The sequence below is a fragment of the Onychostruthus taczanowskii genome, unplaced genomic scaffold (genome assembly GCF_017590055.1).
Source record: "Onychostruthus taczanowskii isolate IOZ18803 unplaced genomic scaffold, ASM1759005v1 scaffold43, whole genome shotgun sequence".
Lineage (NCBI taxonomy): Eukaryota > Metazoa > Chordata > Aves > Passeriformes > Passeridae > Onychostruthus > Onychostruthus taczanowskii.
Window position 1 is genome coordinate 2,102,372 of NW_024501792.1, and position 141,547 is coordinate 2,243,918.

Here is a 141,547-nt window from a genome sequence, read left to right on the forward strand (position 1 = left end):
GGATCTCCTCCTCGTGTTTCATGTTGTCCAAGTGAACAACCTGGAGCAGAGGGGACAGAAGAGGGATGAGAAGAGAAGGGTTATCCTCTGGCAAGCTCTGCTTCAGGTGGCACCACAACCAAACAGCAACTCCTTCAGGCTTCAATATCCACCAAAGGGGCAGAGCAGAACCCAAATTACAGCTTTTAATTAATGCTAGACTGGGAATGCTGGGGGACAGGTCACAGAGTCACAGAATCATAGAGTTATAGAACAGTTTGGGTTGGAAGGGACCTTAAAGATATTTTAGTCAAACCTTCCACTGGACCAAATTTCTCAGAGCCCCATCCAACCTGATCTTGAAAAATCCTCACTTTCTGCCCCTCAAACTCAAACCAGGAATTTCTTTGCTCTTGCAACACCAATTTCCCAAAATCCAGGCACTGTGGACCCTGCTTGGGATCAGTTTTCCGTGCCAGAGGCAGGAATTTGCAGGTTTTTACCTGGATGTCTTCTGGAGTCAGGTGGCTTTTCATGTCCTGTTTCCTCTTTGGTGGAGGGGCAGGTTTGTGGGATGGAGGGAGGTCAATCCTGCAGGGAAAGAAGAGGCTGCTGAGCAGAAAGCAGGAGGAAAGGTTCTGCTGCTTTGATGTGCCCAAGGATTTGATTGTGTTTGTCACCAAACTGCCAATACAATCACACAGATTATCCTCAGGAACTCCCCCGTGCCCTTTGTCTCACCCCAATTAGAATTGTTAATGGAAATAAACTCCCTCCTAGCATTCTGTCCTTATTCCAGGCAAATCCCAGTGTCAGGTGCAGATCCCGAGGGTGCAGCTGGGATACCTGCAAACCATCCCTTGGGAGGGAGGTGTTTGTGTCGTGGCTGTGAGGTACCAGAAAGTGATAACGAGGTACTGCCAGCCCCAGCCTGGCATTTCTCTGGGATGGCAGCCCTGCCAGGGCTTCCCAGGAGGAGTTTGAATCCTCCTCATGGACATGCTCTGCCAGGCAGGGACATTTATCCCTGACCCTCGCCAAGGATCAGCTCCTACCCCAGAGCACAGGGATTGGCAGCCACGATAATCCCAGCCTAGAGACTGTCTCTGCACATTCTGTTCACAGGCACAGATGTGTCTAATCCTTTTACAAAACTTATTAAAACTCCGATCCACTAATTAGCTGGCTGCCCCCCTCCCTTCTCTCCGTGCAGACTCCACAGATCTGATGGAGATGGGCGCCTTCCCTTGGATTCCAGCGTGGGACTGGAATGTGCTGGTGGCAGGGAGGGCAGAGCAGGTCCCCGAGGCTCTGTAAAACATTGACTTCATGGCTCTGCAGAAAAGAAATGCTATTACCTTCGGGATCAGCCTCCACAATAGAGGCAGCACCTCGGCAGGGCTGGGCAGGGCTGTGTTTCTATTCTCAGCTAAAGTGGCTCTTCCCTGAGCCTGGTGGAGGGCCATTGTGGGAAGTGGATTGTCAGAATGCATCTCGATCACAGGCCCGCTGCTGTTGATGCAATTTCACCTTGTGGAGCTGGGTTTTGTTGTTTGTGTGCCTTTCTGCCTCTCCTGCCGCTTCCCCCGCTCCTCTCCCCTGCCTCTCCCGCTACCCTCCAGTGCCCTCTCTCAAATGGGATTAAATGGAGCACAAAATGTGCCCAAGGTGTAACAACAATGAGGTGGAGGCTGGGGGAACATAAAAGCAACCTCTGGGTGCTGGGCTTTCCGTGCCTCCCCTGCGAGGTGGGAACAGAGGGAGGGGGTGAAGAGCTGGTGACAAGATAGAGCTGTTCAGCAGAGCCCAGGCTAAATGCTCCTGGAGAGGTTCCTGCTGCACAAAGCGACCTCCACAGCACTCAATTCCCTGCCTGGGATCTCTGCTGCCCTGTGCTGGGCACAGCAAAGCCCAGCTCCAAAGAGGAGCCCCTGTGGTGGCCTCTGTCCCTGCTGTTGACAGAGTTAATGTCACCCACAAGTCCAAAATTGCAATACTGGTGGATTTGAACCCTCTCCAGACACTTTGGAATGCATTCAGAGGTGCTCAGGGTCTATCAGAAACCCCTCTCTGATGGCAGGATGGGATTCAGTCTCATTCAGGAGCCTGAAGCCATTGGGAAAGAAGAAACAGGATCCACAGTGGGGGACAGTGGCACCGAGCCTCTGCCCCAAGGACATGCCACAGCAACCCCAGCACCTGGCGGAGCATCCCTGTGCTCCAGCTCCCACTTCAGGCTCGTGCCAAGACCTCAGGAACAGGAGAGAGCAGGACGGGAAGCACCAGGAAGCCCCAAGGAAGGGAAGCCGGTCGGAGGAACGAGACAGAAACAGCAGGAAACCATTTTCCCACCAAGTTTTCCCGTTGTGCAGGCAGAGGAAGGGCCAGAGGGGCTGTCCCCCGTGCCCACAGCAGCTGCACCCCGTGAGGACAGTGCCTGTGCTACTCACAGGTCGTTGTCAGTGTCCGAGCGGCTCTTCTGCTGCCGCCGGTAGACGATGATGACGGTGACGGCCACGCCGATGATGAAGACGGCGGCGACGACGCCTCCCACGATCCCGACGATGCCTCCCGGGGCACTCTGAGGTAGTGGCTTGTCTGCAACACACAGGGGAAGCACAGGGGACGGGGTTAGAACACCAAAAATGCAGCTGGGGTGGCGCTGGCACCAGCAGGGATTCCGGGAGCAAAGGTGAGGGTGAATCCCGAAGTTTTCCCGAGTGTCCCTGTCCAGCAGCTCCATGGAGGGAGCCAGATCCTATTGAAATGCACTGCTCAGAGCTCAAGAGGAACAGAAATTGTGGCTACAATTGTGTCTCCAAGAGTTAAACACTTCCTCACTCCGCTCTGCAGTTTCATCTTCAGGTGTTTATTCCTGGATCCGCTTCCCTGCCTTTGTTCAGGCCTCAAAGGAAGAAGGGTTTAGGGAATAAAGGTGCTTCCAAGCATTCATGTGGACCTGCTGCTGGATACTGTTGAAGTATTTTGAAAGCCTTCTGCTGGGCTTTGTCCCAGCATCCTCACTGAATTCCTGGTGCTGCTGGAATGTTCTCAAAACGAGCTAAGGAGCAATGCTCAATAGATTGGGGTGGAGCAGAGGTTTGTGCACCCCAAATTATTCCAAAAAAAAAAGATGTCCTGAGTGCAGGATTTAGGGGCAGGAGGGAGACAGACCCAATCTTGCATTTCATCTCCTGCTCTGTGACCTGGGCCAGCTCCTTGGTGACAAACACAAGCCTCATCCAAAGGAAACCCATCCCGATGGGAAAGCGCTTTGAAACCTGCGATAAAAGGATTTAATTTGCTCTACCTTCCAACCTAATTAAACTTGAAAACTAGCTAATTGGTACTTTGTACTTACAACTCAGGCAGTGATGAAAGGAGGAGATAATTGGGATGGAGGAAGAAGGAGGAGGAGGAGGAAAAGATATTTAGGGGAGGGGAGCAAGACAGGGATGAGGGAACAAGGGGCTTTGCAGGACTTGTCTGTCACATCTAATTTTTGTACTTTTCTTAATGCCCTGGCTATTGACTGCTCTTAGAGACCAGACTGGGCTAATGGATCTTGTTCTGCAACAATTTTGGCTTTGGGTGCCAAAATCTCCCCTAAACTACCCATCCCCAAGGCCTCAGAATTGGGCACACTTTCCATGTGCAAAGCAGTAAAACAAAATGTATGTGGCTATAAAACATCTGCACACATTCCCAAACCACACAGGACGACAAATCCAGGACTTTTCAGGGTGAAAAACCTGCTTTTTACTCCCACTTCATCTCCATGGATCCAGCACTTGCTCATCCTGAAACCCCTTGTGCCAGGTGCAGTCTCAAAAGGGCTGTGCCGGATCATTCCCAAGAGAGTATTCCCAGATCTCCCCTCCCAGCCAGCCTTCCCCAGCTCTCAGATTTGCTGCTGTCATCCAGGAGTGAACTGAGGTGTGCAAACATCTCCCTGGGAACCCCCCCCACCCCTCCTCTGCTCCATCCCAAACTGCACAAAGCACTCGAGCTCCCAGCCCCACGCTGGGAATTCACCCTGGGATTTGCTCGGACACCGATGCCCCATTCCCCTTCCCACAAAATCCTGCTTTTCTCCTGCAAAACTTTGACACTCCGTGGGTCAGCATCCCACCCTCCCCCTGCCTTCCCCTGCTCCTTAATGAAGAGCTCTGAGCTCTGTCTTTGGTGGCAGGATGCTGAAGTCATCAGAACCTGCGGTGGCAGCCACTTTTCCTCCTCTTCCCTCCTCCATAAGCCACAACACCTTGTAAATAATATTTGTGCCTCCAGACAGCTCTCTCACAGCTGACAGCCCCCCCCGGCCAGCACTCGGGGTTGTGGCTGTAAAGAATGTCCCAGTCACTTTGGCTGGGGCATTCCCGTGATGAATTGGCCCCTGATGGCTCTCGGGATGGCAGGGACCGAGCAGGGAACGAGCAGAGAACATCAGCCTCCTGCTGCTGCCGTAAATCAGGAGTGTGGGGTGGGAGAAAAAGGGTGGAAGGAGAAAGAGGGAAAGGAAATAAATAAATAAAATGGATCTCCAGGAGCTCAGGTGAGGCTGGGTGACAGCAGGAAGGGGCTGAGAAAATTTTGAGGGGGAAGAAAATACAGCAGAAGAGGGAGAGGTGAATACAGGGCAGTAAGGGGAGCAGGGGACTGAAAGAATGAAGGAGCACAAGGAGAATTGCAAATATCTGGTTTTTTTATGAGAGTCCCTCTTCATTCCTAGGCTCTCTGTATGAACATCCCGGGGTCAGAGCCCATCCCAGGGCTGTGTGGCCTTGCAGGGACAAGCACCAAAACACGGCACAGCCCTGTGACAACAAACCCTGCCCCTACACGTGCAGCTCTTTTTGCTGGGGACAACCTGAGCCACTCCAAAGTGCTGGTCACGGCTTTGCAGGGGTCCAGGCAGGGAGATGGCAGAGGTGGCAGCGCTAATTGCTGGCAAGAACAGGAAACCCCAGGAGGTGAGGAAGATAAACGAGAAAAGAAGGTCCCGAGAGAGCAGGAAAGTGCCCAGGATAGAGGAAAATGAGAATCAGAGAGAAACCTTCATTTACACTTCCTCTTCCCTCTTACTTATTTTTTTTTCTTTCCCCATTTAAACCTTTTTCATCTCTATCCACTGTTTATTTCCCCCTGGGGAAGAGTTGTGGTTGGTACAGTTTGGAGGGCCCACCAGGGCTTTTCTGTAGGGGAGTGTGGCTGCAAAAAGGGACATCTCAAGTCAAGAGGAGAACACCAGAAAAGCTTCAGGAGATGCCCAGAAGTGCCAGATGAGGATTCAGTTCCACTGACAGGGCTTTTGGGCAGCCCTGGGAAGATGTTTGCAAGGTTTGTGAATCAGGATCAGAATAAATTGGCAGGACAGCTCAGGGGCCTCCAGACAGGAGAGGGAAAAGGCTTTGCCAATTAAGAATGCAAACCCCCGTGCTCTGTCACGCTTGAACAATTTAAAACTCTCCAAAAAAAGAACCAAATTAAAAAAAAAAAAGGAAAAAAAAAAGAATACAAAGTTTGTGTGAAGCAGTTGGCAGTGAGGCAGGTACCAGAGAACCCAGAGGGGCTCAACAAACAGCTCAGCCTTATCTGGATGTCTGAGGGCTGCTGGGAAACTCCTCATTCCTGCTGCAAGCTGAATTAATTCACAGTATTACAATTAGGGAGAAAAGAAGGGCGTCCCACCCCCAGTCTCTTTCAGAGCTGTTTTGTTCATTACTTTGTTCTCCCACGGCTCTTGTGGAGTCGGAGGCAGACCCAGGGAAGGGAGGGAATGGTTATCTCTCCGTAAAGCATCGTTCCCAGCCCGCGCGGGGCGCGTGCGTGCTTCCCGAGAGCAGCCGCCAGCAGAGGGTCTTTGTGCCAGCCAGGCAATGACACCATCCTGAGCTGCTGATAGCCACCTGCCCAGCCCCAGAGCCAGCCAGAGCACACTCCAAACCCTGACAGCTGCTCCCAGCGAAGGAGGAATGCCGCTAGCCGTGGATGCGTCTCCTGCTATCCATGGATGTGTGTCCTTCCTGTTAGCCAGGATGTGTGTTCCTCCTGCTAGCCATGGATGTGTGTCCTTCCTGTTAGCACAGATGCGTGTCCTGCTAGCCATGGATGTGTGTCCTGCTAGCCATGGATGTGTGTCCTGCTAGCCATGGATGTGTGTCCTGCTAGCCATGGCTGTGTGTCCCTTGTCCTACTAGCCATGGTGTGTCCTTCCTGTTAGCACAGATGTGTGTCCTTCCTGTTAGCCATGGATGTGTGTCCCGTTAGCCATGGATGTGTGTCCTTCCTGTTACCATGGATGTGTGTCCTGCTAGCCATGGATGTGTGTCCCTCTAGCCATGGCTGTGTGTCCCTCTAGCCATGGCTGTGTGTCCCTCCAGCCATGGATGTGTGTCCTGCTAGCCATGGATGTATGTCCCTCTAGCCATGCTCCACACATGGATGTGTGTCCCTCTAGCCATGGCTGTGTGTCCCTCTAGCCCTGCTCCACACATGGATGTGTGTCCCGTTAGCCTTGCACTGGGAGGAGCAGAGCTGTGGGTGGGGTCTGGGCAGGCAGGAAGGTTTCACCTGGGGGAGATGCTGGGTCTCACCCAGTTTTGTTTTTTTTTCCTGTTCTGACTGTCTGCCCTGAGTTCAGCTGCCCCCAGGAGAGCCTGAGCCCCATCTCATTGCTGAGGCACTGGCTGCACCCCCAGGTGAATCTGGAAGCTGGGCCAGTCTCAGGGCTGGTTTACAGCAGCTCTGAGTGGAGCTAATTTGTTCCAAGAGAGCTGCACACCCTTCTCCTCTCTGCCCTCTCCTAAATCCAGCCTGATCCCTCTTTCCTTCCCAGCAAACCACCACAACAACACACAACATCTCTGCTAAACCCTCTGCACCCATAACCAGTTCCAAAGCAGGGTTCCCTTTCCATTTATCACCTCCCCACAGTGAGCAAATCCCCCTCTATTTCATGGCTGGCTGGCCCAGGGGCTCAGCCGTGCTCACAGCCTTGGGAAGGGATTGGGATCCTTCTGCTTTGTGCTGGCAGCTCTGGAGCTCCTGCAGCAGCCAGCCTTGCTGGATTTAATGCAACCTCAGGGCTCCATGCAGCCTTTTCACAGCATTTACCCTGTGCCCAGCCCATGCCAGCCCAAACCAAGCCTGTCCCCAGCCTGGATTGTCACCGTGACCTGGTGCAAGGAGAGATTTGCTGGACTCTTTCTGCCTGCTGGCCCTTTGAGCAAGACAATGAGCTCAGATGTTGCATATTTATAATACACCCCACCTGACACATTCCAGGGAGCCTGAGACAAGTTCACAGAGCTAAATTAAACCGAGTTGAAAAGCTTGGCAGAACAAACACTTCCCTGGCTTGGTTCTGGAGGCAGGAGCAGGATTGGCTAATTTGAGACACGCTCCAGTAGAACACACACCCCCAGGCACAAGCTGGTTCCCAGCCTTGTTGTGATGCCTTTTGTTTGCAAAGGGTTAATGGAAAGCTGTTCCCAGGAGCTGGCAGGGCAAAGGGGAGGATAAACAGCGGGGCTTGCAAGGCACTGGGGGTTTTAAGGGATCTGAAGTCTGAGGGAGGAGAGTGGGGAGGGTTTCTCTGGGCTCTGTGCATTCAGTGAATCCCTTCCAGGGACACCCAGGCACCCAGAGGATGAAAGGGATTCAGGAGAGCAGGAAACTGCTGGGAAAGCTGCACCAGCAGCACTGGACCATGAGTGTGTGGGCTTGAAGTGCCTTCAGCCCTTCATGCCCTGGCTCCAAACCCTTCACAGCCCTTGCTCTGATCCTGGTTTGAAGGGGAGAGGAGAAGGGGAACGCAGCAGCTCACTCTGCTCCCACCTAGGCCCCCTCAGACCCTGCTCCAGCTCAGACCCTTCCCTCACTGCAGGCAGAGGTGACCAGGCTGCACTTCACAGTGAAATTCTGTCCTGTGCAAACACAAACCCACGTTCCACATCAGTTCATGGTTTGCAGCACCACTTAACCCCCGGCAGGATCCAGCTGTGTCACCAAGGGCTGCTCATCCAGGGAGAGGAACAGGAGCAGCTGGACCTCAGCTCAGGGAACAGGGGTGGTTTGGTTAGGAAAGGCTTTTCTGAGCAGGAAGAGTGTCTGGCTTCACTTGGAGACAAGAGCACCATGTTAGTAATTCCCATGCCAGTTATGTAACCCCAGCAAACTTCTACACATGCTCAGGGGAAGAGTTTTCACCTGTGATGTGATTTTCAATATTATAATGAAGATAGCTCAGCTACAGGATGCATGGACCTTGAATGTTTTGCCACACAGACATCCATCAATGTCTTGATTTAACACATCCTTAAGGCTTGTTGGTTCCAGGAGGTCCTGGAGTAAGATCTGCTGTCTGTTCCACTGATAGACAACATCTTCATTTACCCCATCCTTAAAACTTGTTAGTTCCAGGATGTCCTTGGCTGAGGGATGCTGCCTGCTCCCCTGATTAGGTCTCCTTTCTTCCTGATTAGGATTGAAAGCCTACAAAGATCTGACAGCAGGGAACATCCTGACTCGAGATAATCTTGACCTATTCCACATTTTGTAGCACAGCCAGCTAAAGGTTAAACGCCAAAATGAAGGCAGAGCTGCTCTTCTGCCTCCTTCTGCCCTGATATAAGTCAGATGGAATTTTCAGAGCCGTCACAGCCTCTCCCATCGGGGTGTTTGTTGATGTAACTCTCACTTACACAATCAGCCACCACACAGGCGAGTGCCAAGGCATGGCTGCGATCCTGACAGTGCCTCATTTCCCTGGAAATCCCCCTCTGCACAGGCTGGGCCCCCAAAATGTGCTGCTCACCTCCCACACGGCGCTGCTGGTCCCTGCAGAGGGGTGCTGGGAGTGTCCTGCTTTTACTGTGTGTGTGACGGGGGCAAAACCACTCCCCAAGGGTGCTTAGACAAACAAATGCCCCGACCCCTCTGCATGGTCCTTTTTCTCCCTGCCACAAGTGGGAATCCCTCTGTCCTTCTCTAATTTCCCTCCACTGAATCCCAGAAATCTGGGTATTCCCTGGGTGCTCAGCTTGTTCCCAGCACGGTCATCCCTCTGTCTGGGTACTGATCACAGCATCCCTTCAAGATCCCTGACCACTTTCCTTCCCTCTGGCATTTTTGCCAGCCCAACTGGCACTTTGAGGCTTTTCAAGCCTCTCCCCAGCCTCTGATGAGGTTTTGGGAGAGCCTGCAAGTGCAGTGTGTGGATCCAGCCCTCCCTGGGGTGCCTGCTTTGAAGTGGACACTGGGATGTGCTTGGCTTTCCTGGGGATTTCACACACATTCCAGCAGGGAATGGCTTTGCCATGCAAGGCTCTCTCCAGTAATGACCAGTTTGTCCCTTTGCTCCCTTCCCCTGCAGGAAACACCATCCTTGGTTAAATAACATCTGGTTAAAGAGCTGCTGGCCGCAAAAACATGTCTGGAATGTGGCCCTAGCCCTTGGTGACCTCCCTTTTGACGCTGCCAGTGGCCACTGACAAGGACTGGGTTTGGATGCAGCAGTGGGAGCAGGCTGTTAACCCCTGGGATCCAGCAGGGATGAGGATGCTGCAGAACTCTGGTGGGAACTCCACCACAGATTCCTCTTCCTGGGCTGGTTTTTTCTCCAGCAAAGAGGGGGCAAACACGACCTTGCTGCCACTAATCCACCCCAAACTCGCCTGCCCTCTCTCCCTGCCAGCCCCACAGACCTCCTGCATCCCACACCCAGGACGTGCAGGATGGGGAGCACCCCAGGTGTTTTGGGGAAGGAGATGAGCCCTGGAGAAGAAGGGAAATGTTCCCTGGCATTTCCTCTGCCTCGCAGCCCTTAATTTTAGTTCTGCTTCATTTCCTTGCAGCTTGGCAGAGTAATGAACAATCAAATCCCTTTAGTAATTTATTTCTTCTGCCGCACAGTTTCGAGGAGGTGATGACACTTGAAATTGCCTCTCCTGGAGGGATGGAGGGGCTGGATCCTGCAGCCCATTACACCAGAATGTTCCTGTCCTGCTCTCAGCAGCCTGCCCAGAGCACAGCGTGCTCCCAAACCCATGTTCAGGCAGAGATACAGCCCTGCTCCCTTGATGAGTCCATTAAGGTCACGCTATTACAAGCAGCCACCAGATGAATTCTGTCAGATAGAAGGCACAGGAACTGCAGCTCCGGCTCTCATCATTTGTGTTAATAGAGTTAATTTGCTCAACGATCCCCAGCAGCACTCCTGGGAGCGTCTCACTCTGCCTGGCCGTGTGCCCCGGGCTGTGTTTGTCTCCTGTTGCCGTGGGGGTGTTTACAGCAGCGGGCAGCTGTGTCCTGGATGTCTCCAAAGGATGAGCTCACCTCCCGTTTGCATCCGGACCCAGGGGATGCCCTGCAGGGTGAGCAGGAGCTGCTCTGCTCCCCTGTCACCTGGCCAGAAGGGCATGGACAGGGAAAGGGGGACATTCCTCTGCTGTGCCCGGGCAGCTGCAGCAGCAGGGAGGGCTCCAGGCTGCTTCTCACACCCCTTTCCTTCTTCCTCTCCCAAAAACCATGAGAGCTGCAGCAACCCGGACCAGAAAGTGACTCCCCAGCCTCCTGGAGCAGGGAGGGAGCTGCCAGATGTGTGAGGATGGATCTGCTGGATGCTCCTGTGGCTCTGGTGCTGCTGCCTCCCCTCCTGCCCCTCACACGCCTTCCAGGACTGTCACCGTCCCTGTCCTGGTGTCCCCAGCTGTCCCCACCCAATCCTGCTCCAGGAGAGGGCCCTGGTGCAGGAAACAACTCAGGCTTCACCTTCCTGACCCTTTTCCTGATTTCTCCCTCCTGTTAATGGCACTGAAAGGCTCCTCACACACCTTCTCCCCTCACCTAGCTTCCCAAATGACAAAAGCAATAATTAGCCGTGCAGCCTCATTGAGCAGGGAGTTTCTCAGCTTGGACACAGGGAGCTTCCCCCTTCTCCAGCATGGAGCAAATGGAAAAGCAGGAAAGGGAGCAACCAGTGAGCAGCACAGAGAGCTGAAGGCCATGGGTACAAAAGCCATGGGTACAAAAGCCAGGGGGACACAACGGGACTGAAGAACAGCCCTGCACTGTTCCACAGGCACTGCAGCAGGTGGATGTGGCCAAGAGGGCTGAAATGACCCAGAAAAGGCACAAGACTTGAAAAGATGCTCATGGTCTGTCTCCAGAGACTGGCACACTTTTGTTTGTGGCTTCTGAGATGACAAAACAATTTCCCTGTGTTTGAGGGTGGCAAAGCTGAGGAGCTTGCTGGACAGCATCTCCTTGGATACTCCACTTATTATAAGCAAACAGAGGGGTTGGAAGACTCAGCTGAGGAGATTCCTAAGTCACTGCTGTTGGATTTTTACAATTTGTTAGAATAGTTAAATTTGAGAAGGTTAAATTCCAGCAGAATGGAGGAGGGCACAGAGAATGACTCGAATCCTGCACGGTGGTTTCCTGGCACCACAGGAAAAGCAAACACAGGCTCCAGGTAATAAAGAATTAAAAGGCAGGAATATAATCAATGCCAGTCTGTGAGGGTCATGGGAAATGGGCCTTGTCAGTCAAACACAATGCCATTTTTTTTCTTACTAAACCAGTCATGTCATCAAAACAAGTGTAGAGACGGGATGGAAAATAGATTTAGAATGACTGACAGGATTTGGGAGTTGAACACAGAGGCTGCCAGAGCTGGTCAGTCACAAGGTCACTCCCTCACCCAGGACAAGCCCTCCCCACCTCCAAATCTCCCTGTCCCACCCCAATCCCCTGCTGGGTGCCAGCCTCTGGGCTCAGCTGGACGCCAGGAGAGGGGAGGTGACCCCTCAGTGACACAGGGCCTTGAGGAAAGGACATCCTGGGGAAGGGACAGGGCTCCCAGAGCCTCTGTGGAGGGTGCAGAGCTGCCTGTGCACATCCCTCCTTTTGGGGACAGGCTCCAGCAGCCTCCTCCTCTCCTCCCCCCATTCTGTTGCTCAGGTAACACTTTCAAGGCAGGTCTTCCAAGCAAATTTTTAGGTCAGTTATAATTGGAGAAGCTCACACGGAGCTATAAAACATCAGTTAATATGCTGGAACTATCTAGTTAAATGCCAATTATAAAACCCCATAAGCTCCTCAACTCAAATATATTAATAACATAATTAAACATTTATTGCTTATGCAAATTAAAAGTTCAGTTAATCGGACGTCAACGAAACCCCAGGAAGTGACCATTTAAATAACTAATTTCTCTTTAATTACGATTCCTCCCCGTTGCAAAGCCCCCCATGCCATCATTGCTGGGCAGTGTTTACTCCAGCTTGGCATTCCCAGCCCATTCCCCTTCCATTCATAACCCCAGACAGCTGCAGCATTCAGAGCACAGCTGGCAGCAGCTGGACTGGGCACACTGGGGGGATTATGGACCTCGGGACGAGCACCTCGGGCTGGGATCAGCTCCCCGGGTGGACAGATCTGTGTGCCAGCAGAGAGCCACTGTGCATTGTTCTGGTGACACTGGAAGGGCTGGGAGCTGCAGCAGTGGGGTGAGGCTGGAAATGAAGCGTTTATTCCTCGGGGAATGGAGGAATTTGTTTCCCCCGGTGAGCAGAGCCATACGGGTGGACTCCCTCCCTCCTCCCCTCCCTCCCTCCCTCCCTCCACGGGCAATCAGTTAAACCTGACAGGTGTGAAGCTGGCAAATCTCTTTTCCAAGCCCTGAGGAAAACAGGCTGGCAGGAGTTTGGGGTGTTCAGGGAGATGAGGGAACATTCCCACACCCTCCCTCCGTGGGGTGAGTGGTGGCTCAGGGTGGGTGGAGGGAGGGAAGGTGCACCTGGGGCTCAGGGTGAGGCTGGAAAAGGACTTGAAAACCACAAAAATCAGAACCCTCCCCTCCTCTCCTCTCACAGCTCCCTTAGGATTTGATCCCTAATCACCTCCTGGGATTTATTTTGCCAGTGCTGAGCTCCCCAGCAAACCACAGGACAGTGTCTTCTGCACAGAGGCAGAAAAATATCATTTACTGTTCACATTCAAACTGTTTTCCTCCCAGAATTCCCAACAATTCAGACAAATCCCTCTGCCTGCTTCCTACCAGGACCTGGGTTTGGTCCAGCAGTTGTGAAATCTGTGGAGGAGGGAGCATCCTTAGCTCACCTTGAGCCTGGCTTAGTCAGATGAGGCCACATTCACCTCAGCTGCCGAGGTGAAGGGAGCAGCTCGGATGGCAGGTATCCATAAATCACTGCCTTTCAATAATTCAGCCCCTGGAGGGTGGCACAGCATTTTTACCCTACATTTCAGGTGAAAATATCAGCCTGGCTGTCTGATTTCTGCTCGCCAGGATGTGAAATTCCAGCAGTGCAACACGCATCCATTTTTTTTTTTTTAAATTTTTTTTTTTTTTTTTAACAGGCTGAGCCTTGTTCTGCAAATACTCTCTAAATCCAGGCTGCATCTAAACACGTCTGGGAAGGCTGTGAAATGCCTTGTTTGGAGGAGGAGAGAACCAGCCCCCCTCTGCTTCTGCCAGGCACCACTGAGGGCATCTTGAGGCTCAACAGCACTTCTGGTGTCACAGGTCCCTCAGCTGGAATCCATTTGCATAAAGCAATTTCCTCCAACAAATATGTTCATACAAATCAAACTGGAGATTGCAAATAATTTGAAAGTGAAAAAAAAAAAAATCAAAAAACAAACCCAACCCTAATCAAACATATTTGCTGCTACAAGTAATTCAGCCTGCGCCGTGAGTTTCTCCTGGTTCCATTTACCCAGCAGTGGCTGGAGGAGATTTAATGGGCTCTGTGTGACCTTGAGTGCTCTGAGCTGAACAGCAGCAGGGCTTGCCTCTCAGCTCACAAGGAATTTGGGATTGAAGGTCACAGATTTCAGCGACCTGGCCTGTTTCCAGTGCCCCCTCACAGGTTTAACATCTCCCAGTCCCCACCTCCCCTTTCTGCTGGAGCCCTTTGGCTCCTGCACTTCCAGCTCTGACTCTGTGGATCCTGGGAGGTCCCCCTGGTTTTGGGTTTTGTGCAAGGTGTTCATCCCAGGTGCTGTTCCAGGGATATCAGGCAGGTTCTCTGGAAATTCCCTGATCACCCTGAGCTGCATCTCACCACAAATCCTACTCCAGCTCCTTTATTTCGGCAGAAATAAACTGCCAGGGTGGCCAGGAATGGTGAGGGAATGCACAGGAGGGGAACCTGGCTCTGCACCTCCACCAGGGACATTCCAGCCCCGAATTCCAGGTGCTGTCAGCAGCGAGGGGAACCCACCACTCTCAGCACTGTGCACTCCACAGCCACAAATCCCCTCCTGCCCTGATGCAGCTCCTGCCCTGTGCTGCTCCTCAGGGCTCTGCAGCCCTTTTGGGGCCAGCAGGGCTCTCCTGCAGATCCGTGCCTTGGGAAAGGGATCCAAGACACTTTTTACTCCAGCAGGCACTCCCACCCCCAGCGTGTTTCTGCTTGGTTCCAAAGAAACCCAATCCTTGGGGGCACTGCGTGGGGGGCTGCTCCTGCTGCCTTCAGCCCTCTGCAACCCGAGCTGCCGAGGAGAGGCCCCAGGCCGTGGGTTTTATCCATCACCACTGAGCTCTCAGCATTTCCCAGCCCAGACGGCCCCTCCTGTCCTTCTTCCCATCTCAGCCCCAGCTCTGCAGGGCTCCTTTTGTTCCTCCCCACCCCCAGAGTTGGCCGGGGTGGATGAGGCAGCTGCTGGGAGCTGTGGTCACTCCTGAAGGAAAGCTGCACCTCCAGCAGGTGCCACGGCTAACAGGGCAAAATGAGGAGGGGGAAAATGGGGAGAGAGAGACACAGCCCAGAGAGTGGTCACAAGTGCTTTTGTCACCTTGAAGCCTGGCTCTTCCTCCTCCTCCACAAGGAAAGCATTCCAGGGCTGTCTCTAATCCCCCCCAAGCAGAGTGGCTGAGCCCTGTGAGCAGCACAGGAGTTTGCAGGGTTCTCCTGCCAGGCTGCACACTGGGCACCAGCCCCAGGGACCAAACCACTCCTTCCCAGCCTCGTCCTGAGCATTGCCCTCTCCCTCCAGCTCCAACCCGAATCTGGGTCAGCATCCCTCTCCCTCTGTGCTGGGCAGCTCTGGGCTTTGGCTCAGATTTGGGTTCAGGCCTCCAGCACATCACCCACGTGCTGAGGTTGGGTGCAAAAAGCCCTTCCCAGGGAGTATCCCACTTTCCCAGAGGATGGCAGAGGAGCTGCTGGTACCAGTGCAAGGACAGCAGAAATGTTTCCTCTGATCTCCTGCCTGCCTTGTCTTTCCCTCCCTGGCCAAAGCCTGGCCTTGATCTTTGGGAACAAGGCTTCCTTTGCAGGCTCCTGTCACACAAATGTCCTTCCCAAGGCAGGACATGGGGACATTGATGTCTCAGGTTTCAGCTTTTCTATTTTTCAGATTCTGTGCTACTTCAGTGTGTGGGTCTGTGTTCATATCAGGGGATGGGGAGCTCTGTGCACAGAGCAGGGACACAATTCCTGCTCCAGCTGGGCACCAAGGACAAATGATCCAAATCTCAGCCCAGGAGCACAAACCCCGTGGGCTGGAGAGAGAAAAACAAGCAGGATGGGAGTGCAGGGGCTGAGCTGGAATTGGACACTGAACTGCAATGTGCACATGGAGCAGAGCTGATCCCAGGGAGAGACCCCGTGACCTCATGATCATTTTGTGACCATTTTGGGTTGTGCTGCCCAAGGTGGATCCATTGAGGCTTCTTAATAAATCCCTGCTTTATTCTTTAGCTCCATCGAGTCTCTGTTCTAGGTCACCCTTCTCAAGGTATCAATATGCCCTGAGCTCACCCTGAGCCTGCAGAGGGTTTTGAAGCCCCATTGCCAAGGCAGGCACGTGTGGCTCTGTAAAACATCCTCCTGTGTCTCTGCATCCTGGCCCTGCCACATTTCTAGGGAAATATTGACATTTTCCCAATAGCCTGTCCCATCTGCTGCAGCCAGCAGTGAGAACTTCCTCAGCCACAGACACTTGTCCTAAATTTTCACAGATTTTTCCATGGATTTTTCTGCCTTGTGTTTTTCCGGCTGTTTATTTTTAAGCTCAGGTTAACTTTGGGCCTCAGCCAAGGAATTTCACTGTTTACATCAACAAAGGGAAGCTCTCCCAGCCTTGTTTAGCCTGCACTGGATCTGCTGTCCAGGAATTCCACACAAAATCAGCATGCCAGTGGCAAACCCAGTCATTCCCAGTCACATTCTCCAGCCCATTGCTGGAGATCTCTGAACCCTTAACCTTCAGCCTTCACCTGCAAGCAACTCCCCTTCCAAAACACAAATACAAATAATTGGAAATTCCAAAAAACCACTGCATATCCTGGGATAATTCCAACCCAAACCATTGCCAAACAAGTGCCATGTGATTCTCCTCACTGAGTGCAAAACGACGCAGCCACAGATGCCCCAAAAAGAAGGAGAAGGTCTCTTTTTTTAAAATTCTTTATTTATAAAAAAGTACATTTTTTTTTTCCACAGCTCAGCCACTATTGGTTTTTTATACAAGTAAAAGGAAGGGTGATGCAACACCCCACCCACACAAATTATAACCATGAAAATACCTCCCGCCCCCCAACCCAGGACTCAAAATGAACAAATTACAAAGGATGGAAAACAAAACAAAACAAAGCAAAACAAAACAAACAACAACAAAAAAAAAAAAAACCAAAAAAAAAACCTAAACCAAAACAAAAAAAAAAAAATCCTCAAAAAAGAAAACAAAAAAAAAAAAAAACAGAAAAAACCCCAAACCAAAATCATGAAAGTCCATTACATTATTATTATTATTTTTATTTTTTATTTTTTACAAAAGCACTTACAACACAGATTACAAAATAAAAAAAAAAAAGAAAAATAAAAAGAAATAAAAGAAAAAAAAAGTGGGGTTGGGGTTGTTTGTTTGTCTGTCTGCAGTTTTAATTCCACAATGATCATTACAACCAGAGGTCGAAGAAAAAGAGCGATAAAATCACTGGAGCTGAGGAATCATGTTTTAAAAAAAAAAGAGAAAGGCCAAAGAAAAGCAAATCCAGATCCTCAAGGAGAGTCCCTCCACCAAGAGCAGAGGCTCTGACTCCGTGTGCTCCTTACATTCACCCCGGGGGAGTCACACAGGGAAACCCCCTGGTCCCAAATCCAAGCCCAGCTTTAGGCTTGGCTTTCCTTCCCTTGCTGATGGGCTGAGCCCCCCCTGCTCTCCCCCAGCCCCTCTGCCCTTGGGCCCCGCTCCGGGTGAGTTTGGGATTGATGGGAAGGACCCAGGACCTTCAGAGCCTCCCTGTGCCAAGGATTCCCCTGGGAAAAGCCCAAACTGGCAGCAGATTCCCTTGGGGGGAAGGCATGGAAGGAGTGCGGGGTGGGGAGGGTGAGGGGCTGTTTGACACCTCATCAGGACAGAACAGGCAGTGTCCCCTGTCCCCACAGCCTGCACACACCCCGAATTTCAGTGCTGCAACAGCAGGGCTGGAGGGAAACTAAAAAGTGGATTTTAACCTGCTGGGAACCTGGGATCCCCCATTTCCACACCGGGAAGCTCAGAGCCTGCAGGAATGGCACAGCTGAGCCCCACAAGAGCAATGGGGTTTTTCCCTCCACCTAATCTGCTCCCCAAACCCCAAAAGTCAGCGTGTGCATGTGAGTGCTTGTGCATGGTAAAGGGAAAGAGCCAGCAGAGCAGCAGCCCCGTTCCAATCACACTCCCTTCTCTAACTGCCTCGAGATCAATCTTTGGAGTCTCTCTCTCCCTAACCCTCCCTGATTTTTGCTGAACTGTTGTTGTGTTTCTTTTTGACTCAACATCAGGAAAATGGCTCCCTTTGTCCCTCATGTCTTTGTAGTCAATTCGGTACAACCATCTCAGTTTGTTGATTTATTTCATGAGGAAATCTTCAGGTTGTTTTTTTTAAATTTTTTTTTTCCCTGCTTGAATGAATATGATTTAACATGGGAAAAAAAAAAAAACCCAACAAACCTGGTAATTAAATAAGGGAAAATAACATCACTAGGGTGAATTGCAATGAATAATCCTAGAGAAAAGCCCCAGCAGGGAAACAGCTGGGGTGTCTTTGTACATAAAGCACAGGCTCGTTGTGGGCTGTGGGACAGATCTGTTTGCTTGCACAGCTCCCTGAATTCCCAGGGAAGGAAGCAGGGGATTGGCCCAAATTCACCTGAATTTTGGGTCACTGACCTCTCTGCTGCCTGCTCAGCTTCCCCACCCACCCTGAGGTACCACAAGCTTTGTGATCCAGGATGAGGCTGGGAAAAGGGAGAAGCACCAGGCTGATGTCTGTGTTCCCAGCAGGGTGAAGGCATTCCCCAGGCAGAAACCCAGCCCGGGGGGGCCACACCAGTTTGGGACTGGTGTGAAATGGGACATTTCCTGCAGAGCAGCAGCTCCCTGGCACCGAGCTGGAGAGGAGGAGGCCTGTGGACAGCTTTCCTTTCCCAGCTGGAAGCTCCCACTCGATCCTTGCCAGGTCCCACAGGGGCATTTCCACCTCCTCAGCACCTCTGGTGAAAGGGGGGTGAGAGAAGCAGGGATTTTTCATTGAGGCAGCCTGTGTGGCACTCCAGGCTGACAGAATCTGCCCTCTGAGGGAAATTGGGGCACAAAGGGACAGGTGACACCACTGCCAGAGCAAAGAGCAGCCCTGCTGCTGAGCCCTGCACGGTCCCAGCTCATTCCCTCCCTGCAGGATGCACGTGGTTCTCCACTTTGGCCTCTCTCCTGAGCTCACCCCTGCGCTCAGGTGGGAACAGGGATCACTTTCTGCTTGATGATGCTGGAAAAACTCATCTAATTCCCTTCAAGGGTCCCCTCAGAGCAATTTAACCCAGAAAAGGCAGTGATGCTATTACTGGACCAAAACAGCTCTCAGATGAAGCATCAATCTGATTTTCTTCCCCCACACTTCTTTTTTCTTCCACCTTGCTACGGATTAATGGTTAATCACTCGGCTAATTACCACCCCAAGAGTCTCTTGGCCATCTAGCTGACCTTGCAAGGGACAGCAAGAAGCAAATGACAGCACAGAGGTGGCATTTCTCCATGGCTGTGGTGATAATTGCACCAGGGGAGCAATGCTGAGGAGCTCAAGGATGAGAGAAACGCAGCACTGAGCCTTGGGCTCGCAGGGCGCCTCGCTGCTGTGCCAGGCAACGCTGCCTAAGGATCTTCCACTCCAGGTTCTGGATGAAAAATGCTCATTTGACCCCTTTTCTGAACCACTCCGAGGAGGTAAGTGGCTGAGCTAAGTCCTGAATTTGGGCTGGTGCAAAAAGGGCAGGAAAAGGTGCTGCAGCAGGAAGGGAATCGTGTAGAGGCTCCAGCTTGGAAATTCCACACTGCTCCACTCTCTCCTTTCCTTTCCCTGGCTCCCACTGGGTTTTTGAGCCCTCACTTCAGTGGGCAGTGTGTGAATGGGCAATAAATAAATAGTCCAAGGAAGGCTACAGCTCCAAAAATGACACCTTCAAAGGCAAGCTAGTAACTCCCAAAGCAGATTTCTTAGGGTTCCTTTGCTCTGACCTCTCCCAGGCCCTCGTGCCCCACTTGCCAGCCCTTGCACCTTTGTTTTTTAGGACACAGAGCTCTGGGGTCAGCATGGTGGCAATTGGCCAGACCTGAGCAGTGGCCTCAACGTGAAGAATCACTGCTGGATGCTGCAGATTTTATAAAAGATTGTTTTCTTGCAAAGCCAGCCCCTCACAGGGTGTGCCTGGGCTGGGGGAAATCTGCAGGGCAGGATCTCACAGGTGCCTGCTGGTGCCTGCCCAGAGCTTGCTGTTGGAGACACTGAACCATCCTGTTCCCAGCCTGGCTGTGGGGCTCAGATCTAAAGGATTATTCACTTCAGAGCTGGGCTTTGCTGGGAATTCTCCCTGCACCACACACTGAGCCAGATTACAGGCTCTCCCTCTGGGGCAATCAAAGCCCTGTGTGTGCTGCTCTCCCAAGGCACTGGAAGGAAGTCATTCCCACCCCTAATCATCACTAATCAGAGCTTTGGAGAGACGTTAAGAGGTTTTATTCCCTTTATTGGGGTCTTTCCTGCTAGCAGGGTGCTCCTGGTGGCAGAGGACGGAGCTGGGACGGTTCAGCCTGAGGGATCCCGAGGGAATCTCTGCCTGCCCTGGCTCTGAGAGGACACAGCAGCCTTCCTGTGGCATGTGGCTGTCATGCCAGAAGCCAGGAAGCCTGAGGGGCTGGCAGGAACAGCAGAGAGATTACAGCCCTACAATTGGATTGCCCACTGCCCTACCCCACTAATGCAATCAGAGCACGCTGGGGATGGCTCAGGCTGTGCTCTGCACCGGGCACCTCACAGGAAAGGAAAGCTTTGGAGGCTGCTGGATCAGAGATCTGACCTTGACTCATCTGTGTGGGTCTGCCTCTCCACTCTCCTCCCTTTTTGCAGCAGGATAACCGCTGTGGAACAAAACCCAGCGGGTAAGGCAGGAGGAGAATTAGTCCTGCTATTTTTAGATGTGCATGATAATACAGCTCAGAAAACTGGGGATTTCTTTTCAAACAAAAGATTTATTTATACATCAAATTAAAAAAAAAAATAATAAAATATAACCCACAAGAAGAAAAATAAGCCCCAACCCAGTGAATCTAATTTGGAGATGGTCGGTGTGAGACAGAGGGCCCTGAAGTCTGGAATCCCATTTATTCACAGAGCAGAGATAGCAGCAATCCAAACCTCCCCAGCACAACGCCGTGGCTCAAGGCAAGGAGGGAAAGATCAATACCCCAGGCTCAATCCCTCCTACCCTGTCTGCCAAGCCTGTGCTCAGGAGAGGGATGTGATATTGGAAAAGTGGCAATCAATGCCACCTACGTGGTGCAGCCACGGGCTGGGGTTGTTGCTAGGAGAGAGAGAAAGAGAGAGAGAGAGGAGCACCCCCATGCTCTGACCAAAATAAAAAATAAAGTGTAAACACATGACAATTAAGTCTTAGTGGTATAATAAAATAAACCTCAGGGGCTGGTCCTGCCCTGCCTGGGTGTGCAGGGCAGAGCTGAAGGCAGTGAATGTGTGGAAGCAAAGTGTCCCCAGTTGGTCCCTTCCCCAGTGGATGTGCCCGGCACAGTGGTGCCCCAGTGAACTGCTCTGTGGCTGGTACCAGAGACAACAACAGCAAGAAGAACAAAAAAGAGCCAGCCTTTCTCTGAGCCATCACAGGGGGAAAAGTGTCAGCAATAAATACTCCTTTTCTTTCGTTTAAAAGAACACTCAAACAAAGACAGAAAAATGAAAAGTCAGGCGATAATAAATTGTAGGAGGAAAATGGCAGTTTTGTTTCCCTGCTCTGCTATCAGCCCCTACACCTGGGGTTTGGTCTAGGGCGTTTTTCCCCCCTTTCTCTCATTTTCCTTTTATTGAGTCATTAAAAACTGAGTGTGGTTCTCTCCAGGTGTGCAGCAGGCAACGGGAATGTCACCCAGACCCCACCGAAAAAAAAAAAAGTGATTGGGGGAAAAAAAAAACCCAAAATCCATTCACCTGATAATGGCACCTATGTTTCCATCGCCATAAAACTCTCCTGGCCTCCGTCCTACGGACAGCCCACCTGCCCCCCTCCCAAGGTTAAAAAACAAACAAAGAAGACAACATACAAACAAATTTCCAGTGTTTCAGGGGGGTGGGAGTGGGAGGAGGAAGCCTCGGGGAGGGAAGGGCACTCTGAGACATGAAGACACAAACAGAGTGTAATATACAGGCTGGGCAACAGTCGTTAAAGCAAAGAGTAACACCTAAGCCACCGACCAATACAAACACCACAGAAGGGGACGAAAGTCGTCGAAGAGAGAAATTAAAAAGCCAAACCAAAACCGAGAGAAAATAATTACCCGACCTCCCGCCCTCCCGCACGAGCCCCGCCCCCCTCCCCAAAAAAAATGATCCGTAAGCAAAGCCGCCCTCCCTCCCCGCTGGCCCCCAGCATCCAAAAAGTCTGTGCGGGGCCGGGGCGTGCGTGGGTGTGCTCGGAGGGATGCAGGGGAGGGAGGGCATCGCTCGTGAGCGTGTTTGTGAGCGTGTGTTTGAGTGTGCGAGTGTGTGAGTGTAGCAGAGGGGCGTGGAGCTACACGTACCACTCCTTTTTGGAAATAAAAGACCCGTCGTTCTGCGACACCATGTTCTCGGCCAGGTCGAGCTGCTCGGGGTCGTACTGGAAGCCGAGTGTCCTCTCGTCGTAAGGTTCGGGGTGGGCCTCGCCCTCGTCGACGGTGAAGTAAGGCCTCTTGGCATCCTCCTCGTAGGCTTTGGGGCCGCCCAGCTTGCGCTCGCCTCCTGCATCCTCGTCCTCGTCCTCGTAGGTGCTGCCGCCCAAGGGGCCCGGCTTCTTCTCGTCGTCCGAGTCGTCGGGGTACTGGAGGTTCTGGGCCATGGGGGGGTGGTGCTGTGGGATGCCAGCCTTGCTGTAGCCGTTGCCGTACACGTGCTTCTTTGTGCTGTAGTCACCCTTGAAGGTGTGACGCCGGCGCCGGAGTACCACAAAGAGCACCACGGCCACCAGCAGGACCAGCGAGACGCCTCCCACTACGCCCCCAATCACCGGTGTGGGGATGTTCGGCTGCACCATGGATTTGTGATCATCGATTGGAGACGGGGTGTAGGGAAATTCTGGGTAGGAAAAGACAGATGGAAGGGGGAACAGTGTCAAACCATGCGGAAACGCGCCCTCCCTCCACGCTCTCATTGCCAGTTTGGGGTGGGGGGGTGAGGGGGTGGGAAGATGAGGGTAAGGAACAGGGAAGGGAAAAACTGGGGAAAGGGGAAGAGGGGTGTCCTCACAGGGTCAGCTCTGCCTCAGCAAGGGGAAGGTGCCGTGCCAAGCTGGCCAAGCCTCATGCAGGAGCCCAGCAGGCTGGAAGCAGTGGTTTGCCCTCCCCGGCCCTCCTGGTGTCTCCAGGCGTGCTCAGATCCCACCAGCCCCGAGTCTTGAGTCCGGACGCGCTCCGTTTTACCAGCTGACAGAATTCCAGTTCCAGTTTCCCAGAGAGGAGAGTGCTCCTGACAGGGAGCGAGACCTCCAAACCCCACCCGAGGGTGGCACCGAGCTGCTCAGAGGTGCCACCAGCTCTGTATCCCTCTCCTCACATCCCAGCCCGGATCAGAACCAAGGCAGCAGCACCCTGTGATCCCCCACCCACAGGTGCCCTGTGGCTGCACAGAGATGCTCAGAGCCCTGCTGGCTCCTGACCCCTTGTGCTGACCCTGCAGCATGAGGACACAGCCCTCCCACTGCTTCTTCCCCTTCCTTGGCCAGCACAGTGCCACTCCTCCTGTTAATCTTGCTCCTACCCTGACCTATTTAAAAAAAAAAAAAAAAAAAAAAAAAAAAAAAAAACTTGAAAAGAGGCAGAGGAACAGAGGAAAGAGATGAGAAGGCAGCTCTCTTTTCTTTCATGCAGTTCAACACCTACACTTTGGCACAGATAAAGTTTGAGCCAGGACTTCAATCAACCTTCCTGGGCAGAGTTACAGCCCCTGACTGAGCTCAGAGCCTGTTGAACACCCGTGTCCAGCAGGCATTAACACCACATGCTTGTCTCAGCCCTTCACCTGCCTCCCAATTCAGGCAGCAGGCGCCCTCTTAATGCCCCGTGGCAGCCTTGTTTTTGCACTTGAGACCTCTCCCAGTGCTTTTCCCACCTCCAAGGCCTCTCTGCCAACCCCGGAGCCTCCCAGCCTTCACTTTTCCCCCAGCAGCCAAGGAGAGGTGCAGACCCAGCAGCAAAGTCAGCATCCCTGAGCACAGCCAGGGTGGGGTGATGGGCAAAGAGGGGCTCAGAGGCAGCAGATTCCAGAGGGATGAGAGGCAGTGACTGCTGCCTACCCCCCTCCATGTCCCTGCTGGCACAGCTTAGCCCAGCCACTGAGGGAGAGGGGACCAAGGAGCTTCCCCCAAGTGAAGGCACTGCAACAGCTGCAGGTTTTGGACAAGGGCACTGAATTCAAGCAATTTCTGGCCTGAGCCATAAATGTTTTAGGGTTTTTTTGTGCCTGGAAGATGATTAATTCCTGCCTTTCCTGAAACATCAACCCGACAACAGCGTGTTGGATTCTGCAGTGCTGACTTGCCTGGAGCAGAGCCTCCTGAGGCTGAACCCACACAGAGAGCAGCCCACTGGGCAGAGTGGGCTGGGGGACAGATGGAGGGTCCCTGCTGCAGCCAGAATGAGGAGCAAGATGCTGTGCAGGCAGGAGCCAGCATTTTTTCCCCAAGACAGCCTTAGAGAAGCAGCAAGGGCGTGTCTTGCAGCACGGGGAGCCGGGGCTGGGCTGTGCAAAGCCAAAGCCACATGTTGCATCAACAGAAGGCCTGTCCCAGCCAGCTGGTTAATGCAGAACCTCTCTGCAGGGACACCAGGGACAGTCACGTCCATCTCCTCGTGGTCCTGCCTGCTGAGGGCTCAGATTCAACCACACAACATCCACACTGTTCTCTCTACCCCTGCCCAAGCCACCCCCCCAGGCTGCTCCTCACTGTCCCAGCCTCTGTGGTGCCCAGTTCCCAAAGCTGTGCACAAAGCAGGGGAGACCTGGAGGCTGAGTGGGAGCAGGGGAAGCCCAGCAAATCCCCAGGGGCTCAATATTTCATTTTCCCACAGCTCTGAAGCTTCCTCTCACCCTGCTGTTCCCTACAGCAAGGCTGACACTGTGCGTGGCCCCACAGGTCCCAAAACCCACCCTGAAAACCCCAGATGTGCTGTGCAGATCCCCCAAACCACACAGACCCCTCTGCCTTGCAGCTCTGGAGAACAGATCTGAGAGGGGAAGGCAGTGCCTGATTTCTAAAGGAGCTTGGCCCACTTTCCTGCTAAAAGCCTCATTAACAGTCCAGGTTGGATGCATGCAGAGAAAACGGGGGATGTTTTCCTGCCTTTCTCAGGAGATATTTATTTTTTCCCTGCCCTTTGTGCTGCTCACCCCTGATGTAGCCCTTGCCACCCCCGTGCCACCCCCGTGCCATGTGCCATGGACACGAGCAGGAACACATCCATCCATCCATCCATCCATCCACCCATCAGCCATCCATCCATCCATCCATCCATCCATCCATCCATCCATCCATCCATCCATCCATCCATACCTGATGCAGCCCTTGCCACCCCTGTGCCACCCCCCCTGGCACTGCCAATGCCATGGACATGAGCAGGAACACATCCATCCATCCATCCATCCATCCATCTACCATCCATCCATCCACCATCCATCCATCCACCATCCATCCATCCCTGGTGGATTTCACACATCATTCAGTCAAGGAACTATTTTCTCCCCTCATCCCATCCCCACCCTCCATTCCCATGCCAGAGAAAACAAACCCAGACTGTGGGAAGGGAGAAAGAAGGAAAGAAAGAAGGAAGACAGGGGGAAGATCAACCACCAGCAGCCCCAAATCACCCACAGAGCTTCCTCCCTCCTCATCCTCCCTCCGGTGCCGGGACAAGGGGGTCTCTGGGGGTTACTGGGTGACCCTGGGGTGGGGTCAGTGTCAGGGGAGGAAGGGGTCCGGCCACTCCAGAGCCCGGCACTGCCACTGGATGGCGGCACAGACCCACGCTGGCTCCGGAGCAGGGTGGGCACTGACCCTCAAGGGATGGGAGTGTGTTCCCGGGAAGGAAGGAAGGGCTGTGCCCTGTGACAAGGTGCCTCGGCATGGCAGGTGGCGAGCGGGGACCAGCGTGTCACCTGTCCCTTGATCCAGATCCATTAACGACCGCCAATCCCGCAAATTGGGATCCGCCCCTCTGCCCACCCCGTTTCAAACAGAGCAGCACCAAGGGGAGAGGGGGAAGTGTGGGAAAAGGATCCCCTTTTTTGTGTCCAAGGGGGGGGCGTGAAATTTCTGGAACCCGGTGCGATTCCTGAGCGTGCTCGGGGGCCCCACGTGAAAAATCCATTAGGAAGAGTCTGGAGAGAATTAAAGCCCCTGTGAAAAGCAGCCTGGAGAAACAGGAGACAGCGGAGCCGAGGGAGGGGAAACAAGCCAGGCTTTAATGCCAGCATGAAAAGCCTCCCCCCGCCTGCCACCCCCCAGCCCTTATAAAAAGAGGGAGTGCTGTATGAATAGGAATTAAAGCAGCAATACTATCTGCCCGTGCCCGGCTCTGCCAGCTGTTGCATTCAGCCCAGCTTCCTGTCCCTGTGCCAGCAGCCAGACCTCTGGGACAGCAGCTGGGAGAGCAGGGAGAGAGGCAGGAGGTCACCCCGGGCTCAGCCTGGCACCTGGCCCAGCCCACAGGTTCTCTTTGATCCCTTTGCAAGGCTCCAGGCATCTCCTGCCCTCTTCCTGCAGCAGCCCAGGGCTCAACAGTGAGGCCACAAACTTCCCCAAACCTTCCCCATCGCAAGAGTGGCTTCAAAAGTACAGGCTTTAAAGAATCCCATCTTTCTCTTAATGGCTGTTTTTCAATAAAAATGAGGCGCATGCAAATCATCCCACCTGTCCATCAATCCTTTATCTGCTGCTTTTTTTGAACCTGCTGGCCAATTTTAGTGCTGTGAGAGAAGGAGCTGAAATTATCCCTATCAGAAAGCTCCTGGAGACGGCTGGAGTGGGATCCTTGGCAGAGGTGGGAGCCAAACCTCATTAGACATCAGAGAACCCAGAGGGACAGGAGGCTGCTCCCAGGAGCAGAAAGGGCCCAGATCAGAAAAAGGGTATTTTTAGATACCCAGTAATTCTTCTGTGATATGCGGATCCACTGGAAATCAGCTTTCAAAAGCTCTTCTGCTCATCTGCTGAGATATTTTAAAAGACTGCTTCCTGTGGACATGTTTTTCCTTTAAGGCCCATTACTGTCCTTTTCCCCTCAATCCTAAGGACCGAGGGAAAAGCCAGCACCAGCCCAAATTCTTCCTGTAGCCACAGGCACGGAAGACAATATCAAACTCCAGGAGGAATTAGCTGTTGGACATGTGTCAGCCCAAGCTCTTCCAGAGGAAGACTCTGGATTTCCTTCTACCTTGGGAAACCAAACATCCACACAATGTGAACAGCAGCTCCAGGGAGGAACAGGAACCTGAATTCCAACGTATTCACGGGGCTTCCCAGTTCCCAGATGGCCTTAGCAAACACAGAAATGACCCTGTAGGGTTTGTTCAGGAGCCAGATTGCTGATGGCAAACTTTCCCTGCCGGAACAGCCCACGCCAAATTATCCCAGGACTTTGCTCGTGTGTTAAGTTATGTACACGAGGGAAGATAAGGAGAAACCTCAGGACAAAGCTGCAATTTGAGAAGCCCAGAGCACTGCTGACCTTCTCCCTCCCCCCTGCACCTCTGCATGTCCATCTCCAGCTTTCCAAGCTTTCCCCTCCCTCCCAGCGGTTCCTGCAGGGCGGGTGGGGATGGAAAAACCTCTGGCAGCTAATCCAGCAGTTCAGCAGCTGCCACTGGCCTTTCAGAGTGTGACGGCTTTCGGGCCAGATGCCAAACGTGTCTTAGGTTTTAATCTCTCTCTCAGGTCACCTATCCCCTGTCAGTCAAGCCCTGCTCCCGCGGGGGTGCTGGCACAGATGCCACCAGACAGGATGCACAGCCACTCTGGGAGATTAGCATCACCCAGAGCCCCCTCGGGGCTTGCTCCTCTTTGACCCCCCCGGCCCTCCATCCTCCCACCTAAATCTGCCTGGCTTTGGGAGCACCTGCTGCAGGAATTGGGACTTAGGATTTCCCAGAAAGGGCTTTTCCCAGCCCAGCGCGGCGTGGCAGCAGCTCCAGTGAGCCCCACGGGCTGTCTGCAGTGACCTTGTTGGGACGAGAGCGCTGCTGGTGTGTAAATAACTCCCTGCTGGAAGCCAAGCTGGCAGGGGGGGGTCAGCAACCCCTGCCAGATTTTCCTTCCCCCCAGCCTGTAGCACATCCAAGGCCAGGGCTGCAAGGCTGCTGGCACAGGCTCTCCCTGCTGCCCCAGCTCTGTGAGTCTCCTTCAAAGGTCCATTTGCCATTTTTTTCCCTTTCTCCTCGTGCTTCCTCTGGCTGGAGCCAGTGCACAAGTGGGTGAATGTTTGCTGCACAGGGCCAGGGTGTGTTCATGCTCCACTGCACCCAGAAGAGCCCATGTTCATGAATCCATGGACATTCCCAGCTGAAAACGCTTTATTCCTGCCCTGTCCCTGTGCATGCAGCATTGGGAAAAACATTTCCATGGCCAGAATGAAAACTGGGAATCTCAGGTAGGAATATCCATGGCCAGAATGAAAATGGGATCACACAGGTGTGTAAGTCCATGGGCAGGACAAAAATGGGATCACACAGGTGTCAATATCCACAGCCAGGATGCAGACTGGGATCACAGAGGTGAATATCCATGACCAGGATGCAGACTGGGATCACACAGGTGTGATTATCCACAGCCAGGGTGCAGACTGGGATCACACAGGTGAATATCCACAGCCAGCATGCAGACTGGGATCACACAGGTGAATATCCACAGCCAGGATGCAGACTGGGATCACAGAGGTGAATATCCATGACCAGGATGCAGACTGGGATCACACAGGTGAATATCCATGGCCAGTTCTCTGTGCAGGACCACCACACACATGCAGTCCATAAGCACAGCCTTTTATTCTGTCACCCACTGCCTGTAATAAATAGTTACATGTCACACTACATGGCTTGCCTGTGACTGACAAAGGTCCTGCAAGGCAGGAGAAGCTATTAGGGGAACAGATTGCTGGAATAAAATATTAAATTTCCACTTATCAATCTCTTTAATGCGCCATAACTCTCATGGAAGCATTCAGCCTTCTCCCTCTGAACAAATTGCCCTCCCCATCAGGGGGCTGGACCAGCCCTGCACTTTTCCTCTCTGGGACCTGGAGGGAAGATTTTGGGTGGCAAAAGGGGGGAGAACAGGGAGACAGAAAGGGGGAAAGCTGCTGCAGGGTTTTCTCTGCATCAGCCTTCTGTGTTGTTTTTTTTTTCCTCCCAAGGCTGGCTGCTCACTAGATTGAACTCCATTTATTGCATGCAGCTCTTGAAAGAGGTTTCGTGGTCCACTGACAATCCCTAAATTGCCTGCAAGACCCAAACAAATGTACCTGTAATAGCTGAGCGAGGAGGGCTGAGCCCTCCCCAGCACCGGCTAATCGCTCCTTAGGGAGAGCTGGATAAACATATTCAGATCCCATGAATTATTAAAGGATTTTTTTTTTTTTTTTATGTGGTGCAGGCCTGGCCTGTGGGGTTGGCTGTTAATCCCTCCTTGAAGGGCAGCTGTGGGTGTGCCCTTCATTCCCTCTCATTTAACCTCAACCCCACAGGCCTGACCTTTGGGAACCAGCTGAGATTACAGGCAGGCAGACACCAACCCAACCCAACCCCAAAAATCCTGCCAGCCCTGTGCTGGTGGAGCCTGAGAACGATGCTCTTTTCCAGTCCTCTGAGAAAGCACCAGGAAAAGAGACAATTCCAAACCCCAGAGGGGGAACCCACAGCCCCTCATCTCTGGAGGAGCCTGTGCAGGTGAGCTGGTGCAGCCACCTTCGGTGCCACTGTGGTGCTGAGACACATCCAAACGGGCAGGAACCACGGAGAGAGGGCTGTGCCTGGTGCCCTGACACCCCAAAGGACATGGGCAGGCTGGACAGGCAGAATGACAGCAAGAAATGCACACAGAGGCTATGGAGGGATGGGAAGTGAGAGCCTGTTACTCTCAAAGTCTTCTTCAGTCCCTACTCCACCTCATTCTGTGTCTGAGGGCTGAGCCTGGGGGTTTTTAAGCTCTGCTCACTGTTTCAAACGTGCCCCAGCATTCTGGATGCTGCGTGGGATGGATTTCTGTTGCCAAAGGGAGTCAGCTCAGTTTGTACCCCAGGAACACCGAGGTGACAACTCCCCTGGAATGGCCAGCAGCTGATTTTGGCCGTGACCTTGCCCTGGTTTTGGGTGGTTGGGCAGGGCTGGGCACAAAGGGCTTTGTTCTTCCAGTGCCTTTTGCTGGCACAAGAAACAGCCCCCAGAGAAATGGCTGTACCAGGAACAACTCAGCAGGCAGGGATCCAGGGCAGGAGGTGTGAATGAAAGGCCCGCTACAGTGATAACGATCATAAATAAATACCGGGTAATTAGCATCTAATTAGCACATCCCACCCATTGACCTCCAAGCACTTGGCTAGAGGAAGATTAGCCTGGTTTGCCCAAGTTACAGAGAGGGGAGCTGAGGTGCTAAACACGGAGTTATTGCTAATTTTAGCTGCCCCAGACTGGCTCTGTGCTTGCTCAGCATTTACCAGCAGAGAAAGCTGGTGGAGGGGGCTGGGGTTTCATCACCCTCAGGTCAGACAACTCCCCAAGGACTGGGGTGGCAGGAGAGGCTCCGACTGCTTTGGGCTGGACAGAGGAAGAGGTAACAGCCCTGGGAGCCTGTCCTGTGTTCCCCGTGCCTTGGAAGCCCCCAGTGCACCTCGTTCACCTCACTGCCCATCCTGTCCGGGCTGTTTGCAGCCCAAAGCTCGCTGCAGTGTGGCTGTGCCCCACCTCACTGCTCCAAGAGGCACTTCCAGCCCTCCTGAGAGCCACCAGTCACTGCCTGATAACCCAAATGGCTCCTTTTGCCCCAAATGAACGGGATAATTGTGCCTTTCCTCCTCTCAAAGCACCCACAGCCACTTTTCCCCCTTGGCGATGTCTCACAATGTCAGTCTGACTTTCAGAAATCAGGTTATTGCCATATGTTATTTCTACTCTTGAAGCTATTTCTTGACATGACTTTCTCTCCCTGACACTACCTAAGCTTGCCCACGTGTCTTTCCCTCCCTCCTGTGGCCACAGTGCTTTGCAGCCCGTCAGATTCCTTCTGTCTCCTGTGACATCACAGCATCACTTCCCACTGCCTGCATCCTGGGATGGTGTTCCTCCCTGGAGCCCAGACAAAGCTCCTCCAGCACCCACAGGGATCCGTGGCAGGCAGGTGAGTGAGTTCACAGAGCAGCACGGCAAGGAGCTCAAATGAAGAATCATGAGGATTGCCCAACACCAGGAACACCAAACACCATCCTGACCAAGTGACTCATCCATCTCCTGCCTTTCTGGCAGTCTACATCCTCATCCTGCCCCTTGTTCTGATCAATATCTCCCTGACGTGCCTCTGCTGTTAACATGTACAACAATCTCTCTGAATCCAAAGCAGAAGACAAGGAGGGAACAACTCGAGTTGGTGTAAGAAAGAAAAAAGACCACGAGAGGAAAGGAGAAAATCCAAAGCAAACCAGCGCAACACCAGTACCGAGCCAAGAACTCCACTGCCCCATTTCCCTCAGGACATTCCCACCCCCAAAAGGAGACAGTGGTGATTGAGGAGATGCAACTGCTCACACCTTTGCCTCCCTCCCCACCCTTTTTTCCACGTTGCAGAGCAGCCCAGGTGCTGTCCTACCTGTGACATTGACTTCCACCAAGCCCGAGCGTGTCCCGATGGCGTTGGTGGCCTCGCAGACGTAGGTGCCAGCCACGCTGTAGGACACGGGCCCCTTGAAGTAGATGGTGTTGTTCTGGATTTCCACGCTCCCTGGCAGGGTCCCGTTTGGCCTGCAGGGGACAGAAACCATGTTTGACCCCACAGGTGACACCCAGAGGTGACACCAGCGTTCTGGGTCTGTGCTTGCCCTTGGGCAGGTGTGGAAGCTGGAGGTGCTGGCTGGAAAATCCCCACTGATGTAGGCAGGAAAGGGATACAAGCTGACCCTGTTTTAGCCCAATTTCCTGCCCATTTAACTCTCCTGATCAGCCAGTGTTAATTTAAACTCGAACTCAGTGTTGATTTAGAGCCCTGCCCATGTCACAGCAGTCAGGTAAGTGTGAAACTGGAATAATGCAAAACTAAACCCAGAGATACAGAAAATAAATTGACAAAGGCAGATGAAAAAATTAAAAAAAAAACCCAACCCTCTGTGTTAGGAAAAGACACACATGGCCTGGTTATTCTTAATTACTGAAGCAAAGTAAAGTAATTACTCCTCTTAGGCAATTAAAAATTACTCAAGTAATTCCTTCCCCTCCTCCCAACCCAAATGTGCACATATTGTCAGCAATTTATAAGAAACAAAAGGGAATAACGGTGGTATAACTGAGATTGTAAAGATGTGCTTAAGTGCATGTATTCTGCATGTCTACATGTACACATATGTACAGAAAACACAGTTTTTCCAGCTTCATCAAGCCAATGATCCCCAAGCTGATGGAAAAACACCTTAACCATGGTCCTATAGAGCCCTGAACCTACAAAAACAAGAGCACAGGGTGCTCAGAAGGGTGGTGTGGGATGCTCCAGGAGGCTGCTGCCTCCTCTGACAGCTCCCCTGACTGCTGCTCATCACCATCCAAATGGGAGGAGAGGAAAAGCACTGCTGGGTTTTACACCCCAGGCTCAGAAATAGCCTCAAGTGGCATCTCTTCTGCCTTGGGTGCGTTTTTGCCTCTGAGGCTTTCCTGGAAATGTTGTGAGGAACCCAGAGAGCCTCTTGGAGTTTAAGTCAGACTGGCAGCACCAACAGATGGAGAGAGCTGGGGATGGAGAACTAGGAAAAAAGGCAAGAAAAACAATCCTCTTCAGACTTTCACTTTGAACACTGTGATCTGGGAAGTGGAATGAGAGAGAATGTACTCCTTGCAAAGCCATGTTGAGAGCCTCTCTCCTGATGACAAATGCCAGCTGAAAAGAAGAAAGGATCCATTTGATCTTCTTCTTTTAAAGCTACATGAGTGCTTACAGAGAAGAAAGAACAGCAGAGAGAACCACATCAGGTTGTAGCAATTCCCACCTGACTGCCCAGGCACCCCTCACTCACTTTTCAAGTCCCTTTCGTGTGTTCAGCCAAAAGCTGGAAACCTGAGGACACGGAATTGTTGCTGTTTAATGTCAGTCACGTGAGGGGCTGATTCCAGGGAAAGGTTGTTCACACACAGACAAATTTTGTGTTATTTGTGCCTTTTCAAAGCAGGGAAATCCTGGGCTCTTTCCCAGCTCTGCTGTAGAGGCTCTTGGTGGTGCTGGGCACATTAATCACCTTGTCACTTCTCAGCTGCCTCACGTCACCAGGGCAGAATATGATCCCAGTGAGGTGAGAAGGGGAAGTTCTCCCGGGATATTGAGGCTGCACTGAGCTGGCAGCCACCTTCAGCACAGGCACAGGCTGTACCTTGGGGTGACACCGCTGACACTAATGGGACTGGGCCCTAAGTGACCAGAGGGTGAGAGAGATGTCTGCAGAGACTCCTTGTCCCTGTTGGGAGGTGACAATTGCTGCTGGCAGCAGGGCTCTGGGGACACTTACAGCTTCCACTCGTAGGTGTGAGCTGGGGGGTTGGCATCAGATTTGCAGATCAGCTTCACATCCTTGCGGTTCAGGAACCAGTTGCCATCAAAGCCCTCGATGGTGACCTCTGGCTCATCTGCAGGGGTGGGGGGAAAGGGAGGAGAGCAGGAGGGGAAAAGGAGAGAGGAAAGGGTTGTGGGAAAGGAAAAGGAGGAAATGAGATGGGAAGAGATGAGGGGCACAGGTGGGAAAAGGAGAGAGATTAAAAGGAGAGGAAAGGATTGTGGGAAAGAGGAGAAAATGAAATAGGGAGGGATGAGGGGACAGGAATGAGAGAAGAAAAGAGATTTCAAGGAGGGAAAGGTGATGGGACAAGGAATGTGGGAAAGGAAAGGGGAGAAAATGAAATAGGAAGAGATGAGGGGGAAGGAGTGGGAGAAGGAGAGAGAGCATGAGGAGGGAAAGATGATGGGACAAGGAATGTGAGGGAGTGCAAAAGAGAGAGAGAAAGGGAGCAGAAGGGACATGGCAGAGGCAGAGAAAGAAGGAAAGAAAAAGAGAAAACCCACGATTATTCCAAAGGATCCTCTCACCTTTCACTCTCAAAACCAAAACCACAGCCCCACACAACCCCCCCTTTCCCCAGAGCGTATCCCCCAGCCAGCCCTGAGCAGGGAGCCCCCCAAGCTGTGCCAGGCCCCTTACACTGCACGTTGAGGGTGATGCTGTCGGTGAACCTCTCCAGCTGGTAGTTGACCACGCACATGAGCTGCTGGCGGTGCGCCTCGCGGCTCGGCACCAGCCGGTACCGGCTGATCACCGTGATGGTGCCGTTGCTGTTCCGGATCTCCTGGAACTCCGCCTCCCCCTTCAGCTTCGTGTCCCAGGTGACGGTGCTGGGGGGTTTCCCGTTGGAGGAGGTGCAGGTGGCTACCAAGATCTTTTCTGTCCTGCCAGACTTGGCAATTAGTGGCCTCTTGGTGCCCTCCATCCAGTTGGTGGGCTTGGCTGCAGGGGAGTGCAGAAAGGAGGAGGAGGAGGAGAAAAGGGTGCAAAGGGATGGTTAGAAAAGCAATGCTGCTCTGTTTGCTACATCCCAAGAGCCATCTAACACCACTGAGGCTGTGACAGGGCTTGTGGTGAGTCCAGAGTGTGCAATTTGCCAGCAATAATTCCCATGTAATAATTGCTTTACGGCAGTGCCTATATACCTTGCACCATCTACCTTCATCATTTACGGGGAAACAATGGTGGAGGTGCCCTAAATGCACTGATATATGGAAAGTCAATCTTTTCCTCCCAGAGGGTTTCATCCCTGTGTTAGAAAGGAACTGAAATTGGACAGAAAACAACTCATGTAGACCTTGGGTGGGGTCTGCTCACTCACAGCCCTGAGCTCCAGGGACAAGCTCTGCTTGAGTTTAGGATCAACCTGTTGTTTCTTCTCTGTTGACAGCTCCAGCTCATTAAAACTCACCACTCCCACAGGGACCTGGTCACTGTTACTGCACCTCCCTTAGGAGTGTAGGTGGAGGGAAAAGGGGAACTGAGGCTTGGAAAGAAGAAGAGGTGTGACAGCTCAGCTGTCTCACAACCAACTTCTCTGTGCTCCCTGCTCTTCACCTCTTCCCAGTCAACTTAAAAATCCATCCCAGCTACAATTTACACCCCAAATTCACCCTGAGCTCCCAGGATGTGAATCTCAGCATCCTCCAGCTCTGTTGGACTGGAGGTTCACCCTGCAGAGCCTGCCCAGAGCCTTACCCAGCACGGTGAGGTTCAGCTGCCCTTCCCGGTTGCCGGTTGGGAAAGTGGCAAACTCACAGATGTAAACCCCCTCATCCTCCAGCTCCAGCCGGGACAGCTGGATGGTGCCATCCTTGAAGGAAGGGTTCCGGAAAGTCACCCGCTCCTTGTAGGGGGACAGGATGGACACGCCCATGGCGGGGTTGTAGATGGCCACATTCTGCTTGGTGCCGTTGGTGGCCTTCTGCCACGTCACCTGCGTGATCTTCACGATGGGCAGCGGGTTGGTGAAGCTGCAGTGCAGCACCACGTCCGTGCCGATGAACCCCGAGACGGTGTCATTGACCAAGACACTCTGAGCTTGCAGCCCTGCAACGAAATGGCAACTCGTGAGCGTTTGGGCTCTTCCCAGAAGCACTGTGGTTATTGGGCATCACGATCAGGAATTCCTCTATTTACTCCACTTGTTTAATAGAATTCACAGAATCACCAGGTTGGAAGAGACCTTCAAGATCATCGAGTCCAACCCAGCCCCAACAGCTCAACACAACCCTGGTTCCCAGTGCCACATCCAGGCTTTGTTAAACACACCCAGGGATGGTGACTGCCCCCCCTCCCTGGGCAGCCATTCCAGAACTTTATCACTCTTTCTGGGAAAAACTTTTTCCTAATATTCAACCTGTATTTCCCTTGGTCCAGCTGGAGGCTGTGTGCTCTGGTTCTGTCAGTGCTGCCTGGAGAAAGAGCCCAACCCCAGCTGAGCACAGGCACCTTTCAGACAGTTGTAAAGAGTGAGGGCACCCCTGAGGTCTCCTTTTCTCCAGGTTAAACATCCCCAGCTCCCTCAGTCATTCCTCACAGGGTGTGTGTTTCTTATTGGCATGGCTGATACAAGAGCAATCTGTGGCTACAGGCATCTTCTGCATCCACCCTCAGCTTCATTCTTGGCCATAAACACCTTCCTCCCACTATGAGCAGCCCAGCTCATCATCATCACCCAAAGGCACAAGGCTGGATCAATAACACCTTCCTCCCACTATGACCAGCCCAGCCTAGGGCTCATCATCATCATCACCCAAAGGCACAAGGCTGGATCAATAACACCTTCCTCCCACTATGACCAGCCCAGCCTAGGGCTCATCATCATCATCACCCAAAGGCACAAGGCTGGATCAATAACACCTTCCTCCCTTTTGTCTTCAGCTCGGGGTGACACTGAGTCAGTTGTGGTAAATATGCAGGGCATGTGTGTCTGCAGGCATGTGAAAGCCCTGATGTTTATCAGCACAGCACATCCCAACATATGCTAACACACACTCAGACATCCATTTAATCCCATTGGAGCTGCAGCAGTAATTAAAGGAGCTGCAAAGACTCAGCCCTCATTTCAGGGCAGCAGCAATTGCCATCGAGAACAACGTTAAGGCACTGCCTCTACACCTTGCATGATCATCCAGATTGTTTCTGTGGCCTTTTTATAACCCCAGAGATGGCTGAATTTAGGAACCTTCCACCCTGATTCTGTGGAAGGTGCTTGTGAAAAGTGGGAGCTGCAGTCCATGACAGCTCTTCTGTCTCAGCTGATTCCTCCCCTGACAGATGGAGAAAAGTATCTCCCACCAGACTGACCCTGAAATACATCTTTGCTGCCACTGTGTCTTTTCCTAATCTGTGTGTTTAGAGATAATGCTCTGGTAATTATACAGCCAGTATTTGTATGATAAATACAACAGAGAGGCAAGGTGGGAAGAACGAGAAAAGCGGGTTTTGCTCCCAGCTTCTGGGAAAATCTGCAATTGGATGGATTCTGGGAGCTGGGCAGGAAAGGAAAGAAAGGGATAATAAAAAAAAGAAAGATAGAGAACTCTTTCATGTTCTGCACAGAGAGTGATGAACATGAAAGAGTAATGGAACAGAGAGAGGGGCTGGGGAAAGAAAAATGCAGAGCAAGAGAAACAAGACAGCACCTCCTAACAGAAATGTCACCCTACTCTGTTCTTCCAGGGATGAATGGCTCCCTGTCCAAGGCTAAAATAAACTCCTCAGTGTTGGTCCCCGTGGCAGATGTTCCCTGGGACTTCTCCAAGAGTCTCCTTCCTGCAGTTTCACAGACACACACATGAGTGCAGGCAGACAAAACTCTTCTCCACCCACACTCCACGTTGCCCCCTCGCTCCCTGCCTGCTGTTCCCAGCCTTATCCTAATCCCCACATCTCACCCACGCCTCTTCTTTCTCCCTTCTCCTTCCTGTGACCCTGAGGACAAGCCCCAACAACCCAGCCTGGCCACGAGACGCCACCAGCTGACCACAGCCATCAGCAGTTCCGACCGAAACTCGGCCTCCAGAGCTTTGTGTGAACTTGCCCCCTGCTCCCAGAGCCAAGCCCCACACCCCAGCACTGCAGCTGGGTGCTCAGGAATGTTTTCCAGAGCTTCTTACAGCCACAGCAAAGCGCTGGTGCCCTCAAGTGCCTGCATGCACAAAGCCATGTGTCCCCTGGGGCTGGCAGGGTGCACCCTTCCCCTCCCAGCACAGCCAGGGCCATCTTCCCCACAGTTTTCCCTCCACAAAGCAGAGGGTAGGGATGTCCCCACTCTGAGAAAGTCACATCTGGACCATGTTTCCCCTCTGGAGAAGGATGTCCCAGCAGCAGGACACAGTGCAGGACTTTTCTGCCACCAGCTCCCACAACATCCTCCCTGATGAAACGAGGGCTCAGGCTGGGTTTAGATGAGGCCACGCTGGGAACTGAGGGAAGAATGGGTGCACAGGGGAGGGGGTAGATGTCTCCACCATGCTGTGCAGCATATGCTGCTCCTTCCACCCCGGAGGTGAGCGAGCCTCTTGCAGCGTTGCCCACACTCGCCGAGGTGAGGAACAGCTTTGCCAAGCAGTCTGGCTCTGAAGGCTCCAGAGCCTCCCAGAGCGTGTGGGAGCTTGCTGGGGAGCACTTCAATCACGTAGCCAGGGCCTTGGGAATGGCCCAGCCTGGGTGGGTGTGCTCAGCACTCCCTCAGCTCCCAGGGCCGGGGGAGCGTGGAGTCATCAGCGCCTCTTTCACCAAGGGCTCGTGCCCCCAGCGGGGCCTGCCTGGGGCTGGGGCGCTGGCACAGCTGGCTCTGCTCCCCACAAGAGCTGGCTCTGCTCCCCACAAGCTGCCTGACCCCCCACGGGGCCCAGCGGGGCCCTTTGAACCGGCATTTCCACACGCCAACAAAGCGGGCCCCGTCCGCCAGCGCAGGAAGTCACGGCTCAGCGTCTCCTCTGGTGCCCGGGAGCAGCAGAGGAGCCAAACTGCAGACAGGAGAGGGTGGAAGCCACCAGATTCTCCTCAGAGTCACCCCTGCAGGGCTGGCAGTCCCTTGTGGCGTGAGCACTGCTAGGCTGAAGGCCGTCACTGATGGGCAACCGAGATGTGCCTCTGGAATGAAGATAAAGTCAATCAAGCTGCAGCCATTCCAGCAGGGAATGTGATGGATAGCACAGGGGAGGTCAGCCCAGTCCCTCACTCCATCCATCATCACTGCGCCCTTCCTTTATGCTGTGATTTCCCTGCAAATTAATGAACTGACCCTTCTAAAAATCAAGGTATTTATCTTGACCTTGAGCAGCAGCAACAATTCCCAGTTCTACCCTCCCCCTGCCATGGGACCCATGCATCAAAACAAGATGGGCTTGAACATAAACTGGAGAAGAAGTGGATTTTGGAGATGATAAACCTGATCCTGAGACCACAATGGTCCTGCAGAACCCTCCTGTACCCAGGTGAGAAGAGCCAGACTTCTGGCCAGGGAAAAAGCTGGTGCCAGTCGAGTGAGGACAGCCTGCCAACAGCCAAATGCTGCCAAAGCTGGGATTCAGGCCCTTACACGCAGCAGCCTTGACAAAAACACATTCCAAACTTTCTCGAGGCTCCAGGGGAAAAGGGAAAACAAAAAAATAACACCCGGCAGAAGAAATAATAAAACAAAACAAACAAAAAAACACCCTGAAAAACCCCAAACACAGCACGGAAATCGTGTTTCCTTTCCAGGTGACTGAACAACTCTTTTGCAAGACAGGAAAAACTCTTTCTGTTCCACTCATCCAAGCCTTAAATCAGGAAAACAATGCACCCATTCTGCTCCAGGAGCACCTACACCTCAATGCAGCGATGAGGAAGGGGGACAGATGAGGGAGAGGGGTTTGGGAGGCTGCTGGATCAGCTTCCCATCCTAAATCAGAAGCCAGAGGGCAAACTTGGCTGCTGCCATGCTCTGGAGAGTGCTTGTTTGCAAGGTGACTGAGCTGGGCTGGCGGGCCTTCCCTCGCCCCGTTACACACTCAATAATTCATCAGGGCAAATGCATAGATAATTGATGGCAATGAGCACGCACGGCCGGCAGAGGAGGAGAAAATAAAATCACTAATCAGCCTCTGGAGAGGTTTGAACATATTCAGCTGGATGTGTGTGTGTGTGAAGTGCTGGGATTGGCTGCGTTTCTCCTTTGCTGAACGATCCGTGTGGTTGGAAGGGCAGGGAGAAAGCTCGGGATGAATCCTGCCATTTTCACACCCCACATCTCCCAGTGCCCACCAATCCATGCTGACACCTCCCAGGGGCAGCCAGCACCCGAGCAAGGATTAGCTGGATGGGTTGCAGCCTGCCCATTTGAATTTTATTCATTAGTTTTGTGGTGTTATTTTTTGTCACGGACCAAAAAGGGCCCAGCCGTGTGCCAAAGACATGTTGGTGCCAAAACCTCATTAGTGCAGGCCTCGGAGATCCTACTCCTCCACCTTGGCCTCTGAAGTGGTTTGTGTTGATGCCTTTCCCCACGATCCCAACTCCAGATATTCACCAGGGCCTCGGGGGCTCCGTGCACAGCTCGGGGTGCCCTGAGGCACACGGGCTGGAAGGAAGGTCTGCACTCCCTGCGTGTCAGGGGCATTGGGACACAGCAGAAGTGGCAGGTGGTAGCTCTTGGAGCTGAATCCTAAAAGCCCAGGAGGTGCTGTTCCAGCAAGGCTCCCACACTTGCAAATCAGGTTCTTGCTCCCCCGTATAGAAAGCTCTGGAAATGATCTCCAGGCTCTGAGTGAGCTCTGTCACAACCTCACTCAATGCCTCTTTGTTAAGAGCCATGTGAACTCCACTCTGCTTTGCACAACCTTGCCTCTGCTGAGCCTCTCACCAATTTCTCTCCCTCCTGTTCCCTGATACTCATCTCCCCCCCAGGGCACTGAAACAGCCCTTGGCAGAGTGTGATGAGCCACCCTTCGGTGTGGCAATATCATGACTGATGCAGGTGTCACAGGGATTGCTCCTGATTCTTAGTCACAGCAGCTGGGATTTTACAGAAGGATAAATCAATGCATCACACTTCAACGTGCACAAAGTCCCACAAAAGGACCTGATTTAGGGACAGCACCATGGCCGTGGCAGTGATGTCCCATCCGTGGTCCCGTATCTCTCACAGACACTGCAAATTTTCCATGAAGGAAAAGTGGGATGGAACAGGAGCCCAAAACTTTCTACTTGGTGGCACTTCAAAATTTCTCTCCTGGTGTTTCTGAACTCTGAATCTTTCCAAAGGAGAACAAGGTCTGAAACACAACTCCTGTGGGGCAGAGCCTCCAGCAGCCCAAAGGAACATCCCAGGTGTGTCAGGCAGGGTGGGAAACACAGGAGAAAAGATCCTAAATCCCAGCAGGGGAATTTCAGGTGGCAAGAAGCAAAGGTGTGAAGTGGCGCTTGGCCAAGAGGTTGGGGTTAGTACCTCTGCTCTTGCCAGGGAGCCTTTGCATTGATTGCCAGGCATTTAAATCAGGATTCTGCTGCTCTTCCAAGAGCACAGGGCCTGCCTCGCCCTGCTGGGAGCCCATTGCAGTGAAGGAGTGGGCTCCGTGAGTCAGTGGGCTCCAGTGAGTCACCCCAGGCCCTTCCTGTGGCAGCAGACTTTCACTGGAGGCTTCTCTGTCATCCACTGATTCACTCCTGCAGAGCCTGAGCACCACAGGGATTGTAAAACTTGAGTTTCCAACACAAGGGGAGGGGGAGCCTTAGAAGGAAGATGAGAGAGATGTGGCAAGATTATAGCTCCAGGTGACATGGCTGCACATGAAAGGCCTGAGATAACACGGGGATGGGGTGGGGGCACCCCAAGAGAGAAACTGCACGCCCAGGCATCCCTTCCCCCTTCCCAGTGGGAGCTGGGAGAGATTTATGGGAGCTGTCAGGAAATGGCATCATTGTACAATGGCCTGCCTGGCCCTCAGCCAAATAAATCCCTCTCAGACGAGAGAGGACTGGGCTGGGCTTTGGCTTGCAAATGGGAAACACGGGGTCCTCTCCTCGAGGTCACTGGTTCAGACCCAGATCCAGCCCATGGCAGCAGGGCAGAGATGATTTTATCCCAGGACCAGTCAATGGCTTGTATCGAGTGAGGTCTCCAGCCAGGCCATCACTGGCTGCCTTTGGGATAAAGCCTTCTCCTGCCTGTGCAGGATTTTGTCTCTGGATAAATGGAGCACAAAGCAGCCTCAGGAGCCCCTTGAATGAAAGGTCTTCCCCAAAGGGCCTCATCCATCGATGCTCCACTTATTCCCTGTTACGCTTTGGGAAATCTGGTCACTGAGCCACCGCTGGGATTCACACACAGGCCCCAAGCAAGCGCAAGGCCATGCTTGTCCCAATGTTCCTTGTAGGAAGAGATGAAAGAAAAGCAGAGGCCAGGGTGGGATGGGCCACAGATTGAAGAGACAGGGATGACCACCAGACTAGACCAGGAGTTTTTCAACTTTGCAAACATCCCCAGCTGCATCCAGCCAGGAAAAGGGCTGTGAAGCAGGGGAGTGGGATGGGAACAGCAACCTGCCTCTGCTCCCAGCTCTCACTCCCTGCCGTTCCTTCCCTGGCTTTCTCACAGCTGCTTTGCTTCACCCCCCAAGTCACGGGGAGGGGAACATGCCCCATGGCAAAAGCAGGGAGGCTGGCAGAGCAGGGCTGCTGCAGAAAGAGCTGACACAGCACTGGGAAAGGCCTTCCTGCAATAAAGCTCCCAAAGCCCATGCTCAGCAACAAAGCACAAAGGCTCCGTCGCCGCCGCGCAGCGCCCGGCCCGCCCCAGCGCGCTCAGCTAATCCAGTGCCAGCTCCCACACACCTGAGCACACACAGCCTGCCCCGTGCCCCAGCCTGGCCACTTGGCTCATTTCCCCTCTCCTTCTGGGCTGGATGTGGCTCCAGCTCCTTCCTCAGCTCTTTTCCTGCTGTGCGCTCTTGCTCCCACCTGTCCAGCGCCCGGTTTCACAACTCCAGTCTCCTTTGTCCTGCAGTTTCCACGTCACATCTCCTTCCCTCCCCACTGCCTGTCTCTGGGATTGCCTCTCCAGCTGGTCAATGCTTGTGCCTTTCTTTGATGTGCCCTCCTTCCATTGTAGCCTTAAACATTTTCCCATCCCTTTTTTGTCTCCACCACCACACCCCAGGCCACTCGCTTGCCTCTGCTCATCCCCAGCCACTTTTCCACCAGCGGATATGTCCAGGATGACATTCTGCACTAGGAAAAGCAGGCAGCTGGCCAGGCAAAGACAAAGAACCAAAAATCCAAGACTCTTCTCTCTGGAATCATCTCACTGCCTGCCAGCAAGGAAAAAAACCAAGGTCTTTTTGCCTACCAATTCTAACCTGTAAGCAAAAGAAAGAGGACCACAAGCAGAGCCAATGCTTATTTGGTGGTTGGGTGGGGAAGAAAAGCTGGAAAATCAAGTGTGGAGGAAGGGAAAGAAGCTGGAGCTTTGAGAAGAGGGAAGCTAATTAAGCTGAGACTGTCCTGAGACGTTATCTTGATGGGCTGAGTCCCCAAATGCACACGAGTGTTTTCTCTGCTCTGCCTCTTTCTTGGACTTCCTTGTTGCCTTGGATATTGTTCAAGGAGTACTGGTCCAGTGCTAAATCTCCTCGCTATTAGAGCTCTCCAGGTGCTAAGGAGGAGGGATTTAATGAGGAGCTGTGAAGAGGGGATCAAGATAGTAACCCATGGAGAGCCTCATTTCCGAAATGAGGGAACTTGAGACTGAAGAGATTCAATAAAAAAAAACAAAAATAAACTTGATGGCACAGAAAAACGAGAGAACATCAGATCCTTAATCCCCTCGCTGGTCTGTGGGCTCGGAGCTGGAGCAGGAAATGGGGGAGCTCTCAGGGCTGGAGCAGGGAATGACTCACTCGCCTCCACAATGGGAACGGGACAAAGCCGAAACTCTGCTGACTCAGGCGTGACTTCAGCCCAGGGTTAATAACTGGCAGCCTCCTCTGGCTGGCCCCAGCAGCCAATTCCCTCAGTCCCCACTCAAACCAAGCCTCTTTCATCAGCATAGATGCCCGGTCACAGGAAATTATCAAAGATCCGAACGCTGGTCTTGTGTCCAAAACGCGGTGAAAACTGCGTCCCTGCCAAACCCCGCTGGTGCTGGGCAGCCCTGTAATTTTCATGGAGAAGATCAAAACTCTGACTTTCTTCTAGTTGAAATGTATGTTTAACAGTCACAGCTTTCTGCCTGTGGTTTTGCTTTCCTCCCATTATCTCTCAGGATATAACATATTGCTGATATCTCAGTATCTCCCCAAGTTAAAAAGAAATGTTTCCTCCTCTCACAAGCAGGAATGCCACACTCTGTTCTTCTGTAATTTGTTTCGAAAGACAGAAAGAAGCAAGTTTTTTTGTAACCAGGAGAATGTGATATATGTTCTGGCGGCTGACAAGTAGGGAAAAGCTTTGCAAACAAGACAAATGCAAACATGGCACCAACAGATGCAATGGACAGACACCCTTCGCTGGCTCCCTGCCTGTGATTTCTCTTTTGATGTGTTTTTATCTTGCCCTAGACATATCTCTGCAGGGAAGTGGGAAAGGCTCAGACCTCCCAACTTTCTCTGTGTTGTTTAAAGATTCCTGCACATGAACAACAACCCAGAAAGAACACTGAGCACAAATAACCCCAAATTCAGCGCCCTGCTTGATTTCCAGCCTGCTGCTGCTCAGCTTTCTTATCATCAAGCCCCTGTGTGAGGAATTTCTACAAATTTCACTTCTTCCCGGGTTTATGGTGTCCACAGAGCAGAGGCAGACCCAGCTCCAGTCCTACCTGGGCCCCATCCGCGGGAATCACTCTGCATATTTATGGAAAAAGCTTTGCATCTTCAAAAGGCTTTTCAAGCGGCAACTAATTAATCCTCCAACACCCTGAGAGGCAGGAAAGCCTTATTACCCCTTGGTAATTCAGGGGTGGGGAAATCAGAGGTGCTGAATGACAAAGAGATGTGCCCAGGGCCACCCAGGCAAGCACCGGCAATCTCAGCCGGCTGGAGGAGGGGATGTGCAGAGGATGGTGGCAATTCTCACCTGAGGAAGCAGGGATGGAGGCATTTGTGGGGAGGCCCCGCAGCCCCACCCACCCCTCATGCAAATGGCAGAGTCACCCTCATTTCCATGGCTGAGGAAAGTGAGGGAGATGAAGTGGAAAATCCATTTAACAGGCAGAGTGTGGAAACCTAAACATTGCCCAGGTAAGAGCTGCACTAAAGGTTCCCAAAATGTGGCTCACGGTTTTACCAACCACAAGAAAACTGCTTGCAACCAAATCTCTGCGATTTTGTGCTAAGGACATGCAAGAAATTAGGAGAGACTGAGGCTGGGGGTGAGTGTGCCATTCACCCTCTGAGCAAAGCCAGCCTCACTTTTCTGAAATATCCCACATGCTGAAAAAGAGTGGGTTAGATTAGATTTTAGGAAGAAATTCTCTACTGTGAGGAACTGGCACAGCTTGCCCAGAGGAGCTGTGGCTGCCCCATCCCTGGAAGTGCCCAGGGCCAGGCTGGATGGAGCTCTGAACAAGCTGGGATAGTGAGAAGTGTCCCTGCCCATGGCAGGGGGTGAAATGGGATGAACTTTGAGGTCCTTTTTAAGCCAAACCATTCTGGGACCCCCGTGCTGGGTGGAGATGCAGCTCTCCCATCCATTAAAGTCCCAGCCTCCATCCAGGCTGTCTGAGGAATGATTGCTGGGCTTAGAGGGGCCTGCAAGAGCCAGGGCTGTAAACAAGTGACAAGACCACCCATTAAAGGCAGGATGAGCATGGGGAGGGGGAGGAAAGCAGGGAGGGAGGGTCAGAGCCCAGCAGGGAGACCTCCCACCACGGGTCATGCTCTCTGCCCCATCCTCTGGGGTGCCTGGGCTTTGCTTTCCTGAGAGACCAACACAGGTACAGCCTCTCTTCCCTGCCCAGAAAGGTAAGCAAGGGCTCAGAGAGACCAGAGCAGAGGGCAAGGCAGGAGGAGCAGGGAATTCTGCTGGGAAGAAAAAAAAAAAAAAATTTGTCTTGCAGAGAGGAGTTCACAAACTCCCATTTCCCTCTGGACACCTCTCAGTGGGGGCACTGCTCCTTCTGCTGCGTTAACTGGGGACTTAGACTCAAAAGTTGTATCTCCTTAGTGAATGTAATGCAGTGAGGGACACAGGTGAACTTCCAGGAAGAGAAATTAAACATTTCTCCATGCCTGATTATCCCATTCTCCAACAAGGTGTCTTTGTGCTTCCAGGTAGCCCCAGGGAGGAGCTGGAGTGTGCTGCAACACTTAGGGGAATTTGATGACAAATGTCCCTCAGGAGGTGGAGTGACACCAGTGCTGAGTGCCTCAGTGCCCAGGGACAAGAGTGTTCCTTCAAACACAACCTTCAGCACCTTTGGGGGCCTCTCTCAGGGTGTTTCACTTTAGTTCTGAGCAGGACGGTTGGGATCCCCACAGCTCTGGCAGGCCTCAATCCCTGTGGCAGGCTGGAATCACACATTTGCCCTAAAACTGTTCCCCCAGTCCTGATCCACGAGAGACAAGGCAGGACCAAGAGCAATCAGCTCCTCGTGGAGATCCAGGCACAGGCAGCAGGATGGAGCAAGCCAAGAGCCAGCTCCCCATCCCCAGCCTGGTGCTGGAGAAACCAGGCCTGGATTCTCAGGGTTAAACAGCTCAGCTGGCCTTAATTGACAGATTTTATTGACTTTCAAGGTGATTTCATTGACTTTTGTTCAACTCCATCAGCACCAGGCTCCCTGTTTCCTTCTCAGGGAGCAACAAGCCACGTGCAGAAGGATGTGGAAGCCAGATGGATTTTCCTGTGCCACTGGGGAGAGCTCCAGGGAGTCATCCTGCTCTTCCAAAGACCAGGAGGTCAACTGCTCTCAGGGGACTCCTGTGTGCTTTGTCTCAGCTCAAACTGGAGGCTGCCACAAAAATGGAAAGCATGCTATGAAAAAATAACCAGAGCTGGTGGAAAAGTTTCCAGCACAGCATATTTTTCTGATGGAAAAGTGTCACTTAGTCCAAGCCAAAACCATCTACTGGAACGTGCTGATTTTGGCAAAATTCTATTTAAAAAAAAAATGCCCTTTTGATAAGTTTGAAATGGTTTTTCCTTGTGGACTCTGATTTCTTTGAAATGGCATTATGGTAAAACAGTGACCAGGAGTGCAGCCAGGATGGGATGCTTTGGTTGCCATGGAATGGGGGCATTTTGGATAAAGCCAGGCCAAAGTTTTCTTTTGAAATTTCCCTTCTGTGGAAGTTTTCAAAGCAGAAGGAGACCTCCCTCTGAAACTCCCAACATCCCCACTCTGCCAGCCCATCGTGCCTTAGTCATCCCCGCAGCTGACCTTTCCAACAGCTCTCACCCCCAAACACAAATCACCTCCCTGTGGCTGTCCCCACCTTCAGGCTCTGATCCATCTGGGTTCATCCTCTCCTGGCTCTCATCCCACCCTGTCCCTGGGTCAGGAGTTTTCTGGGGGCTTGGGCCAGCCCTGCAAGCTGTGGGGACCCAGAGCCCCTCTCCAGCCCCTCTCCCTCTGCATTCCCTGTCTGCTCCTCCTTCCTGACAGACGGATTTGCTCCCACCCTGCACCTGCCTGCTGTGCCCACCTCCTCCTCCTCCTCCGTCTGCTGCTTGTGCCTTTCCACTCTCTAGCAACTCCAGGGGAGGTTGGTTGAGAGAACTCCTGTTCCTTTCAGATTTGGGGGCAAAAAAGAGGGGGAGAGAGAAAGAGAGAACACAAACCAGGCTATTACGTTTTTTAGCAGACATGACAATATGGACAGAGTTCCTGAAGAACATTGTGCATATTTTAAGACAAACTTTAACCCAAAAATGTCAGCCAGCTCTCCTGGTGGGAGGAAGAATGAAGGAATGAAAGGGTCCTTCAGGTTTCCAGCAGAACTTTTATCTTGGAAAAGCTGGAAACTCCTGAGCACCTTCCCCAGCACAGTGTGCTGCTTCCCAAGGGCTGGAGCAAGAATGGGTGCTCCAAAATACCCCATTTCCCACAGGAGCAATTCTGTCCACCCTCAGGGGAGCGCCCAGGGTGGGGGAAATGGCTCTGGAGACAAACACTGGAAGCCTGAAGGGCAGCTGGGCTGGGCTTTGCCCAGAGGAGTTGTGGACTCTCCATCCCTGGAAATGTCCAGGGTGAGGTTGGATGGGGCTTGAGGGAAGCTGTCCCTGCCTGTGGCAGCATGTGGAATTAAGTGGTTTTTAAGGTCCCTTCCAACCCAAAGCATGCTGTGACTCCGTTCCTTGACCTCCCGTGCCAGGAGGAGGAGGAACTGTGCGGGAGGAATCCCAAGGAGGGAGACAAGAACTCCTCCTCAGAAGGACTGGACCAGCCTGGCTGTGGCTCCCCTCAGTGCTCCACCACCTCTGGACGTGGCAGCCGGGCTGGGGTTGCTCCCAGGCTGCAGTGTCACTTGTTTGTCACCCCTGCTTGAGCTAAGAACTGCTCAGAATCACCTTTACTTGTTGCTTAGGGAGCAGAGTGGCAGAGAGAACACAGCTGGATGCTTGGCTACCTAAAGAGATGGATGGGAGGATATAAATAGCTAATGGCAAGAGGAAAGAGGACAAAAAGTCCCATTTCCAATCTGGTAAAAAAACTGACCAGAATAGTAGTGGAGGAAGACTTCCAGAAATAAGCATGTGCGTATTAAATGAATGCAAAATGAATTAGAAGAGAAGACAGGGAAAAGAGACTAAAAGGAGATTCTGAACCTGTTTGAACAGTAATTGTCCCATCTTGGAAAAAGAGTTACTGGAGGTAACTTCAGAGTGACAAGAAGCAGTGGACAAGGAAGATAAGTATGTAGATAAATGTCATTAACCCCTGTTAGTGCAGGGCTCAGAGAGTTCAAAGGCTGAATTTGCAGTGAAGGATGGAGGTCACAGGAATTGTCTGGATGTCAGTAAAAACTCTGAGAGGAGGCAGTTGAATAAACCAAAAGTTTCTTGCAGGCTTGGGAACCTCCTGTTTGTGATGCTGTCACAACACCAGGGCTGTGACAGTCACAGGGATCTCAGCTGATCAAGAAGGGGGAGAGGAGACCAGTCCAAGTGTGCCAAGGTGGGTTCTGCCTCTGAGGTAAACAGAGGCAGCAAACAGAGCACAGAGGATGAGAAGGATGTGCCCCAAAGGGAAGGGAAGAGCCTTCCTCGAGGGGAGGGACACACCTTCCTCGGGAGAGATCCCATCAGGGAGAAACAACAACCCTGAAAAGGAAAATAACAGGCTCTTCTCAGGGCGAGCTGAGAGGGAGCCCGTGAGATCCCCACGGCTGTTCCCAGCACTGGGGCTATCCAGGCTCCACAAACACCCAGACAAGGACAGGGACATTTTGCTGTGGATGTCCCCAAGGGAAGGACTCAGACAGGGAAGCAGCACAAAGCCCAAGAGGAAGAGGAAGTTTACAGCTGTCCTCAGAAAAGTCAGCGTGGCCTTTCCTCTCAGAGCTTCCACATCCCCTGGGAAAGCACAACAACTCATCTGCAAGTCTGCACAGAGCCCTTTGGGAGCTGGAACCTCGGGCCTGACAACTCCATGGCAAAGTGTGAATCCAAAGTAATTGCACTGTTTGCTCTGGGAATACTCCAGATACACTTGGCATAACAGAGGAACACCAGAATTCTCTCCTTGTAGGATCTACAAACCCCCTCTTTCTTTACATTTTCTCTTCTCCCTTCCTTTTTTCCACTGCAGCGATTTTAGAAAAAGGCATTTGAGTTTCTGCCTTCACTCTCTGGCCGTGTAATGAAATATTTTATCCTCCAAACCTGTCTTGCAGAGAGGGGGATCTCTGGAGCAGACACAGGGCAGGGTCCCTTGGGCTTAGAGACAAACGAGCTGCAGGCAGCTGCTGGGGCTGCAGGGTTAAGCCATTTTAATTACCTGCAAACAGCACCAGCCAAGGAATGGCCAATGTGCAAAGCAAGCCCTGCTGTCCCAGCGGGGCTGGGATGTCTCACCAGGCTCCTGCTGATCCTCTGTTAGATTAAATTCTTGGCTGAGAGCTGCCCTAAGGTTTTATGGCGGTGGGGATGAGTTCCCTGCACCCATGTTTGGGCTGGGGCAATGCCTGTGCTCCCAGAGCTGTGCAACTGCAACCCTCCCACCTGGGTCACATCACTGCCAAACCCAAGCAACTCCAGCAGGGTTTGAAGCTGTTGCTTTTCCATTCCTAACACAGCAGAGAGGAAGATCCCTCCTCTCTATCTGTCCCCATCCTACCAAGCCCTTCCCAGCTCCCAGCGGTTCCCCGTGGTCCCCTCATATCCCTTCATCTTCCTCAGATGCCCACAGCAAACCCAAGGGAAGGAAAATGGTGTTTGGGTGTGTGTCTGTGTGGGCAGAGGGAGGGAACAGATCTTTCCCAAGGGACTCAGATGGGAGCCAGGGCTGAGCAGCAGCTCTCCCCAAGCAGGGACAGTCTTTTGGGGCACCCTGGCTTTGTGTGAAGGCCTCTGAGGCTATGGCAGGGCTCCTTCCCAGCAGGAATGTGGCAAACTGTGCTGTCAGAAACGCCTGCACGCGCCTAACTCCCCTCTGCCTCCTTCCCAAGCTCTCCACAGGGCAGCTCAAGCTGATCCAGGGAATGCTGTCCCCTCCCAGCTGGCAGTGGCTCTGCTGCACAGACCTTCTCGGTTCCCTGCCTCCATCCCTTCTCCCCCATGCCTGCAGGTACTGGGAAAGCCACAGCTGGCTCCCACGGGACTCAGGGTCCCCATTCCTCCCGTTTCCCTTGCCCTGGTGCATGGGAAGTCGCACCCTGACCTCTTCCAGCTCCGACTTGCTTTCCCAAATTGGGCTGGTTTTGGGCAGGACGTGCCCGGACCTGCCACCTCCTCCCCAAGCCTTTGAAGGCAGCCACGTAGGCAGCTGCACCCCGCAGACTTTCGTGTGGAAAAGCCACAAATCCCTGAGTCACCTGGCTCCAGCCTGTGAAGGTTCCTGTTCCCTCTCTCGGTGGGACAGACAGGCCCAGGACAGCAGGACTCCCTTCCCAAGAGCTCCTGGGAAGGCAGGCTTCTGTGCCAGGCTTGGGAGCAGGATTTTGGACTCAGGATGGGAGAAGGGGAGACCTTTGTGCAGGATTTTGGACTCAGGAGAGAAGGGGGGTTCTTTGTGCAGGATTTTGGACTCAGGAGAGAAGGGGGGTCCTTTGTGCAGGATCTGGGACCTCAAAGTGGGAGAAGGGGAGATCTTTGTGCAGGATTTTGGACTCAGGATGGGAGAATAGGGGTTCTTTGTGCAGCCTGTTGTGAGAAGGGGGAAGGGGACACGGGACAGGGACTCCTGGTGCCACAGCAGAGAACCAGAGCAGATGGCTCCCTGCAGGGCAAGCCCCAAGTCAGGGGGCTCTGGTGTTCTTCAGCCTCAGCAAAGGAATCTGCCTGCTTGGGGGGTTTTCTGTGCTCAGCACTGACCCATTTCCCCTTCCCAGGGAGCCCCTCTCCCCCTCAAACCCACTCCCACCCCATTCACCCACTCTCCTTCTCCCCCAGTGCTCCCCACAGAGGGCTGAGGGTGCGCTGGGTGTGGGATTGAGCCACCTGACAGGCAGGGCACAGAGCAGGGTGTGTGCTCAGGGAACATTTCAGGGGAGAGGAAGCACGTGCTGCGTTCCAAGGACACAGGGAACAAAACCCTCCTGGATTTCCGCAGCCCCGGCTCCGAATCCCCCACCAAGGCCATTTTCTCAGCCAGAGGGACAATGGGACCTGACATAAACAATCCCACAGGATCAGCACATGGATACCCAGCCCACCCCCACTGCTGCCTCGCCTCCCCCTCAGCCCAGCTGAGGCCAGCAAGACACAATGTGTAATTAGGTTAATGAGCTAAGCACGGATTTTAATTGGGATTCCCCGATTTACTGGTCTATCTCCTCCTTTTGTTTTACTGCTGGTGCAGGTTCCTAAAAGCTGCCCTTGCTAAAGGCCCTGATATTAGAAAGGTCTTACGGATCTTTAATTGTATTTAATCATCGAGGTAATTAATGATCCTTGAGCAAAATGGAGATTGCATCTAGAGTAGTTCCAGTCTTGCCCTTTAGCATCTGTTGTGTCTGGGCACAGGAATTCTGCAGGCAGGCAGGAGAGGGGTTCACACAGAGCCAGACAAAAGGATGGAAGAGAGAGGAGAGTGGTGGGGAGAGAAGGGATTGGGGGAAAAAAGCGCATTTGAAATGAAGAAGGAGCTGAGGAGAAGAGAGGGAAGCAGGGAAAGGGAAACAATGCCATTCCTTCTCCTCACAGACAGGAGCTATTCAATTCCAGAGCCCGGAGTGTTGGCCCAGGGGGGATGGCTGGTTGTTCCCTGTGTCCCCAAACTGGACAGCCTTGACCCAGACAACTCCCACGAGACATCCACCAGCTCCTGCTGCTCCCCTTCTCCATTCCTTCCCTCCCTCTGGCACCGTTTCACACCCCTTTTTTCTCAGGGAGACATTCCCAAAGTTCAAAACCTTGAGCTGGAGCAGTGGAGAGGGGGAGTGATGGGCAGCAAGTCCCAGCACGTCCCCTCTCTCCCAGGCCACAAACCCTGCACCTCCCATCCCTGCTGCCAACCCCTCCGCTTCTCCCAGAGCACAAACAGAGCCTGTCCAACCAGAAACGGGGCTGCCTGCTCCAACTTGCCCCAGAAAGGCAGATTTAGTGAGAAATGTCACAGGCAAAGCAGCAGCAGGGACGTGGAATCAGCCCCTGTATCAGAGCTGTCCTGAACACAGGGATGTGTGCTGGAGGGGGCTGTGCTGGCTTGTTGAGGAATGTCCCCTGGCTCCCAGCCCCAGTGACAAGGGACAGTCCAGCCCAGGAAAAGCACTGCCTCCCCTCCTCCAGCCCCAGCGAGGCTGAGTGCAGGACAGTTGCACAAATTGCACACGAAGCACTGCAGCCTGTACTGGGGTGATATTTGGGACTGCACGAGTCCTCCCCAAAGGAAAAACCCAGCTGCCACAGCAGATCCCCCTTGTCATTCCCATTCTGGTGGGCTCTCTGTGCTAGAGCACGAGTGAAAGGTCCTGGTGTGGTGCTGGAATGAGCCTGCTTTTATTCTGTCCCTGTGAATGAGCCTCAGATAAACTCTGTGAGCTGGGACTTGCACAGAGGAGTTGTTGGGCTGGGCTGACATTTCCAGTTGCTCACAAACTGAGCTTCGAGAGAGGGGCAGCCTGAGCCAGGGTTAAGGGTTGGGGGCAGAGTTCCCCTGCAGGTACTGAAAGCCCAGCTCTTCCTGCAAACCTGGGGCTCTGTGACCATGGGACAGGCTTTTATTCTGTCCCTGTGAATGAGCCCCAGGTTGGGCCCAGATAAGCTCTGTGAGCTGCTGGGACTTGCACAGAGGAGTTGTTGGGCTGACATTTCCAGCTGCCCACAAACTGAGCTCCTCGAGAAAGGGTTAAGGGTTGGGGGCAGAGTTCCCCCTCCAGGTACTCAGTTGCACAAATTGCACACGAAGCACTGCAGCCTGTACTGGGGTGATATTTGGGACTGCACGAGTCCTCCCCAAAGGAAAAACCCAGCTGCCACAGCAGATCCCCCTTGTCATTCCCATTCTGGTGGGCTCTCTGTGCTAGAGCACGAGTGAAAGGTCCTGGTGTGGTGCTGGAATGAGCCTGCTTTTATTCTGTCCCTGTGAATGAGCCCCAGATAAACTCTGTGAGCTGCTGGGACTTGCACAGAGGAGTTGTTGGGCTGGGCTGACATTTCCAGTTGCTCACAAACTGAGCTTCGAGAGAGGGGCAGCCTGAGCCAGGGTTAAGGGTTGGGGGCAGAGTTCCCCCTCCAGGTACTGAAAGCCCAGCTCTTCCTGCAAACCTGGGGCTCTGTGACCATGGGACAGGCTTTTATTCTGTCCCTGTGAATGAGCCCCAGGTTGGGCCCAGATAAGCTCTGTGAGCTGCTGGGACTTGCACAGAGGAGTTGTTGGGCTGACATTTCCAGCTGCCCACAAACTGAGCTCCTCGAGAAAGGGTTAAGGGTTGGGGGCAGAGTTCCCCCTCCAGGTACTGAAAGCCCAGCTCTTCCTGCAAACCTGGGGCTCTGTGACCATGGGAAAAGCATTGCACAGAGCCAGTCCTGACTGGGAATCTGCCCCTTCCCACTCTGGAACAAGCTGCCTTCCCAGGCAGGTTTCAGCTTGCTTGGGCCGTCAGCTTGGCGGATCTCATTTCTGGTGTTTTCTTCTCCTTTATTGCCTCCTGATCTGCCCCAGGGCTTGAGAGAGGGCTGCCTCCTCCTTTAGAGCATTAGCAACCCTGCCAGTTTTCCCCACTTGGATTATTTCATGCACAGGCCCTTCTTTCTCCCACGCTCCCTCCTCATCCACCTTCTCCACCCCACATCCAGCTGTGGCTCCTGTGGCAGCTGGGCCTCCAGGAGCTGGCACAGCTCAGGTGGTGCCCCTGCTCCCTGGGGCAAATGGGAACTTGAAATGGGAGATACTGGGAGGGGCAGAGCAAGGAGTGACACCCAAAAATGGGGACATGGAGTGAGCCAGAACAGAGGGGACAGGAGGGGAGGAGGTCACAGGACTGTCCACAGGGATGGGCCTTGAAAAGGAGCACTGCAGTGGGGAATAAAGGGCTGGGAGATTGGGAAAGCCTGGCTACAAATGCTGGGAAGAGGAGAAGGGGGAGATGTTGGAATCTGAAATGCAGGGAACTCTCAGAACTTTGGGCCTGCAAGCCAAAGCTGAGAACTAAACACAGGATTTGATCTGCGACCTCGGGAAAGGCTTCCAAACTTAGATGATAACTTTGGTCCTGCCCCACAAAGCCTTCATGCTGTCAGAACAGGGTCCAGCCTCCCTCCCAAGGCTGATCTGCACAGCCCCTGATGCTGGGAATGGCTAAGCTGATTGCAACAGTCCCGGAGATCTGCATCAAGCCTCTCCTCCCTCCCAGCACACCAGATCAGGCCGCCTGATTGTGTCATTTATTCCCCCATAAACAAAGCAGCCAGAGGAGAAACCCAGCCCAGAAATGAGAAACCTTCCTGGAGACACAGCTGGGCCAGGCAGGAGGAGCAGAGCAGGGGTGAGGCTCCCCAGCCTGACCTCACTCGGGCTGGAGGCACAGCAACATCACCTACAGCTGGCAAAGACCCCTGCTGGCTCCATCCTGCCCCACAGCACCCCCAAAAAAGCACCTGGAGGAGAACACAGCCAGCCCTCGAGCTTCAGGGCAGGAGCTGATCCTGGCTTGCCACAGCAGGGAGGAGCTGCCCCTTCCAGGCATGTTCCCTGCTGCCCCTTCTTCCCTGCTGCCACTACCAAGAGCTTTCCCTGGGCTGAACAGCTGGCCCGAGGTCCAAACCCCAAATCTGCAGCAGTGAGGCTCAAATCCTGCTGCCTGCTCCCAGGGGTTGTGTTATATCCAACAGCTCTCGCCCTCCTGTGGGAATGCAGGACCCCAAGGTTCCTGTGCTTCCCTTCCAGCTCGGGATTCTGTGATTCCACCACTGTTTGCAGGCTGCCTTGGCTGTTCTGTGATTCCACCACTGTTTGCAGCCTGCCTTGGCTGTTCTGTGATTCCACCACTGTTTGCAGCCTGGCTGGGTGAGCAGCCACAGCTGGGACCCCCCCAGAGGCACTGCAGGCTGTCCCCCTGTCCCCAGCCATTGTGGCCTGCACTGGAGGAGAGGCTGGGCAGTTTCAGCATCCACAGAGCTGGGACACCCTGAGGGGCAGGGCAGGAGCAGGGGCTGGGCCCCCCTTTGATAGCCTGAGTGCACCAGAGCCCCTCCAGCTGTTTTGGGGTGCTCCCCCTCAGCCAGGGCTGCCCAAGGGGAGCTGGAGCTGTCCCTGGAGCTGCTCAGCCTGCCTGGGAGCAGCCTGCCTGGGGTGCCTTCTCCCATGCTGGAGCTGCTCAGGGGTGATTTCCCTCTCTGTGAGGGCAGCCAGCAAAGCACTGGCTGTGTCTCAGCTCTGCCTTCCCAGGAGGAAGAGGAAGAGGCACAGTGGCAGGCTCAGAGACAGCACACAGGCACCTGACTCACACTTCCCGTGTGTTTTCCCTTTCTCCCACCCTCCAGAGCACCTCTGGCTCTGCCTTTCTGGCACCTCTGCACACAACAGCATCGCTCTGCCGTGCCGGGGGGAGCAGCCTGACAAATTCACAGCAGAGAAATTCAGTGTACAGGGAGCCAGGGCTGTGGGAAGGGGAGGCAGAGGGGACTTACTTGGCCCTGTCACTGCAGAAACACTTCCCTGTCACCCCTGCCTCGAAAGCTCTGCACTTCACACACATGAATGCACCACAACAGGAGTTTTCAGCCACAAAACAGCAAAAAGCCCTCACTGTCCTTGCTTGGTGCTGCCAGATGAGGAAAGATCAGGCCAAAGCATGAAGATGTTGTCTGAAAACTCCTCTTGATCCACTGCCTTTGTTTTTTTACAGGGGTGGAAACAGAGCAAAGGATCCTGAGGGAGGCAGAGAAGCCACTGGCTGCATGCACAGCCTATGAAACCTCACCAGGTCACTGAGAAACCTCAGAACCACTGCTCAAATAGATTTTAAATGGAGTCCCAGGCCTTCCTGCATTGAGGGTGATGAAGAATAAAATGAGCTGAGAGCTTTTCAATGCACACACTGAGGACAAATGGCTTTTTAATTGATAATGCCAGGAGCTGGAGCCAGGGGATTCATCAGCAATGTTTTGGCACCTCTCAGGACTGCGGGATTCTGCCCATACTTGTGTTAAATGACACATTAACAGGAGCAGGAGTGCAAGAAGAGTGCAAGGACTCCCAGCAACTCCAAGAACTCCAGAAGCTGCTGCCAGAATTCATCTCTCAGAGTCCACCCATGGAGAGCAGCTCCTGCAGTGCAGGCAGCAGCTCCCAGCCAGCTCCTTTGCCTTGGATTGTCCCCTGCAATGCCACAGCTGTCCCAGGGGACAGGGATTCCCTGCAGTGAGCACAGGAGTGATGGTCCACCTTCAGCCCAGCCACCCTGCCCGGTCTCATCCCCAGTTTTGGGAGGCTGGGATGTCCTTGTGCCCTGCCCTTGTGCCCTGCCCACCCTGGCTGTGTGTTCTGCTCTCCATTCCCCTCAGGAAGCTCTTCCCAGCCTTGCTGTCACAGTTCTGCGGCTCCTGGGACCGTGTGGGAACCCAGGCAAGGAGATGAATCTTGGAGAGACAGTAATTACTTCTGTCAGATTAATAAATTAATAAATCTCCATTTATTCTCCAGATTTAATTTCCAATCCTTGCATTTTCTCTCCCTGCCATGCAAACACGCCACAGAGAGATATGGGAAGGCACAAGAGAAGCAGGAAAGGGGAGAAGGAGGCTCCAAAAAGGGCCACCTTCCCCACTGTGAAGATGTTAAGCATCTCCAAGCCACTGAAAGGGCTCCTAAAGTTGCAGAAAGGTGAGAGGAGGAGGAGAAACTCTGCCTGCACAATGAGCAGCCCCCCTGGATGGAAAAACCCAGCTCACAGTGCAGACATCTTCATCTTGGCTCTCTGTCTGCACTCGCTGCAAAGTCAGTGAGGAGAAATTCTCAATTCAGGCACTCTGCATAAGAAATCTACCTTGGGCTGGATAAATCTGGAAGTGCCTATTTTTTCCCTTGGACACGAGGGAGTCTGGATGATTTGCTCCATTTTTTCTTTCTGTTTTAAAGCAGGGTCTTGCAGGGAACTCAGTGAAATTGAGCCTTTCTCACTGACCTGGACAAGAGGGAGAGCTCTGCTCATCCAGAGACCTCCCCAGCCACTGCTGAAATCTCCTGTAGAGGAGCCTCTGTTGCCTCAAGGAGCTGCTGAGCTGGAGAACCCATTTCAGGAGAGCCTTTTCTCTTCAGAAATGACTTCTGAAGTGCTGCTCTCCTTAGTGGGTCTTAACCAAGACATCCACAAGGGGAGCATCAGCCGAGCCTGTCTCCTCCTCCTTGGCACCACTGGATTTTTTGCCCAAATTTCTGAGCAGAACTTGTCTTTCCCCTTCTCCCTTTGCAAATTCCCCCTCTGAGAAAAGCGACACCGAGGCTGTGGGTCAGATTTCAGACTCATCACTTAAAGATGATGAGTTTTGGCCCAGTGCTCAGTCCAGCCTCGGTAAAATGATGCTTGGTCCCACCCCCTCCTGCCCTCCTGGAGCAGCCTGAGGCAGAGGCAGTGCAAACCCAGCTGGGTTTCCTGCAGGGGAGGAGGCGCTGCAAGGACCTGCCCCTGTTTCCCAGCTCAGCAGAGCTCAAGTGGAGCATCCATGTAGAAATAATAGGAAGGGGAGGAAAATTAGGATCCTACTGTGGGCCATCAGGTCTTTTCCATTCCTTTCCCAGTCATACATCCCTGGATGACCCTGGATTCCCTGCCTTGCTTGCAATTTCTTGCTGGCAAGCACACAGGCAGGAGGATGAGAGGCTTCGTGCCAAAAAATAGGTGGTCAGAGGAGGAATAGGAGCAGAGAAGCCAACAGAATCAACCTCTCCTGCTCAAAGCATTCCTCTCCTGAGCATCCCAGCCAGCAGCACGCTCACCTGTGCAGGTGCAGGGCTAAAACAGCGCTTTTCCTTGCTATTTTGGGGAGGCAGAAGGCAAATCCCCCAAGGATCGCCGCACCCCATGGCCACATTCCGGGCACAGAAGGTAAAAAAGAAAAAAAAAAAAGCCAGAACAAAAGGCAGCAGCGGCTCCCTGCCCCCTCCCTGCAGATGTCCGCTGGCTGCTGCCTAATCCGCCCGGGCAGGCAGGCAGCAGTGTCACCCCGCGGGGGGACAGCGCTGTCCCCTCCCCGGCGCCCCGCACAAAGGGGGGGTCAGCGGGGCCGGGGGCGGCTCATCCCCGCTCCGCCGGGAGCAGGAACAAAGCGCCGGGGCCGGGAATTCAGCGCAACCAACAGCATTTCCATGCTAATGAGCGCTCCCGGTTCCATCCTGCCGCCCGTGGCAAATTGGAGCGAAAATCCAGGCTTGAGAGGATGCAACTTTTATGTCCGATGAGCGTCGCTGGGCTCCAACACCAATCCTCTCCCTCGGTTTATTTTTAATTGACTCCTACTAAGCCGGAGTGCATTTTCATCCGTTCCAAATGGAGCAGCTGTTGAAACTGAAAATCAGCAGCAGAAAGTGCGGACGTTTCTATTTTGCGGTGTTCGCTCCATTTCCAAACCTCAGCAGCCCGCCCAGAACAAAGGATGCCTTGGTGCAGAGCATTAACCCCATCCTGAAACCTCCCAATCCCCATCCTCGCAACCCTCACATTCCATTTGGAAAGCCTCACATTCCATCCTGAAACCTCTGCATTCTCACCCGGCATCCCCATCCTGCCCTCCTGGCGTCCTCACCCTGCAGCCCTTGATATCCTCATCCTGTACCACTCACATCCCCACCCTACACCCTCTTATATCCCCATCCTGCACCCCCAACACCCCATCCTGCATCTCTCAAATCCCCATTTTGCAAAATCTGTGTCCCCATCTTGCATCCCCATCTTGCATTCCTCACATCCTCATCCTGCAGCCCTTGATATACCCATCCTGCACCTCTCACATCCCCATCCTGCTACCCCTATATCCCCAAATTGCAACCCCTGCATCCCAGTTTTGCATCCCCAGCCTCTCCATCCTGCATTCCTCATGTCCCCATCCTGTACCACTGACATCTCCATCCTACACCCTCTTATATCCTCATCCTGCACCCCTAACACCCCATCCTGCATCTCTCAAAACCCCATTTTGCAAAGTTTGTATCCCCATCTTGCATTCCTCACATCCTCATCCTGCACCCCTCAAATCCCCACCCTTCAACCCCTGCACCCCCATTTTGCATCCCTTCCATCCTCATCCTTCAAATCTGCATCCCCAGCCTGGATCCTTCACATCTGCACCCTGCAGTGCAGGTCTCTGGGTTATGATCCCTCCCTGGATCCTGCACTGAGTGTCACCAGCACGGTGACAATGTGCCACTGCACAAGGTGAGCCTGGAGAAGCTCTGTCCCCAGGCAGGGAGTGCTTTCATCAACAGGTCAGCACATTTATCCTGTGCACAGCTGACCAGCACACAAACCCCAGCACCTCAGAACGGCCCTGGCAAGGCTCTGGCCCCTGGAGTGGACAGCTGGACCCCAGGAGCTCATCCCAAGGCTGGGATTTAGCAGGCAGGATGTTGGGATCAGGCTCCAGGGCTGACAAGCTTTGGTCCTGCTCACAAAGAAGCCGTGGCCTCCTCCACAAGGCAAACACCAGCTGGCCAAGTCGTGGCCATCCCAGTGCTCAGTCCCAAGGGATAATAATCCACAGACCTGGCCCTACAGGATCCACAGGAGAGCCCTGGGGATTGCCAAATCCCTGCACCAAGCCAGAGCCAACATGGAAATGCTGCAAAAGGGAGCACCTGGGATGGAGGCCAGGAGCTGGGACAGGATCCCTGGAGCAGGGGTTGAGCTGTGGGGTCTGGCTGGCTCTGAGGACACCCAGAATTCGCTCCCTGCCAAGAGGGGAACAGCCAGCTCCTAGGGCTATGTGCCAGTGGTTTTGCAGGTATGGCCATGGAGTCAAGCTGCTGGAGAGGTTTCTGTACGTGGCAAGAATTGCTAATGGGAGAATAAAAGCTCAGCTTCCCTTCCTCAGCAGTTTGCAACAGGGTTTCTACAGGAGCAGTTGTCCAGGGCCTGGATCCCTAATCCCAACAAGGCCAGAGGGAAGCTGGATCCTGATGTAGGAAGGAGCAAGAGGAGGGGGAGTGGATCCAGGGAATGCTTTGCTGGCACATGTCAGCAGGGCTTCCTCTGTAAATAACATTTCACACCAGGGGCATGCTGAGTGCCAGTCACTTCAGGTGCTTTGGCACATGTTAGGTTTGCTGGGAACTGAGGTGTTCAGAAAATCTGTCACTGACCAGTGTGCTCCACTCTAAAAATAATTGATTAATTAAAAGCTGACCCTGAACTTTTTTTTGAAGGTCTGTCCCTAGCTCTAAACCCCGAAAAAGCCATTTTTATCTTTTACCAAGCAAACAAATCCAGCTTCAGACCTCTGATTAAATATTAACAGCTTTGCACAGACCACAAGCAAGCTCCACAGCTATTTATTGCTCCAAAGGCAGCTGCAGCAAGAAACACAGAACAAAACAAACAAAAACCAACCAGGAACGAACGGTGTCATCCACATCAACAAGTTTCCCTTGTGTGCTTGAGTCAGCTCAGAGCCAGGGGGCATTTCAAGCACATTTCACTGGGCTCAGAGCTTGGGGACCTGGTGCTGTTGGAGCTCTCCCAGCTCCAGGTGCCTCCCAGCACCCCTTTCTGGAGAGCTCCATGTGCTGGTGATGTCGGTGGTCCCCACTTTGGATCTCACTGCAAAGCCCCTGTGATGCCTGAAGAGCTCGGTGAGGGTGACCTGGTGACTGGCTGGATTTATCAGCCTTTCATCCCCGTTTCCAAACCCATTTTAGGGCTGGCAGAGACATTTAAGGACACAGAGATGAGATGAGATGAGATGAGATGAGGGCATGCAGGAGGCACTGAGCCCACCAGGGGGGTCAGTGTTTGTCCCTGTGAGTCACAGCCAGGTGTGGGACACCACTGGAACCGAGGTCAAAACCCCCAAACTGCCCAGTGTGCCCCCCACTTTGTACACCCCATAGATCCATCAAGGCTTTTCCCCAGTATCACTCCATCCCGTGGAGCAACAGGACAAAAGGGGATTATTCCCCATTTCACTCCTAATCCTTACTGGAAATCACAAAGCAGCTGTGCCTGTGTTTGGGCTCTGAGCCAGGCTGGGATCCCCCTCCCCACCTGATTTCCCAGGCAGGGCTCAGGTTTCTGACAGGATCAAATAACCCATCACTCAGGGCAAGATATGATCCCCTATTACCAACTCCATGCAAACAGCTCTGCTCTTCCAGGATTAAAAGCCAATTAAAGAACCTTGCTTTTCAAGTGGAGAGGAAGATGAGAGGAGGGGTTTTTGTTGGTGTTTGGCTGGTAGGAAATATCTCCCATAAGGAGTATTGATGAGTTCTTTTCAGATCACATTGATTTTGCTCAGAACCATTTGGGACTCATGTCTCCAGAGAAAAAAGAGAAACAAAAAGAAGACAACAACAAAATCCCCACAAGCCATGTCCTAAAAAGGAAAAAGAAAGAACTTTTATTTGTAGGAGGATCAATGGTGTTTGCTGAAGTCAGCAATTGGTGTTTTGGGTTTCAAAGCTTTCTCAGGGCGAGGGAGCCTTACTCTCAAGGTGAAGAGCAAGCTCATAAATCTGGGAGAAGCTTCAAGCCCAGAATCTGCTGATTCCCCACTGCAGGGAGGGCAGAGCCAACAGGAAAAGGGCATTTGCTCTGCACACAAGGAGCAGGATGAGCGCTTGTAAATCGCTGCTCACAAGGGAACAGGTGACATTCAGCCCTGCTGCACTCAGATCTGGGATAAAGGGGAACACAAAGGTGACTTTAAGCCAGCTCTGCACTCACCAGGGCCATGTGAGCACCTGGTTCCTCATCTCAGCTCCCAGCACAAGCCTCAGGTCTGATGCTGGGAAAACAAAGCTTGTCTTCAACACTTGACCCCAGCCCCAAAGCCTAAAATCATGGAATGGGTTGGAAGGGAACTCAAAGATCAACTTCTCACTCCTCTGCCATGGACAGGGACATTTTCCAGGTTGCTCCAATCCCTATCCAACCTGAAATGCCTCCCCATTGCCTCCTGCCCTGGAAGCAGATGTGTCCAGGGCAGGGGGAAAGCCAGAGATGGGAAAATCTCCAGCTGGGACTGCAGCCAGCCCAGCCAGACTCCAGCACAAAATGCACAGGGAGAACTCACCCCATCGATCCCACTTCCCCGGATTTAGGAGGAACAAACAAAAAGCCTCATCATCAAAACACCCAGCCTGCCTCTGCAGCACGTGTCCTCCCCAAAAGGAGCCCTGGCTTTAGGATCACAGGATCATTAGGGTTGGGAAAGCCCTCCAGGGCAATCTTTGCCCAAACACCCCCTCATCACTAAACCACACAGCCTGCTCCTGTTGCCCCCCAGCCCCAGTACCACCAGTTTGGAACCAGCTCCTGCCAGCTCTGCCCCTCAGAGCACCTTCTGGTGCCAGGGGAAGGGGGCCAGGGGTGTCGAGCTCATGCCAGTGGGTGTTTAGCACTCCCACCCACCTCAGCAGGCAGGTAGGTGACACCTCCAGGTCCCCTGCAAACCTGAATTATCTTCTGTTTCTATCAGGATGCTAAACTAGCACAAAAACATGCCTGTCTTTCTGTCAATCTGTCACTTCGCATTCGCTTCACTTTCGTCTGTCAAACATTAGCCCAGATCTCACTGTCAACAAGCAGATATTTATTTGTTGTTTCCTCTTTTGTTTGCTTCTTTTTCCAGGCCATTTCCACTTGAGATGCACCCAGGCAGGCAGAGCCACACGCACACAAATAGCAGGGCACCATTTTCACTCCATTCCAGGCTTTTTTTACTGGAAAGACTGGGAGTAACTCGCTCTGACAAGCGACTCTTTGCATTAAACCAAGCTGCCAGGCTCCTCTTGGCCACACACCTGGGCAAGGTGAGGGGATCTGGGCTGGGCAGAGATGATCTTTAAGGTCCTTCCAACCCAAACCAGGCTGGGATTCCATGGGAATGTTTCCAGGATGTCGAGCATCCTCACTGTTTATGGCCATGCCAGGGGGGCAAGAGAGCTGCCAGACCTCACCTGAAGAGATCCAGACCCCACCTGTACAACCCCAACCCTCACCTGAAGAGATCCAGACCTCACCTGAAGAGATCCAGACCCCACCTGCACAGCCCCAACCCTCACCTGGCCTCTGCCACACACCTGGATGGGACACCCAGCCAGGAGGGGAAGGGAAAGGTAGAGAGCAGGAGGAGCCTGGGGACAGCACAGCCCTAAGGGGGGACACAGGAAGGAGCCAGAAGGATCCCCTCCCTCTCCCCTTCAGGATTTAAAAAAAAAAAAAAAAAAAAAAGAATATTTTCCTGCCTGGATTCTTTTTCCCAGCGTCCCCGGCCCATCTCAAGCCACCCCGTCGCCATGGCAACGGGCCTAAGGAACAGATGGGCCTGGCAGGCAAATCCCCCTTGGAGGCGAATGCTCAGGGCCACAGCCTTGGGGACAGGGAGGTCACCACCCCCTGGCACCCTCCCCTCATCCTCCCGCTGTGGCCAGACCTTGGTGGCACCAAGGTGGCTTTTCGGGGAGAAGGGACAGGGATTCTCCCCTCCCAAGGGGGCTGAGATCCACCTGGCTGGGGGAAAATCCACATTTTCTCAGACATCTGGAGCATCTCCCTGCCCGCCTCCAGCAAGCCTCAGCCCTAAAGCAGAGCACTGCACAACAGGAGGGCACAGGGGACAGAGCTGCCGTCCCTGCAGGGAGTGGGTTGGTGTTTTGGGGGTGTTTTGGGTGTTTTTGGGGTATTTTAGGTGTGTTTTGGTGTGGTTTTGGGGTATTTTTGGGGATGATTTCATGGTGTTTCTGGCGGGTTTTTTGGGGATATTTTCAGGGTGTTTGGGTGTGCTTTTGGGGTATTTTGGGGATGTTTTCAGGGTGTTTCTGGCAGGTTTTTTGGGGATATTTTCAGGTTGTTTGGGTGTGTTTTTGGGGTATTTTTGGGGATGTTTTCAGGGTGGTTTTGGTGGGTTTTTTGGGGATGTCTCAGGGGTATTATGGGATGTTTCTGGGGATGTTTTTGGGGACATTTCAGGGATGTTCTGGTGTGTTTTGGGGTTATTTTTGGAAAGGTTTCAGGGATTGTTTGGGGGTGTTCTGGGTGTTTCTAGAGGTGTTTTTGGGGTGGTTTGATGGGTTTTTGGGATATTTTAGGGTTTTTTTCAGGTGTTTTTGGGGTGTTTTTGCCGGCTTTCCCAGACCGATTCACCCAACCAGACCGGGATGAGGAGCAGGGTGGGTGAAGATAAAACTCAGCCACTAATCTCCCTGGGGATTAACCATCCACGTGGGGCCGAGTGTGGGGCTTTGGAGCAGCTGAGGCCTCCTGGAGAGCCCAGAGCTCCTCTGGAGTGTCTGAGGGGAGCAGCCAGGCCTGTCCTGGGCACCTCCTTTTTCACCTCATCCTCCACCTCATCCTTCGCCTCCTCTTTCTTCACCCTGCTTGCAGCTTGTTGTGCTCAGCCCCAGAACTGGTTCCTTTTTTTTTTTTGAGGGGAAAACAGCAAGTGTGAAGCTGCACTTCAAAGCCTCCAAAGCTGTCTGGGCCTGCACAGGTGAGGGACTCTCTGTGGGGAAACACGGGCTGAAGCAGCAAGAAACTCTGCTGCAAGAAAAGGAAAAATAAAAAGAGAAATGGCTGTTCTTTAGGAATTTTAGCACAGGGTGTCCCAGCTGCTTGAGCCTGTTTTTTTCCTGAAAATCCCACAGCAACATTGTCACTCCAGAGCCAGTTTTGGAACTGTTCCCATTATCCCAACCTCCCTGGCTGCTCACAAACCCCATGGATCGTGGTGGAGCTCTGCAGCCCTGTCCCCATCCCACAGGGCCACACATGGGCTTTCCTTGCCCTTGGAGTCCTGGGAGATGCTGGGCTTGGGAAGCAGCATTCCTCAGGGCTCAGAGGGGGCTGAGGAGGGGGAGCAGGGTGGGAGATGATGGTGCTGAGGGGACTGAATCCCTCCTGCCTTCCCTGCCCTGCCAGGCTGCTCCCTCCCCACGGCCCTGGGCTTTCCTTGCCCATGGAGTCCTGGGAGATGCTGGGCTTGGGAAACAGCATTCCTCAGGGCTCAGAGTGGGCTGAGGAGGGGGAGAAGAGAGGGAGGTGATGGTGCTGGGGGGGCTGAACCCCTCCTGCCTTCCCTGCCCTTCCCTTCCCTGCCAGGCTGCTCCCTCCCCGCGGCCCTGGCACGCTCTCAGGGGTGCTGGGTGCTGGCCTGGGGGCCCAGCCCGGCCCAACCGGCTCCAGCCCACACCCGTGGGAAGCTCAGAGCCCGTCCTGCCTCTCAGGTGTGGCCCTTGGCCCGCGGGCTCCCGCCCGGAGAGCTCGGCTGCCAGCTTGGGAGGGGAGACTGGGAAGGGCAGCAAAACCTCCTGGGTGCAGCACCAGCAGCCCTTTTTGGATCTTCTTTTTCCCTCACAGGAGGTTGACATATTTTTAATATATATTTTTTTAATATATATTTTTATATATTGTTATATATATATATAATATATATACTGATATCTTTTTTTTTCTGCTGGTGTCTGCAATGCTTGCAAAGTTCCGATAATCCTTTGTGTCCTTTATGACTTTATCCAAAGTTCACTGTAATCTCTGTGTCCAAAGCTGCAGTGTCAGTGGAAGACCCTCATATTAAACCCTGCAGAAATCAGTTGGCTTCCTGGTACCACCAGCCTGGGTTACTGCTTCTTGTCACTGAGGCTTTGCTCTGCACAGCCCAGGCTGCCCCACAGCCTCCCCCTGCCCCAGGAGCTCACCTCTTCCCTTCCCTCTGCTCCCTTTCCCGGATCAGAGCTGCCTCCCCTCCCTATATTGCAAACATTATTCAGCTCTGAGATAAGAAGCTCTCCAGCAGCACTTTATTAATCCCACAGGAAGCAGAAAGAAGCAGAGTGAAAGGGTTTAGTGTGGCCAGGACAGACTAATGTTCCACAAAACACCTTTGCAGAAGAGAGCCACGTCTTTTTCCCAGAAAGTCTCCTGGGAAGCTTGGCTAATAATTAACAATTATCGAACTTTAAACCCTCCATCTCTCTCTCTCTGTGTCCTGACCAGGATTTTGTAATAACTCCCCCAGTCTGGAACACTCCCAGCCCGGGGTGCTGGGGTGCACTGGGGCTGCAGTGAGGAGGAGGAGGATGCAGACAGACTCCGTGGGCAGGCAGGAGGCAGCTGCTGACTCTGCTGCTTCCCTGCTTCTCCACTGAGCTTGGAAGTGAACCTCCCTTCCTTCCTCCAATGAATCCTGCAGCTCCTTTGGCCACAGAATGAAGAGACTCTTTGTGGCTCTTCCCAGGGAAGTTTCTCCCAGCCTTGGAATGCCAAAGGCTCCTGCATATGGCTGAAATCGTCATCACCCAGGAGAGAGACTCGAGAGCTTTTCTAGCACAGAGACACTTGTTTGAACCCATCTGCTGTCTGAGGCAGCCACAATCAGTGCCAGGCTCACACGGGGACAAACTGGGTGGCTCAGTGGGCCTGGGTTCCATCCCTGCCTGGGGGAAGCACCACAGAGTTTTGGAAGTGCTTGCTCATGCAACAAAGGGAGTTTCTGTTATCTGTGTCCTACCACGGGGCAGCTCAGGTGCCAGGAATCCCGCTCACAGCCGAGTGGGGATCTTTTGGGAAAAGCAAAACTGGCTGCAGGGGTCTGGAGGCTCCCACTGCTTTCATGGCAGGACACCATGACTGTCACCTACGGCCATGGCAGGACATCCTTCCTGCCTCAGCAGCCACAGCAGACCCAAGGAGTCATGGCAGGACAAGGACACCATGACTGTCACCTACGGCCATGGCAGGACATCCTTCTTGCCTCAGCAGCCACGGCAGGCAGACCCAAGCACAGGGCAGGCTGTGAACCCCTGCCAGACATTCCTGGTGCACTGTCCAGCAAACAGCCAGGCTGTGGGTGGGAAGGAGCAGGGAAGTGCTGAGGTGTCCAGCCCTCACTTCTCACCCTCCTGCAACCCCTGTCCTGGAAACCAGAGGTGACCTGAACACAAAACCAGCAGAGCAAGAAATCAAGAGAGCTTTGAATTCAAGCAGGCAGGGAAGCCAGTGGGCCGTGTTCACCCAATTCCATGATGTCAGCCCCACATCCCACACCCAGAGCAGCCAGAAACTGAGCCCAGTGTTTGCCCTGACAGAATATTTGTACTTGGATCCATGCAAAAGCATTTCCTGCCTACTAAACTCCCTGGGCAAGGAGCTGCCTGCTTCTAGCTGCCGTGAAAAAATCACCAAATAAAGGAGAGTCACCTTTCCCTGAGCTCTGCAAATGTCTCCTGCCTGGATCAGGGAGGATCAGGTGTGCAAGGCACCCTGCAGCCACGGGGCAATGTGAGCAGAGCAGAGAGGGACAGCTCCCAGCAGCTCCTGACAAGGAAAGGCACACAGAGGTGAAGTGAGCTGGCCAAGGATGTTCCAGGGAGCTCGTGGCAAAGCCAGGAAACGCTGCCAGCCCTTCTGAGCTCAGCCTGCCTTTGCCATCACCTCCAGGCCATTCTTTCCCTGTAAGTAAAAGCTGATTCACGCCTGGTAGGAGTCAGTGTGAGGCAGCAGATATTCCCATTTCCACTGAGGTACTGTAAGGTACTCCATGGGCACAGCAGCATTTGAAATGTCAAGAACACAAAAGAATATATGTACTTAAGGAGAATGATTTGAGCCTTTTATTTCCAAAGTGAGTTTAGAGGCAGTGAAAGGTCTCAGATCAATACCTGCAAAACTGCAAATTGGAGTCCTCCCCTTTGCCACAGAGAGGGTACAGCTGAGACAGCATCTGCACAAACAGCCTACCCACAGCCCTGCCAGCCTGCCTCAGCTCTGACCTTCAGGACTTGCCTTCAAGTGGGAGAGGAAAACTCCCCCTTCCCTGGCAGCCCTGGGCTTTTGTTCCTTGGATGCTGATTTATTTAATTTGGGTACATGCTGTCTAGGGAAGAACCTGAGTCTTGATAAACTCACTCCACGTGCACACCGAGGAGAAGCCTGCTTCATCCTGCAGGTACAGACAAACCCCAAGGGGGTTTGCAGCACAGATTTTGAGGTAAACCCAGAAGAAAGCTCAAGTACCAAGCTGTCTGTGGCATTTTGGAAGGTGAAATGCAGTCACCTGCTCAAGTGCCCCATTACAAACGGGCTTTTCTTCCCCTCCCTGCCCCACAGCTGTGCCTGTGCTCAGCCCCAGGGACACCTGCAAAGGTTTTCCCATCCCAGGTTGGGATCAATACAGCTGTCAGGCTCTGGCCACACTACCCCTGCTAATTGGAATTACAACAGGCAGACTGCAGCTTTCACTCCATCTCTCTGTCGCTTGTCATAATGTAATCAAAATCTCTCTCTCTCTCTTTATCACCGAGCGTGACAGGAGCAGAGGCAGCCACAGGACTACAGATTCTCCAGATCTCACTGGGGTTGGGGAGCTTTGCCACAGGGCTGGGAAAAGAGCCCCTCACTGCCAAAACTCCAGCTTTGGGATGAGCAGGATAACGGGAGAGGTGGCCTGAACCCCCCAAAGGAGGAAGGGATGGGGATGTGGGCAGGGGGTGCAGCCCCAGGTTTGTTGGGAAGGAGCCTCCCTCCTCTTCCTCACTGCCTCCTGCCATCTCAGGCTCCTGCCTCACCTCAGCCACAGGTTCCCAGTAGCTGCCAGAGCCAGAAGTGAGCAGGGATCACTGGAAAAGGCAGGAGGCAGCCTGGCACAGGCATGGGGCAGTGAGCAGGACTCAGAGGCAAAGCTCTGTGCTCACACAGGAGCCCCTGCACGTCTCCTTCCCCCTGCTCTGAGGGCTTGGCCAATTTACAGATCCTGGGTGATCCATCCTGGGCAAATGGTGCAGCATCTGTGATTTGTTGGCCATTATCAACCAGCAGAAATGCAGGGCTGAATTACCCAGAGGAGGGAGGGATCAGCAGCCGGGACATACCCAGCTCCCCTGAGAGTAGCCATAAACAAAACTTAAATAATTAGAGTGCTTGGGTGGAGATGCAGCCTCTAAGTATTCTTAGGCTTGCGCAAATATAGGAAATAAATTCTTGGAAGGTGTCAGGCTGGATGGGGCAGAGGGAGGCTCATTTTCCAGATCACTTGAGAGCAGCCGTTATAAATCTCAGTGAAAGATGCACCTCCCCAGGCTGGTGATATTTTTAAACTCTGAGAGAGGGAGAGTGGGGGGGGGAGAGAAAAAACACATTTTAGTATTTACACCACAGGCGAAATGGGTATTTAAAAATCAGGGTACATTTTCCAAAGTCTGTTCCTGCCACGCCAACAAATAAAGAATTTTCTTTCTATAGTGTGCTAGCTGGCAATATTAGCCCCAGAGAATTCACTGCTACTGCCATCATTCTGTTGTGAGCTGAGAAATCAAACTCCCAGAAGGACTGGGGGAGTCAGGGGATAAAGGTTCTTTCACTGGCAAATTGCTACTCCAGCTCCAAAGCGAATCAGCAGCAAATGCAAGTCCCTGGAATCCTGGGGGGTGACTCCTGCCCTGTCCCTGCCTGCTCGGTGTCTGGGGTGATGTCCCAGGGGACTGTCCCAGCCCTGGTGAGGCCGCCTGAGCTCTGGAGCTGGGAATCCATGGATCAACACAGGCAGGATGGCCAGGCCAGTTTCCTTCCTGTTCCTTCCTCGAGCTGCAGTGGGGCAGTGCTGGGGTGGGCACACTGAGCTGGTTTCTGGGTGGACATCCAGGAAACCTTGTCAAGAGCTGACTGATCAGGGGCTGAATGAGGCTGCAGGTGACAGGATGTGAGAGCTCCCAGCCTGTTTCTCCTGGAGAACCCCAGATAAAACTGCCAGGGCTGACTTTCCCTGCAACCACTGCAGTGTTCCTTTTCCTCAGTCCTGCTCCTTATTCCCTCCTTGGGCACAGAGAACATTCCTCCTTTTACAAGCTCTGCTCTGTCCAAGCCTTTCTCCCTCCCTGCCCAGGACTGCTGCCATCCTCCACAGGGTCCCATCCAGCTCCTATCAAAGGGATTCACAGCACACCCATCAGGCATCCCAGCAGCCAGCAAATCCCCAAAGAAACCTCCTGGAAAGATCAGAGCACTGCAATCACTCCCTGGGAGAGGAGATCCCCACAAGCCCTCCCCCACTTTCCCTGTGTTCTCACTGAATCTGAGCTCGAGGTAAATTTGGCAAAGCTCAGCCTCATCACTGGGTACAAAACTCACACACAGAGAGCTCCTGGCCTCTCAGACAGCACCCAGATTTTGGGGGGCTGAGCTGGAGGAAAGAGATCCATGACTGGAGGAAAGAGATCCATCCTTTCCCCTCAGCACCCTGCACACGAAAATCAACTCAGCATTCCCAAGTCAAACATCCAGCACTCCATGGAGCCTGGCAGAGCCAAGAGGGGTCCTGTATCCAATGGAAACTGGCAGCTGATATGAATTACAGCATGGCAGGGATGCTGCTATGCAACACATCCCTGATCCTCAGCGGCCATAAATGGGCACAGCCCCGCTTCTGCCCCGTATCCAGAGATGTCCCTTCCTCCAGCATGATCCCCAGACACTCCCTTGGTGCAGGTGACCAGGGGAAGAGCCCAAAGAGGCCCAGGAATGAGCAGCTTGTGCAGTTGTGCACCATCAAATCTGCTTCTGCCTCCTGTTCCAGCCCTTAGAACAACATTGCCTTGGCTAAGTGAGGAGACAGGCAAGAAAATTGAAATACAACCCCTGCAGAATGGGGAGATCTTCTTATGTGTTCCTAAATTGATCTGGACTATTAATCCTTAACATTTCCTCTAGTTTTGGCACCCCCAGGTTAGGAAGGCCATCAGCACTGGTGGGAACAAGACTCTGGGTTGCCTCCAAGGGGTCTCTGCTGATTGTGTAGCCCAAGAAAAGTCAGAGTAAAACCCCTTGGATGCCTTTCCTAAGAAAAATGTAGCCAGAGCTTGATGCAGGTAATTCTCCAGTGCAAAGTGTCCTCCTGACTGCTGGCTTTTAGGGTTATTTCCAGGAGAGGTTTCAAGGCAAGGGGAACCTCCATCAGGGTCGTGGGGTTGGGTGAGTTATGACTCCACAGAACTGATAACTCAGAACTGGGAACTTAGAGCTGATAAGTGGCACCAGCCTCGAGCTGAGCAGGCTCACACTGGGCTGCCCAAGGACAGGGCAGGGTTCATCCCTCCTTGCTGCTCTGTCCTGCCCTGAGCTCCTCACAGGGCAGCAAAACCACCCCATGTCAGGCTGCTCTGCACAGAAATCAGGAACAGAGAGTGACAGAAACTCTCACCTCTCTCCTCCCCTACTTCTGCCATTAAATTCTCCCCTGGGTCTGTGACTTCTGCCCGTCAGGGATCATTTGTAACCCTTGGCATTGCCAGGGCACTCAGCACAACAACCTCTAATTACAGCCCTCCGCTCTTGAGTCACACCAACCTCTTGTACCCATCAGCATCAGACCCTGAGCCCACAGCCAGAGCTCTGCCCCCAGACTGTGCCCTTGGGCTGTGAAAATGGTCAGTGGAAAGCTGCTCCAGCAGCATTTCCCTTGGTCCAGAGGGTGTCCTGCCAGGAAATAAGAAATGAAACCTGGTTTTGCCACGTGTGAGATGTGAGAACCCCAGAGCAGACACCAGGTGAAATCCCTGCTCCCACATGACACAGCTGCACTGCAGCAGCCTCACTACCTGGAGCCACACAGAGCACAGGGCTGGCTCTCAGGTGGCCACACAGCACTCCATTCCAGCCCCCTGGGCCCCTCACAGACAGCCCCTGGTGCTGGGATGGCTCTGGGAAGGCTGGATGTTAGCCCTGGACCCTCTGTCACTCCTGGCTGTGGCTCCTGATGCTCCTCTCAGGAGGAGGGAGGGATGGATCCACAAGAGAAGCAAAACAGCCTCACAACCAGCATGATTACAGGCAGGGAGAGAACTGCTGGGAAGAGAGATGGAGGCTGAGTCCTCTTGCCTAAGCAGGCTTGGGAGTACCTGCTGTCTCTCAGCCAGGTGGTCCATCTGGTGCCTGCCTCTGCTCCGAGGCAGGGATGTGATTTGCAGGTCCTGGACCACATCTGGAGCATCCCTGCGTGGTTGGGAGCAGATGGAAGCACTTTGCTGTTTCCTGCAGCTAGAAAGGCAAATAGGCTGGGATGGAGGACAGAAAACCCCTTCATTGTGCTCTAACTCCCAGGGAGGAGAATCACACTGCTCCTGCCTCTCCCAGGCTCTTCTCCCTGCACACCTGGAGGCTGAAGTGCTGTCCACCAGTCTCCAACTGGTCTGGCTCAGGGCCAGGGAGGGCAGGCCTGCAGCAGAGAGAGGAGAGTTGGGTGGATAATGCTTAGAAATGCTTCCATCTTGCATCACACCCAGTAATGTCAGGGCAGGATTATAAACCTCCTGCAGGGACTGCTTTGTGGTGGGGGAATGGAGAAGAGATGGTTCATCAGGTTGGGTCAGTTCCTCCCACCCCTCCCCAGCACCCCACAAAGCTGCTGACATGACAAGAGCCCGCTGGCCAGGCCCTCTGTGCCTCCCTGAGCTGGGCCCTCCTGTCCCTCTGAGCTGGGGACAGCAAGGGACAGGAGCTGTGTCCCTTTCTCATGGCCAGGAGCTGCTCTTTGTGTGCCCTGGGACTGCACAGAGATGGAGCTGCCATGGCTCTGCTGCCGGTCTGTGGGAAGGGCTGCAAGCAGTGCCCAGACAGGACAAGCACTCAGTGCAGAGCAGGAGCTGGGCTCCACACGTGTCCCCAAGGAGGCTGGGACACAGCACAGGGCACAGACAGTAACACGTGCTGCGAATTTCTCTTCCCATTTCTCCATGTGACGGAGAAGGAACGCTAAACCCAGCGTGGAGCCAGAGGGGAACCTCTCCTTCCTTCTTCCCTCTTCGGCATTTGAGCAGATTCTGTTCTGCTCCAAAGCTGAGGGGTTCCCCTTGAAAACCCCGGGTGTGTGCTGGGATGTGCCTCAATCCAGCCTGGACTAATCCTGCGCTGGGAGAAGCCAGACAAAACGTGCACCTGGGAGAACATCCATGGCTTAACAGCAGCCAGGAGGAAACGTGTATGAACCTCTCATTCCTTAAACAAACCTTCACTTGGAACACTGAGCTGGGAAAGCTCCGTGCTGGGCTGGCTGAGCTCTGGTAATTAACACAAAGAGGTGTCTCCAGCGCAAACTGGGTCCCTGCTCCAGTGGCTGGCGGCACCAGCTCACCCTTCCGCAGAGCTGCCCTGATTTAATCTGACATTATTTGAAAAAGCAGGATCTCCAGGGGCTGTGAGATTGGAGTACCTTTCTTTGTCCCTCCCTCATTTGTTTCTGCTTTTTTGCACTGATAAGCCCGGCTGGCCTGTGAAAGGGACAGAGCAAGAGCCATCAGCACCTCGGGCAAGGATGTTGCAAGATTCAAACCCTTTCTTGGCAGCCCTGAGGACTGTGGCCATCCTCTTGAGCACTGGCCAACTCACCCCTGCAGCTCTCACACACAGCCCAACTCCAGCTCTTCCCAAAATGTTTGGCTTGGAGCAAACCAGTCTGGTGGAAGGTGTCCCTGCCCAAGGCAGGGGGTTGGAAGGAGATGATCTTTAAGGTGCCTTCCAATCCAAATAATTGTGGATTCTGGGATTAAAACCCCTTTTTCCTGCAGTTCTTGCCCCATCCCTGTCTGCTGGCAGTGCTGTGTGACTCCCCAGGTGGGAAGAGGTGGGAAAAGGCCACTTGCTGCTGTCCCCCCAGGCTGTCCCCAACCTGAGTGGCACTAGCAGAGGGCACGAGTGGCAGCCAGGCTTGGGAAGCAGGTCACGGACAACCGGCTCTTCTGGTTCCTTCCATGATTCAGCCGAGGTGTGAGCCCTGCTCAAAGGAGCCCTGTGGTGCCTCCCTTTAAGCTCGGCTTTTGTGGCTGGTCCAGCTGCAGCCCAGAGCTGGGGTGATGCAAGGAGAGATGTGCCAGGCTCTGCCAGCATCTCCTCGGCCACCGGCTCATCCCAAGCACTGGAAGTGCTGCTGGATGTGCCCCTGGAATCTCCCTGTGGATGGGAGTGGGCTGGGAGCTCCTGCCTGACCAACGCTGCTGGTTCAGGGGGCAAACAGCATCCCTGCCATGGGGCAGACACCCCCTGCTCGTGGGCTGAGCTGCCTCTGCCCCAGCCTGGCGCCTCACCCACGCTGACACACTCAGCAGCTCCTCCATTCACACGGGGTAAAACCCGACCGGTCGGTTTAAGTGAGGTTTAAAGACAAAAAAATCAGCCAAAACACGCTTTTGCTTCCTGAAATAGCCTGATGCTGCTGTTTGTGAGTTTTGGGAGGAGGCAGGTGGCAGGGGAAGAAAAAATAACAGCCAAGAACTCAACCCAAAGGCTGAAGGAGACTCTGGCAACTTTTTTTTTTTTTTTTTTTCATTTTGGAAGCTACTTTGGGATATTAAAGCAGCTCTAGAAAGTACAAGATGGAGCAGATCCTGCAGTGACACGCTCTGGCTCTTCCCAGCACTCCAGAGAGCTGTTGTACCTCCCCGAAATGAACCCTCCCTCCAGCTGCAGCCAAGTTTGACCTCAGCCCTGCAGGTCACCGCGGCTCAGTCAATGCTCCTTTCAAGCACCGTGATGGAAAAACCCCGTGTCAAAGCAGCTCCAGCCACCTCTGCAGCTCTCCCCTGTGGAGCACCTCAAAGCACTTTGCAAAGTGTTCCCAAGGCCCCTCTGGGAGATCAGGAGGTAGCCCAGCAATAGCAGAGAGGAATTTGTCTGCAGCCAGCGTTTGGGAACGGAGGCCCAGATGTGCAGAGGCAGGACCAGGCACAGATGATGCCTCTGCTCTGTGTGGCTGCATCTCAAGCTGCAGGAGCTCCACGGTGGGGATAAACAGACAGATTGTTAAAGCTTGTAAAGCATAAACTGAACTGCAAGTGTTCCTAACCTCTGTAGATCAGCTGCCTGGCATCTTTGCTCCCCTTCCCCCACGGCTTTCTGTAACCCCTGTTGATATCAATATCTTGAATGGAGCGTGAGTTGATACCTGGTTCCAAATGGATGGGCATGCAAGGCTGCAGGAACCATGAATTGAATCCGTTCTGGACGATTGAACCGCTCACATTAAAGATAATTTGTAAAGCAGATTTTTATACGAGACTCCTTACAGCTTTTACAGTGGTGGAACTTTTATTTCCTTATCAGAGCAAAGAAAAAAAGCTAACATTTATCTGAAGGGGGAGGTGGGTGAGAAGAGAATGAAATGGCATTGATCAGCTGGACATGGAAGGTTTTTCAGAAAGCAGGCACTGCTCTGATCCTTCTCAGGTGTTGGGTACAAAACCGCATTTTCCAACAAGTCCACAGCCACTAATTCATTGTAGTAAAGAATCCTGAGTTTCCTCCCCTTGTTAAGCAAGCTTGTCTGTATTCAAAGCTTAAATACAGCTTTATATGTTTATAGTTACGATTTTGGCAAAATGCAGTGTGAACTCAAGGAGGTAAGTGGGGTCTGGTAAAGACTCTGCTTTGTGCAGCACTGTCTGGGTCCATCCACAGCACCCAAAAGAAGTAAATAAATGAATGAATAAATATTTAATATCCAGGATCAGACACTCCTGCAGCTGTGGTGCATCCACTAAACTGGTCGGGCCGAGAGTCTCGCCCACACAGGCTGCAGGGCACTGCTGCTCAGGGCCAGGGTTTGGGGAGGATGATCCTCCTGGAGGGAGGATGATCCTCCTGGAACACTGCGGAGCTGGCTGTACCCCGGCCTTGGCAAGGCACCACGACATGCACCACTGGCTTATCCTGGCAGAGCTGCCAGCGGGACAGTGCAAGACAAACTGCCATGCTGCTGCAGTGGCAGGAGATGAGCCCGCTTGGCTGCTGGCAGCACAGCCCTGAGAGCAGCCAAAAATAGGAGAAAAAGTCTCTCTTGGCAGGACAAGGTGAGATGCCAGGCTGTGTCAGGGTCACTGCGTGTCTCCTTGGTGAAAGCAATTCCCAGGGGAGCACAAAGTCCTTTTGGTTTAGCCGGCACAGTCACCACAGCATTGCTGCCCCTCCAGTGCCTTTGCCCGGGGCTGTGGGGAGCGGTTCCTGCACGGGGCTGCCGGGAGGGAGGATGAGGAGGGAAAGCCGGGTGAAGAACGGCATGGAAAGTTCTGAGACTCCTTGTGAAGAGCCAGAGCTCAGCCAGGCACCTGCCTGCAAGCACAGAGGAGCGCGGGGAGCCCGAGGCTGTCCCTTCCGTCACCTCTTTTTGCAATGCACAGCAGATCCCTTTGTCCTGGGAATACCGAGGTGCACCCAGCCCTGCTTTCTCATCGCCCTGTTAACCTGTTCCCTCTCACAGCCTCCCTGGTTTCTGGATCACCACCCCCTCCCATTCCATCTCTGTCCTCATCCATTTTGAGCAGATAAATAAGTCGCTGAGATCTGTTATCTCCCATGTCCCGATGTTATCACATCCCCGTCTTTGCCAGGGCACTCTGATGGCCCAGACCTCCGAGTCCCAGCCCAGCCAGCCCGGTCGCTCCTCTGGGACGCTGCCCCAGCCCCAAAATCGGAGGAGTGGACGCAATTCCACCCTGCCTTGCCCGCAACTTCTCTCCAGCTGCAGATCCCAGCGCTGCTGCAGGCACGGGCTGGATCCGCTCCTGTGCCCGCTGCCAGCGCTCCAGCCCCAGCCACCAAAGAGGCAAAACACCGGCTCTGTTTGCATCTCTCAGTTCATTCACAAGCTGTAAACGCAGACTGCCGATCCCCTTTCCATGGCTCCGACTCCCGGAAAGCCCTCCAGGACGGCATTAACCCGTTCTGCGCTGGAGCAGAATAAATGAGCCCCCGCAGGGCACTCGCCAAAGTGGGTCACTCGCCCGCTTGCCAGCGCTGTGCTGAGCCCGGGGCAAGTCCTAGCCCAGGGAAGGGACACACGGACTGCTCTGCCACCGCCCGGGTGGCTCCAGCGAGCTGGGGAGCAGCCGATGCTCGTCTTTGCCCACGTCCTCCGTTCCAGAGATGGATCAGAACCCAAGGGATGGATCGGAACCAAGGGGATGAATAAGATGCCATCAGGCAGCCAAGCTCAAAGGCAGCGAAAGGAAGCGCTGAAAGCTGGGAGCGGTCCAACCCCGCCGCAAAAGAGCCCGTGGGAAGTGTGTGCTGAGGGGAGCTGGGATTTTTGGGATGCTGGAGAGCCGAAACCCTCCGTCTCTCCTCCCGAAACATCTGCGCTCTGTGCCCAGCCTCGTGGCTGCCTTTCCGGGGAAGCCTGGCTGCTGCGCCTCGCTAGACGCTGCTCGATCCAAAAAGCAAACAAACGGCCTCGGCTCGCAGGGCTCCGGAGCCCGCTGCCTGCAGCTGCTTCCAAAACAAACGAGCGTGTTGTTCCGAGCCGAACCGGCGCTGAAACCGGCCCCGGCTCTCTCCCACCCTCGCAGAGATGCTCCCACACCTGCTCCAGACCAGGGCGCGCACCCCAAAACGCCGATCCCGCCCTTCCCCGCCGCTCCGCAGCACTCCCCGCACCCCCTTTCCCCCACGGGCACCCCGCAAACCCCTCCGGGGCTGCCTCCAGCCCGGCAGCGCCCCGGCGGAGCCCAGCGCCCTCCGGGGACCGGCTCACCTGGTAGGAGCGCGGCTGCCAGGATGCAAACTCCGATAGTCCACCACGATGCACGGCAACTTGTCTGCAGCCGTGAAGCCATGAGAGTTCCTTAAGAGCGATGGGCAGGGGTCGGTCTGGCAGCGCCACGGGGCCCCCCACCCTCCCAGCCCCCGGTGATGCTCAGGTCTGCTTGAAAAAAAAAATAAATAAAATTCAAAAAAATTAAAAATAAGATCGTAGGTGCGTGAGGACAAAGAGGCGGCGGGAGGGCGGGAGGGCTCCGGGGGGAGCTCCGCACATCCGCGGGGCCCCTCTGGGCGGGCGCGGGGCGCTCCGGCCGCGGGGCAGCGCGGGCGCTTCCTTCCGCAGAGCCCGGGCGAGTGACGAGGAGAAGGAAGGGGGGTGGAAAATGCGATTAAAAAAAAAAAAAAAAAATTTTTTTTTTTTTTAGCCAAAAAAAAAAAAAAAAAAAAATCAGCCAAAAGAAACCCCAAACAAAAAAGAAAGGGGGGAGGCAAAACAAATAAAGAGCGGCGAGGCAGAGCCCTCCGCGGGCTGCGGCGGTGCCGTGGCTCCGGCGGCGGGGCTCGGCAGCCCCCGCCCGCTGCCCGCCCTGCGCTGGGGCCCCGGCCGGGTGCGGTGCCCGGGTGCGGTGCCCGGTGCGGGGCTCGGCGGCCGCGCTCGCACTCACGCACACACTGGCGGGAGGAGCCTGCCCCGTGATGTCAGCGCTCGGCGGAAGGAGGGCGCAGCGTTAACCCTTCGCCCGGCGGCTCCCGGGGATGCGCGGCGAGGGCGGGACGGGTGGCCGGGCTCGCCGCCCGCCCCTCCGGATGTTGGCAGCTGGCGGCAGCTGGGCTTTGTTCGCCGTGTCCGGCCGCGCCGCGCAGCACGGGGCGCCTCGCCGTGGCTTGGCCGAGGCGCTCCTGCCTCGCCACGCGGGGCTTGGGGACTTGAGGCTGTTCCTGAATTCCCTTCGCACGCCGGAGCGCCCGGGCCGCGGCTCTGGCAGTGCCCGACACCCACCTCCCCGGGTGAGCGCATTTTTCACCCCGCGCGGTGTGAGTGAAATACGTGGAAGCTAAGCCGGCAATCCGAAACGCCTGGGATGTGGATACCACAGCGTTTTCCTGGGGCCTGCTGCAGGAAGGAGCTTGTTGTGGCCACCCTCTGTGTGCGCTGATGAGCGAGGGGATTCAGAGCTGGCGCAAGAGCCGATGCGCGGGAGGAGGGGGCAGCGGTTTCGCTGCGCTTTGTAGCAGCCTTTATTATGTGGACACAGAGCCAGCCTTTGTGGATCTCTCGCTAAGGAGGTGTTTAGCCTGCTAATGCCGGCTCCTGAGCTGCCCTGGCCTCTGCAAGGATGCTGAACCCCAAACAAAGATGTGAACAACAATGACAACAACCAACAACAAAGTCATGTTGATTTCAAGCTCCATTAGAACAACACAGGAACAAATCAATGCCTGGCAGGCAGAAAAGGATGGAATCAGTGGGGAAGGATACCACACGTAGTGGGAAAGGGAAAGGCGGGGGGGCAGCCAGCAGCTATAAAAAGATACCCCTAAGGACCCCCTTCAGCAGTCTCCTCCTCCTTTTAATTCCTTTAGAAGTTAATTCCTGTTCAAGGGAAGGATGGGCAGCTCTGTAACAAAGCGGATTAGGCAGATACAAGGTTTGTTCCGAAATAACAAAAGTTATTACGTAGTAATGAGGTTTAGTTAATAGATTCGCAGACTGTAAGGCCGCTGGGATTCCTTTGGACATCCTGCCTGTGGAGCTGAGGCTGCTGAATGGATGATTTCTGCCTCCTGCCTCTTCTCTGAAGCTGCAGACCTGAGCTCAGGAGGGCAACCCCCGATCCTTGTGGACAGGCAGGCCGTGGGGTGTTCCCAGCATCCTTGTTGCTGGTTGGTTTTCCTGCCCGTGCAGTGTTTATCTGTCTAATTTCAGTTTTAATCCATAAAATCTCATTATTTCCTTTCCCAACTCCATTAAAGAGATACCTCCGATGAGACATTGTTCCCCTGGGCAGGTCTCTCTGAGTTACCATGGAGTTCCCCACATTAACAATGCTCCAGCTTACATTATTCCCAGTGTTACATTCCCCTTTCTCCCACTTATTCTGTTGTCACTGCACCTGAGCTGACGTCCCTGAGATCTGTGGGGCAGCCACACCTCAACTCTCCTCCTTTCAGCTTCCTGCATTTCAGGTGGGCGAAAATTCACATTTTCCTTCAAGAATCTGGGGAGATTCGGTAGAGCCTTGGGGCTTTGGCTTCCCAAATCACAGACCTCAACCATGTGAGACAGAAATGTAAATCCATTTAGCAGCAGCAGCAGCAGCAGTGGACCATTAGCCCTGGTGCATGAGGCCTGACTTACTGAGCCAGAATGTATTATTTTCATGATCCTGCACAAAGCAAAACCCATCACATTTGGCACAGTTCTGGCTGTTAACTTCTAAGATTTATTACACAGTGCCATGGGGGTCCCTGTTCTGCAGCATTTTGTGAGTCCAAAATTTCCGTGAAGCCCGAGGGGACTTGGGCATGAGCAGGAGAGGCAGCAGCAGAATGCTTTGCTTTGGCAGTTTTTTGTTATTTCTAGAGGAGGAAGATCATAATATGTAACATATTTAATTGCATCATACTTTATATTGTTTTTGATTTGGGGAGGTCTCTGTGTGCACGGCCTCTGAGGGGCTGGGGGAGCTGCCTCCTGCTTTGCTAGATCAGCTGGTTTAAGCCCATTTTTTACTTCCTTGTTCTACCCCTCACAACAGTGGGTTCCTAAAACTCGTCCCAGCCAGAGATGTGGGAAAGGAGCCCTGCAGTGATAAGACAGGGGATTTCAAGGTTCCTACTGCAGGAACACATGAACCACTGTGAGACTCAGAAATCCCTTCCATAAATCTCTAAATGTATTCCACTAAAAACAAAGAGAGAAAAAACCAACCCACCTGGTGCCTCAGATAGAACTGGGCTGTGAGGAACCCCACCTTCTCCAAGGAAAATAATTTCTAAAACTGCAATATTTACCCTCTCTTGGGTTTTAGGGGTGGTAAAAATCTCATTTTAGGTGGCAAGTAGCCACCAAAACAGAGACCCAAAGCCTTTCCTGTTCACCCCTGTGAAACCTGGTTTAGGCACAGACCCTGGAAGTGGTGTAGGAACTTGGCCCACACTTACATAAGTTGTCACGCCAATATTGCTCTTGAAAATCGCCATTAGAGCATGAAACAACATTTGGCTGGGAAAAAAAAAAAAAAAAAGGAAAAACAAAACCAAAAACAACAGACTTGCAGTGTTTTGTCCTCCCAGCATTTTGGCTGTTCTGCTGGCACCGGCGTTTTCTGCTGATGCTGCCGTGTGAGGTAACGTCTCCTCAGCAACCTGCTGGAATGGGACCTCCCCAAACACTTCCCACTGGAAAACGTGGGCAGTGGGCAGCGGGGAGGGGTTGGGATGGAGCTGGGATGAGGCTGGCACTGGCACCACTCCTTTGGATGAGGAGTTGGTGACGGTTCTGCACTGGCACAGCTCCTCTGGATGGGATCTTCCCTGGCGAGCTGATGCACATCCTTCCCCAGGGTGGAACAGTTCCTGGAGTCAGACTTATCCAAATCTTTCTAAAGCAGCTCCTGGCTGCTGTGGAATGAGCACAGAACCAGGGTTGGGCTGAGGGATGTCCCTCAGGGGAGCCAGGAATTCCCCCAGTGTCTTCCCAAGCCTCTTCCCAAGAGTGGCTCCCTGCCACTTGAAAGGCTCAGTGGGAATGGACACCTTCTCTGAGATTTTTGCAGTTATGACTACCAGAAAGTCTTGGAAGGAGGGGAGGAGGACGGGGGAAGGGATTGCTCTTTAAAGCATTCCTCGGTGGGGTTTTTCAGCTGCTTTTGTTTGCTGCAGAGCCCACAGCAGAGAGCTGTCACTCCGAGCTGGGAGCGCGTTTGACACTCCTGTCTCTGCCGTGTACCTGGTGTGTATTTGCTGCAGTCCTGATTACATTAACTCCCGTGTTTATAAACATTTGGAATCAGTGCAGAAGGCTGCGCTCGGTGGAATTTTAAAGCCGGCATCGGTTTTATTTTTGCTTTTTCATCTGTAAACACACATAATGCGTCTGCGGCGCAGCCAACAATGGGGGATCAGAGGTGCAAAGGGCTTCCCGAGCTGATTCCGTGCTTGGCTTCACTTCTGAGCTCTCCCGGTGCAGCTTCCTACGTGAACTCACATCTACACAGCACACATGCACTGCACAGGCAGCTCACACTCCCTCAGACCTCCGGGCACCATCCTATTTTAAAAGGCAATTCAGCACTGATAGTCGTTGCTGCCCTGCTGTTCTCTAGATAGGGCCAGCAGTTAGAGGAGGAATTAAACCTGAACTGGGGAGAAAATTGCCTCCCAGTTAATGGGAGCTGATGCGAGCTGCGAGCAGGCTGCAAACAGCAGTGGGGTTTTTTTCTGAGCCCCTCTGCCGAAGGGTTGGTAAGAGCCTTTCGGTGCTGCCTGAGTGCCTTAACCCTGGCAATCCCCACAGCACCCCCTTGTGAGGCAGGAATTAAAACGTAATCCTCATTTTACACGGAGAAAAGAAACCCTGGGAGATTAGGAATCCCAGCCTTGCAGGAAGCAGGATGAGTTCTGCTGCGGATTTCCAGTGGAGAGCAGCTGGAATTGCAAGGCTGGTGGGCTTGGCGGGACCCACGGGTTGGAAATGCCCTGCAAGGGCTGGAGTGAGGGGTTGTCAATCCAGGGGAGGAATTTGGGCTGGAATTTGGGGTCTTGCATGGGTAAGAGTGATGAAAACAACAACCACTGGCCCGAGGTTTGGCCAGCAATGCTGGGCACTCCAATGCCTCGTGTGGGCTCTGTGTCAGCCTGTTCCCATCAGCAGAGAATAATTCCTTCATCAAAGCTATGAAATGCCTCCAAGAAGGAGCTGCTGTCTTCCCAGAAGGAGCTGACAGGGAAGAAGGGACTGGAAGGTCTCTCTTGCAGGCACACAAAGCACTGGGGATGGTGTGGCGTGTCCGTGAGGGCCAGAGGCAGGCAGGAGATGAGGCACAGCATCCACAGGGAGCCCGTGGCACAGGGAAGGGGAAACCAGAGGAGAAACAGAGAATGGAATCAGCAGGAACACTTCAAAGGGCATTGCTGATGAGGTCGGGCAAGGGGAGCTCTCTCTCAGCTCCGAGATCTGAACGGAGGCACGGACACAGCTCGTTCAGAGGCAGCAGTCACTGTATTAGAAAATAGCATTTATTATTGAGCAGCTCTGCGCCCTGCCATCCCCAGGGCCTTGGCAGTGCCCGTGCAAGGAAGGCAGGACACAGAGTCCCCAACCAAGTCTGGGAGCAGCCTCCTGACGGAGGGTGTTAGGAGCTGCTGTGCAGCCATCCGTGAGGGAGAGCCCCCAGAGAGGATTTCTCCTGCCCTGGAAATTCACTGACACGCTGTGCTTCGGATTTGAATCGGGACCGGGGCTTGCTGCAAATTTACAAGTGGAAATAAGCCTTTTGCTTTTTGTGGTTGGACAAATAGGCTTCTCTTCCTGCATAAGCTCTTCTGGGCCCTGATCTCTGGGTCACAAGGGAGGCTTGTGGGTCTGTCTCATTTGCAGGCTGTCACGGCAGTGGCACGAGAGGGGGAATGTGATGCTGTGGCAGCAGAGCTGCTGTGCTCAGGGAGCTGTGCTCCTGCAGCCGTCCCAGATGTGAGGGGCACACTGCCACCAGCAGGGCAAAGCCACTGCCACCCTCTGGAGGCCTTGGAGCTGGACCAGATCCGTGGCAAGGTGTAATTCTGCATTAAGTTTAGCAAATCCATGCCAGACGTGGGAATTTTTGGTGTAATCCTGGAGTGAGTTGAGAACAATCACTGCTGTGAACACAGAGCAGCCCCAGGGACAGGGAAGGACTGCCCCAATCAACCCTTGCCATTGTTTCTGAGGCACATCCAGCAAAGATTTTCTTTTATCTTCCATTCTTTCAGCCATGTCATTAATTTCTGGCTGTCCCAAAAATCCTCTGCCCCCATCCACCAGGCCAGGTGGGAATCAGCACATCCCAGAAATGCTGATTTATCGTCCCCGAGGCTGGCAGCTTTAACACTTGATAAACAGAGATATGAGTGCTAAGGGCTGAGTTTACCTTGTCTGCACCCGTGGATCTCCTGTGGGGAGGCTCTGGGGGTTTCCTGTGCACGTTCCTCCTCCACCCCAGGAAGGGAAGGGGTTTTATGTGAACAATGCAGCATGAGCCCAGAGTAATCCCCCTCCCAGCCTGTTTTGTGAATGCCAACTGGGCCTGCCTGATGTCTATTCAGAGGGGTTTTGCTGCAGTCTGAGGAGTTAGCAGTGGGAATTTGGAGGCACTCCAAGGGGAATGCTTCTGTCAGCCTGGAGTGACTGCACGGGGGGCAGTGGGATGGGGTGGCTGCTCTGTCCCAGGGGACAAACCTCTCCTCCTGCCTCATTGTCCTCCATCCATGAGTTTCTGCTTTCTTCTGCAGGTTCTGGAGGGAGGAGGTCACCAGGGAAATCACGAGACCTTTCCAGAGGCTCTGGGTGGCTTGGCCTGGCAGTCAGGGTGAGTCCTCATGGCAAGGCTCCCCAAACTTTCCACCAGCCAAAGAAACAGCCTCTGCTCCTAACTCCTCTTTGCAGTTTGGGTTTATTTGTGATGGGAAAAAAAAAAAAGGTGGAAAAAAAAAATCAGTGGCTTAATGGTACTTTAGAGCCTTCCCATGAGGAAGAAGGATTCATGCAGGCTTTGGATCTTGGGGAGTCAGATTTATTTGCCCTTCCTCCTAAGTGTGACTGTGTTTCCACGTGCCATGAGCCCCTGCCACTGTGGGCACCCACTAAGAGCTGTAAAGTGACTTAATGAGTCATCTCCTCCCGAGCGGGGACAAAAAAATGTCACATTAAATTTCTGTTTGCAAATTTTTCAAATGCGTGGCTCCAGCTCTCTGACACAAAATGAGCTCACAGTGGAAACTGTCTGCAGGGCTGCATTTCCATGAGGTTTTGGTGGGGATTTGGTGACGTTTCTGGGTTCCAAATCCTGTTCTCATGGGAAGACAGCTAAGCCAGCACCTACACAGAGTTTGGTGATTAAAATTTGATGTTTTCTACAGATTTGTGGCAAGAAGAAGAATTTTAGCAACAGGAAGAGAGCCCTGAGTTCAGCCTGTATTTTTGATACCTTTTTTCTCATGGAATTTTCTGTGTTCAAGGCCAGGTTGGGCTTGGTTACATTTTATTTTACCCTGATACAAACACTTGGGACAAGAATTCAGGTCTCCCAATGCCTGTCTATGGTATCTACTCTACCTCTGCAGATTTGAGGCTGAGCCTTCATCACCTCCTGCCTCAGTTTGCCACCAAACATGGGAATTTTGGAGGCCAAAAACCATTCAGTCATTTAACCCAGTGCCGGGATAAATGAGTAACTGGTTTCCATCTGAAGCATTAAGGAGAAATTGGACCTTTGTGGAGGTGAAGTGTTGGGGATGGATAATGGCAGGGACAAGCTGTTAAGGGCTTTTTGTCCTTCTGTGGGCAGCAAAAGTCTCTCTTCTCTTTCAAGATAACCTGAGAGGAGCAGGGCTGTGGGCTCACTCCATTTGTCAAGTGATTCTTCTAAATGTATTTAAATACTTTTACAGCCTCTGTTAATGAAACTTTGGTGACCCCGGGGCTCCTGAGGGAATCCATCTGCATCTAAGTGATGGAAAATGAACTCGTTAATGGCTGGGCCCAGCTCAGTCAATATAGGATATCGATCCCTGGTGATGAAGGGCTGGATGGGAAGGGGCTTGGCTAAATGGGCTTTATCCTGGGATGAGCAGGGCTGGCTGGGCAGAGATTGATGGAGGATAGCTGGGAAAACGCCTCGTTTTCCCTGCTCGCTGCAGGGATTTTGGAGAGCCTGCCAGGCTGAGCTGGTGGTGCCTGAAGGACACGGGGAAGGGCTGCTCAGGATCTGATTGCAATCTCTGTTTTCTGCTTCTGCACCGCCTGGCTCCGCGGGTCTCCTCGCCCCAGAAACTTTGGATGTCCCAATTTCCCCCTCTGTGAAGGAGAGATGTCTCTCCCAAACCACCCAGCCCTGCTCCCAACAAATCTAATTTCCTCTTGTCACAGCTGATTCAGCAGGGGCAGGGAGATTAGGTGTGGATAAGGCAGGAGATAAAGGCTGGAAATCTGAGTTCTGGGGGCCTGCATCCCCTGGGAAGTGCTCTGAAGGGTTTGGAATGTTTCTCATCACCTGATGGGAGTTATCTTGGGGGAAGGGCTTGTCCTGGTCTTGCTTTTGGGCTAACAAACTCCCCTGAAGTCTTTTTCCTGTTGCCTATCACTGAGGGGGAAAAAAAGGAGACAATCATACCTGGAAATTTGGGAATCTGCTGCAGGAAATGGGAATTCCCTGTGTGGCTGTGCCAACACATTGCGGAGCAGGAAAGGAATGAGATGGGGGAGGGATGACAGGTTACAAGAGGGAACAAAACCCACATTTTTGGCACATTTTGGGTGCAATCCTCCTGTAAACACTGGCATAAAATGGTGTTTGGTCTTTTAAGAGCCCTGATCCAGCCTTCCATCTCTCCCACAGGGCCCAGGGAGCTGGGAACAGAGCCCCAGACAGGGTGAATTGGTCGTGTATCCAGGGGGTGATGCTGATTTCCATCCCAGCGAGATCAGAACAGCAGGGCTGCCTGGGCTCCACTCAGCGTCCCCCTGCTCTGCCTCGGGGGATCCCCCTCATTTAAAGGGACTGCGGGAGAAAAAGGCAAGTTTGGAAAAGTCAGTAAAACCTTTCTGTCTCTGAAGCAGCTTCGGATGCCCCCACAGGGCTTTGGGATCTGCAGCGGGCAGAGCTGAGCAGTTTTTGGAGGGTGGGATGGTGCTGTGGCCCTCAGGGACCCCCAAATTCTCTGGGTCACACCCTCAGCTGACAAAATCTGGCAGAACTGGGCTGATTTATGGCCACTGAAGCTCAGCTGCAGCAGGCCCACATGAGAGCATTTGCTGAACACTCTGCTCCCTCTCCTCTCTCGCCACTTGCCTTCAGTCACTAAAATCTGCTTCATTAACAAACTCTCCCTAATCACTGCTCCTGAGCAGCCGAGCACTCTGCCCACTGGGGCTCTGTGTGGAGCTCCTTCCCAAGGATTTTTCCAGCCAATATAACACACACTTTAATGACTTTTCTTCTCCTCAGCCAGTTGTTGGAGGAGGTGGAGCAGTGGCTCTGCACGGTGGATGAATGTTAGCTGTGAATCTGCTGACATCCTGAGCAACCAGACATCTTCCTTCCCTGGAAAGGGGCTGGTCTTTTAGCTAAAAAAAAAAAAGGAAATTTGAGTCAGGGAGTTGGTGGAGGTGATGCTCCAGCTTTTAGGGCTGCCATGGAAAAAGTATAAGGGTCTTTAAGGATTTCAGTTTTGTATCTTCAAAGGAAAAATGATTTTTTTTTTGAATTTCCAGAAAATGCTAATCTGGAAGCAATTAGATTGTGAGGGAGGGAAAGATAGGCATGGAAAAGAGCAGGTTCAGGCCTGGAGTGATGCTCAGGCTTTGTGCTCAGCAGTGCCTGTCCATGCTGGCCCTGCACCCCATGGCTCACAGAGCCCTCTCCCAGCCCTGCATCCAACACAGCATCTCAGAGCTGTTCTATTCCCATCCTGGCGTGGAGCCATCTGTGTGAGACGTCAGAATCTCCCCCTCACCTCCCTTCCACAGCACCTTTGTCGTGGGGAGCCGGTGCTGGGGGAGCAGCCAGGCCCAGCCCAGGCAGCCTCACGGCCCGTGGGCGGCTTGTTTTCCCTCCTTCCCACCCTCCTGCTGATGAGGAGCCCTATTTTTCTCCCCTTGCATGAGCAGAAATAGCTCGTGCTTGTCGTAAATCACCTCGGCTGCAGATGGTGAGTCACTGGTTGATCAAAGGCGAGACCCTTTTCTGGGTCTGGGAGGAAGAGTAGATGCTTCAATAAATCATTAGGAATCAGCAGCAAGGAGTGTCCCTTGGGTCTGAGGAGAAAACCTGGCTGCCCCCTCCTTTGTCCCCGTGCCCCTGGTGTAAATCACAGATTTTACTGTCACGAGTGGGGAAAATCACAAATTTTCGTGTCAGGAGTGGGGACAATCACAGATTTTGGTATCAGGAGTGGGGAAAATCACAGATTTTAGTGTCAGGAATGGGGACACCATATTTAGGGTCCCTGTTACCTCATTTAGGATCCCTGTCACTTGATTTAGGATCCCTGTTACCTGATTCAGGATCCCTATCGCCTGATTTGGGATCCCTATCGCCTGATTTGGGATCCCTGTTACCTGATTTGGGATCCCTGTTACCTGATTTAGGGTCCCTGTCACCTGATTTGGCATCCCTCTTACGTGATTTAGGATCCCTGTTACCTGATTTAGGATCCCTGTTACCTGATTCGGGATCCCTATCGCCTGATTTGGGATCCCTGTTACCTGATTTGGGATCCCTGTCACCTGATTCGGGATCCCTGTCACAGCCATTCCTGGGCGCTGGGCAGGGCTTTGCTGCCCTGACCATCAAACTGGGACAGCAGCAAGGGGACAGGCCCTGTGGCCAGGAGCAGGGAATGAGAAGGGACAGAGTGCTGGCATGTGCCACTCAGGGCAGAAAACGAGAGGAGGAGCGCGGAGTCCAAGGGGATCAGCGTCAGCGGGGCACGGGCGTGACAGGAGCTGGCCTGGAGGTGACAGCGCGGGCGGGCAGAGGGAGGGGAGTGCCAGCCTGTGCCACAACTGCCTCGGGATCCAGGATAACACAGCGGGCACCTGTGGCAGGGTGGGAACGAGACCAGGAGCAGCATGGCAGCGGGGAGAGGAGGACCCCGAAGCCCCAAATCCTGAATCCCCAAATCCCGAATCCTGAATCCCTCATCCCTCATCCCTCATCCTGAATCCCAAATCCCTGAATTCCTCATCCTCATCCCTCACCCCGAATCCTGAATCACCAAATTCCTCACATCGAATCCCGAATCCTGAATCCTGAATCCTGAATCCCAAATCCTGAATCCCTCATCCTGAATCCCGAATCCCTCACCCCAAATCCTGAATCACCAAATTCCTCACATCAAATCCCGAATCCCGAATCCTGAATCCCGAATCCTGAATCCCAAATCCTGAATCCCGAATCCTGAATTCCTCATCCTGAATCCTGAATCCTGAATCCCAAATCCCTGAATTCCTCATCCTCATCCCTCACCCCAAATCCCTCACTCCTCATCTGTCAACCTCAATCCCAAATCCCGAATCCCAAATCCCTAATCCTCACCCCTCATCCCTCATTCCTCACCCTGAATCCCTCATCCCTCATTCCTCACCCCAAATCCCAAATCCCTCACCCCGAATCCCCCATCCCTCACCCTGAATCTCGAATCCCCTCATCCCTCACCCCTCACCCCTCATCCCAATCCTTTCCTCGTGGCCGCAGTGCCCTGCCCAGGAGGGAGGATGGGTGGCACAGGAGCTCAGGGTGCTGCCAGGGAGAAGGGACAGGCCGGGCGTTCTTCCTGTTCCCTAACCCTCCTCTCCTGCGTGTCTCCAACCCCTCCGGGAAGGAAGAGACATCAATGGCTCTTGAGGCAGAGGCTCCGCCGAAAGCCGAGCAGATGAAGGGTTTGCCATCTGTGAACAAGTTGTTCTGATTGAATTAGAGAACGTTTAACATTTACAGATAATTAGGAACAGCCACCCATTACAAAGGCGGCGGAGGGAAGGGGAGCTTTTGAAAGGCGATTGGAAGCTCCTTGACACATCAGCCAGGGGAGCTTTTCAGACACAACTTCTGAGCCTTTCCAGATGCTTTGTGCTCCTTACACCCCCGATTCTTGGAGCCAAAATCTCTCCCTGTCTCTCCCTTCTGTCCTCTCCATTACTTTTTAACTACCTTTTGCCTTTTTCTCCCCGCCAGCACTCAGCCAGCTCCTCTCCGGGAGGTTTTAGCAGGGTATTCTCTTTGGTCCCATACTGGGCCGTCAGCTGTGAAGCAAAAGGGAAAGAAATTTGCTTTTCTGCTCCATTACTGTCACAATTCCTTTGGTCTGGAGCTGGGCTGCGCAGCCATGGGGAGGGACAGCCCTGAATGCAGAGGCTCCTGTGCTATCCTGACCTCTGCAGGAGAGACCTGGACCTAAACTGAGTAGGAATTTATTCAACCTCTATTACAGAGCAACGTAAATACCTTTGTAATAGAATTTTTTTTGTAGATAAAAAATAGTAAAATATGTAAAATATTCTCCTTTATGCTCAAAAATACATTCTCCTCTTTTTATCCTTGCGCTTCCTTAATGTGTTTTTACATCAACAGTATTAAGAAAAGCACGTTTGCCATCCTTTTCTTTTGAGCACCAAAGAAGCTCAAATTCCCCAAAACACAAAAAGAGATGATTTCCATCCCAAATTTCCTCTGAAAAAGAGCTGGCATTTCTCAAGCAGCTCGAGCAGTAATTGCCTCGCAGCAGTGCTGGTAATTTCCCTGCATCTGCTGCAGAGACACCCGAGGGGTGAGGCCATAAAGCTGCAGCTGCCCTTTGGCTGGAAGGAGCCTCAGTGATGTTTTTGGGCAGCACATCCAAGGCTTGGCCTCTGCTCCGAGAGCCGTGGGCAATTCCAGTAGCAGAGCCATGGGATCCCAGTGGGATTGCTGTGCCTTGCAGGGAAGAGAACCCTGACAGGGAATGAACAGGTTCATGTTTGCATGCTGTCCTCTTAGAAGGAAATGAATGCCCAGAGAAGTTCTGGATGCTCTCGAGTTGTTCAAATCCAGGCTGGACAGAGCTTGGAGCAACCTGGGACAGTGGAAGGTGTTCCTGCCCATGGCAGGGGTGGAACAAAATGATCTTTAAGCTCCCTCCCAACCCAACCCATTTTGAGTCTGTGAAACGGCAAACTGAGATTTTTCCCACCAAAAAATCTCAGGAATGCTGTCTGGGACACCGATACCGACACGGGCACAGATTGTGCTCCGTCCCTGTCCCCTCCTTGCCAGGCTGTGCCCATCAGGCAATGTGCAGGGCCCTGACAGACATCTAGTGGCATTTCCTATAACTACAGGCACTGCCAGGCTGCCCAGGGGTGCCAGGACCCGGGGAGGGACGGGGCAATACCGAAATCAACATTGGGCTGGGCACCTCTGAGCTCCATCCTCTGCTCCGGAGCCAGGAAAGGGAGAAATCCGTGTTCCAGCAGGGCTGGGTCACTGCAGGCTCACCTGCACCAGCCCGGTACCAACACCGAGAGCGGGGGCTGGGCCAGGCATGGGCAGGGTGTGGTGGGCACAGGAGGGGATGGATGGGTGGTGGATGGATGGATGGATGGATGGTGGATGGATGGATGGATGGATGGATGGATGGATGGATGGATGGATGGATGGATGGATGGATGGATGGATGGATGGATGGATGGATGGATGGATGGATGGATGGATGGATGGATGGATGGATGGATGGATGGATGGATGGATGGATGGATGGATGGATGGATGGATGGATGGATGGATGGATGGATGGATGGATGGATGGATGGATGGATGGATGGATGGATGGATGGATGGATGGATGGATGGATGGATGGATGGATGGATGGATGGATGGATGGATGGATGGATGGATGGATGGATGGATGGATGGAGGTGGCCACAGAGATAGATGGATGGATGGATGGATGGATGGATGGATGGATGGATGGATGGATGGTGGGCATGGGCATGGATGGATGGTGCGCATGGTCAGGGATGGATGGAGGGCACAGGGAGGGCATGGAGGGTGGGCACGGGCAGGGATGGGTGGTGGGAACAGGGATGGGTGGTGGGGATGGGGAGGGGATGGTGGGAACAGGGATGGGTGGTGGGAACAGGGATGGGTGGTGGGGATGGGGAGGGGATGGTGGGAACAGGGATAGGTAGTGGGAACAGGGATGGGTGGTGGGCAACGCATCCCCGCCGCTCCCCGGGGCCGCTCCACACGTGCCCGCACCCCGGCTGCGAGCATGAGCAAATGCCTCCAAGGGGGTGTCAGACACAGTTACAGTGAAACACGATATTTATAACAAAGTGTGGGGGAAGGTGTCACATCACATCACGCTCAGGCTCCGGCGCCCGAGACGCGGCGATGGGGAGGGCCAGCAGGCAGCGGGAGGAGCTGGCTCTGGAACAATGATTCCTTGCCGGAGCCCACCCCAGCAGGGTTTCCCCGGGGCAGGAGAGCAGGGCAGGTCTTTGGTGGGTGCTGGAATCGCCTGGCGGTGTCACTCGGCTCTGGGAGCCACCGTGCCTGGCCCTGCTCTGCTTTCCCACGGGGAAAAATAAACTGCAGGTATCTCCGTGACCTTAAGCGCTGCTCCGCTGTAGCTTTTCTGCACGGGCATGTCCCACTCGCTCGTGCGTCAGCTGGCTTGGGAGCACAGCCTTGCTGATAAACCTCGCCTTACCGAGCTGAGATTAAGCGCTGTAATCTTTTGAATAAACAGTTCTTTGGAGAAAGCCGTGTCCCTGCACGCAGCTGGGATGGCGCCGCTCCCTCCCTGGAGTCCGGGACCCTGAGAGTGCCCAGCTCTTCCCAAGAAGCCGGGGTCCAGCTCTCAGGGCTGCAGATTCCCGGGATCCTACATGGAAATTCCCTCACGTGCTGCACGGAGAGTGCTGGGAGCTCACACACACACACGGGCGTATTTCTGTGTTTCCATCCCTGCTCCTTCCCCCTGCCCTGGCAGCGGCTCAGCAGGACATGGATGCGGTGCAGCGCAGCCATCCCAGCCTTCTCTCGGCGCTCATTTCCCGGGAGGAGCTTTGGGCAGATGCCTTTTCCTCCTGCTCAAACTCGGGAGCATCTCCTGAGGGCAGGCAGAGCTGCTGCTCCTCCGTGCAGGTCTGGTGACAGGTACGGGCTGTCCCCACAGGGAATGGTTCTGTCCCGCGGGTCCAGGCTCAGGGAATTGCAGCCGAGCCCTGTCTGCTCTGCAGTCCCCTGTGAGTGACTCAAACCAACCACACTGCCCCACAGTCCCTCGTGGGGCAGCCCAGCCCAGCCCAGCCCAACCCAGCCCAGCCCAGCTCAGCCCAGCCCAGCCCAGCTCAGCCCAGCCCAGCCCAGCCCAACCCAGCCCAGCCCAGCCCAGCCCAGCTCAGCCCAGCCCAGCCCATCTAAGCCCAGCCCAGCTCAGCTCAGCCCAGCCCAGCCCAGCCCAGCTCAGCCCATCTAAGCCCAGCCCAGCCCAGGCCAGCTCAGCCCAGCTCAGCCCAGCTCAGCCCAGCCCAGCCCATCTAAGCCCAGCCCAGCTCAGCCCAGCCCAGCCCAGCCCAGCAGGCAGGGCTGGTGCTCTGCTGCCCAGCAGTGCAGGCACAGAGCCCAGCCCAGCCGAGCCCGGCCAAGCCCAGCCCAGCCCAACCCAGCCCAGCCCAGCCCAGCCCAGCTCAGCTCTTTCCTCTCTCTCCCCCCATGAATTTCCTTTTTCAGCTGCTCAGTGCCTGCAGGGATCAGTGCTCTCTCCCAGGGTGGTCTGAGGTCAGTTTGAGCATCACAGCTCTGTCCACAAGTGCAGACCTCATCACTGCTGGTGTGTCCATGCCAGCTTTGATCCTCCTGGGAGTGCCACTGACTGCTGCCACCGGAGTGCCAGCGTGCTCGGGGTGACCTTGGCCCCCTTGCCTGCTCTTCTGAGGCTGCTTCCAAGAGCCTGCAGCGCCGCAGTGCCTGCCTGGGGACAGCACTGGTGGCTGCAGGAGGGAGGCTGGGCTCTCCCTGCGAGGGAACATCCCTGGCAGAGGCAGCAGCTCCTGCCCGCCCTGCAAGGAGAAAGCAAATATTAATTTTCCCGGGGAAATGTGCACTTGACCTCAGCCCTAGGCTGAGCCAGCCCTGAACTCTGGCAGGTTCCACTCTCAGTGGTGATCATCAGCAGGTAGAGGTGGCATCAGCACATTGACGAGAGATGCCCCTGTTATCACTCAAGGCTGGGCTGCTTCACTCCAGCATGGAAAACAGTCAGGAGAAAAGAAGGATAAGAGCAAGGCTGGCATTTAAACCCCAGAGGGAAAAGGCTGGAGCACCTTGGCAGGTGTGCTCTGTGGTTAGTGATACACTTTGGCTGCTTTGGGGAGGGAAAGGTGCTGGAAATGTTCAGGGAGAGCATTTCAGGAGGTTGTAGACTGTGTGTTATTGTACAGGGGTGTGCTGGGCATTTTATTTGTGTTATGTGGTCTGGATAGCACATCCCTGTTATTGCCACATTCTGTATGGCCTGGATAGCACATCCCTGTTATTCCCACATTCTGTATGGCCTGGATAGCACATACCTGTTATTCCCATGGTATGTATGGCCTGGATAGCACATCCCTGTTATTCCCATGATCTGTGTGGCCTGGATAGCACATCCCTGTTATTCCCACATTCTGTATGGCCTGGATAGCACATCCCTGTTAGTCCCACATTCTGTATGGCCTGGATAGCACATCCCTGTTATTCCCACATTCTGTATGGCCTGGATAGCACATCTCTGTTATTCCCATGATCTGTATGGCCTGGATAGCACATCCCTGTTATTGCCACATTCTGTATGGCCTGGATAACAGCCCCTGCTATTTCCACAAGAGGAGAGCACAGGCCAGCTGTGAGGACGCCGGAGTGTGACACCCCAGGGACATCCACCCCCACAGAACATTTCCAGTGGGATCACAGAGGGACACGACGTTCAAGCACAGCCAGGGCTCCCCGCACACCCCACAGCGCGGGTGGCACACGTGGTGACGGGGCTGTCTGAGCACAGACGTCACCTCCGAGGAGGGGTGGCTGTCAGTGGGTGACACTGCCAGCTCCCTGTCACCCTCACAGCCGTGTGTCACCGCAGAGCCCGGACACACCACGCCTGAGTCACTGCCTGTGCCAAAACTCAGTGCTGGGTCCCGGCTGGGGTGACAGTGGGGGACACGTGTGGCTCCTGGGAGGCACTGGGTGTCCCTGGGTGCTGCCCATGGCATGTCCAGCCCGTGGATGTGGCCACAGCTCTGATCCCTGCACGGCTGGAAGGAGCTTGCCCCGCTCCCTGCAGTGACTAAGGCAGCCTGGCATTTACCCAGGGTTTATTTGGACACTCCAGAGCCAGCTGCACACATTTTTTTCATTTGCTTTTTGTCTGACTTCATGCCCTTTTGGTGATTGCTTATAAACTCGGTGTGGAGAAGGGAGTGATGCTTGCTGCTTCCAGGGGAAGGAGGCTCATGCTGCATCCACCAGAGGCAGCCAGACCAAGAGGGAAGAAAGCTGAGAGAGAAAAAGAAAAAAAAAAAAAAACCCTCCTGAATTATCTGTCCTGGAAACAGAGTGTTCTTTTTACAGTTCCCTTTGACTGTTTAGGGAAAGATTTATCCTCTCCTTTCTCTGACAGCAGAGTTTGCAGTGTTCCTGTTCAGCTGGGGCCAGCCTGGATTAACTGTGCATCCTCGGCGTCTGATTAGCTCTATTTGCTGTGTTTTTATTGACCTATGCAAGAGGGAAATCTAGGTCAGGCCAGGCTGATGAGGCTGGAGCTGGCTCTGCAATATAAATCAGTACAAACGAGGCCATGCAGCCGCTGAGCCATCACAGCACGCTCTGGGGTGGGTGGCCTCCAAAGTGTCCAGGGGACATAATTAGGAACTTTCCCAAGCTGTCAGTCAGACAGGGAGCCCGCTTTGGAGGGGGAGGGTTGTTTTAGGAGCTGCTCCTTCTTTCTGGGTGAGGTGCATTTTATCACTGAGTGGCTGCAAATAGAAAGGGCCCCTGCCTGGCTGTGACTCCGTGTTTCTATGCACACAGGGGGGATGCAGACAGCTGAAGGAAGCCTGCAGGGCTGAAATGAGTTTTTCTACAGAAGCAGGAGGGGAGGGCAGAATCTTTACCCAGACCTTATTGATGGCTTTTGCCATGCACAGCCAAGGGGGAAGCAGTGGGGACTGTGTGCTGCTGGCAGTCCTGAATCTCCTCTAACATTGGCACTCCTGGTTTGGTTGGATCAGAGCAGGGATCAGCCTGTGACCCAGTCTGCAGCTGTGTTAGTCACCCTGCTCGGGGGGGAAAGAGCAGGCGGCGGCTGTGACAGGATTTCAGCTGCCTCACAAAACCTCTCCACCGCTGGAAAAGCTCTTTGCAGGGAGACAAAGGTGTCTGGTGCTGGAAGTTTCCAGGCTGGGAAGCCGGGAGCTGCCTCAGCTGGTGCTGTCTGGGGTGTGTGATGCGCTGGGAGTGCCGTGTCACACAGCATTAGCTTCGCTTGCAGCAGGGCCGAGGCGCAGTGACAGCGCCGGGGACCACAAAGCCACCCTGGGAGGGGACAGGGGAGCAGCACGGCCACACACGGGGGTCACAGCCCAAAGTGGGCACCCAGAGAGGGGGTGCTGTGGGCACAGAGGGCAGGGCAGGCTGTCCCTGCTGGCAGGTTCCCCCCGGGGCTGTCGGAAGGCGCTGCTGGCTCAGCCCTGGCTCAGCAGAGGGAGGTGAGCTGGGGTCAGAGTCACGTTGTGCTGCCAAGAGCCACACATGAGGTGGCCAGGCAGCGCCCTGGCCACGGGGAGGTGGCCCTGGAGAAGGACACCTGGGTGGGGAAGCTGCCTGGGATCTGCTTTTGGAGCAGCAATGGTGTGGGCAGCGTCGCGGTGATGCTCCAAGTGTGGAGACACGAGGCTTGGCTCCATTTTCCTCAGAAGGCTGATTTATTATCTTATATATCATATTAAAATACTACATTAAAACTATACTAAAAGAACAGAGAGAAAAGAAAGATCAGACGGCTACAAAGAACAAGAATAGAATAGAATTCATAAAAAAATTCCTGTGACTGCTCACAGCCTCGGCACAGGTGGCCGTGATTGGTCATCAATTGAAAACAATCCACATGGAGCAATGGAAGATGCATTTGTTGCATTCCACAGCAGCAGAGAGTTATTGTTTACATTTCTTTCCTGGGGTTCCCAGCTCCTCAGGAGGGGAAAAATCCTAGGAAAGGATTTTTAATAAAATATCATAGCCACAGGGCAGGGCGGTGCAGGGTGAGCTGAGCCCTGGGAACGGAGCAGGGAGGGTTCAGTGCACAGAGCTCCCGCTGCCTTTTTGGAATCTCACGTGCCAGGCCTCAGGAACCTGCCGTCCTTTCCCACCTGGAGGGTTCTGGAGGGATTTTGGAATGTATGGAGCAGGTGCACCTTCAGTGGGAGCGTCAGGAAATGCCCTTTTAGGAACAGGGAGAGACCACCAGCGTTTGTACAGCTCCACACCCAGGTACAGCAGGAGTGCAGGCTCTTCTTCTGGGGAAAATCCGGTCAGGAGAACAAGAGGAACATCAACCCAGGTACAGCAGGAGTGCAGGCTCTTCTTCTGGGGAAAATCCGGTCAGGAGAACAAGAGGAACATCAACCCAGGTACAGCAGGAGTGCAGGCTCTTCTTCTGGGGAAAATCCGGTCAGGAGAACAAGAGGAACATCAACCCAGGTACAGCAGGAGTGCAGGCTCTTCTTCTGGGGAAAATCCGGTCAGGAGAACAAGAGGAACAGCTTTTATGGAGAGAGAGGGAGACCTGCAGGTATCCTGCACTGAACCCATTCAGCCGAGCCCACTTCCTTGGGTGAGGCTGGTGGGTCCAGGGGTGTCACTGTGATATTTCATGAAAATCCTTTCGCCAGGATTTTTCTCCTGAGAAGCTGAGACGCCTCAGAAAAGAAATGTAAACAATTAACTGTCTGATGGCTGCAGAATGTGCTCTGGAGATGGTTTACCAACAGGTACACCTTTGACTGGTCTCATGTGAGTTGTTTTTACTTGATGACCCATCATGGTCCAGCTGTGTCGAGCCTCCGAGCAGTCACGAGTTTTTATTACTCATTCCTCCCTTTCCTGACCTTCTGATGCATTCCTTTCTCTCTATAGTTTAGTATAGCTTTAGTATAGCATTATAATATAATATATAATATAATATAATATAATATAATATAATATAATATAATATAGAATTAATATATAATAGAATTATAATATAATATAATATAATTTAATATATAATTAATATAATAGAATATATCAGCCTTCTAAAAAATATGGGGTCAGATTCATCTCTCCCCTGGTCCTGGGACCTGTGAACACCCCGGCCCCGGGGCTGCCCGTCCTGCTGAGGGGAGCAGCAGCGGGCAGAGGCACGGCCCTGCCTCCCCAGGCATTGGCATTCCCTCCACACGCTGCTCCTGCCTCCCTGCCCTGCTTTATGGCTGTGATTTACTCACGTCACAGGCGCAGCATCGCGGAATTGAATTTACGGGAGGCTGAATTGATGATGAGAGAAATTAACCCTTTGTGCCACCCCGTGCCTCCCCCGGCCCCTTCTGTGGGCACCTCTGCAGCATTCTGACTGTGAGGCCCCAGGGAAGACCCGAATTCCTGCAGGATTGCTGCTGCCCTGGAATGAAGGGATCAGGGAAAGGCTTCCGTGGGAATCTGGGCATCCAAAGTTCCCGGGCTCTGCCCACAGAGCTGAGAGCTGGCACTGCAGCCGCTCCATCAGGCTCCTGTCTGCTCGTTCCACGCTAACAGTCCCCTCCATAATGATGTATTCCCACTTCTGGGCGATTTCCAAAGCATTCCCAGCAGGTATTTCTCAGCCTCGCCATCCCCTGCCCCTCCCCTCCGAATTTCGCCCTCTCTCCAGCTGAATTATTGGATAAACTGCAAGGCACAGAAGCCAAACAAAGAAGGAAGGGGAGCAGAAACGAGAGAAAACGTACAGGTCACAAGCCAAACTCGCCACGGGACGCTGTTCCCTGGCTGAGTTTGTGGCTGGGGGTGTTGGAATGACTCCATGCTCAGGAGCTAATTTGGGACATCCTCTGCTCCCTGCCTGGGGAGGAGATGGCTCCTGTGCAGCAGGCACTTGTCTGTGACAGATCTCTTGTAAACAGCATAATAGCTCCGTGTCAGACCAGACGTCTTTATCAGGGGCTCTGCCAAAGCCCCGGGGGAAGCTGGAGGACGGAGCGTGGTCAGCAGGGATTTTTCAGGCTGCACGCAGCCCTGGCTGAGCCAAAGGCTGCTCAGAAAAAAGGAGGTCTGCGCTGTACCTGCAGCTTTGCTCAGGTATTCTCGTCAGAGGCACTAAAGGAAAGGTGATATCAAAACTGGAGCAGGATGGAGAGAGGATTTCCTGCTCAGGGGGGAAGGTCAAAGCCTTTCTTTTTGACCAAAATGAAAATCCTGGCGTTTTTCAACAATCATCAAAACCCACTTTTATCTGGGCTCGATCACAATGATTCATTTGGGCCTTTTTATATTTTTTTCCTACCCCTGCACATGTATTCACCACCTTCCCTTCATACCTACAGTCCCCAAAATCCAAGTTTCAAATCTGGATCCAAAGTGCTGCTGTGTTTCTTTTTCTCTGTGATTGCTGTTGAGTGAGGAGAATCTGTCTTGCTCTCAAATGAACATTTTGGGATTTCTCTTTCTGCTGGAGGCTGAAACAGAACAATTTTCGTGGGCAGTTTCTCTGGTGATGTGATTTTTTTCCTCTCCTCTTTCAGCCTCCAAAACCCCACAGCCCTGTGCCTGTGAGTCCATCCATTCATTTATCCATCCATCCATCCATCCATCCATCCATCCATCCATCCATCCATCCATCCATCCATCTCCCCACTCCCATCCTTCCAGAGCAGCCCTGAGACATCCCCAGCTGCAGAAATCCTGCTCGAGGTGGAGAAACTGCAGCAGCAGAAGGAGCCTTTACAGCAAAGAGTCTGTTTATTGATATTTTATTATGCCGTTTAGCAGGACCCTGGTGCCTGTAATAAAGCATTAAGGAAGTGCAGCAGCACATTCTCATTGATCCCCTTCAGTGCTGTGATATTTCTGGGAGGACCAGGGACAAAGAGAAAGAGAAAAAATAATTTTGCTCCCCTCCCCTGTGCTGAGTTGCTGATGGCAAAATGCCCTGGGAGCCTGAGGATTAGCTGGATTTAATGTGACCCCCCAAGTGAATAATCACAAACCACATGGTAAGAAGGAGAAGCTTTGGGGGTTTTTGATCTGTGGAACTGCACAGTGAGAGATCTGGAGGAATCCATGGTGACTCAGGAGAGCTCAGATCTGCCCAGCCTGGTAATTCCTGCCTGGATGAAAGTGCTGTGGGCTGGAAGAGCTGGAAATCCCTCTGGTGACAGCAGTGTTGAGGTTTTGTCTGCTCTGGGGGCTGCAGCCTGGCTGGGACCTGTCCCTCTGCCCCCAAGAACACAGGAATTTCATCAGGCACCAAAACTGAGGAAAAAAAAAACCTGCTCTCACCTGAAATTTTATCTGGTGCCAAAACTGGGATAAAAACCTGCTCTCACCTGGAGTTTATCTGGCACCAAAACTGAGAAAGAAACTCTTAGGTCAGAGCTCAAGGAACACTTTAATGCATCCAGCCTCGTGTTTGAGACCTCTCTGTGCCCCCTTTCTCCTCCTGGGAGGTGTTTTAAGAACAAAACCTGCTCCCAGGTGAGCTCCAAATGGCAGCTTTTATTCCTGGAGCTGCTGGTTCTTAGCCCTGGGAAGAGCTGGGAGCCTCTGGCTCTGCCATCCGTGTGCAGGCACATAATTCTGTCTGGGATGGAGGTTTTATTCTTGTAAACATTGTATTTATTATTAAAAGAATACATATATATAGGCTGGCGAATTCATATTGCACCAAAAAAAAGAAGTCATAAAGCTCCCACTAAAGAGGCAGGAAAATGCTGTGAGGAGAACAAAGCAGGAATTTATCACCGGGTTTGGGCAAGCTCAGAGCCAGGCATTGTAAATAAAACGCACAGCGCTCCTTTCACCACAAATGTACCCTCAATCAGGGGGAAAAATACAAATAATTTGAGATCTGATCCGCTCCTCAATCAGGATGTGACTTATGCTCGGGAATCAGAGAGATGAAAAATGGGGGCAATTTCTAAATCACTCTGGTCTCCAAACGCTCTGTCTTCAACTGATGTTGGAGGGAGGAGCTTTGGAAGCAGCAGAGGAATTTGGGATGCCTCAAATGTTGAGGTTTAATCCCAGTTTTCTTAAATTCCAGCACCCCACAAATGAAGGCAGCCAATATTGCTCATCTTTCCGGAACAATTTTACCAAGTTCCCCACACAAACCCTTTTATTTTTATGGGATATAAAAAACCCTTTTATATTTATGGGATACTCTTGCCCTGCTTGGTGCAGGCTGAAAAATTCCAGGATTGGTTTAAAGCAATAACTTAATGACTAATGTCCTTTTAAAGGATCTTTCAGAGGGATTAAGGAAAGCAAAGCTCACTAATATCAGGCTTTAATTTGCCACGCTGGTGCTGGTGGATTTGTGGGGCCTGCAAACGAAGGTGAAAGCTCTGTAGCCACTAAAACCAGGGTGACAGCGACTTGTGGAGACCCTGACAGGGTGTAAAATCCCTGCCTGAGGGAATTTCAGCCCTGTTTTAAAACACTGACCAGACAGAACCCGGCCCCGTGTGCCAGAACCTCCCGAGGATGCCGCAATGCAGAATTACTTTGGTGCCTTAATGCATCTGATACTGCTTCAGAGCCATTTAAGTCCAGCTTAACTTGTTCTTGATCCCTTAATTGTGTCATTAGGAGCATTTCCAAATCAGTTCTGTAAAACATCTCGCTCCTGAGTCTGAGCAGAGCCATTATCCAAGTTTTGATCCATTTCCCTGATAAGAGTGATGAAGTTTTAGCGAGGCACTGCTTGCTGTGGATGCTGAGGGGGCAGGACAGCTGGGTGAAATCCTCTTCAGGTGACACTCAGGTGACACTCAGCTGTTGGGCTGTGTGGTTTTGAACACCCTGGGGGTTTTTATGAGGGTAACTCATGCCCTGTATAGATAATTTTGAGGGTTTTATCTAAATTCTACACCATGCCCCGTGGCCCGGGGTGCTGTGCAGCACCCAGGGGTGCCCGGGGTGCCCAGAGGGGCAGGCAGGGGAGGGATGAGCAGCAGGAATGTCATTCCATGCCTCGTACAGCTGGGGGCTCCGAGGCACAGCAGCACCGAGAGCTCCCTTCCCATCCCTGCGGCTTTTCCTGGTCCCCTTCAGCCCCAGGATTCCCGAAAAAAGCTGGAATAAATCAATCAATCAATCAATCAATCAATCTGCACCTTTTCCTGGTCCCCATCAGCCCCAGGATTCCCGAAAAAAGCTGGAATCAATCAATCAATCAATCAATCTCCAGCTTTTCCTGGTCCCCATCAGCCCCAGGATTCCCGAAAAACGCTGGAATAAATAAATAAATCTGCACAGCAGGACTGAGAGCTCCTTTCCTGTGTCCCTGCGGGTTTTCCTGGTCCCCTTCAGCCCCAGGATTTCTGAATAAAGCTGGAATAAATAAATAAATCTGCACAGCAGGACTGAGAGCTCCTTTCCTGTGTCCCTGCGGGTTTTCCTGGTCCCCTTCAGCCTCAGGATTCCGAAAAAAGCTGGAATAAATAAATAAATAAATAAATAAATCTGTGGGTTTTCCTGGTCCCCTTCAGCCCCAGGATTCCCAAATAAAGCTGGAATAAATAAATAAATAAATAAATCTGCAGGTTTTCCTGGTCTCCATCAGCTCCAGGATTCCCGAATAAAGCTGGAATAAATAAATAAATCTGCACAGCAGCACTGGGCAGGGCTGGGCCTTCCCCTCTTAGCTCCCATCCTAATGTTATGACACAATTAAAGACATATGAGACAATTAGAGGATTTTTTCCCCACAAATCAGAACACCCCCAGGAGCTTTTCCTTCCCAAATTCACCCATCCCCTGCTGTGGAGTCATTTATTAACAAATGAGGCAAATGAGGCTGCACCTTCCCTCCTCAGCACAATGTGCTTCCCACAAAAACACAGGGGGGCAAAAATCTCTTTATTTGAGGAGCAGGTGTAAATCTGGGCAAGATAAACAGGGCTCCATCAGGAGGGGAGAACACTTCTGCCTCTCAGTCCCTTTGTCTCCCACTCTGCCTGGCAAAAAAATAAAATAAAGTAAAATAAAATAAAATAAAATAAAATAAAATAAAATAAAATAAAATAAAATAAAACCAGAGGAGCAGAGCTGTGCCCTGTTCATCTCCAGACGTGCTGGGCTTACTGGGAGACAAACAGAGTTGCTTTTTTGTGGTTGTTTTTGATTTTTGGGGTTTTTCTGTTTTTTTTTTTGTTGTTTTTTTGTTTTTTTTTTTTTTTAAAATAAAATAAAACCAGAGGAGCAGAGCTGTGCCCTGTTCATCTCCAGACGTACTGGGCTTACTGGGAGACAAACAGAGCTGCTTTTTTTGGTTGTTTTTTGATTTTTGGGGTTTTTCTGGGGTTTTTTTTTGGGGTTTTTTTTTGGTCTTTTTTTCATCTAGCCTGATGGGTTTGTGGGGGAAAATGATTTTTCTGAGTGTGGAAAATTCCCTGGAAAGGCTTTTGTATGAGCACCTTTATTTTCTTTTGAGCACCTTTTTATTTTCTTTTGAGCACCTTTTTATTTTCTTTTCAGCACCTTTATTTTCTTTTCAGCACCTTTATTTTCTTTTTTTTTTTGGTTTTTTTGTTTGTTTTTGGTTTGGTTTTTTTGTTTGTTTGTTTGTTTGTTTGTTTGTTTTTTGTGGTGGTTTGGTTTTGTTTTGTTTTTGGTTGGTTTTTGGGGTTTTTTTTTGGTCTTTTTTTCATCTAGCCTGATGGGTTTGTGGGGGAAAATGATGTTTCTGTGTGTGGGAAATTCTCTGGAAAGACTTTTGTTTGAGCACCTTTATTTTCTTTTGAGCACCTTTATTTTCTTTTCAGCACCTTTATTTTCTTTTCAGCACCTTTATTTTCTTTGAGCACCTGTCCTTCCTTGCTTCTTCCTTGCTGCTCCATCAAACGGGAGTTCCAGGAACGCTCCCTCACCTGCTCCAAATCATTTGGAATTCTTGGGAATAACTGATGGAAACTCTGACAGGTTTAAGTGTGAGCTGCTGGGTTTATCCAGGGTGATTTAAAACATTGCTCGCTTCAAGTTAGGAAAGGAAAACTTCCCTTATAAAACTTCCTTTATTTCTGCAAAATTAGGGGGCCAAATTGTCACCTGGAACTCCTTTCTGGAGCAGAATTTGGGCTCAAAAGCTGTTGTTTCAGTGGAAATAAGTTGATTTATGGCAGATGAAGATGTGTTTCTGAAACTGCTTAAAGCTTAGTGTTCCTCTCTCAGCATCCCTGCGAGATAAGGATTTACTGCAGCTGTTGGAGAAATGCAAATTTTTTCCTATTTTTTTGCTCTCCACGAAATATATCTTCTCATAAAAATGCTTCTTTGGTGTGTGAAAATATTTCATGAGCATCTTTAAGGTTTTGATGGGAGATGGGATCCCAGAAAGCAAAACACTTTTTTTAGAATGTTGGGTTGGTTTTTTGTGTGTGGGTTTTTTTTTTTTTGTTTTTTTTTTTTTTGTTCATGGTCTCAATTATTTACATTTTCCCTGCTGATAAAAAAGTGTGATAAATGAAAGCAGGCAAGTTTCTCATGCACACAGAAAATGGTGTTTGGGGAGAGGGAAGAAATTGCAGTGTATTGTGGTGTTTCAGTGACAAGCTTCAGCTTCAAATAAGAAAATCCTGGGTTCAATTTTTATTTGGCAGATTTCTTTTTTTTTTTTTTTTTTTGCCTTTTATCAGCTCCTGCAAAGCAGTCCATGCTTAAAAAATCAATAGCCAGGAAGGGTCAAGCAGCTTACAATTCATTACATGTGTGTGTTTCTGTCTGACAATGCAATTCTTGCTTCTCATTTTTCACGTCAGCTTCTTCTCGGGGAGAGGGGAAAAAAAAATAAAACTACAATAAAAGAAAGGAAAGAAAAGCAGGAATAGACAAAAAGACAGAGAGATTTACTGGAGTCATCGAGTGGAATGGAAGCTGACGGGTTTCCTAATGTTACATGCCCAGAACAAAAAGGATTCCTCACTCTGATCCTCTGCAAATGCTGGAGGATCCTTTGTGTGGTTCAGGGGAGCCTGAGCTCCAGGATTCCTCCCTAATTCCCTCCAAAATGTGCCCGAGATGCTCCCTGGCCTGGCAGGAATCCTTCAGCAGATCAAAGGCCGGCAGCAGTGAATTGTTGGGATCTTTTCCCGGTTTTGTCACTGAATGTGCCCAAATTCCCTCAGGCAAACCAAGTTTATTTTGGGTTTTATTTTCCTTGTTGTGAGGCAGCTTTGGGAAGGGACAGGATTTAAAACCGGTGGGAAAATCCCTGCTGGGGAGGGATGTCTCCGATGATCCAAATTACCACGATTTCAACTTAATTCAGCGTTTCCCTGGTCCGGCTGTGTTTGCAGGTGCCCTTGGAGGTGCCAACCATCTCCACTCAGCTGTGCCCAGCTGGGAGCTGCAAATCCAGGGGTGAACCTTGCTTTGGGGTTTTCCTGGAGCTGGGATTTCCTGGCAGAGGCTGTGTGAGACTGCTGGGACACGGGAGGGAGGGGAAATTGCAAAATAAAGTCAAAAAATACATCAGGAGAGGTCCAGGCTTGCCTCCTCTAGCTCCCTGCTGTCACTCCAAAGCCTCCGTGGATGTCTTGGCTGGAATCTCCCAGTGAAAACCTCATGGGTGAAGAAAAGGAGGATTTGGGTCTGGGTCTTCTCCAGAGGGGGTTTTTGGGGCTGATTGATCACAGCCAAGGGTCTGGAGGGCTTGGTGACCAAAACTTCCACCCTTGGGAAGCTCAGATGGAGGTTTTTTGCACAGGATCATCCTGAAGGTTGTTTTTAGGCAGACCTCGTTTACATTTGTGTTTTCTGGGTTGGGTGAGGGAAGACCAAAAGGAAATTTGGGTTTTGCAGTGGATTAAATGCTGCCCTGCCCCTCTTCAGGGCTCCTGAGGTTTCAGGGTTCCTCTGCAGCAGGAGGAGGAATCAGCACCATCAGCTTTTCTACTTTCCCACTTTTCCTCCCATCTTGAGCTCACAGGAGAGGTTTGATCATGGAAAAGTGGGGCTGGTGGGACTTGGTTACCCCCAAGTCCATCTAATCCATCCCCTGATCCCCTCTCTATCTGATTACATCACACTAACCCTGATGCAAGTCCCCAAAATCCACCTCCAGCAAGGATTCTGTGCACCCAGTGTGTGTTATTTACCCTCAGCATTAAAAGTTTATCCCAAGAAGGAATTTAAGGGTCACCTAATCCATCCCCTGATCCCCTCTCTATCTGATTACATCACACTAACCCTGATGCAAGTCCCCAAAATCCACCTCCAGCAAGGATTCTGTGCACCCAGTGTCTGTTATTTACCCTCAGCATTAAAAGTTTATCCCAAGAAGGAATTTAAACCTCTCTTTTCCCATCTCCTCCCCTGCAGCTTCACCCTGTTTCCCCCTGTCCTGCCTCCCATGGCCTGAAGGATAATTTCTCTTCTCTTCTTCTTTTCTCTTTCTCTTTTTTTCTCTTTCTCGTTCTCTTCTCTTCCTCTTCCCTTTTCCATAAGAGAAATTTGCTCCATCTCCAGTTCAGAGAACTCTTCCCTGGGCTGGGAAAGGTCAGATAAAATTGCCTTTCTTTGAGGCTTGCCTTTCCTAAGCCTCCCATCCATCTCCTGGCTGTGCTGGGTGTTGATGCAGAGCCCCAGGTGAGCTCTTTTTCCACCAGAATCCCACAAACAATTGAACTCCCACACCCTGCTGTGGCAGGGTGGCAAAAATCAGCGTTCCAAAAGCCAGGGTGAGTCCACACCTGTGTGTCAGAGCCACAAAGTGTTTGTTTTTCGTGGCAGAGCTCTTTGTTTTGGCTGGAGGAGGGACCTGCCACTGTCCCCAGCCTCTTCCCAGCTGCCTTGGACACAGAATGGGTTTCCCAGTGGGATCTGCTTGTTGGGGACCAGTTGTGGGTTTCTCTGGGCCTGGATTGAAGGCACTTGAGGTGGTATTTGCTACACCTACACTACTCTCTATAATCTATTTCACACTTTTGTGGATTCTAGTGTGCCTTGAAGTCTAGGAAACACTCTCCACTGTAAGAGCTGAAATGAGGGATGTGGGACTGCAGGCAGCTCTTCCAAATGCAGTTCATTGTACCCAAGATGTCACAGCAGGCCAGGGTGTGGGTGACAGAGCCCGTGCCCACAGCTGTCAGCTCCAGCTGCAGGCAGCCTGGGGACCCTTTAATTTTGGTTACAATGCATTCTGTACTTTTCTTTGCTGAGCATCTTCGTTCATAAGAACCAATCTATACCTTGACTTTTACCTATAGCCCATCATAACTACTGTGATTACCATATTCATGTTGCTGTTCTCCAATCACTAAAAGTTGGTACATTGCAGTTGAAGCTAGAAGTCGTTTTTCAATTTTTATGCAGTGGAAAATTCTGAGACCTTTTTTCTACTTGCAACATCTGCTGACTTGTTTCCCTGTGCTATTTTTCTGCTTGGTAAAAACATCTTCTTGTTTGAGGTGGGTTTATCCTTTGCTCTAAGTGATAAAAACCCCTTCTAACTAACACACCCTTTGCCTTATCCAGTAAGACTGGCTCAGCAATTCTTTGCTTCTATATCAAAACTTGCTTCCATCTCTATTCCTTCTTCAGCTTCCACGTTCAAAAATCTTTCTGCCAAGCACACATATCAGTGAGACTTTCTTGTCAAACTTTCATCCTCCCCAACACTCCATGAATGAGGGTCAAAGGACACCCCAGAGCAGCCAGAGAAATATTCCCAGTGCCCTGGGTTTCCACATCTGCTCACACAGCTCTGCCCTCTGAGGTTGGCACCAGCACAGTTTATTCTCCCTGCTGGCCACAACTGGCCTGGAAATCAGCAGAATCCCCTGTCCTGGGAAGACCTGTGTCTTCTTTGACGCCTTGAGCTTCTCCTCAGCGAGATGCCATCCCTGCCAGTGCTGACAGCTGCACTCTCCACATTAGCTGGGAAATATGCAGGAATAAACCACTCGTGCGTCTCCTTCCCCGAGCCTGCCTCTCCTGTCATGTTTTCCCCCAGTACTTGATGTTTGCAAGTCTCTCTGCTTTCAGATCAGCTCCAGGAACAGAGCACACCAGAGCTACAACTTTCTTTCACTCCCTCTCCCTCCCCCTCAGCCCGAGTGTTTAATTTGCTCCCGACTCTGCTTGAGCAATTTTTTGAGAGCACGGTTTATATTTGCCTATGCAAATCGGCTGAGCAAATATGCTGAGGAGCTCCAAAGATAGATCAGGACGTTTCAGCACATGCCCAGCCCAAAGGAAAATCATCCCAGGCTGTTTTGCTCTGTGTTAACCCTTGTGCCTTCACTGATTTGGGTTTTTTGGCAGGGAGAAGCTGTCCCAGCTCCTGTGGCGTGGCTGTTCTGCACAGGAGCACGCGCAGGGCTGTGTGTTCAGGAACCACTTTGTCTTTCATGTCCTTTTATTGGAGAACAAGCAGTTCCAGGAGCTGCAGGGTCCCAGCCAGCTTTCCTTCAGCCCTCTGATTTATTGGATTTATTGGTGGAGTCTCTGGTGCCTCGTAAAATTTTGCTCTTCTGAGGCTCTGGGCATGGTTGGGAGTTCATAAAAATCCTCTTCCCTCTGGGTGCTCTGTGAGCTGGGCCCAGCTGTTGTCTCTTCTTCAGGGACAGGGGAAGAATTTGACCTTTCTCCTTGAATTCCCGCCAGCGGTTATGAAACAGCAGAAAAATGAATTTTCCTTGAAAGTGGTGGATGGCTGAAACGGGCTCCAGGATCTCCTGGAGAACTCCTGGTTCCCTGATTCCACCTGCCCTCCCTGCAGGGGGGAAGGAGCTGCTTGGCATTCCGTGGGGTGACAAACAGCTCCCTTGGAATCAGCCGCTCCTCCCGCAACAGCCACGCTCCTCTGCAACACAAGTGACTTCACTGGAGAGTAATTACTCCACTTTGGAGGCATGCTAATTACTTTGGAGAGGGTTTTTATCCTGGAATAAAGAGCTGCTGTCGCAGTGTCCTTTGGGAGGCGTGAGGGAATCGTTTCTCCACTCCAGATGTTTTCCTCTTGGAGATGAGGGCTGCAAAGGCTGGGGCTGTAGTGCTGCTGAGCCTGGGGAAGGAAAAAGGGTTCCAGGGATGTTTTATAGCAGGGTTGATTTAACCTCAGAGCGTGTGGAGGGCGACACGGCTCCTCAGTGCTGTTTTTAGCTGAGTTTCCTCCAGAAATGAGCCTTACGTAAGCAGTGTCTGTACCCATCACTTCTGCACCATTAGCTCACTCCAGCCGTGTTTAGCCCGGCACAGGAGGGGTCCAGGGCTGGGGCTGCTCGTGTTTGGGTGCTCAGGGAGGTCCTGTGCTGAGGGAGAGGCTGCAGGTGTCATTATCCTGCTAAAACGTGGAATTACCTGTGGAATGGGGTGGCTGAACGTGCTTCTCCTGGAAAGGAAAGCTCTCAAACAGCAAAGCCCATCACACCACACCCCCAGGGCTGATTTCTGGGCCCACAGTTTTATTCCTGGTGGTTTAAAGCTCCAGCAGCCCCTCAAACTCCTCCCTCAGACTGAGCTGGAGCCAGCTCTGAGGAGGAAGAGCTGTTGCTCATCCTCTCCTCTTCCTATTTTGCTGTCCCAGTTCCCCAGACAGAGTCAGATGGCAGCTCGGGGTGGTTGTGCTGGTTCTGCAAATGTTTCACTGTGCTTGCAGCCAAAAGCAATCTCACTTTGCCAGACAGTGGAGTCTGAACCTTCCCCCTCAGCTCTGCCCTGGCTGGAGGCTGAGGCACAGCTCTTGCTCCTCTGGGTTGGCCAAATTCATTGCCCAAATGAACGTTTTGGGTTGAGATTTAGTGTTTTTTACACCTCTGCTCTGATTGCTGTGATCTGCTCAGCTGGGTTAGGAGGGAAAGAACAGGAGAGGAAAGTTCTGCTCTGGGGTGGGCATTGCTCCTCACCTTCTCTTGGTTAACCGGGGAGCCAGTCTGGATAGTGAGCTCACATCAACACCTTCTCCTGGTCTTGGGGCATTTTAGTGAGTTATGAGCAGAGCATGGATCCATCTGCTGTCATTCTGCAGGGGAAGAGAACACTGGAAAATGGGGAAATATCCCTGCTGGGGCATGGGGGCAGCTTCTTGGCATGGTGTGCACCCAGAGTGCAGTGGTTGGGGGGAAAGGACCCATTTTTATGTCCCAAACACAAAAAAAAGGCAGCTTTGCTGTCATTGCCAGGGGTTTGTCCTCCTGCTGAGGGCGAGTTCAGCTCTTTTTGCTCCTGATTTTGCCACAGCCGGGTCAAATTTGGCCCAGAGGGACCTGAGTGCCCCAGGGCACAGCGAGGTCACCCTGTCCCCAGCACCCCTTGTCCCCTCCCAGCCCTGCCTGGTGCCAGGACAGCTGTGACAATGGGCTCTTGGAGGTGTCAGAGTGACCCTGCAGAGCTCTCTGCCTTGTCCCCAGTGTCCCCAGTGTCCCTGCTGGTGCCTGGTGACAGCCAAGCCTGCTGCAAGGGCTGGCACCTTCCATGGCTCTGGGATGTGTTCCCAGATCCAGGCACAGCAGGGAGGATTTTTTATTTTGTTTGTTTGTTTTCTGCATGTGTCAACATTAGAAAGCAAAAAACCAGACAGGGAAACATTGAAGAATCTCTTGCCCGGCCCAGCTCTTGTGCTTTTATTTGTCAACACTTATTTTTGTTTCCTGACACAAAGTGGAAACATTTGGTCAGTGTTTTGGCTCGTGTCCCTGCTGTTTTCCCTGTCTCCTGCAGTGTCACTTGGAAGGACATCCCAGGCTTTTTTTTGTCATTTCTGTCAGGCATGAAGCTGTAAGATATTTGTGTGGGGGGTAACAGTGTTTTAATCCCAGGAGATGTTCTTTTCCTGGCTCCAGGGCTGCCCTTTGGATGAAGGAATGTTCCCAAAACCTGCAGAGCTGCTGAATTCATGATCATTTACCTCAGCAAATGATGGCACACAGAGCTGGAGAGAAGCAAAAATAATTTGGCTGAGCTGATGCTCAATGGTCCAAGTCTTAGTTGGAGTCTTAATAATTGTAATGCAATTACCCTCACAATTATGGTCAGATAAATCAATGCTCAGAGATCAGGGGAATCTTGAATTTCTTTTTGTTCTTTGTCCCCAGTGTCCTTCTCTTCCCCTGGGCTGGATTCCCTCAGTGGGAGCCTGGATTTATGGATTTAAACTCCTCCTTAGCAGCTCATGGACCTGGATTTCCATCTTGAGGCTCTCCAGTTCCCAATCTCCCCCATTTGCTTTTCACCTCTCATTTTGCTCCTTTCCCCCTCTGGCAGGCTCTGTGGTTTGTGATTATTTCTGTACAGCACTTTTTGCCTACTGCATTCTGCAGGAATTTTTCTGCTGAAATGGGAACCAGCTCCTGCCAAAATCCAGTGCAGAATTCAAAAGGCACCAGGAAGCCACTGGCACATTTTGGGAAGTGCAGGGATTTTGTCCTGTCCTGAGAGGTGAGGCATGAACAGAACCGGATAAAATATCTAAAAATGAGGGGTCATTTTGTGGGGTCAGCTGGCAGGGCTGGGGTCCCTATAACCACCCCCAGCTACGTGCTGCTCCCTCCATCCACATCCCGGCAGCAGGGATATATTTCTTTATCAAGAGTAAAGAATTCTCAAATTAAATTTAAATTCTTTATCAAGAATTTATCTGTGCTGCCCCAAGAGCAGGATTTTCCACAAAATTTGGATATTTTGTGATGTTTTTGGGGCATTACCTGTAGTCCTCTCCAGGTGAGAAGGCCCAGACTGGCTCAGCCTCTCCAGAATTCTGGCACTGCTCTCCCCTGCCCTTGAAAACAAGGGGAGATGAAGAGATAGTGCCTGGCTGGCCACCAGGACGAGTGGTTTTCATTAAAAGTGTGTGAAAAGCCTTGCTGTTTTTCAGCAGTGATTAAATGAACATCTATGTACACGCCAGAGACCTGATGTCAGCCCTGTGGGCAACACAGCCCGAGATGAGAGACTGAAGAAACAAGAAATTGTCACTGATGTTATGAATTCGCTGTGCCCCCAGGTCTGAGGGTTTTCCTTGATGACAATTTTTTAATAAAGTGCATTGGAAGCGCCTTGAAGTCCAGAATTCCGAGTGCAGCTGGCAAAGGGGGGATTTGCCACGCAGGAGCCTGGCAAGGGGAGGGATTCCTTTAGAAAGTAAACTGGGGGGAACCTGAAAAGCACCTCAGGGCTCTCCTGATGTTGACAAATGGCCAAAAGGCTTGGGGGAGGTGTGGATTAATCAGGATTTTCAGTCAGGAAGGAGCTGAAGGTTTTCAGGGCAGCAGAACACCGGGTTTGTCTCCTTCCAGCTGGAGCTGCTGCAGGTTTTGACCCCTTCTGCTAGAACCAGAGATGCTCCCCAGGTGCCTGCTGAGATGTTGTCCCAAAAGTGTCCTGGGCAAGCTGCAGGCACAGGCCAGGGCTCAGCTGGGAGGCTGCTGCTCATCACTGCTGCTTTTGAGGCCAGCACGTGCAGGGCTCTGGTAGAGAGAGCACAAAGCTCCGAGCAGGGGCTGCTCGGAAAAATAAATCCTCAGGGAAATAAATCCTCAGGCTCCAAATGCTGCTTGGGAAATCGGGATCAATGGCAGGGATCCACCAGAAGCACACGGTGGCCTCAGCTGTGTCACCTCCCCACGATGTGACCTGGGGCCCTGTGAGTCAGGAGCAGAATTGTGCAGAGGAGCAAAGGAAAAAAATAGGAACAGAAGTGCTGCTTTCAGCACCTCAGGGTCTGCAAATCCAACTTCTGATTCAGAAAGGGGAGGATGAAACAGGAGCGAGTTTGGACAGAGCTCACCTGTAGTTATAATATTTTATTAAAAATCCTTTCTTAGGACTTTTTCCCTCCCGAGAGCTGAGAACCTCAGGAAAGAAAGGTAAACAATAATTATCTGCTGCTGTGGAATGCAACAGGGGCATCTTCCATTAATCCATATAAATTGTTTTCAATTGATGACCAATCACAGCCACGTGTACTGAGGCTGTGAGCAGTCACAAGATTTTGTTGTAAATTCTATTCTATTCTTGTTCTTTGTAGCCTTCTGATCTTTATTTTCTCTCTGTTCTTTTAGTATAGTTTTAATGTAGCACTTTAATATCATACATAAAATAATAAATCAACCTTCTGAGAAAACAGAGTCAAACCTTGTGTCTCCACACACAGAGCGTTCACCCCAACACTCACCCCGAAGATTTCAGAGGTACAGAAGATGGAAAGGGAGGGAGGGACAGCTGAAAAGCCAACCACCAGCTCTGCCCTAAAATGAACATAAAGCCAACAAGGAGCTGCTCAAATTCACTTGGGAAGGGCTGAGCTGCACCCACAAAGAGCCCTGTCCCCTCTCCTCCTGCCCTGCTGCAAGGCGCTCTCCCAACCCTAATTAAGGTAAGATCAGCACTAATTAAGCTCTGGTCCCACCTTCATTAAGGGATCTTTGATCTGGCACCTCTGCAGCCTCTGATGTCTGAGGGAGAGGAAGGGATGGGTCCTGGAGCAGCCCAGATGCTGGGCAGGGGAGGACACGGCGCTGAAAATGCCGAGGACGGCGAGTTGTGATGGTCACTGAGCTCGGGGCGAGAGGAGGAGCGCATCAGGCGGCTGTTTTTGACACAGAGGATTTGGACAAGGATGTGTCCTGCCCTTCCTCAGCTGCCTTTGTGCCTGCTCTGTTCTCTGAGGAGAGATGGAAGGTGAGGGGGAAAGAGAGGAGAGGAAAGAGAAATAAAAGTGAAAGAAAAGAGAGAAAAGAGCACATATTTGTGCATTTTCAGGGGGATGAGGAAGGACCAGGCTGTGGGAGCAGAGATTTGTGCATTTTCAGAAAGATGAGGAAGGACCAGGCTGTGGGAGCACAGATTTGTGCATTTTCAGAAATATGAAGAAGGACCAGGCTGTGGGAGCACAGATTTGTGCATTTTCAAGGGGATGAAGGAGGACCAGGCTGTGGGAACACAGATTTGTGCATTTTCAAGGGGATGAAGGAGGACCAGGCTGTGAGGGCATTAAAAACCTCCCTGCTGGAGGTGCCCTGTGCCCCTGGCTCTGCAGGCAGAGCAGAGCTGGGCCTGGCTGAGCTGGGGTGAGGTGCTGAATGCAGTGATCAATACTGTAATCAATGGTGCTGGTGTAAATTGCCTGAACTGGGAGGAAAAGAATCCCAGAGATTAATTGGAGTGCTGGAGCTCCACTCTGTGAATAATGAAATCACTGAGCAGGTGAGAAGGGGCAGGAGTGGGATGTGGCCCTTTCAGGCTGGGAACAAGGACAGTTTTCCCACTGGAATGTGCAGGGTGGCTGCTGCCCCTCTGGAGGGGGAACTGGGAAATTCCAGTTGAGCGGGTTGGGGTGAGCAGTGGGTTATTTGTCACCTTTCCCTGGGCTCAGTGGATGGCTGTGACTGATGCCTTGGGAAGGCTGAGCTAGAACAGAGGCTAGAGGAGTTACAGAATAGTGTCCAATTCCAGCTCAGCCCCTGCACTCCCATCCTGCTTGTTTTTCTCTCTCCAGCCCACGGGGTTTGTGCTCCTGGGCTGAGATTTGGATCATTTGTCCTTGGTGCCCAGCTGGAGCAGGAATTGTTTTGTGTCCCTGCTCTGTGCAGAGCTCCCCATCCCCTGATATGAACCCAGACCCACACACTGAAGCAGCACAGAACCTGAAAAATAGAAAAGGCATCGTTTTAACTGTGGCCAGACTGGCACAGGCAGAAGGAAAGGGAACTTTTTGGAGCGCAGGCATTGCCAAAGCCATATGATTTTTCTTTTTTTTTTTAAGGATTACCTGAGTGGAGAACCCTGTGGGGAGGAAAAAAAAAAAAAAAAGGTTGTTCTGGAGTGATTCAGGAATTTTCTTTTAATTTAAAAATGAAAGGCAAAGCCTGCCAGTGTTAGGATTTTAATTAGGGTGAATCAAAATAATTCCACTTAGAGGAAAGTGGAATTATTGGTAAATAAATAACTCTTAAAGCCTTGATGTACAGCATTAGAGGAGAAGGCTGAGGAAAAACATGGAATAAATGCAGGAGAATGAGAGCTGCCTTTCAGCACTGCCACAAGGAACTTTTTGGGCCTTTAAAAAGCCCAGACACTTTGTGATAAGGGATGAGATCTTTTTCTGCTGGCAGCGAAGAAATATTGGCAATAAAAATGCTTCAGCTGCTGTTAGGCTCTGTCCCCTGATTTGATTAATTTCCCAGATTCTGTTTCTTTGTCATGATGGATTGGAAATCCCATTTCCCATTGATTTGGTCACTCAGAGGGACACTGCACAACAAGGTGAGCTCACCGCAGCAATCTGAGTTTCTTCTGAATTTTCACACCTGCTTCAGTCTCACAGTTCCCATCAAATTAAGTTTAACTCCATTTTAGTTTATTTAGTTCAATTTGGCAGCTTGGAAAGCATCACACCCCACCTGTAAACCCAGACCTGTGAACCATCAAATCCCCTCCTCCAAAACTCAATTTTCCTCCAGTTTTAAACCCCCTGGGTCAATAAGTTTTTCTCTGCACCCAACAAATAAATTGGCCTCCAATTAAATCCTTGGGAATCATCCAGGTAAAATTGTTGTAGGCCCTGTTTGGCTTCTCAGGGAGGGGAGATGAAGATTTCTTTTTAAAAGCCCCGTGCCAATGTGCAGCTTTTGCTGCTGTTCAATAAAGTTGATCATTTTAGTGAGGAAGTATCAATGCAATTTTCCACACCAGTGCCTTAAAGATTGGCTCTGGGTGTAAAAGCAGCCATTCCTTTTTCTCTCATTGGTGTGGGGAGCAAACAAAAGGGAAGAAAATCTTCTGTTGTCTCCCTGATCAACGTGATTATAAGCTGAATAAATCTCTGAAATTCTGCCCCAAAGCAGGCAGCGCCACTGCATTTTTGCAGGTTCTTATCCCATCTGTGCTTCAGCTGAATGCAGAACTCGGGAATGTCTTTCCAGCCCATTACATTTCCCAGTGAAAAATGTGAGAATCACCCCTGATGTTCGTGGGAAGCCGTCAGGATGTAAAACACCTGAAAATGAAATATTAACTTTGCCACCCAAGCCAGTAATGGCTGTTATGTTTTGTGTTATAACACATTAAGGTGAAGTTCCTGCCTAAGCAAGAAATAAATAAAAAATCCCCCTGCTCCTATCCCAGGAATGATAGGCTGATGGGAGAGGATAAAATTGGAAAGTTGGGGGGGGAAAAAAAAATAATGTATTCACAGTTTAGATGACAGTGAAGATAAAGACAGACTGAGCTTAAGTGGAAATTGCAAAATATCCCTGGGAAGTCTTATTCCCTCCAGATTGCTGCCAGATATCCTGGAAAGTGTGCATTTGTAGCAGAAGAAAAGCAAACCCTCACGGATTGAGGCAGTGAAAGCATCTCTGTTGCTGTTTGGTTCATGGAATTGACAGAAAAGCTCAATATTTGTCCCTTTTTGGAGCAGTTTCCTGGCTGTGCTGAGCAGGGTGGGTGAGCACAGCTCCAAACCCCTGGGCCTCAGGAGTTTCCCTTTCTCCGGGGCAGGAGGTTTGGTTTGCCTTGAATTTTGTGAAAAATTTGGGGTTTTTTAGGTTTTTTTACTCCCTTACTGCGTTGTGGTGGGAGCTGCTCTTAGCTGGAACCTGCAGGCAGCAAAAACACCTTGAGAGACTTAGAGGAGAATGGATAAAAAAAGCTTTAATTCACTGGTTTTCCTCCACTTCTTGCTCCAAAAACCTCCTTCCATCACTTAGGAAGGAAAATAATTGGGAACAAAACCCCTCCAATCCTTTTCCTGCTCTGTCCCCTCCAAAAATCTGAATTTTCCTTCCCTAAGGCTGCCCGTTTTAATGTGAAAAGGAGAATTTCTGGGTCATTAGCACTGATTATCTCATTTTGGAGCCCATTTTAGGTTTATTTGTTTGGACTTGCTTCTGTTTTGGGTTCTCTGCTGTTCATTGAGAGAGAACTTCTCATTTTTTCTCTCAGAAATAAAAAGTTTGAGGCCAGATTTTGTGGTTAACAGATGCCAACAGGAGTGCTGTGCTCTAAAGAGCCTTTAGATAAATGGGTTTTACTCCAGGTCTGCTAATTAAACAGCCTGGAGTCTTCAAGGGACAGGAAAGAGGGGCAAAAGGTGATAAAAACAATGCAGCTGATAATATTTAAGTTTCAAAATGCTCTCCAGTGAGTTAAAGGGGCACCAGGTGCTCTAAATGAGCTCAGATGAAAAATTATGGATAAACGGGAAGCAGTGGATAACGAGGGGCAAATTTTTTTAATATTTTCTAGGGCAGAAGCTTTGTTTTAAAGCAATTTTCCTGTCAGGAGTTAAAGCAGGCTGGGTGTTTGGATGGGAATATTCCCAGCAGGGATTGCTCTTCCACACCTGGAATTTTTCCCTGTTTTGGTGACCCCGCAGTGAGTTCAACTCTGCCCTCCCTCAGCCCAGCTGCTGCAGGGGGTTATTGGCAAGGAATGAGGATTTTGGGGGAGATTTGGCATTTCCCTGGAGCAGAGTGTGAGGATGGGTGTATAATCTGGGAATTTTGGCTGATTTTTTCCATCCAAGGGCGCTGCAGGAATGATGGATTTGGATTATTTTGGTTCCTGGTCTCACTTTTTGCTGTCCTTCCCCATCTCCAGGGCTGTGCTGGGCCCTCTACCTTCCCAGGGAGAGGATTTGGGAATGGGCGTTTAATCTGGGAATTCTGGCTGCTGGAGTGATGGATTTGGATTATTTTGGTGCCCAGTGTGTTTTTTTGCTGTCCCTCCCCATCTCCCAGGCTGTGCTGGGCTCAGCTGCCCACCCAGCTGCTCTCTGCCTCCCTGGGGAGAGGATTTGGGATATTCCTGGGAATCTGCACCTCCCTGAGCCTGGGATGTTCTCTGCCCCACCTCAGCCCAGCTGCTGCAGGTGATTTTTGGCAAGGAATGAGGATTTTTGGGAAGCTGCAGCTCAGTCTGTGACCTCCCCCTGCAGCCCCTGGCAGGTGCTGAGGGATGGATTTGTTAAACCCAGCCTGGGCCGTGCTTTTTGAGCTAAAAGCACCATCCAGAATTCCACTGGAGGCTTTCCCAAAGCCAGGCTTTGTTTGCAGCACGTCCAGAAATTAATTTTTATTTGCAGGGTTGTGGGGGGACAGCAATAAAAAGCAAACAGAGGGAAGTGCAGACAGAAAGTTCATCAGAAATGTTTGGAAAAGGCACGGCGAGGTCTCCTCTCAGAGAGGAAAATTTCCCAGGTCCCACACAGGGATGGCTCTGGGGATTAATATTTAGGAGGAAAGCAATCAATTATGATGAATAGCAAATTATTTTGCAAGCATTTTGTGCTATTAAGGACACATAAAGCAGAAGAGGAGATAACCATCCCAATTAATAATGATTAATGCACCCCTGCCAGCAGCTGGATCCTCGCTGCTGTGTAATTGAACGCTCAGAATTCAGCACACTCTGGATTTATCACCATTATTTTGTTGTTCTTTGTTTTGACAAACGTTACCAGTGAGTGTTTGCAGCTTCTCACTCAGGTGTGGTGGTACAGGCTGAGCCACGTCTGGTGCTCCGCCAGGGGTTGGACATGATTTACCTGGGATAATAACAGTAATATTCCTCATCTGGAATAATCATAATGTTCCTTACCTGGGATTTGAGGTGCCTTTAAAAGCTGTGCCACCCCCAGGGGTGACAGGGAGGCAGCACTGACAGTTCTGTGCTAAAAATCAAATTTTTATTGAGACCTCTTAATCTCTGCAGTAAGCACAACATGTTCTGGCTGATTGCTTCCAAGAAGAAAATTGAATTTCTTTTTAATTCTTTGTCTGTGTTGGGATTTTTGGAGCCTCCAGGAGTTGTCAGAACAAGGGGATGATGATCCAGTGAGGACAGGGAGCTGTCCCCAGCTCAAAGGGGATATGGAGTACAGCAGTGGGCTCATCTTGGGGTGCACAAGGGTGGGGAAACAGGAAAAGTGCATTAAGGAAGGGAAAAATGAAAATTCCTATTGGGGAAGGTGGCTTTGTCCCCTGTAATCCATTCCAGGAAAGCCACTGTGCTCTGTGTGAATTAATCTGGAGTCCAGAAATCCCCTTCTGAAAATCTGTTTACAGTGAATTCATGGAACAGAATCATCATTCAGGTTGGAAAATTCTTTAATATCGAGTCCAGCCACAACCCTAACACGGCACTGCCAGCACATGTCCCCCAGTGCCACATCCACCCCTCTGTTAAATCCCTCCAGGACCTGGAGGACCTCCTGTCCCAAACCTTTTGGTGAGGAAATTTTCCCCTAAAATCCAGCCTAAATCTCCCTTGGTACATCCTGAGGCCCTTTCCCCCTCATTCTATCCCTTTTTACTTGTGAATAACAAAAAATTACAATTTAATAATTTCTGCTTTTCGTAATTTATTTATCCAACGTTCAATGCTGTCTAATGGGAATTTGTAAATTTATTAAGGCAGATTTTGCTGATTTTTTTTTTTTTTGGGTGTAACTGGTGGGTGATTCCATTCTCCTTCATCTCTTTAGATCTTGGTTTTGGTGGCTGGGTCTGGGTTTTAAGCTTGGCTTTGGAAGGCACAGCTGTCATAGCAAGCTCTTGGCTTCGAGGTGCCTCTCAAAAGTGCAACAGGCAAAGCTTTGCAGGGCTGGCTCTGTGATAAGGGGAAAAAAATTAAAAATAATTTTTTTAATGGGTTTGAGGAGATGGAAAACTCCTGACTCCTTCAGGAAGGGTGGAATTACGCAGATTTTAAAGAGTGTAATTAAGGATCTGTTTGTTCTAGGTGAGGCTCTCTTGCCCCAGTGTAGTAATTAAGAATTATTCCTAGAGAAAATTAACGCAAACCAGGGAAAACCTTTGGAATCAGAGGTCACTTGAGGCCACCTGCTAAAATTAGCCACAGCCAACACTCCCCCTTTGGGTCTAAAAATGCCTCTGCCCACCCTCAGCCCCATCTGAGAGATGACTCAGAAGTGACAGAGAAGTGTGGATTCATTGGCAGCAGCACAGCCAGGAGGAGATCCAAAGGGAACAGCTCCAGCTCCCAGCCAGAATCCCTGAAAAAAACAGGGAGCATCCATTTGGGAGAGGCTGCAGGCATCAGGGGATGCCTTGGGAAGGCTGAGCTAGAACAGAGGTTAGAGGAGTTACAGAATAAAGCAGGGATTTATTAAAAGGATCTCCTCCATGGATCCACCTTGGGCAGCACAAGTGCCCAGCCAGGGCTGCACCCAAGATGGACCAAAATGGTCCCAAAAGGAACCTGAGATGAACCAAAATCGTCCCAAAAGGAACCCAAGGTGAACCCAAATGGTCCCAAAATGCACGAGCGCTCACGGGGTCTCTCCTTGGGATCAGCTCTGCTCCATGTGCACATTGCAGTTCAGTGTCCAATTCCAGCTCAGCCCCTGCACTCCCATCCTGCTTGTTTTTCTCTCTCCAGCCCATGGGGTTTGTGCTCTTGGGCTGAGATTTGGGTCGGTTGTTGTGGCAGCAGCTCTCTGGTCACAGACAGGAACACAATTTTCCCAGGTATCGTTCTGGGAAAAGGCTGTGAGAAGAGCAGAGAAAAGAAAGAGAACCAGTTCTTATCTTCACTTGCTGCACCTGGTGTTGTGCACACGTGGAATGTGTTACGGAGATTTGTTTACCAATGGGTGGCTTCCTAATTAGCCAATGGTGATGCTGTTTGGATCAGAGGACCAATTAGGTCCACCTGTATCATAACTGTCTATCAGAGCAATGGGTTTCTTAATAAAGATTATTGATCAGCCCTCTGTGAATTATGGAATCTTTGCTAATTATTACCCAGCCAGAGGCTGCATAGGTTGTCCTTGGTCCCCAGCTAGAGAAGGAATTGTTTTGTCTCCTTACTCTGTGAAGAGAGCTCACCATCCCATAATATGAAGCCCAGACCCAGCACAGAATCTGAAAAATAAAAAATCTCAAACCTGAGGCATTAATGGCACTTGGAATGCTGCTGATGCCCTAACGCATTATCAGCTCGGAATTTTGTCGAGTTTGGCTCCAACTCCTTTCCTCCCATGCCTGGCAATTCTTCAGGTGGAATGTATTGATTCCATTTGCTGGAGAGTTCGTTCCCTTAAATATTTTTTCCATAATGTGGGGTTGAACATGCTCCTAATGGCTCCTGCAAGCCCTGTGTTTCATTGGCACCAATAAAGTAATTTGGTTTAAATTGAATTGGACTCGGCCAAACACAGAGTGGAAATTGAGAAAAGGAGCAGAGAAGTGCAGGGTTCTATTGGTGGGGAAGGAAAGCAAGAGGAGAGAGGTTTTGTTGTTTTTTTTTTTTTTTTTTTTCCTAAAGGAGAGAAAAAAATGGGGGAAAAACCAAGAAGAAGTGACAAAAATATCAAACTGGGGAAGTATCAGGAATAGTTAGGAGTGCTGTGCTGGGGTCAGAGTGCACGGATGTGAGGGTGCTCTTTGGAACACACAACCCCAGTGCCTGGCAAAGAAAATGGGAATTTTCCTGCAGAATTTCACCCTCAAAGGGAAATTTCCCAGTTCACCAGCTGATTTCCAGCCTTTGAAAGGAGGGGGTGGTGACATGGTGACAGTTTTCCATGCCCTGAGCAGTGAGGTGAGTGCAACCTTTCCATCCAGGGGTTGCTTAGGATGTCTCCAGGTGTTCAGGCACCTTTCTTGACCTAGATATGAAGTTTTTAATGTTCAGTATAATTTCTCCAGGTCTGTGAGAGCGCTGAAGTGATTCCAAGCCAGAGGAAACTCAGCTGTGCTCCCATTCCTTCTCCAAAGGGTCCCTCTCCATCCTTTCCCCCATTAGACCACTCTGTACAATTTATTTCCTTCCATTCTCTGTTCATTTTCAATTTTTATTATTTTTAATAGAAATCTTATTATAACTTTGATCTGATTTTCCTGTCTAATTGACAGGGAGTCAATTATCCCCCTGAATACGACTGTCACACACTCAGCAGCAGGAATTGTCAGGTGCCTGTTTTGGGGGGAGAAATGAATGTCACCTCTCCATCCTCCCCTTCCTCCATTCCCTTTGGGTTTGTTTCTGAGATTTGTTTTTGAGGATTCCATTTGGAAACAGGGAAGTGAAACAGGGAAATGCTGGATAATGAGGGAGCAGGAAAGGGTGAGGTGAATTTTAATGGACTCCCTTTAGGAGGAGCTGGTGCTGCTTGGCAGGTTCCCATCAGATTGGGGACATTTCCTTCTCTTTTTGGGTCTTTCCTGTAAAATTATTGGGAAATTCTGTCCTTATGAGTGAAGGAGGTCTTGGAGAGTCACCTTCCCAGTGCACCAGGAGCACCTAAACCAACCAGGAGCTGTTTGGGTCTGAGCCATCCCTGATGAATATTGCAGGGATGATTATTTTGGGATGAATAACGACTGGAAAGCTCCTTTTATCCAGCCCTTGCTGCTCCCATGTGCCTCAAATCCTGTGCCTGCTTTACAGAACAGGGGGCCTGGAGAGCAGCATCGTTATCCCCATGGGAATCTGGAGAGGAAGAAGCCAAAAAGAGCCCAGGAATTGCCATTGTCCTCTCATTTTGCTTCCAGGAGGCCACCGAGAGCGGCTTAATGGCATCTTGATATTTAAAATCCAGGCAGGAACTGAAACTTGTGGGTTTTTCACGGGTGCCTGACATTTGGGAGAGCTGGGATGGGATAAATGCTGTTGGAGGAGCTGACGAGGTGTGAGCACCTCCAGCTAGGAGGAGATCCCAGAGCTGATGATGGCTGGGGCACTCTGAGAGAGATGCTGGGCTGGCGAGAAGGGAATTGGGGTGGAGAGAAAGGGATTGGGGTGGGGAGAAGGGGATTGGGGTGAGGAGAAGGGGATTGGGGTGGCAAGAAGGGAATTGGGGTGTGGAGAAGGGGATTGGGGTGGCAAGAAGGGAATTGGGGTGGGGAGAAGGGAACTGGGCTGGAGAGAAGGGAACTGGGCTGGGGAGAAGGGGATTGGGGTGGGGAGAAGGGAATCAGGCTTGGGAAAAGGGAGTTGGGTTGGGGAGAAGGGAATTGGGCTCAGGAAATGGGAATTCTGTTCAGGAGAAGGGGATGGGGCTGGGGAGAAGGGAATTTGGCTCGGGAAAAGGGGATCAGTCTCTGTCCTTGCCCTGTGGGAGTGGGAATTTTGCTGGCTGCTTCCACTGAACCCCCCAGAGCAGCACCTCACCAAGGGTGGTGTTGAAGGGGCTGTTTTAGGAGTTGAGCCTTTAAAAAGGACACAAAGGTTGCTCAAAGACACAGGAATGAGCACGGAAATCTGTGCAAGGGCCTCGGCTTCAGTGCTCCTGACGTTTCCATATGCCTGGTAATTAAATTGTGAGTCAAGGGAAGGAGCCCAGCTCCTCTAATAGCAGGGAAAAGGAGACAATCATGGAACTTCCATCTGTCTGCAAAGATCCTTTATGGGGCAGATCCATCAGCAGCCCTGAGCCGTGTGCCAGGCTCAATTAGACTAAACAGGATCAAAGGGCAGCCTGGGTAATAAATATCCCTGCAGAACCAAACTGGAGTCTTCCCACTGGCTGCTAGAAGGGATAATAATCATTAGTGAGTGAGTGAGATCCACGTCCAGAGAAAGCTGGGCTGGAGAAGGGAGTGATGTTTTATTAGGGAGTAAAAATCCCCATCTCTGTCCCTAGAATTGCAGCAGGCTGCTGCTGTTATTCCCTGGATTGCTTTTTGGAGTTTGGCAAAGGACTACCCAGCCCTACATCGATGTGGAGAGGTGGCCCAAGTAATTGGGAAGTGTTTAAAATGTACACGGGGTAATTGAGAGCTGCTGTAAAACCCTGGGCCAGGCTCAGAACCTCCTCTCTTCTAATGAGGCATAAGGTGGACAGAGATTGAGTCTGACTTGCAGGGAATTGCTTTGCTCTCCTGTTTTTTAGGGCCCTCTGTGTGCTCATGGAAAAGCTGCCAGCAAAACTTTTGTGACACATTTCCTATAGGAAACGTAACACCAATCGTGTCTGGGAAAAAATAATAAAAAAGCTGAACTAAAGCCTCTTCTGCCTCAACAGCAAATAAAGAGAGAATAAAAATATTTTAGTATCAAGTCTTGCTTTCCATCAAATTTCCTCCTGCCCTTGCAAAATGATACAACAACAAAAAGTAGCTAAAGGAAAGGGGTATTTTCAGGAGATGAGTCTGTTGTGCTACCTGAGTGTGGATTCAGTGACGCAGCTGCTCAGGAAATGCAGTTTTGCTGGAATTGTTACCAAGGGAAGCCTTGCTGGGATGTTTCACTGCCTCTCTGGTTTGATCCCTCCCTAGGGGTGAATTTTAGGAAGAGCTCAGTGACTACTGAGGCAATAATCAACTGACCCGTGGTGTCAGCAGCTTTTTCCCCCAGGGCATGAGAGGGCACAGCCTCAAAAAGTCTTGCCCCAAAAAAGTCAAAATTCTTTTTCTGGGAAACACCTGTGTTGGTGAAGTGCTGCAGAGAGGGTTTTAGGCCGGCCTGCAGAGAGGGTTTTAGGCCGGCCTGAAGTGAGAGTTTAGAACAACATTTTCTGTGTGATTAGGCTGGCCTGAAGTGGGGTTTTAGAACAACATTTGCTGTGTTGTTAGGCTGGCCCAAAACAGGGTTTAGGCCAGCCTGCAGCGGGAGTTTGAGGCCGGCCTGATGAGTTGTTAGGCCGGATTGAAGTGTGGTGGATTGAAGTGTGGCGTTTAGGCCGGCCTGAAGCAAGGTTTAGACGAACCTGAACTATTCTTAGACTGGCCTGAAATGGGGTTTTAGACTGGCCTGAAATGGGGTTTTAGACTGGTCTGAAATGGGGTGTAGGCCTGCTTGCAGTGCAGGTTTTAAGCTGGCCTCCAGTGGGGTTTTAGATGAACCTGAAGCGCGTTGTAGACCCCGCCTGAGGTTTTAGACCAGCCTGACATGATCCCAGCTCTCCTCTCTTCATCCCTTGGCTGACAAATCCCCCAAAGCAGCAGCAGTGCCAGGATGGAGAAGAGAGAAGAGCCCCATGCCCAGCATGGCTTTTAGGAGCACCTGGTTTTGTTGACCATAAATTTTTTTGCTGCTGCATCTCCTTATTTTTCTGGTCTTTTTTGGGGGTGAGTTACCACCCAACTCCACCTTCCAGGGAAATTTTCTCCTTTTCTTCTTTTCTTCCTCCCCAGAACAACAATTTAAAGCCAACAAAGCAAAACAAACTCTGCAAGTGAGCACCAAACTGTTCCCTCTGGCTTTGCTGTGCTCAGGATCCCCCCCTGTGCCCATCTGGTGCCTTTTGGCTGGGCCTGAGCTCTGCTCTGTCAGCAAAATACTGGGATTAACAAATCCCAGCCTTGATTTAGTGCCCTGGGAAGTGACCACGATATCAGGCAGTGAATAGATCCCAACTTTAGCTAAAGGGTAAGTGAATTCTGCCTCTGAGAGCACAATTTATTGATTCAGCACTCTCCTCTCTGACACTCAGTTGTCTGAACCTCCCGTTTTTCACCTTTTTTTAGCAATTTATTTGCACATTGCCTTTTTTTCCCTACCCTTTAATCACATTAAAAGCAATGCTGAGAAGGCTTTAAATCTATACAGTTTACAGCATATGAAAATATTTACCTGGTGTTGCTGCTTCCTGTAAATATTGTGGGTTTTGGTGCATTTTTTCCCGTGGTGTTATCACTGTTTTGAAGCTCTGCCTGTCAAGTTGGAGCACATTTGCATAGGGATTTGCTAATTGACAGCTTTTAAGCTGCTAGGGAACAAGAAAAGAACTTCTTTCTCCCCGTGTCAGCAGCAGTGCACTTTATTTTCTTACATGCAGTTCAAAATATCACTTTTATTTATGAAATTAAAATTCAGTCGTTCATTCCCTTGGATTAAACACTGCTGGTTATCCTGAAAAAAAAATATTTCCTAGGGATATTTTGTATTTCTGTCAGAAAACTTCCCCATCCTGCTACATCCCAGGGTTACAGAGGTTACTTAGGAACTTTGGGCTTGGTTTTTCCTCCAGCTTCACAGTGGAAAATAAAAATATAACTCCAAATCCTCCCTTGTAGTGAATTTTCCTCAAAATATATCCTTAAACCCCTTCTCATGTGCAGCATTTCTCCTCCTCTGCCTGCCAGATGTTGATGATCATTCAGAAATGGATTTGAGGAAGGCAAAATAAATCAGCAGCAGCCAATAAGTGTTTATCCAGCGTCTGTAAATTTTAATTACTTCCCTATTTTGATGTCCTTGTTGGGATTTTTCTTTATTTAATTGGAGTTACCTTGCCTTAGTGTTTTCTGCTAAAAAGGAATCCTGGTTTTCAGGGTATTTCTGCTTTACAAGGAAAAGGAAAAACAAATTAAAATTAATATCATTATGGGAAGAGAGGAAGAACCTAAAAAAAAACCAAACCAAAACCCAAATCTCAGCTTCCCCATCCTGCTACATCCCAGGATTACAGAGGTTATTTAGCAATTTTGAGGTTGCTTTCCAAAGCATTTCTCTGCTGTTTTGTCTGGGACCTCTCCTGAAACAGCTCCACAGATTCTCCAGGGATTTGGGGGTTTGATTTTAACAAAACCTGACCTTTGGAGTTATGGGTTTGAAGAGCCAAGCCCTGAGAGCCTGACCATCAAATAATCCCAGCCACACTCTTGAGGAGGGAACGCTTCTTTCCCTCCTCCATAAAAGCAGGAGCTCTCAAACCACCTCCTTGTGGGCTGCAATTTTGCACCTCTCTTAGCTGTGCTTGGGCTGGGATTTATGGCACAATATCCGTTTATTTTGGATAGCATCTTTCACACAAACACTGCCACTCGAAGGCTTTTCAGAGGCAAATAAAAGCGAGGCAGAGTACAAATTAGGGGGAGCGGTGCTTTGAAGGTGTGGAGAGGGGAATACATCTGAGGCTGGCAAAGGAAGGAGAGAGGGAAAAGCTGGAGCAAGGGAGAAGCAATAAATTTAATTTGGAGGGGTTTAAAATGTGCAGTGCTGGGAGAGAAAGTGGGGGTGAAGGTGTGTGCTTGGTGGAAGGGTTTGAGGATGGATGATATTCCTGAGAGAGGGAGCAGTGAGAAAACCAGAATAGAAAGCTGGAAGAGAAAACTGGAGTAGAAATCTGGACTGGAAAATTGGAATAAAAATATGGACTAGAAAATTGGAATAAAAATCTGGACTAGAAAATTGGAATAAAAATCTGGTGGAGGCACACTTTCACCAGCTGCCTGTGTGGTGATGGAGCGGAGCTGGAGCTGAAGCTCCTCCAAGTGTGTGGTGTCTGTTCCCTGTGACAGCTCTGATTTGCAATTTCCTGTTCAAAGGAGCTGTGGATGCCCCTCCAGCCCGCAAGCAGGACTGCTGGAATATCTGTCATGTCTGGTGCCACTGGCACAGGAAAATGAGGGAGTTGTGGGCTTCAGCAGAGGAGTTGTCACCGCTGTCACAGCAAGGACGAACTGAGCCTTGCTGAGATCTCTGGGATCTCCCAGCCCATCCCTGCAGAAAGCTCTGAGTGGAGAGAGAGAAAATCTGTGGGTTAGGGAGCAGGAGCTCTGCTTTTTAGGGATGTTGTCCTGCCCGGAGTGAAGATGTGCTGGTGCCAAGGCTTAGATCCTCACAGGGATGAGGGGGAATGTGTGAAAGGCCACAAGAAGCCCGGTGGCATCGCCCCAGGGATGGATCTGTGCTCCTGGGGCTGCTCTGCCAGCCCGAGCCAAGCGGCAGCGCACAAATGTAAAATAATGAGGCAGCAGCCGAGAGTGTCTAGAGCAGGCGGGGAGGAATGAAGATGGATGAGTGTAGCTAAGAGACAATTTGAAAAGGGATAAATACAGGCAACAAGTTATTCACGGCGGCAATTTGTAAGGAGTGCTAAAAACCTTCAGACAGGATTGTTTCACATCGCCTGGCTTTCTATTTGCAGCCTGACAGTTCTCATGTAAATGGTGCTGATGGATGGCTGCGAACCGGGCCAGGGGAGCTGCTCCTCTGCTATTGATCAGCTTAACTCTTCTGCTGCTGGCAGCCCCAAGGCACGGGAAAGAATGGGAAAAACCCGATCCTGGGTGCAGAGGAGCAGTGGGAAGGGACAGGGATACTGAGCAGGTTCCGTGGGACTGGGGAAGCTGCTGGAAGGGAATTTGGTTGGGATTGAACGGCCTGAAACACAGGGAAAGATGAGGAGGAGATGGAGAATTTTCCCACTGAGTGATTGAGAAGTTGTCCGGAGAAGCTGTGGCTGCCCCATCCCTGGAAATGTCCAAGGCCAGGTTGGGCAGGGCTTGGAGCACCCTGGGATAGAGGAAGGTGTCCTTAGGGATGGCCTTGTCCCCTGCAGTCCAGCACAGGATGAGTTGTTCCCAGGAATCCTGCACAGGATGAGTTGTTGCAGTGCTGAGTGAGCAGATCCAGCGGTGTTGTCCCAAAATTTGCTTTTAGCCTGGATTTTTCCCCTGCAGCCAGGGCCAGCAGGGTGAGCTGTCCTGGCACAGCGAGGTCACTGCCACTCAGGGCTGTTTGTCCTTTGCCAGAGCTGTGGATTCCCTGTGGAATCACCTCCCTGTGACTCAGCATTCCGGGGATTTGTGGCCATTCCCTCTCTGCTGCAGCTCTGGGGAGAGCAGCCAGGTACCCAGGTGTACATCAGGCCTCTCCAGCAGCTGCCTCCTCTCTGCCCTGACAAGAAATTCCAGGCAGCCTCTGGATTTAGAGGCCATGGTGAGCTGTAAATCTCAGGGCTGGCAGTGCTGAGGATCTTCAACACAACTGGAAAGTTCAATTCAGGAGCCCTCCACTTGAAAAAAAGCAGCAGTGCTGCAGAATTTTCTGGCTGAAAACCAGTCAGAAGCAGGTCTGCAGCAAAGAATTCCTGCAGAAATCTGAAAATTTCAGGTTTATCCTTCACCTTGAGTTGATTTGAACTGGCTATAATTAGAGGAAGGAAAATGTCAGAAGCAGGTCTGCAGCAAAGAATTCCTGCAGAAATCTGAAAATTTCAGGTTTATCCTTCACCTTGAGTTGATTTGGACTGGCTATAATTCTAGGAAGGACAATGTTCTCAGCTAAATTTATTTTTTTGTGTGTGTCCAGGTCCTTAATTCTTCTGAACTCTTCAATTAATGCTGATTTTAGACCCATTTCTACATATTTCTCAGCCAACCCATCTTCAAACCTCCTCTTCAAGGAGTATCAGGGTTTGGATTGTAATTTATGTGATGCTTTGCTTTGTCCCAGTTGGATTTTCTGCCTGTGCAAGGAAGAGCTGTGAGGTTTTTGGGTCCAGGGGAGTCATTCCTGGGAGATTTCTGGAATGTGGCACAGCACGTGGAAACTGCACATCTGAAGGTCACATTTGAAGTTATTTGGTAGAAATAACGTGCTTTTATGCAGCATTTGGATTTAGGAGTGGAAGATTTTTGAGCTTCCCTGCTGGGATCACTCATGAATATTAAATTAAATAAGGAGTGAGGGAGTTGTGGCTCTGGCTCCTCTGCCTGCTGATGCTGTCACCCTGAGGAAGAAGAAACCTGTTATAAACCATGGGTTGTGCTGATGGTTTGAGCCTGGGAAATGCAGCTGGGAAGGGAAATATCCACAATGGCTCTGCCCCTTCCATAAATATGGGATTTACCAGCACAGACCATGAGGAGACTGGATGAGAAACTGGGATTCATATCCCTCTGCTGAGCTGATTTGGGACATCCTCTTCCATGCTTGGATTGATGATCCCTCCAGCCCTTTTAGGGTATAAACCTAAAATTTGATCAATTTTCTCCTCTGACTTCACCTTTGCAAACTGCATTTTCCTTTCCTCACCCCATGGTTGATCTTCTTCCAATCACTCCCATAAATTGTGTCATCTCAGTAAGATAATTTTAGGTCTCACACCATGAAAACCAGGTTTTATCCCAAAAATCCTCCTCAGTGCGGGGCTCAGGAGCTGCCCTTACTTGCAATTCTCTTGTAAAGGTCTTTTTTATATCTGATACTCTCATTTTTTGCTTATTAATCCTCTTTCTATTTTTCTCCTTTTCCCCTTCTAGCCTCATGTCCTAATCCAGGAAAAAATTCTGGTGCAACTATGCAACTTTTGGAGACTAAATCCAAAAAAACCTACATCAAAAAAAAAAAAAAAAAAAACCACCTTTGCTGCTTTTTCCTGGAGAGGTATTTCCAGGACTGGTGTAACTATGCAACTTTTGGAGCTTAAATCCAAAAAAACCTAAATCAAAAAAAAAAAAACCACCTTTGCTGCTTTTTCCTGGAGAGGTATTTCCTGATCACTTTTATGGAAAAATCTGCATTTCCCTGTTTTTTTGCTTTGGTTTTTTCAGGAATCTTTGCCATCCCCTGAGTGGAAGGAGGAGCAGCCCAGGGGAGGGAAGTTCTTTATGTGGAAGAGAACCCGTGGTGGAAATAAGTGATGCTGGCGCTGTAGCACAACAAACAGCTTGACCTGGTGCTGAAATGGTGATTGTGGGCATTCCCAGGGGGATATGGGCTGCAAAAGTGGTGCTGCCATAATTAAAATGGACTTACATGTAGTTATGATATTTTATGAAAAATCCTTTGCTGGGATTTTTCCCTCCTGAGAAGCTGAGGAGCCTCAGGAGAGAAATATAAGCAATAACTCTCTGCTGCTGTGGAATGCAACAAGTGCATTTTCCATTAATCCATGTGGATTGTTTTCACTTGATGACCCATCACAGCCACCTGTATCGAGGCTGTGAACAGTCACAAGATTTTGTTATGCATTCTATTCTTATTCTTTCTAACCTTGTAATAATCTAATAATTAAATTAATCTAATAATATTTTCTCTCTATTCTTTTAGTACAGTTTTGATGTAGTATTTTAATATAATATATATCATAATATAATAAACAAGCCTTCTGAAAACATAGAGTCAAAACTCGCATCTCCACACATGGGACATCAAACACAACAATTACAGGATGGGTTTTATTCCTGGGAATGCTGCAGAGCAGCACTGGAGGGGCAGGCATGGGGCTGTGGGGTGGGAGGAAGCTGCAGCTTCTCCTTGTCTTTACCACTATGATTAATTTTCATTACAGAGGAAATGAAATTCAGCCCAGGAGACCCTCTTTGATTCCCAGGGAGGAAAGTGTCTTGTTTTTACGGCAGGAAACTAGACTTTTAACTGCTTTTAGATCCCCTTGCAGGCTGGTTTACACTTCAAGCCCCAGTTTGTCAGCTGGCAGGTACTTGCTGCTTCCCCTGGGCACCTCTTCTGGCTGCCTTTGGCTTCCTCCTCTCCATGCTCCAGGGCACCAGGCAGCTTCTGATTAATCAGGGTCAGGAAGAAAATTTCCCTGAGGAAAAGTTCTTTCCTCTCCACCTGCTTGCAAGGCTTTCTAGCAGAGCTGCTGGGCACAGAGAGTGGATGGTGGTAAATGAGGTTTGTGCCTAAACCAGCCTCAAAATGTCATGGCTTGAGCTCTTCCCAACATCTCCTGGACTTTTGTGGCTTTTTAAATTTTTTTTTTTTTATTTCAGCTAACTACAGATGCTGGGAGGTATTGGTTGGTAGGGGAATAAGTTGCCAGTGGAGCTTTGGAAGGGTTTCTGTGGAAGGGTTTGGGGAATTTCATCCTGCTGGTGAGCTGCAGCCTTAGCATGGAATTCCCAATATTCTCCAGGTGCAGGCAGGATCGAGGGGGAAACCTCAGGGATGGGTCTGGTTTTGGTTTATACATTTGTGATGGTCACCAGGGGGGCTGAGACAGAGAACAGCAAATTTTGTGTCCTTTAGAAATAAGGGTTGAGCTTATCTGCTGATGTTCCCCATGTTTAATTTACCCATCTCTTGAGGTGTAAAAATTTCTCTCCTATCTGGGCACTCACAGCAGCTCAAAACCCTGAGCTGAGCAACCACTCCCAAGAGTCTGGAGCTCCTGCTCCCTCTGAGAGCAACAGACTCTTCATTTTCGGTTCCATCTGCATAATGGGCATTTTCTGTGCTGGGAAATCTCACTGAGGTGGGCAACAGTGAGGGGAAAATAGGATTATTGTGGTTTTTTACCAATGGGATGACTTGTCTCTACCAAATTCCCTCTGTGGCTATGACATGAGCACAGATCTCTGTGTCCCCATGAAGATTTTTAACCCTCTGGTTGTTTCTGCCAGTACAGAACATTTTACTGTTCCTCACCTGAAGACTTTCCTCAGTCCATCCTCTCTAATGCTAAAAAAAGGTAAAATTGTCCTCTCTTTCCAAAAATAGGGAGCTCACATTTTCAAAGAGCTGCTCTCGTGCCCCACATCCCCCCCAGGGCTGCGGGTGTTTGAAGGATTCTTTGGAATTAATCCCAAATTTATCCTTCAAACATTTACCAAGAAGCAGCTTATTTGGAGACTGGGAGAAGCTTGAGAAGGAATTTTATGGAATTAAAATGTGGTTTCCTGCTCAAGCAGCAGCTGCCCCAAGTCCTGCTTTAGCACAGGGACAGACCTTGCAGAATTCCACTTTTTTGGAGGGAGCTGGGATCCATCCCATCCCAATCCACTCATTTCCCTCCTTTCCCTTTTGGATTCCAGCTGAGTCAGCACCTTCACCCAGCTGATTCTGCTGCTGTTGCCTTTGGGAGGTCAAGCTTTGCTTGTTCTGTTTGTCCTCTCATCCTCGTTGGCACAGAATTCTGGATCCAGCAACGTCTCCTGTCGGGATTTGTTTTTTTGTTGGCTCGGGCAGATTCCCATTGCGTTGGTGATGCAGCAGGAGAGGAGCTGCAGGGATTTGGAGCTCCAAGCAGGCTGTGCCCAGGTTTTGTGGATGGCTGAGGGATTTCCAGGAGGGAAAGGACTGGCTCAGGTGGACAGAGGTGCTGGAGAGCTTTGGGATGTGTTGCAATGTGACACAAAATTAACAAAACCCACACGCTGAGATGTCCAAGGCAAAAAGGGGCACGTTTATTTCCAGACCTCGATAATTATAGAATTCCAAAAGTGACCATGGAGTGGACAATGAAATTGCCACCTCTCCAACCACACTGGTCAAACCAAGAGTCCATCAATTCTCTCCTTTTCCAGAAATGAACGTAAAGCAATCATCATTTACATGAAAAGTGTGTAAGAAAAATAATTATAGAGTTCCAAAAGTGACTATGGAGTAGAGGATGAAATTGCCACCTCTCCAACCACACTGGTCAAACCAAGAGTCCATCAATTCTCTCCTTCTCCAGAAAGGAAGGCAAAACAATCATCATTTACATGAAAAGTGTGTAAGAAACTCCATTACAAAAACGTAAACATCCGAAGGCTTAGAAGAACTTTAGAAGAACAGGGCGACAGGGATGGGTGGGATATGGGGGTGAGGAGGATGAACAAGGGGAGAGCTGCTGTTATAAACCAGGAACTTTGTAAATCCAGCAGTCAGCAAAGGCAGTGCCAGCTAAAAACCCAAAATGAGGCACCCCTGACTCCCATCCTTATGAAAAAACCTTTCTGTGCCCTTTTACTGAGGTCCCTTTCCAGCTCATAGACTCCTAAAATGGTTTGGGTTGGAAAGGACCTTCAAGCTCATCCAGTTCCATGGGCAGGGACATCTCCACTACCCCAGGCTGCTCCTACCTGGCTTTGGGATGGGAAATCCACCCCCAGGTGTGACCCAGGCTGTGGAGCGTGCCCTGGAAAGGGAAGGAGCACAGAGGATTTCATGTGAGAGCTTCTCTGAGTGACAGCTGCAGGCAGGTGAAATCTCACCTCCCTGATGTTAAACTTAACCTTTGTGGTTCCACTTTAAACAGCTGTGGAATTACACTGCTGTCCTTTAATCCTGGGAGGGGTTTTAAGAGAAGGGGTTTCTGTTTAATGCTTCACTCAGATTTACTGGAAATGGGAGGGAGAGGGCACACCAGGAGGGGAAAAGAGGGGAAAAAAAGAGGCAGCACAGGAGCAGGGAGTTTTCAGGGGGGTGCCTGCATTAATTTAGGCCAGGAGAACACTGGAACATTCTCTCAGGGAATTTGCCACCTTTGGGAAGGGAATTATCTGCTTTTTGGAGAGAATAAGATAGAAGTTTGCTGCTTCAGGCATAGAAGATATTCAGGGAAGCAAAGCAGAACTGATACAAGTCAGTACAGAATAATATGGAATAGTTGTGCCTTTTGTCCTTCCTCTTCAGGCCCCAAATATTCCCTTCAAAATCCTCTCCTGTGCCCCCCACACACAAAGAATTGATCAAATCCTCCCCCAGCTGGACAAGCACAGGAAAAAAACCCAAGCCATGAGAATTGGTCCCCTGTGAGTATCATTGCAGTGTCCTCACTTCCTGCACTGGAGCCCGTTATCTTTAATTAACACTCCTAAATTCCCTTTTCTCTCCTTCCCAGACCGGTTAATAATTCTTAGATCTCATTAATGTTTTTATTTTTCCTCAGCAAATTCACATTTTCTTTCCAAGTCCGACTTTTTAACAAATAATAAGTCTAATTTATGCCTGTAAAAACGAGCTGACCTTCTCAGCTTTATATTGCAATTTAAAATAAAATAAAAAGAGAGGGGAGGAGTGCTGGAAAATGACTCCAGAAGAGGCTGTACCAGCACTCCTTTGCCTCATCAATTCTTGGATTTTTGTGTAAATTGGCTGATTTTGGCCCCTCTGGAGTGGGAACAAAGTGTCCCTGCAGCAGCAGCCCCACCATGAGTCAGCAGCATCTGTCACCACGTCCCCACCTGGCCAAAGTCCCCACTCTGCCTTTGGAGGACGAGGCAGGAGCTGCCAGGGCTCAGCACAGAGAGCAGGGATGTGTTTATTCTTAGAGGAGGATGTTAAAACTTGAAATGCCACACCTTGAAATAGCTGTGAGGTGAGCAGAGGGAAGGCTTTGGACACCCCACCTGTGCTGTCCTCAGCCAACCCTCAGCCTTTGGGGGTGAGGGGGCCCTGCTGGGACTCTGCAAAGAAATAATCGTGGAAAACCTGGAGCTGGAGGAGCTGGGAGTGATTTTTTTTTTTTCTGGAGATTTTAAGTGTGGAATAGATCAGGGTGTTGTAGAAGTGATTTTGAATTTTGTGCAATGGGTCAGGAGGGGCTGGAGGGGACAGAAATCCACTGGGACACCTGGAGGGGACACAAATCCACTGAGACACTGGAGGGGACACCTGGAGGGGCAGAAATCCACTGGGACACTGGAGGGGACAGAAATCCACTGGGACACCTGGAGGGGACACCTGGAGGGGACATAAATACACTGGGACACTGGAGGGGACACCTGGAGGGGCAGAAATCCACTGGGACACTGGAGGGGACAGAAATCCACTGGGACACTGGAGGGGACACAAATCCATTGGGACATTGAAGGGGACAGAAATCCACTGGGACACCTGGAGAGAACATCTGGAGGGGACACAAATCCACCAGGATACCTGGAGGGGACACAAATCCAGTGCAACAGCTGGAGGGGACACAAATCCACTGGGACACCTGGAGGGGACACAAATCCACTGGGACACCTGGAGGGGATACCTGGAGGGGACACAAATCCACTGGGACACCTGGAGGGGACACAAATCCACTGGGGCACCGGGCTGGGTGCAGGAAAAGGTGCAGAAAAAAGGGATTGCAAGAGCAGCAGCCCCACCTGCAGTGACCTGCTGGGAAAATGCCACTCTGGGGTGGGTGCCAGGCACCTGCCAAGGGACACTGGCATCGTGCTGCCCCCGGGTGGGGTTTGTCCCCTCCTCCAGCTGCAGGGTGAGTGCTCCCAAGGGCACTGCCTGCTGTTTGATGCCAGCTTCTGTTCTGCATCCCAGCAGAGGCCACCGAGTCACCAGCACATGACTGGGCTCAGCCCTGCTGCAGCCAAAGCCCTGCAAGGCAAACAAACCAACTGCAAAGGAGCTGCAGTTTGGGGTGCTGGGAGACAAGTTGCTTGGAGGGGATTTTCAGAATCTGGAAAAGCTGATGGATTCTATTGTTTAGGCTGAGCTGAGGTTTTATCTCCAAAGTGTGGCTGAAATGGAGAGCTCACAAAGGATGTTCAGGGGATGGGGCCGTGCACAATGCAGAGAGCTCAGAGCTGTGTCTGCCAGAGCTCTGTGGGGCTGAATTTAGTGATAATCCCTGAGCCAGCGCTGCTCCCTGGGGTTGTTTTCACCCTCTGAGACCCCACAGCCCCGTGGGAAATCAGGGCAGCAGCCAGGCTGCTCTCCTTGTCCTGAGTTAATGCTGGCTCTGCTTTCCTCAGGGCAGTTTCACCCAAACCTCAGGTTCAGGGCTGGAAGAGGAGCCTGGCAGCAGAAATGTGCAATTTCCCCTCAGTGCCATGTCACTGTCACACCTCTGGGTGTTTGTGAGCACCTGCAGAGCTGTGGCATCACTTTGGGGCTATGGGTGGGTTTGGGGAGTTCTTTTCTTTCATCCCATAGATTCCTAACAGGGATTTGTGTTTCTTGGGGCTGTACCTGGGGAAGGAGCTGCTCCTGCAGAACCTGCACAGCAAATGTTGTACCTGGGGAAAGCTGCTCCTCAGACAGAGCCTGCAGAGCAAATGCTGTACCTGGGGAAGGAGCTGCTCCTGCAGAGCCTGCACAGCAAATGTTGTACCTGGGAAAGGAACTGCTCCTGCAGAGCCTGCACAGCCAAAGCTGTACCTGGGAAAGGAGCTGCTCCTCAGACAGAGCCTGCACAGCAAATGCTGTACCTGGGGAAAGCTGCTCCTGCAGAGCCTGCACAGCAAATGCTGTACCTGGAGAAGGAGCTGCTCCTCAGACAGAGCCTGCACAGCAAATGTTGTACCTGGGGAAAGCTGCTCCTGCAGACAGAGGCTGCTGCTTTGTCAGCTGTGATTGCTGCATTCCCCTGGCACAGAACGAGCTCTCCCCAGAGCTGGGGACTTGCAACTCATCCCTCTGGGCAAAGCCCAGCTCCAGCAGCAGGAAAGCTGAGCTTTACAAAGCCTCAGCCTTCACGCACAGCCCTGGTGGTGCCAGTGCCCTTCAGCTCTGCTCCTGCAATGCCCAGAGCCTGCAGGCAGCAAAAAGTGTCCTTGGAGCTGGGCACAGCTGGGCCTCAGCAGGAATTTGGGATCTCAGGCTGCCAGCTCTGGATCACAGAAATATCTTTTGGCACAGAGGAATGGCATGTCCCACAATTTTCACCTGGCTCCTAGACACAACTCTAAACTCTTGGATAAATAATAATAATAATAATAATAATAATAAAAAACAACTCTTGGAATAATAAATAAGGAAATATGGAGGGGGTGGTCCAGGACGTGCAAATTTAGAAGAGTTGAGGTCCAGCAACATGCTGGAATTTGTTTTTTTCTGATAGTTTTTGGTGTGTTTTAGTGGGGAAAGGACACCCAGATGCCACCATGGCCCAGGGAAGGTGCCTCTCCCAGTGTGAGGAAAACTCTTTGCATAAGAGGTTTTTCCCCCATGTTTCCAATATTTCTGCTCCTGCAGGTGAATTGGCTGAGCAGTGTGAAGGCCCCTTTAGCACCTGCTGTGTTTGACACCCTGATATCTCCAATTTGTGTTAAAAAAGCCATTTTACAGCTCCTGATCTGCAGGGAAGGGAGGGCAGAGGGCCAGGGCAGCAGAGCAGGGTGAGGAATGATGAATTCCCTGTCCCCTGGCAGTGCAGGGAACAGGGAATGGAGTGTGCCTCGACAGCCAGGGGAGGAAAATCAGACATTAATCCACTTCTGCTGGGCTCTGGAAGCCAAACCCAGCCTCTTCCCTCATCCTGCAGGACTCTGCAGTATCCCAAAGGATGGAGGGAGATCCATCCCCTTTGCCTCCTCCCAGGGCAATAATCATCTCCCTGAGGGCAGGGCAGCTCGGGGAAAGATGGATGGTGACTTCCCAGGCTCAGGGCTGTGTCAGGATGATGAATATTCCCTGGAATTTTCCAACTGAGAGGGAAGAAATTGGTGGAGAAACTTCCCCAGGCCTGGCCGTGGGTCAAGGACATGAGAGGACAAAGATGAACCTCTCAGAGGGGAGGAAGGGCTTTCACCAAAGAGCTGGGGTTTGTCTCCTCCTTCCAAAAGGACATTTGTCACCTTGGGGGGAACGTTTAGAAGGAGCCACCCAGTCAGAAATGTCCCTTCTGTTCCATCCCCTGTCCCTGCATGGACACCCAGAGCAGCAGAGCTCAGCTCCCGAGGGCTTTTCCTGCCTCAGCTGAGTTGGCAGGAAAACTGAGACACATTTTGCAGGGCTGTCCTGCCTGGGGCTGTCCAGCAGGCTCAGACAGGGACAGAGCTGGAGTGTGACAAGGATGAGGAGGGGCTCTGGGATCCCCAGACTAATGAGCTCTTGTGTGCAAGGGACACATTTTCCTTCAAGTCAGCAGCTCCCAGGATTTTTATTTTCCCCCCTTTGCCACTTGATCCATGCAGTCTCTTCCCCAGCAGGCTCAGGGCTGGTGGAGCAGCCAATCCCTGATGAAATATTTCCAGCTGCTGACTGAGCAGAGTGGAGCAGGGCAGATGTCTTTGGGCAGAGCACAGAAATCCTCCCGTTTTCCTCTGGAGGAGGAGGAATGGATGGGTGAGTGCACAGGAGAGCCCTGGAGAGGTTCATTCACTGCTCCTGTGGGACAGATTGTGCTGCTCCTCCCAGGGCTGCATCCTCTGGCAGCAGCAAGTTCCCCTGCTCTCCGTGAGCCTCGGGCTCCATGAAATTCTCCTTTGGCCTTTTCATTTCACAGTGGCTGAGGATGACATTTCCAAAGCACTCTGTGGGAAGCAGGGGGCTACGTCCCACTGGGAGCTGGACCTCGGCTCAGGGATAACAGCTCAGCTCTTGGATGAGCTGCTGAGGCTTTCTGTGCCTCTTCCCTGGATAATCACAGCTGCTGAAAATGTATTTTGGGGCTCTTCTACAGCTGCTTTGTACCCTCAGCCACCACAGGGGTTTTTGGGATTTGCTGTCACCATTGTTGGCGTTCAGGAACACAAAACCACGGAATGATTACATGCAGGTGCTTTTATTGAAGAGCTCTGGGTGTCAGGGGCAGACCCAAATCTGACCCAACATGCTTTTGAGCCTAACATGTTTTATATTCTCTCATTATATAACTCACATATTAATTATTAAACTTACATTGTCCTATTGTATACATTGATTTCATCCGAGCGTGGATTTCAAACCCCTAAAACAGTTTCTCATGATTCTTTCCACAATAATTATAACTTATCACACCTAACAATTATATCATTTATCATATACTGACTACACAGGTGCAGTTTCACATGATCTGGCAAACACAGGGCCTAACATTTCCAGGGCCTACCCTTAACATTTCCCAGGGCCTACCCTTAACATTTCCCAGGGCCTACCCTTAATATTTCCAGGTCCTACCCTTAAATTTCCCAGGGCCTACCCGTAACATTTCCCAGGGCCTACCCTTAAATCTCCCAGGGCCTACTTTCTTTCTAACTCTCCGTATTTTCTATGATTTTAAAATCTTTTACTATCACCATGAGGGCGCAGGATTGAGCGACAGCAGCACAGAAAGAGCTCTGTGCTCTCTGCAGGGACCCTGCGAGATGGATCAGCGGGAATGGGAAGTGTTTCTCCATCTCACTTTGCCCACCTGGCTGGGAATGATGAAATTCCTTCTGCCTGGCTTCCTTCTGGATGTTTGGAGCTTTCCAGCTGAGCTGCATCACTCCGCAGGCGGGGTGAGCCTGGCTTCAGCAGCACCTGTTTGCTCTGGGAGCATTGAGCACCTAACACAAGGTCTGGGAGCAGGATTTTGTACCCCTGTGATGGCAACGCCAAAGCAGAATTAATAATGAACAGCCCAGGTCCTGCTGGTGCTGCCGAGGAGGGGAAGCAGCTGTTGTTTGTTTGTTTAATGGCTCACAGAACAGGAGGCCATAAACAGTTAAATTCCTCCTGACAGCCGGGGCTCCTCCAGCACCTCTGCTCCCCTGCAAAACTCGATGTTTTTCTGTCCAGTGCTTTGATCAGAGGGAGAACACAAACGACACCTTGATGATTACTCACATTTTCAAACGCAGCGCAGCAGCGAGAGCTGTCACCTTTCATAACACCCCTGGGCTGCCCTGGCTGCGTGTCCCCTCTCATGATTTCTCACAGCTTTGGTTCCATGGGAGATGTGGATGAAGAGTTGGTTTGGTGATTTTTTTTTTTTTTTTTTTTTTTTTTGTGGCAGGTCAAGTAATTTCTGATCAGTGAATAAAAGCAAGAGCTGCTTGAGAAGTCAAGGAAAAGCTGGGGACCAATGGGATGTGAAGTAGTTTTTCCCTCAGGGGGGCTGAGTGCTTCCACACGAGGGTTATCAGTGGATAAATGAGTTGAGGAGGTCAGCTCAGCCTTACTGCAAGAATGGCTTTTTCCAATTCAGCCTGTGATTTAATTAGACCCCTGAAACTGTGGCAAGACAGTGCTGAGTGGATGGATATTGGACAAATAAATATTACAGAGGCCACTTTCAAGTTGACTGAAATGATTCATAAATTAGTGCTAAAGTTGGGCAAACTGCTCGAGCTGGAGGAGAGACTGGAGGGGATTTTGTGTGTGGATTCAGGATCAGCAGTCCCCAGCAGGCTGGCGTGGGGCTGGATCTTTGCTCCTGGGTGCCAGAGGAAATTTAGGGTGTAGAAGAAGAAAATCTTGAATTGTAGATCACAACCCAGCAGTGAGAACTGCTTAAAGTAAGATTAATGGATATTCAGAATTGCTGTTGTGATTGCAGGTCACAGCTCTGTGTGTTTTTAGAGCAGAAGTGCTGGGTCAGGGAAATATTTCAACCTTGTTCCATGCTTTCTCCAGCCAGGCTTTGTGCTCTGCTCACTGCTAATTAAATGCCTAATTACTGGGGGTGGAAGCCCCCCTGTGCCTTCCCTGCTTTCGGAATGCTGGAGAAGGTGGTTCAGGCTCCTCAAAAAAGAGAGGATTGGTTATTTCTGCCCTCGAGCCAAGCCCTCAGCCACCCTCACGCTCCAAAGCAGCCTGTGCTGAGCAGGCTCCTCCTGCCTCTTTTACCATGAAAACCTCAGCTTCTCCTTCCATCCCCTGCTCCTTTTGAGAGTGGTCACCCGATTCCTCACTCTGTGAGCAGCAGGGGCTCCTGGAAAAGCCGTGGAGAGGGCTCCTTGTGCAGGGAAGTGCTGCCTTGCAGCCTCCCCTGCCCTCCCTCCCCATCACCTGCAGCCCCTGCGCTCACCTTGACAGATGGGGATGCTCTGAGGAGCTGCCTCGATTTTTTTACTCCTTCCTCTAATCCACGGCTGCAGTGCCAAACGCTTTCAAGCTGCTGCTGCTCCATAGATCAGCCCAAAGTGGTGAAGTCCAGTTAATAACAGCCTGGAAAATGCCATCAATCAGCAGAGGGAAAACGTCTCCCAGCAAACTCCTTAGTGCCCAGTGTGGCTGTTTGTGGCAGAGACAGATGGGGCTGTGGTGCTTTGAGGGGCTTTTTTTCCCTTTCACACTCTCCCTAAGCCCTTTATCAAGGTTTTTCTAATTGAGGCAGCTTGCTTGGGGCTCATCTTTCTTCCCCCTGCCCTGGAATAACTTCTGTACTCTTAGCCAGATGCGTGCAGAGGTTGTTTCTGTCCCCATAAATGCACATTTTTTACATTTTAGACAATTCTAAACACTCCTGCTCAGGACGTTTACCTCCCTGCCTGCCTCCTGCTCTCAGATCTCTCCTGTCCTGACACCATTCCTCAGCTGGGTCCCTGCACATCCTCTCACCTGTCACAGGGGCTCAGCTGCTGCATGCCACAACTGTCAGGAGCCAGAGAGAAGTGATGTAACGCCAGGCAGGTGACTTTGCCTCCCTCCCTGTGCAGCTTTTTCTTCCATGCATCATCTCCTGCTGCTGCTGGGGCCGTCACAGGCTGGGGGATGGCAGCAGGGATGGGGGATTTGTGTGCCTGGCACAGTTTTCTGTGCTTTTATACTCCAGTCCCTGCCAGGGGTCAGGGTGCCACCGTGCCAGGCACCGTGAGAGGTGGCAATGGGAGAGCCATGCAGGGGGAAAAGGAATCTTTACTCAGAGATTGCCTGGTGCTGGTTTTGCTCTGAGAGGATGGAATATCCCCCAGCCAGAGCTG

General features: G+C 51.6%; 1 protein-coding gene across 1 annotated transcript; it reads right to left on the bottom strand.

Annotated features, from left to right (window-relative positions):
- Positions 1–16,874: 16,874 nt before the first annotated feature.
- NECTIN1 (nectin cell adhesion molecule 1) lies at positions 16,875–77,732 on the bottom strand. The gene is made up of 6 exons (XM_041414022.1): positions 77,584–77,732; positions 35,026–35,376; positions 33,967–34,269; positions 33,280–33,397; positions 31,383–31,534; positions 16,875–22,612 (listed from the first exon to the last, which is right to left on the bottom strand). Exons 1-6 carry the CDS (start codon positions 77,663–77,665, stop codon positions 22,071–22,073), a joined length of 1,548 nt encoding a protein of 515 aa, XP_041269956.1. The 5' UTR covers positions 77,666–77,732; the 3' UTR covers positions 16,875–22,070.
- Positions 77,733–141,547: the final 63,815 nt, after the last annotated feature.

Coding starts and splice junctions, on each gene's coding strand:
- NECTIN1 (XM_041414022.1), bottom strand. CDS start 77,665: ATGGCTTCACGGCTGCAGACAAGTTGCCGTGCATCGTGGTGGACTATC. Junction 35,377..77,583: donor GGCAGCCGCGCTCCTACCAG/GTGAGCCGGTCC, acceptor ATTTCGTTGCAG/GGCTGCAAGCTCAGAGTGTC. Junction 33,398..33,966: donor CATCACCCTCAACGTGCAGT/GTAAGGGGCCTG, acceptor CCACCCCTGCAG/ATGAGCCAGAGGTCACCATC.